Source organism: Aristolochia californica, unplaced genomic scaffold, assembly GCF_029961685.1.
Source record: "Aristolochia californica isolate CCGP_79_NKW_82.1479 unplaced genomic scaffold, dmAriCali1.0.hap1 SCAF_5, whole genome shotgun sequence".
NCBI lineage: Eukaryota > Viridiplantae > Streptophyta > Magnoliopsida > Piperales > Aristolochiaceae > Aristolochia > Aristolochia californica.
The window spans coordinates 5,753,655-5,897,833 of NW_027182214.1; the positions used below are offsets into that span (position 1 = coordinate 5,753,655).

The 144,179-nt window shown below is 35.0% G+C and overlaps 9 protein-coding genes and 3 pseudogenes across 15 annotated transcripts; 4 read left to right on the forward strand and 8 right to left on the reverse strand.

Annotated features, from left to right (window-relative positions):
• Positions 1–13,819: 13,819 nt before the first annotated feature.
• Positions 13,820–14,458, reverse strand: LOC137965155 (agamous-like MADS-box protein AGL15). Its single transcript, XM_068811539.1, has one exon. It carries the CDS (start codon positions 14,456–14,458, stop codon positions 13,820–13,822), a length of 639 nt encoding a protein of 212 aa, XP_068667640.1.
• Positions 14,459–14,853: 395 nt separating this feature from the next.
• LOC137965156 (protein IQ-DOMAIN 33-like) lies at positions 14,854–17,323 on the forward strand (annotated as a pseudogene).
• An 18,293-nt stretch (positions 17,324–35,616) lies between these two features.
• On the reverse strand, positions 35,617–36,297 carry LOC137965158 (MADS-box transcription factor 2-like). Its single transcript, XM_068811540.1, has one exon. The coding sequence runs from the start codon at positions 36,295–36,297 to the stop codon at positions 35,617–35,619; it is 681 nt and encodes a 226-aa protein (XP_068667641.1).
• Positions 36,298–36,995: 698 nt separating this feature from the next.
• Positions 36,996–39,095, forward strand: LOC137965159 (protein IQ-DOMAIN 33-like; annotated as a pseudogene).
• A 6,690-nt stretch (positions 39,096–45,785) lies between these two features.
• LOC137965160 (MADS-box protein SVP-like) lies at positions 45,786–46,355 on the reverse strand. Its single transcript, XM_068811541.1, has 2 exons — positions 46,212–46,355; positions 45,786–46,151 (listed from the first exon to the last, which is right to left on the reverse strand). Exons 1-2 carry the CDS (start codon positions 46,353–46,355, stop codon positions 45,786–45,788), a joined length of 510 nt encoding a protein of 169 aa, XP_068667642.1.
• Positions 46,356–60,748: 14,393 nt separating this feature from the next.
• LOC137965161 (MADS-box transcription factor 47-like) lies at positions 60,749–63,274 on the reverse strand. The gene is made up of 2 exons (XM_068811542.1): positions 63,108–63,274; positions 60,749–61,382 (listed from the first exon to the last, which is right to left on the reverse strand). The coding sequence occupies exons 1-2, from the start codon at positions 63,272–63,274 to the stop codon at positions 60,749–60,751; spliced, it is 801 nt and encodes a 266-aa protein (XP_068667643.1).
• A 9,253-nt stretch (positions 63,275–72,527) lies between these two features.
• LOC137966230 (uncharacterized) lies at positions 72,528–76,110 on the forward strand. Of its 5 annotated transcripts, none has more exons than XM_068812796.1 (5): positions 72,528–73,062; positions 73,702–73,952; positions 74,297–74,487; positions 75,152–75,265; positions 75,378–76,110. In XM_068812796.1, the coding sequence occupies exon 1, from the start codon at positions 72,672–72,674 to the stop codon at positions 73,008–73,010; it is 339 nt and encodes a 112-aa protein (XP_068668897.1). In that variant the 5' UTR covers positions 72,528–72,671; the 3' UTR covers positions 73,011–73,062; positions 73,702–73,952; positions 74,297–74,487; positions 75,152–75,265; positions 75,378–76,110. The 5 variants fall into 5 exon arrangements, with proteins under 5 accessions (XP_068668897.1, XP_068668896.1, XP_068668899.1 ...); XM_068812795.1 differs by having other exon boundaries at positions 73,705–73,952; XM_068812798.1 differs by having other exon boundaries at positions 73,705–73,952; positions 75,156–75,265.
• Positions 76,111–78,501: 2,391 nt separating this feature from the next.
• Positions 78,502–79,528, reverse strand: LOC137965162 (uncharacterized mitochondrial protein AtMg00810-like). The gene is made up of 3 exons (XM_068811543.1): positions 79,054–79,528; positions 78,680–78,927; positions 78,502–78,591 (listed from the first exon to the last, which is right to left on the reverse strand). Exons 1-3 carry the CDS (start codon positions 79,526–79,528, stop codon positions 78,502–78,504), a joined length of 813 nt encoding a protein of 270 aa, XP_068667644.1.
• Positions 79,529–105,569: 26,041 nt separating this feature from the next.
• LOC137965164 (protein IQ-DOMAIN 33-like) lies at positions 105,570–107,879 on the reverse strand (annotated as a pseudogene).
• LOC137966296 (uncharacterized) lies at positions 107,221–108,786 on the reverse strand. The gene is made up of 3 exons (XM_068812876.1): positions 108,385–108,786; positions 107,647–107,894; positions 107,221–107,302 (listed from the first exon to the last, which is right to left on the reverse strand). Exon 1 carries the CDS (start codon positions 108,773–108,775, stop codon positions 108,437–108,439), a length of 339 nt encoding a protein of 112 aa, XP_068668977.1. The 5' UTR covers positions 108,776–108,786; the 3' UTR covers positions 107,221–107,302; positions 107,647–107,894; positions 108,385–108,436.
• Positions 108,787–120,707: 11,921 nt separating this feature from the next.
• On the forward strand, positions 120,708–121,246 carry LOC137965165 (MADS-box protein SVP-like). The gene is made up of 2 exons (XM_068811544.1): positions 120,708–120,894; positions 120,939–121,246. Exons 1-2 carry the CDS (start codon positions 120,708–120,710, stop codon positions 121,244–121,246), a joined length of 495 nt encoding a protein of 164 aa, XP_068667645.1.
• Positions 121,247–138,535: 17,289 nt separating this feature from the next.
• On the reverse strand, positions 138,536–141,992 carry LOC137966526 (uncharacterized). 3 transcript variants are annotated; one of them, XM_068813180.1, is made up of 5 exons: positions 141,456–141,992; positions 140,544–140,813; positions 140,009–140,194; positions 139,231–139,345; positions 138,536–139,116 (listed from the first exon to the last, which is right to left on the reverse strand). In XM_068813180.1, the coding sequence occupies exon 1, from the start codon at positions 141,844–141,846 to the stop codon at positions 141,508–141,510; it is 339 nt and encodes a 112-aa protein (XP_068669281.1). In that variant the 5' UTR covers positions 141,847–141,992; the 3' UTR covers positions 138,536–139,116; positions 139,231–139,345; positions 140,009–140,194; positions 140,544–140,813; positions 141,456–141,507. The 3 variants fall into 3 exon arrangements, with proteins under 3 accessions (XP_068669281.1, XP_068669279.1, XP_068669280.1); XM_068813178.1 differs by having other exon boundaries at positions 140,009–140,199; XM_068813179.1 differs by having other exon boundaries at positions 140,009–140,199; positions 140,544–140,816.
• Positions 141,993–144,179: the final 2,187 nt, after the last annotated feature.

The following is a 144,179-nucleotide window of genomic DNA, read 5'->3' on the forward strand; positions in this document are numbered from 1 at the left end:
GCATGTGCCTTTTGATTCAAAGTGCTTTGGTGGATTTTACTCTTTCATACGCAAGAAAGAACTCTCGGTACTCTTAATTTATATATTTAATTAAATTAAAAAATCTCTATTTAATGTATTTATTTATTAGTTTAAAAACTTTAATATTTATCTTAGTTTATCTTGTAAAAATTAAATCTATCAGAGTATTTTTTATGTAAAATAACCTCTTTTGTATTTATATAAATTATGGATTTTAACGATATATTTGATTTCAAATTTGTGAGAGAGAATTTAGCTATTAAAAAATAAAAAATACGGATATTATAAAATTAAGTAAATTTTATCATTTATATTGATAAACTATGTCAAATAACTAATTATTTTTAAAATTTATTAATAAATTAAAAACATGTTTAAATTATTTATTAATTTGAAACATTTTAAAATTATTTTATTTTAAACAAATCAATCTATATAAAATAAAGTAAGATTTATTTTTTATTTCCATGTGTCTTTTGATTCAAAGTACTTTTGTGAATTTTACGCTTTCGTACGCTAGAAAGAACTCTCGGTACTCTTAATTTATATATTTAATTAAATTAAAAACTCTTAATTTAATTAATTTATTTATTAGTTTAAAAAAGTTTTAATTTATCTTAGTTTATCTTATAAAAATTAAAACTATGAGAGTAATTTTATGTAAAATAACCTCTTTTTTATTTATATAAATTAAGGATTTTAACAATTTATTATATTTCAAATTTGTGTGAGAGAAATGCTCTATTCAAAAATTAAAAATACGGAAATTATAAAATTTAGTAACTTTTATCATTTATATTGATAAATTATGTTAAATAACTAATTATTTATAAAAATTATTAATAAATTAAAAACATGTAAAAATTATTTATTAATTTAGAACATGTTAAAATTATTTTATTTTAAACAAATGAAACTATCTAAAATAAACTAAGATTTTATTTTTTTGTGCATGTGCCTTTTTATTCAAAGTGCTTTTGTGAATTTTACGCTTTCTTTCGCTAGAAAGAACTCTCGATACTCCTAATTTATATATTGAATTAAAATAAAAAATCTTAATTTAATGTATTTATTTATTAGTTTAAAAAATTTTAAATTTATCTTAGTTTATGTTATAAAAATTAAATCTATCATAATAATTTTATATAAAATAACATCTTTTTATTTATATAAATTAAGGATTTTAACAATTTATTTGATTTCAAATTTGTGAGAGAGAATTTAGCAATTAAAAAAATTAAAAATGCGGTTATTATAAAATGAAGAAATTTTTATCATTTATAATGATAAATTATGTTAAATAAATAATTATTTATAAAACTATTAATAAATTAAAAACATGTTTAAATTATTTATTAATTTAAAACATGTTAAAATTATTTTATTTTAAAAAGATCAAACTATCTAAAATAAACTAAGAATTTATTTTTATCTGCATGTGCCTTTTGATTCAAAGTGCTTTTAGGAATTTTACGCTTTAGTACGCTAGAAAGAAGTTCCAATGATTACAAAATGTGTACAAGTGTCAAACAAAAAACATATAAGTATAATCATGTACACGGGAGGAAAAAAAAAAGGGTAGATCCTATGGTCAACTAGGATGAAGGCGGAAGTCGACTGAGGATGATGTCAAACTGCTGCTCCATCATTTGCAGCCGTGTCGTCTTGTCATTGCGGGAAACAATTGTTACTTGAGTAAGCCGAACATCATCGATGACTTCTGCAAGAGTAGAGAGATGATCAGTAGACGATGATGCACCCTCTTCCATTCTTTTCCCCTTTTCAAATTCTTATTGTTCCTCGAGAGGCTCGAGACTCATCAAGTCTCTGGAAGTGGCTTATTGTGGGGTTTTCTCCTTGGGTATATTTTCTTAATGAATCCACTGTCCACACCACTTGACAAATCCAAAAATTTCCAACTTTGATTTCTCTTATGGACATCTTCCTTGTCATGTCCATAGAAACCTCATTCGAGAGGTCTATGCCACTTTGGAGAAGGGTGATGATAATCTCTTGTGCGAATAGTAGATTGCCCGCCTTTGAGTTAACAACTACATCGGCCATCCTATTGGCCATGAAATATCCATAATCCAGAGTGACCCTCTAGAAGATAGTCATCAACCATAAAATATCAGTTGTGGTGAGCCGAGAGAAGGTTCCCTTCTTGGGATTCAAAACATGAGTCACTATTTCCATGTCTTCTCTGTGACATGGTGAGGTCTCGTATCCTCACCTCGTAGGAATTCCTTAATGTATGTCCAAAGACAGTAAAAATTACATCTTGAAAATTTTGAGGGAGTTCCTCAAGGAGATCCATTGACCAATTTTCATTTATGCACCTCATCATGCTCGTGATGGTGGAGTTAAGGAGATTATTCAGAGTGGGTGTCTGAATAGATATGGGTGTTTTCTTCACCCACCCAAAACCCAAACCCAGGGTTTTTGGTCTTTATGACACTCTGTATAACACCAATGCCATGTCTTTGTTATTTGGTAGAAGCTGCAGCTACCCTGAAGGCTTTCTCATCTGTTCTAGGAGAAAAAAGAAAAAAAAAATCCTTTTTGTACAAAAATTTCTTCAACTTTACATTGTCTTTTTTTTTTTTCTAGTCTAATGCAACCACTAATTAACCATTTGACACAGTTGATGTCCGGAAGATGTAAACTCTTATCTCCTGGATTTTCTGAAATTTATGGTATATTTTCTGAAACGTCTGAAATGAGAAAAAACATCAATTGTTGTTTACAAGTGTGAAGGATTAAGTTCTCGGTTCTCCTCAATACGGGTCCTGCAATCTGAATCCGGTGACTGTCTCGGATTCAGAACCGGGATCATTTGGTTGTCCAGATCTTTCCCAATACCTATACAAGTTTTAATTTGTGCAAGATAGGTCGATTGTTTTTGGTGTCCATTTCGATGCAATTTCTTGTGTTGGACTTTAGATTTTTGGATAGGTTTTAGGGTTAATAATCGTCTTCTACCTTTGATTTAACAAAAATATAAACTAATTTACATCTCTTCTAGTCTCCAGACGGGCAAGAGATTTACAGAAACCTTCATCCACTCCCAATACACAAGCCACCATGAAGTAAATGTAGTAAAGAGGAAGTAAACGGTGAAAGAGGGAGAAAATTTCCCGAAAATGAGCAGGAATTATTATTGAATCCCAAAGAGAGTTTTGAGAGTCAATCAATTAGAATAAGGTATAATCATCCCTCTAAAGAATAAAAAACCAAATGTGTCAAACACAGAAGTACAGTGCCAGAACCCAGAAATGGTGAGGAATCAAACAGTATAAAAATTAAAAAAAAACCAACATCAACCCAGGAATGAATCCAGGTAGTAGTCGGAGACATCCAGTGGCAGAAAATCAATAAATAAATCTTCCGATGGTAGCGAAATCTCGGATGAGGTAATTCCTACTTCTTCGATATCCATAAGAAATATCTCAAGCTCGTGATGCAGTTGGGTAGCCTCCACTCCGTCAATTACAGCAGCAGGTGCAGCCTCCAACGTCAACTGCTGCCCAGAGGCCGGCTTTGTCGCATTCAATTCGTCCGCTAGCTCCAGTATCGTGGCTTCTTCCTCCTCCAAATTGGCGATCAAAAGCTCGAGCTCATCAAGGGTGCATTGCTCCAAGTCGATGTTGTCCAAGGAGACAAAGGGATCTTCGTCTTCCACCGCCTATGGGATGTTCGTCTCGCCTTCGAGATAGCGCTACAACAAACCTACGTCTCCGAAGACAAAGCGCTTGCCGGTGGGAGAGAAGGGAACGGCGAGGATGGAAGCGCCGATTAGAAGGGAGAGTTGCTCAGCTTTCTTGAATAGTCCCTTCTTCCGCTTGGAGAAGGTGACTTGCGAAGCTTGTCGATTCTCAATCTTCTTCATCTCCAGCTTTCTCTTTCCCATCCCCATTCTTTCACTTTTTTTCTTTCTCTGCACTCGCTGAAAATTCCTCCCTGTTAAAGAAACAACTGATTTCTTTACAAAGACACAAAAAAATTTTACTGTTTATTTCATTTATTTTGTCTGATAAAAAATCAAGGAAGCCGGGTTGTCTTTCATTAGGAAATGAGTTGTCTTATTGTAGCTTGTGTGAGCCTTGATAAAATCCGGATAATAACTGACAGGATCTTGCTCAAGAGAAATATGATCATCACTATTACCAGTAATGATAATATTGTTGACATACACCAATAGAAACGGAACATACTTGCCAGTATTGAGAGTAAACAGGGAAGTATGAGAGTGAAAATTCTTGAAACCTGAACCCACAAGAAATTGATGCAGTTTATGATACCAAACCCATGGAGCCTATTTGAGACCATATACAACTTTATGAAGTTTGTAGACATAGGTTGGATGTTTTGTACCCTTTGGATGAAGAGATTTCTGTCATAAATTGTGTATAAATACTACTCTTAAATCAATGTAAAATGTGGTTCAATTCATCCTCTCATACTTTGTTGTGAAAATTTCTCTCCTTCATGTCGAATACAAGTTGCATAACAAAATCATTAAGGAAAAAAGAGAACATAAAGAGAGGCGAAAGAAAGTCTTCTTGCTTCAAAATATTCTACTCCGTACATTTCTCTTGCTTTGCTGCCATGGTTCCCTGTTTCTTTTTCTGTTCAGCCTTTTGAACTTTAAAGGAAATCCCAAAAAATCACTTGATAATTGTCTTTATTCATTCAATAATTGAATCTTTGTCAAATCTAAGAGCTCCCTTCAGTCTTACAAACAAAAGAAAGATGAAAAGAAGTGGGACGAAGGAACTCACAACGAGCATTCTACTGTACAATAATCCATGCTACAGTGAGCCAAGTCCCAAGACTCCTTTGTCATGGAAATTGTAGCTGAAAACAGGCCGCAAATGGAAAAATTACCAGCAAAGTAAAGTCTTGGCAGCAGTTAGGCAAGAGTCGAATTGCTCGAGCTTGCTTGACTGCGCACCTCGATCGAAAAAATCCTAGTAGCTAGCAAAATATTTGGCATATGCTACCAGAATTAAAGGAGATTGAGGATTACTGATGTCATGAGATGTCTTTATCTTCATTTGCTCCTCCATAAAGCGTTCTACTATAAAAATCCTCATTCACCTTTGGACATGCATCGAGATTCTTTGAGGAAGATAGTGCCAAAATATGGATTTCCGTCTAACGATATCGATTTTCTCTATGAGCTTCTCTTCCTCTTATCTTTCGACTCCCGTTTGTTTAAGAGGCTGAGGGGGCAGGGAGCATTTGCCATCTCAGCTAGTTTCTGAAAAAAACTTGACCCCTGTTCCATTAACGTATATATTAGATTAGATAATATGGATATATAGCTAGAAATAGATAGATCTATAGTCTTTCAAAATAAAAAAGTTTTAACGAAATAACAATATGACCCTTGGTTTACTTTAGAATGACATTTGTTTTTCTAGACTAATGCAACCACTAATTAACCATTTGTCAAGTTTGATGTCCGGATGATGGAAACTCTATCTCCTATCTTTTTGCAATTTATGGTATATTTTCTAACACGTCTGAAATGAGAAAAAACTTCAATTATTTACAACTGCGATGGTGAGGTGCCTATCGTGCCAAATCTATGAAATTCAAGGATGGCTACATGATTTCTTCTGGTCAACCAGTTAATGAATACATAGACACTGTAGTCATACATGTATTGCCTAGACACGTCAGCACCACTACTAAGAAATGTATAGAGATTAAATAATTTTCACTTGTTCGACCTAAAGTGAATAAAGTGAATAAAATGAGCAATTATGTAGAAGAGGACTGCCCACAAGTTATTAGTCAGCAAGATTAATCTTTCCCAGTACCTATACAAGTTTTAATTTGTGAAAGATAGGTCGATTAATTCTGATGTCCATTTTGATTCAATTTCTAGTGGTTTACTTTAGGTTTTTGGATGGGAAATGAGTTGTTTTGCAGTAGCTTGTTTGAGCCTGGATAAAATTCGGATAATAACTGAAAGGATCTTGCTTAAGAGAAATACGATCATCACTATTACCAGTAATGATAACATTGTTGACATACACCAATAGAAACGGAACATGCTTGCCATTATTGAGAGTAAATAGGGAAGTATGAGAGTGAAAATTCTTGAAACCTGAACCCACAAGAAATTGATGTAGTTTATGATACCAAGCCCATGGAGCCTGTTTGAGACCATATACAACTTTATGAAGTTTGTAGACATTGGTTGGATGTTTTGTACCCTTTGGATGAAGAGGTTTCTGTTATAAATTGTGTATAAATACTACTCTTAAATCAATGTAAAATGTGGTTCAATTCATCCTCTCATACTTTGTTGTGAAAATTTCTCTCCTTTATGTCGAATACAAGTTGCGTAACAAAATCATTAAGGAAAAAAGAGAACATAAAATAGGCGAAAGAAAGTCTTCTAACTTCAAAATATCCTACTCCATACATTTCTCTTGCTTTGTTGCCTTGGTTCCATGTTTCTTTTTCTGTTCAGCCTTTTGAACTTTAAAGGAAATCCCAAAAAATCACCTGATAATTATCTTTATTCATTCAATAATTGAATCTTTGTCAAATCTAAGAGCTCCCTTCAGTCTTACAAACAAAAGAAAGATGAAAAGAAGAGGGACGAAGAAACTCACAATGAGCATTCTACTGTACAATCATCCATGCTACAGTGAGCCAAGTCCCAAGACTCCTTTGTCATGGAAATTGTAGCTGAAATCAGGCCGCAAATGGAAAAAGTACCAGCAAAGTAAAGTCTTGGCCGCAGTTAGGCAAGAATGGAATTGCTCGAGCTTGCTTGATTGCACGCCTCGATCGAAAAAATCCTAGCAGCTAGCAAAATATTTGGCATATGCTACCAGAATTAAAGGGGATTGAGGATTACTGATGTCATGAGATGTGTTTATCTTCATTTGCTCCTCCATAGAGCGTTCTACTGTAAAAATCCTCATTCACCTTTGGACATGCATCGAGATTCTTGGAGGAAGATAGTGCCAAAATATGGATTTCCATCTAACGATATCGATTTTCTCTACGAGCTTCTCTTCCTCTTATCTTTCGACTCTCGTTTGTTTAAGAGGCTGAGGGGGCAGGGAGCATTTGCCATCTCGACTAGTTTATGAGAAAAACTTGACCCCTGTTCCATTAACGTATATATTAGATTAGATAATATGGATATATAGCTAGAAATAGATAGATATATAGTCTTTCCAAATAAAAAAGTTTTAATGAAATAACAATATGTTTAGAATGACATTTGTTTTTCTGGACTAATGCAACCACTAATTAACCATTTGTCAAGTTTGATGTCCGGATGATGGAAACTCTATCTCCTATCTTTTCAGCAATTTATGGTATATTTTTTAACACGTCTGAAATGAGAAAAACGTCAATTTTTTACAACTGCGATGGTGAGGTGCCCATCGTGCCAAATCCATGAAATTCAAGGATGGCTACATGATTTCTTCTGGTCAACCAGTTAATGAATACTTAGACACTGCAGTGATACATGTATTGCCTAGACACGTCAGCACTACTTCTAAGAAATGCGTAGAGATTAATTAATCTTTATTTGTTAGACCTAAAGTGAATAAAATAAATAAAATGTGCAATTATGTAGAAGAGGACTGCCCACAATTTATTAGTCAGCAAGATTAATCTTTCCCAGTACCTATACAAGTTTTAATTTGTGCAAGATATGTCGATTAATTCTGGTGTCCATTTTGATTCAATTTCTAGTGTTGTACTTTAGGTTTTTGGACAGGTTTTAGGGTTAATAATCGTCTTCTACCTTTGATATAAGAAAAATATAAACTAATTTACATCTCTTCTTAGTCTCCTGACGGGCAAGAAATTTATAGAAACCTACATCCACTCCCAATACACAAGCAGCCATGAAGTAAATGCAGTAAAGAAGAAGCAAAGGGTGAAAATGAGCAAGAATTATTATTCAATCCCAAAAAGAGAGTTTTGGGAGTCAATTAATTAGAATCATCTCTCTACATAATAAAAAACCAAACGTGTGAAACACCAGAAATACAGTGCCAGAATCCAGAAATGGTGAGCAACCAAACAGTATAAAAATTAAAAAAACCCAACATCAACGCAGGAATGAATAGTTGATCCCACAAAGAGGGTGGATCCATCATATATAGTTGATCCCACAAAGGTGTCATAAAGGAGTAGAATTCTTGAATTGTACAATCACCTTGCTTAGCGGACCACAATTCTTTCTCAATCTGATACATTTTGGCATAGTTTGTTTGTTCATACAGAGTTTCCAAATAGTCTCATATTTCTTTTGCAGTCACATACTTCAAAAGTTGCAAATTGATAGACGGATCCACGGAGTTGTTGATCCAAGTGATGATTTTTGCATTTTCAGTCAACCACTTCTTATGTTCTTTGATGAAGTCAGTGGATGTAGGTTCTGAGCAGTGATTTGTCCATCAATGTAATCCTACAAGTCTTTTCCAACTAAAAATTTTTATTCTAAACAAATCAAACTATCTAAAATAAACTAAAATTTTATTTTTATCTGCATGTGCCTTTTGATTCAAAGTGCTTTTGTGAATTTTACGTTTTCGTACACTAGAAAGAACTCTCGGTACACTTAATTTATATATTTAATTAAATTAAAAAATCTTAATCTAACGTATTTATTTATTAGTTTAAAAAAGTTAATATTTATCTTAGTTTATCTAATTAAAATTAAATATATCAGAGTAGTTTTATGTAAAATAACCTCTTTTGTATTTATATAAATTAAGGATTTTAACAATATATTTGATTTCAAATTTGTGAGAGAGAATTTAGCTATTAAATAATTAAAAATATAGATATTATAAAATTAAGTAATTTTTATCATTTATATTGATAAATTATGTTAAATAACTAATTATTTATAAAAATTATTAATAAATTAAAAACATGTTAAAATTATTTATTAATTTAAAACATGTTAAAATTATTTTATTATAAACAAATCAAACTATCTAAAATAAACTAAGTTTTTCTTTTTATCTGCATGTGCCTTTTGATTCAAAGTGCTTTGGTGGATTTTACTCTTTCGTACGCTAGAAAGAACTCTTGGTACTCTTAATTTATATATTTAATTAAATTAAAAAATATTAATTTAACGTATTTATTTATTAGTTTAAAAAAGTTTATATTTATCTTAGTTTATCTTATAAAAATTAAATCTATCAGAGTAGTTTTATGTAAAATAACCTCTTTTGTATTTATATAAATTATGGATTTTAATGATATATTTGATTTCAAATTTGTGCGAGAGAATTTAGCTATTAAAAAATTAAACATACAGATATTATATGATTAAGTAAATTTTATCATTTATATTGATAAATTATGTCAAATAACTAATTATTTTAAAATTTTATTAATAAATTAAAAACATGTTAAAATTATTTATTAATTTGAAAATTTTTAAAATTATTCTATTTTAAACTAATCAATCTATCTAAAATAAATTTTTTTTTTTGGTTCAAAGTGCTTTTGTGAATTTTAGGCTTTCGAACGCTAGAAAGAACTCTCGGTAGTCTTAATTGATTTATTTATTAGTTTAAAAAAGTTAAAATTTATCTTAGTTTATCTTATAAAAATTAAATCTATCATAGTAATTTTAAGTAAAATAACCTCATTTTTATTTATATAAATTAAGAATTTTAACAATTTATTATATTTCAAATTTGTGTGAGAGAAATTATCTATTAAAAAATAAAAAATACAGATATTATAAAATTTAGTAACTTTTATCATTTATATTGATAAATTATGTTAAATAACTAATTATTTATAAAAAAATTTAATAAATTAAAAACTTGTAAAAATTATTTATTAATTTAAAACATGTTAAAATTATTTCATTTTAAACAAATGAAACTATCTAAAATAAACTAAGATTTTATTTTTTTGTGCATGTGCGTTTTTATTCAAAGTGCTTTTGTGAATTTTACGCTTTCGTACGCTAGAAAGATTTCTCGGTACTCTTAATTTATATATTTAATTAAATTAAAAAATATAAATTTTATTTATTTATTTATTAGTTTAAAAAATTTTAAATTTATCTTAGTTTGTCTTATAAAAATTAAATCTATCAGTGTAATTTTATGTAAAATAACATCTTTTTTATTTATATAAATTAAGGATTTTAACAATTTATTTGATTTCAAATTTGTGAGAGATAATTTAGCTATTAAAAAATTAAAAATGCGGTTATTATAAAATTATGTAATTTTTATCATTTATATTGATAAATTATGTTAAATAAATAATTATTTATAAAAAATATTAATAAATTAAAAACATGTTAAATTTATTTTATTTTAAACAAATCAAACTATCTAAAATAAACTAAGATTTTATTTTTAACTGCATGTGCCTTTTGATTCAAAGTGCTTTTATGAATTTTACGCTTTAGTACGCTAGAAAGAAGTTCCAATGATTACGAAATGTGTACAAGTATCAAACAAAAAACAGATAAGTATAATCATGTACATGGAAGGAAAAAAAAGGGTAGATCCTATGGTCAACTAGGATGAAGGTGGAAGTCGACTGAGGATGATGTCAAATTGCTGCTCCATCATTTGCAGTCGTGTCATCTTGTCTTGGCGGGAAATAATTGTTACTTGAGTAAGCCGAACATCATCGATGACTTCTACAAGAGTAGAGAGTTGATCAGTAGACAGTGATGCACCCTCTTCCATTATTTTCCCCTTTGGAAATTCTTATTGTTCCTCGAGAGGCTCGAGACTCATTTCGTCTCTAGAAGTGGCTTACTGTGGGGTTTTCTCCTTGGGTATATTTTCTTAATGAATCCACTATCCACACCACTTGACAAATCCAAAAAATTTCAACTTTGATTTCTCTTATGGACATCTTCCTTGTCATGTCCATAGAAACCTCATTCGAGAGGTCTATGCCACTCTAGAGAAGGGTGATGGTAATCTCTTGTGCGAATAGTAGATTGCTCGCCTTTGAGTTAACAACTACATCGGCCATCCTATTGGCCATGAAATATCCATAATCCAAAGGGACCCTCTAGAAGATAGTCATCAACCAGAAAATATCAGTTGTGGTGAGCCGAGAGAAGGTTCCCTTCTTGGGATTCAAAACATGAGCCACTATTTCCATGTCCTCTCTTGTGACATGGTGAGGTCTCGTATCCTCACCTCGTAGGAATTCCTTAATGTATGTCCAAAGACAGTAAAAATTACATCTTGAAAATTTTGAGGGAGTTCCTCAAGGAGATCCATTAACCAATTTTCGTTTATGTACCTCATCATGCTCGTGATGGTGGAGTTAAGGAGATTATTCAGAGTGGGTGTCTGAATAGATATGGGTGTTTTCTTCACCCACCCAAAACCCAAACCCAGGGTTTTTGGTCTTTATGATGCTCACTCTGTATAACACCAATGCCATGTCTTTGGTATTTGGTAGAAGCTGCAGCTATCCTGAAGGCATTCTCATCTGTTCTAGGAGAAAAAAGAAAAAGAAAATCCTTTTTGTACAGAAATTTCTTCAACTTTACATTGTCGTTTTTTTTTTCTAGACTAATGCAACCACTAATTAACCATTTGCCATAATTGATGTCCGGAAGATGTAAACTCTTATCTCCTGTATTTTCTGTAATTTATGGTATATTTTCTGACACGTTTGAAATGAGAAAAAACATGAATTGTTGTTTACAAGTGTGAAGGATTAAGTTCTCGGTTCTCCTCAATAGGGGTCCTGCAATTTGAATCCGGTGACTGTCTCGGATTCAGAATTGGGATCATTCGGTTGTCCAGATCTTTCCCAGTACCTATACATGTTTTAATTTGGGCAAGATAGGTCGATTATTTCTGGTGTCCATTTCGATGCAATTTCTAGTGTTGGACTTTAGATTTTTGGATAGGTTTTAGGGTTAATAATCGTCTTCTACCTTCGATTTAACAAAAATATAAACTAATCAATGTAAAATGTGGTTCAATTCATCCTCTCATACTTTGTTGTAAAAATTTCTCTCATTTATGTCGAACACAAGTTGCATAACAAAATCATTAAGGAAAAAAGAGAACATAAAGAGAGGCGAAAGAAAGTCTTCTTACTTCAAAATATCCTACTCCATACATTTCTCTTGCTTTGCTGGCTTGGTTCCATGTTTCTTTTTCTGTTCAGCCGTTTGAACTTTAAAGGAAATCCCAAAAACTCACTTGATAATTGTCTTTATTCATTCAATAATTGAATCTTTGTCAAATCTAAGAGCTCCCTTCAGTCTTACAAACAAAAGAAAGATGAAAAGAAGAGGGACGAAGGAACTCACAATGAGCATTCTACTATACAATAATCCATGCTACAGTGAGCCAAGTCCCAAGACCCCTTTGTCAAGGAAATTGTAGCTGAAATCAGGCTGCAAGTGGAAAAATTACCAGCAAAGTAAAGTCTTGGCAGCAATTAGGCAAGAGTCGAATTGCTCGAGCTTGCTTGACTGCGCGCCTCGATCAAAAAAATCCTAGTAGCTAGCAAAATATTTGGCATATGATACCAGAATTAAAGGGGATTGAGGATTACTGATGTCATGAGATGTCTTTATCTTAATTTGCTCCTCCATAGAGCGTTCTACTGTAAAAATCCTCATTCACCTTTGGACATGCAATGAGATTCTTGGAGGAAGCTAGTGCCAAAATATGGATTTCCGTCTAACGATATCGATTTTCTCTATGAGCTTCTCTTCCTCTTATCTTTCGACTCCCGTTTGTTTAAGTGGCTGAGGGGGCAGGGAGCATTTGCCATCTCAGCCAGTTTATGAGAAAAACTTGACCCCTGTTCCATTAACGTATATATTAGATTAGATAATATGGATATATAGCTAGAAATAGATTGAAATATAGTCTTTCAAAATAAAAAGGTTTTAATGAAATAACAATATGACCCTTGGTTTACTTTAGAATGACATTTGTTTTTCTAGACTAATGCAACCACTAATTAACCATTTGTCAAGTTTGATGTCAGGATGATGGAAACTCTATCTCCTATCTTTTCAGCAATTTATGGTATATTTTCTAACACGTTTGAAATGAGAAAAACGTCAATTATTTACAACTGCGATGGTGAGGTGCCCATCGTGCCAAATCCATGAAATTCAAGGATGGCTACATGATTTCTTCTGGTCAACTAGTTAATGAATACATAGACACTGTAGTGATACATGTGTTGCCTAGACACGTCAACACCACTACTAAGAAATGCATAAAGATTAATTAATCTTCATTTGTTCGACCTAAAGTGAATAAAATGAATAAAATGAGCAATTATGTAGAAGAGGACTGTCCACAAGTTATTAGTCAGCAAGATTAATCTTTCCCAGTACCTATACTAGTTTTAATTTGTGAAAGATAGGTCGATTAATTCTGTTGTCCATTTTGATTCAATTTCTAGTGTTGTACTTTAGGTTTTTGGACAGGTTTTAGGGTTAATAATCGTCTTCTACCTTTGATTTAAGAAAAATATAAACTAATTTACATCTCTTCTTAGTCTCCAGACGGGCAAGAGATTTACAGAAACCTACACCCACTCCCAATACACAAGCAGCCATGAATGCAGTGAAGAAGAAGTAAATGGTGAAAATGAGCAAGAATTATTATTCAATCCCAAAGAGAGTTTTGAGTGTAAATTAATTAGAACAAGGTATAATCATCTCTCTACGGAATAAAAAACCAAATGTGTGAAACACCAAAAATACAGTGCCAGAACCCAGAAATGGTGAGCAACCAAACAGTATAAAAATTAAAAAAACCCAACATCAACGCAGGAATGAATCCAGGTAGTAGTCGGAGACATCCAGTGGCGGCAAATCATTAATGAAATCTTCGTCGGAGACATCCAGTGGCGGCAAATCATTAAAGAAATCTTCCGATGGTAGCGAAATCTCGGACGAGGTATTTCCTTCTTCTTCGGTGTCCATAAGAAATATCTCAAGATCCTGATGCAGTTGGGTAGCCTCCACTCCGTCAATTACAGCAGCAGGTGCAGCCTCCAACGTCAACTGCTGCCCAGAGGCCGGCATGGTCGCATTCAATTCGTCCGCGAGCTCCAGTATCGTGGCTTCTTCCTCTTGCATATTGGCGATCAAAAGCTCGAGCTCATCAAGGGTGCATTGCTCCAAGTCGATGTTGTCCAAGGAGACAAAGGGATCTTCGTCTTCCACCGCCTTTGGGATGTTCGTCTCGCCTTCGAGATAGCGCTGCAACAAACCCTCGTCTCCGAAGACAAAGGGCCTGCCGGCGGGAGAGAAGGCAACGACGAAGACGGAAGCGCCGGTTAGAAGGGAGAGTTGCTCAGCTTTCTTGAACAGTCCCTTCTTCCGCTTGGAGAAGGTGACTTGCAAAGCTTGTCGATTCTCAATCTTCTTCATCTCCAGCTTTCTCTTTCCCATCCCCATTCTTTAACTTTTTTTCTTTCTCTGCTCTCGCTGAAAATTTCTCTCTGTTAAAGAAATAACATAGCAGATCAACTGATTTCTTTACCGTTTATTTCATATATTTTGTGTGATAAAAAATCTAGGAAGGCAGTAGGAAATGAGTTGTCTTGCAGTAGCTTGAAACCGTTGATAAAATCCGGATAATAACTGACGGGATCTTGCACAAGAGATTTGGTTTTAATAATCTCAGGGTTGTAATCGTAATCTCGGGGCATAAACTGAATCCAGGTAATTATCATCTTTGCTGTCCTAACAGACACAACGGTTTTGAAATACAACGGTTTCAGCAAGTTAAACCGTATGGCTGTAAGAAGAGTCGCATTTTTGTGTAGTTTTGCCCGGTAAATCTTACGAAAATGAGTCAAGAATTTAATCTTCCGGCTGTTTCTAACTGTGAGGTCTATACCGAACTTTTGGAGCATTTGTCCTGTTTCTGTAGTTTTTGTCTTCATATGACTGAAGATTTTCTGACATTGTAGACTTTGTTACTTGGCACATTTTTATGTTAAATAGAGTGATATTTATTTGATTTTAGCAGATTAAGAGCATTGCGATGGACAAGAAGAGTTGGGAGTGGACGAAGTAAATTCAGTTCTTGCAGAGGAGGATTCTGCTTCTGTAAGGAGTTCCGAGGCAACTCACAACAGAGCCAATAAAGGATGAAGAAATTCATCAAGAAATACAGTCTGAATCTTATGAAGAACAAATTACAGAAAGAGAAGACGTCAACCAAGCATGATGCTCACAGAAAGATGATGCAGCTATAGTTATCCAGTCGGCATTCTGGTTTGCTTATGCTTCCTAAACATTGTATCTACTAATAGCTACAAAAGCCATCTAGGTATTAGCATCATAAATGATGTAATCCAATAGAAATTATGCAGCATGATTCTTAAATTGGGCAATTGGTTGACAGTCATGCTGAAAGAAATAGCCTCTTGGAAAAGAAATTCTGATGGTCTAACATCAAGAGGCATGCCCTTAAGAAGTGGCTGACTCAAGACTTTCAGAGTTTCACCTATCCACAATGAGGCTAACTGATCTTGTTGGATTTTCAAGTCAAGGGTTTCTTTTTAGTGACTTTACTTGGGTGATTCTGAAAAGCCATTTTGCTGCTGTCTTTCTATCAGGCCAGGCGTCAGTTCCAAGAAACCAGAGGGTTCTGTAAAAGGGAGAGTAGTGAAGAAAGCAAACCATTCACCGAGTCTGGAGGCACATCAGTTGAAGTCGAAACTGGTGCTTCAACTGAAAAATACAAGAAACTGCCCCTTTTCATCCTCGAGTACATCAGAAGTCCAAAACCCAAATCTCCAAGCAGAAGGTATTACACATGCCAACTCTTCTCACTTGAAACTGACGTGTACATGTAAATTGAAACTACACTGCCTGCTTGAGACCTTAAAGGGAAAGTTCTGCATGTATATTTCATAGTATGACATCAAAATTTTGTCGAACCACATATAAAACTATCATTTAATTATGAAAAGTTCAGTCTCTATTCCTCTTAAATAATACTTGGGTAAATTGAAGTGAACTCATAACATAAGCAATCATACTAGGAAATGAGAAATCTGATTTCTGTAGTAGGCATATAAACAAGTTGTCAACACATATATTGGGATCTAACAGATAGGAACTGCCGATAGGTAAGCTGATGGTACTTTTGAAATTGCCACTCTAGAAGTAGCCATAACTTGGAATTGTCTCCATCGAATAGTTCTGTCTAATAGAATTTTTTTATTTATATCCAATACGTAATAAATTAACAGGTAGGAGAAGATGACCAATTGAGTAAGAGTTAGTTCAATCTAATAGATTTAAGGCCCAGAATAGCAGATGGTAAAATACTTGAAAGCTGATAGAATTATATAACTTGTTTGGAATTGGTATTTCAACTCAGACTAGCGTGATTGTCAAAAACAAATGAACGAAAAGAAAATTGAATTTTTAGAAAAATTGTTCACCTTGAATGATGCCATGCAAAGGAAGAATGGAACGACAGCACAGTGAGTAGCAATATAGCAAAGTTAAGAATCCAACACAGGCAGGAGGCAACAACAAGGCGTGAGAGAGCATTGGCTTATGCATTTTCACAACAGGTAAGTCTAGGTTTCTCAAGGACACTGATCTGTTTATTTTCGACTTATCGACTCTAATTCCTGTATGTTCGGAGTAAAGACTCAAGTATCCAAATGTTCTACTTGTTGACAGCTAAGAACCTGTACATCCAAAAAGAAACAAGCCCAATCAGACTCCAGGCAACCCAACTTGGGGATGGAGCTGGTTAGAGAGGTGGATGGCAACCTGCCAGCCAGAATCCTCTGTTGAAGATCTAAGAAGCAACTCACTACAGTCATCAAGCTTCATTCAATACCAAGAAGAAAGATGATGTGGGAGGAGAAGAAAAGGAGAGCTGCGGATCCAATGAAATAACAGTTGGACTGGATGGTGTGATAGTAAATGGAGAAACCAGTAATGATGGACATGGACCACTGTACAAACAGGCTCAAAGCAGCAAGAACTGTGTCAAGACGAAAGACAGTGCCAAGTTGCCAACACACAACAGCGCCAACCAAGGTACAGTAGCTGCACTCCTTGGTTCTCACATATTATACTTTGACAAACTTATATTTGCATCGAATGGTTGCTGGAGTGTCTCTACTGAAGTCAATATCACTTAATACAGTATACTCACTGACTCTCCATGAAAGATTATGACAAAACATGTTGTTGGTGAGTCCCTTCATCTGCTTTCCTGGAAATCAGTTATTAATCAGTGTATAAGATATGTCTGGACTTATGTTGATGCATCTCAGGACAGAAGCAAACTAGATCTCTTTAGTTCTCCATTTACTGATAGATGTTAAAATTATTGAGCTTAAGAAGTTAATTCAAGGAAGGAAGAATTGCTAACCAGTGCTTCTTACCCTTTAATACGAAATGATGGGGGATTGAATCTTGAGAAAGGTCTGTTTAAATAAGTAGAAACCATCTGCATTTACCATTTCTTGGAGACTTTTGGGTTCTTTCACGAACTATTCACAGTGAAATCCTAAGATTAATTGTGTGGACGAGCGCCTAAGATGGTCATATACTCTTAAAATTAAAAATAATGAAATTGAAAAATTAAGTATATTTTAGCATTTATATTGATAAATTATGTTAAATAACTAATTATTTATAAAAAATATTAATAAATTAAAAACATGTTAAAATTATTTATTAATTTAAAACATATTAAAATTATTTTATTTTAAACAAATTAAACTATCTAAAATAAACTAAGATTTTATTTTTATCTGCATCTGCCTTTTCATTCAAAGTGCTTTTGTGAATGTTACTCTTTCATACGCCAGATAGAACTCTCGGTACTCTTAATTTATATATTTTATTAAATTAAAAAATCTTAATTTAATGTATTTATTTATTAGTTTTTAAAAATTAAAATTTATCTCAATTTATCTTATAAGATTTAAATCTATCAGAGTAATTTTATGTAAAATAACCTCTTTTTTATTTTTAAAAATTAAGGATTTTAAAAATTTATTATATTTAAAATTTGTGAGAGAGAATTTAACTAATAAAAAATTAAAAATACGGATATTAAAAATTTTGTAATTTTTATCATTTATATTGATAAATTAAGTTAAATAACTAATTATTTATAAAAATTATTAATAAATTAAAAACTAGTAAAAATTATTTATTAATTTAAAACATGTTAAAAAAAATTTATTTTAAACAAATGAAACTATCTAAAATAAACTAAGATTTTATTTTTATCTGCATGTGCCTTTTGATTCAAAGTGCTTTTGTGAATTTTACGCTTTTGTACGCTAGAGAGAACTCTCGGTACTCTTAATTTATATATTTAATTAAATTAAAAAAATCATAATTTAATAAATTTATTTATTAGTTTAAAAAATTTTAAATTTAACTAAGTTTATCTTATAAAAATTAAATTTATCAGAGTAATTTTATGTAAAATAACGACTTTTTTATTTATATAAATTAAGGATTTTAACAATTTATTTGATTTCAAATTTGTGAGAGAGAATTTAGCTATGAAAAAATTAAAAATACGGATATTATAAAATTAATTAATTTTTATTATTTATATTGATAAATTATGTTAAGTAACTAATTATTTATAAAAATTATTAATAAATTAAAAACATGTTAATATTATTTTTTAATTTGAAACAGGTTAAAATTATTTTATTTTAAACAAATCAAACTATCTAAAATAAACGAAGATTTTATTTTTATCTGCATGTGCCTTTTGATTCAAAGTGCTTTTATGAATTTTACGCTTTCGTACTCTAGAAAGAACTCTCGGTACTCTTAATTTATATATTTAATTAAATTAAAAAATCTAAATTTAATGTATTTATTTATTAGTTTAAAAAAGTTAAAATTTATCTTAGTTTATCTTATAAAAATTAAATCTATCATAGTAACTTTATGTAAAATAACCTCTTTTTTATTTATATAAATTTAGGATTTTAACAATTTATTTGATTTCAAATTTGTGAGAGAGAATTTGGCTATTAAAAAACTAAAAATGCGGATATTGTAAAATTAATTAATTTTTATCATTTATATTGATAAATTATGTTAAGTAACTAAATATTTATAAAAATTATTATTAAATTAAAAACATGTTAAAATTATTTATTATTTTGAAACATGTTTAAATAATTTTATTTTAAACAAATCATGTAAATCTCTCTGATTTCAGAGAGTCTTTCCTTATGAAACTCAGAATCTCGAAAAATATAAAGTAGCTGATGGATTCATCAGAAACCCTATTCGAAAAGGAAGAGGAAAAGGGGAATTTACAAGTATACCCTTGGACAAACGAAAAAGACAAGTATGCCCCTTTACATACACATATTTACATTAACACCCCCCGTCAAACTTATGAAGGGGCAAATACCATAAGTTTGCTTATGAGATGATGAAAACAAGGAGTTGTATGCGATTTGGTGAAGACATCAGCAAGTTGAGATGTGGAGGAAACATGGGGCAAGGTGAGAGAGCCATGTAAACAGTGATGCCGCACAAAATGACAATCAATTTCAATATGTTTCATACGCTCATGAAAAACAGGATTCTTGACAATCTGAATGGCACTTTGATTATCACAAAACATAGGGGTAGCAGACAGTTGAGGAAAGCCAAGTTCTTCAAGTAAGCGGCGAAATCAAATTAACTCAGCAGCAGTGGTTGCCATAGCCCGATATTCTACCTCGGCAGAAGAGCGAGAGACAATGGATATTTTCGTACTCTTCCAAGCCACCAAAGAATTACCAAGGAAGATACAATACCCAGTAGTCGATTTTGATCTGTCGGATCACCAGCCCAGCCAGCATCAGAATAACCAGTGAGAACCAAATCAGAGGTGGAAGACAAAAGTAAGTCATGATGCACAGTGCCACGTAAGTAACGTAAGATATGGAGAACAACTGTCCAATGAGTGGTACGAGGGGCAGAAGCAAACTGACTAACCACATGAACAACATAGGTAATATTAGGACAGGTGACCGTCAAGTAAACCAGGGACCCAACTACCTCTCTGTATCGGGTAACATCAGACAACAATTCACCATCTGTAGGGCTAAGGCGATGATTGACTTCAATGGGAGAGTCCATAATCCGATCATCTGTCAATCCTGCTCGACTGATCACTTCAGAGATGTATTTTGATTGAGACAAAATATAACCTTCTAGAGAATAGGCAACTTCAATACCCAAAAAATACCGTAAATATCCAAGATCCTTCATTTCAAAGAGAGAATGAAGTTGTTGTTTAAGGTCTACAATGTCATCTTCATCATCACCAGTCACAATCATATCATCAACATATAGAAGGACCACAATATGCCCCACAACACTTTTACGAATGAACATGGCAGAATCATAGTTTGAAGCAACAAAGCCAAGACGAATCATGGAGGAACTGAACTTCGCAAACCAAGCGCGAGGAGCCTATTTGAGACCATATAAAGCCCGTCGAAGACGGCAAACATAACCAACGGGATGAGGAAGGACTGGTGGTAGCCGCATATATACCTCCTCGGTCAAATCACAATTTAAAATAGCATTTTTAATATCCAGTTGATGAAGATGCCATTTTTGAACTGCTGCAATAGAAATCAAGGTACGAATGGTCTTCATTTGAGCAACAGGAGCAAAAGTCTCATCATAATCAAAGCCTTTAGTTTGTGAGAATCCTTTAGCAACTAACTGAGCTTTGTATCGCTCAAGTGTTCCATCAGATTGAGTTTTGATTTTGAAAATCCATTTACAACCAATAGCATGCTTACCTGGAGGAAGTTGAACCAACTCCCAGGTACCTATTTGGTGTAGGGCAGTGAGCTCATCATTAAATGGCTTGTCGCCAATTTGCATCGGATGCAACTTCCTTGTATGACTTAGGCTCAACTAAAGAGTGAATCTTAGACAAAAAGGTCAAATCGAGGGAAGAGAACAAATATGAAGATGGACAATACCTCTGAGGGGGACGTCGGACACGAGTGGAAACGTGAGGGGTGGCAAGATGTGGATCACCAGAGTCCAGAGAGTCGAGAGGGAGAGACGCCATGGGAGAAGGTAAGTCAGTGCCTGCATGTGACTGTTGTGAAGGTAGACTAGAGGAAACCTCCGGACGGAGGGGTGAATCAGTGGACGGACGGTGAGTCATTAACTCGTCATCATTGGGCTCATCAGATAAAAAGGGATCAATGTGTAACAATTCTGTATCATTCAAACCAGGAGTAGACAAGGGAATCCGAAAGTAACAGACCTGTTCCAAGAACTTAACATTGCGAAAAACAAAAAGTCTACTAAACTCAGGATGGTAACATCGGTATCCTTTTTGACCAAAACCATAACCAAGAAACACACATAATGCAGATTTGGCAAACAATTTAGTGCGATAGGAAGGGGGTAATTAGACAAAGCATGCACAACGAAAGACACGCAAGTGTTCATAGGTAGGACGAACACCATACAACCCTTCAAAAGGGGAGATACTGCCAGAAACAAATGAAGGAATACGATTAATCAAATATGTGGCAGTATGAAGGGCTTCCCCCAAAAATTCAGAAGGGATAGAGGCATGGAGCAGTCAAGAGCAAGCGGTTTCAACAAGATGATGATGTTTACGTTCTGTAACACCATTCTGCTGAGGTGTATAAGGACAAGACAACTGATGAATAGTGCCCTCAGACTTCGGAAAATCATTCAATAAATATGACATATTCACCACCCGAATCAAAGCGAAAAATTTAATGTGAGTGGAAAAATGGGTTCGCACCATAGCACAAAATTGAACATAAATAGAATAAAAATCTGATTTTTGATGCATAAGAAATATCCAAGAGAAACGAGTGAAATCATCGACAAGCAATGCATAAAAGCGAACCCCACCTTTAGTGGGTACAGGTGCAGGGCCCAAACATCAAAGTGAACAAGATCAAAAGGAGAAGAAGTAACTGAGTGACTTAATGTAAAAGGTAAATGGCATTGTTTGCCAAGATTACAACCAACACAATCACTAAGAGGGGAATATTTAATAGTAGAATCCAACATATTGTGTATGATCATAAACTATAAACGAGAAGCAGAAACATGTCCTAAACGAGTATGCCATAAGTAAAAAGGATTATTTATAGAAAGTAAATCTTGCAACATGGATTGAACTAGCAAACTAGACACCTACAGAGATATTGGCAATTTTAAGTCATCAAGCAAGTAAAGACCACCTTCTCTATGGCCTATCCCAATCTGCCTCCCAAACTTGCGATCCTGTATAAGACAATGATCAGAAGCAAAGGTAACGGTAAGACCTAAATCAGTAAGTTTGCCAATTGAAAGAAGGTTAACAACTAGATGGGGAACATAGAAAACATCAGACAAAGACCAAGTAGGGTGAGTGACAATTCCAACCGAGGCTAGTAGCATGGGAGAGCCATTAGCAGCTTGGATGTTAACTGGGTGAGAAGGCTTAACACAATCATGTCAAAGAGACAAATGGGGTGTCATATGGTGTGTGGCTCCAGAATCTAAGATTCATTTGTGAGTGTCACTGGAGCCAGCCAAACAAGACATACCTGCATGGGATGCAAATTGAGTACTGGGAGCAAATGACTTGCCAAGAATGCGAGTGAGCTCGGCATCTAATGATGAGAGATCAGGCGTAGAATGCTGGGGGGAGCTGGTGCAGAAGGTGCATCTGAATAATCCAAAGAACCAATGGTAGCAGATGGACGAAAACCTCTATGTGGTGGTGGACAACTAAATGTATGATGTGGTGCAGATTTGAAATGGCCTTGATGTTGATGACTAGAGGCATGATGTTGTGTAGGTTTGAAATTGCCTTGATTTTTATTGTTGCTTTGCAATGAGGGGCATTGGTGTTTCCAATGACCTTTACCATGACAATAGGAATATTCATCTTGTGGAACTGGCACTTTAGGCTTCCCTAATGACTGATGAGTATGAGAGTGTGTTCCAGAACCAAGTATGCCCCCTGATGGCTGACGAGTATGAGAGTGTGTTCTAGAAACAAGTACCTGTGACATATCAGGTGATGATGTTTTACTGGAAGAAAGCCCACCCAAAGACCTCAACCATGTTTCTTCAGCCAACAATTCAGATACAGTTGCAGACAAGGTGGGTAGCAGAGCTCTATGGATCATAGATCCTCTTATCAGCTCAAAATCACTGCAAAGAGCCATAAGAAAATCAGTAAGCTTGCGATCATCACATGCTCTGCTATATTTAGGGAGCTTTCGAAAGGAGGGTGGATCCATCATATATAGTTGATCCCACAGAGGTGTCATAAAGGAAGAGAATTCTTGAATTATACGATCACCTTGCTTAGCGGACCGTAGTTCTTTCTCAATCTGATACATTTTGGCAAAGTTTGTCTGTTCATACAGAGTTTCCAAATAGTCTCATATTTCTTTTGCAGTCACATACTTCAAAAGTTGCAAATTGATAGACGGATCCACGGAGTTGTTGATCCAAGTGATAATTTTTGCATTTTCAGTCAACCACTTCTTATGTTCTTCGATGAAGTCAGTGGATGTAGGTTCGGAGCAGTGATTTGTCCATCAATGTAATCCCATAAGTCTTTTCCAACTAAAAAATTTTATTCTAAACAATTCAAACTATCTAAAATAAACTAAAATTTTATTTTTATCTGCATGTGCCTTTTGATTCAAAGTGCTTTTGTGAATTTTACGCTTTCGTACACTAGAAAGAACTCTTGGTACTCTTAATTTATATATTTAATTAAATTAAAAAATCTTAATCTAACATATTTATTTATTAGTTTAAAAAATTTAATATTTATCTTAGTTTATCTTATTAAAATTAAATCTATCAGAGTAGTTTTATGTAAAATAACCTCTTTTGTATTTATATAAATTAAGGATTTTAACAATATATTTGATTTTAAATTTGTGAGAGAGAATTAAGCTATTAAAAAATTAAAAATACGGATATTATAAAATTAAGTAATTTTTATCATTTACATTGATAAATTATGTTAAATAACTAATTATTACTAAAAATTATTAATAAATTAAAAACATGTAATAAATATTTAATATTTAAAACATGTTAAAATTATTTTATTTTAAACAAATCAAACTGTCTAAAATAAACCAAGTTTTTTCTTTTTATCTGCATGTGCCTTTTGATTCAAAGTGCTCTGGTGGATTTTACTATTTCGTACGCAAGAAAGAACTCTCGGTACTCTTAATTTATATATTTAATTAAATTAAAAAATCTTGATTTAACGTATTTTTTATTAGTTTAAAAATGTTAATATTTATCTGTGTTTTTCTTATAAAAATTAAATCTATCAGAATAGTTTTATGTAAAATAACCACTTTTGTATTTAAATAAATTAAGGATTTTAACGTTATATTTGATTTCAAATTTGTGGGAGAGAATTTAGCTATTAAAAAATTAAAAATACGGATATTATAAAATTAAGTAATTTTTATCATTTATATTGTTAAATTACGTTAAATAACTCACTCACCATCTGTGGGGGACGTCAGACACAAGTGGAAACATGAGGGGTGGCAAGATGCGGATCACCAGAGTCCAGAGAGTCGAGAGGGAGAGGCGCCATGGGAGATGGTAAGTCAGTACCTGCATGTGACTGTTGTGAAGGCAGACTAGAGGAAACCTCCGGATGGAGGGGTGAATCAGTGGATGGATGGTGAGTGATTAACTGGTCATCATGGGACTCATCAGATACAAAAGGATCAATGTGTAACAATTCTGTATCATGCAAACCAGGAGTAGACAAGGGAATCCGAAAGTAACATAACTGTTCCAAGAACTTAACATTGCGAGAATCAAAAAGTTTACTACACTCAGGATGGTAACATCGGTATCCTTTTTTACCAAAACCATAACCAAGAAACACACATAATGCAGATTTGGCAGACAATTTAGTGCGACAGGAAGGGGGTAATAAGACAAAGCATGCATAGCCAAAGACACGCAAGTGCTCATAGGTAGGACGAACACCATACAACCGTTCAAAAGGGGAGATACTACCAAAAATAAATGAAGGAATACGATTAATCAAATAAGTGGCAGTATGAAGGGTTTCCCCTCAAAATTCAGAAGGGACAGAGGCATGGAGCAGTAAAGAGCGAGCGGTTTCAACAAGATTATGATGTTTACGTTCTGCAACACCATTCTGCTGAGGTGTATAAGGACAAGACAACTGATGAATAGTGCCCTCAGACTTCTGAAAATCATTCAATAAAGATGACATATATTCACCACCCGAATCAGAGCAAAATTTTTTAATGTGAGTGGAAAAATGGGTTCGCACCATAGCACAAAATTGAACATAAATAAAATAAAAATCTGATTTTCGACGCATAAGAAATATCCAAGAAAAACGAGTGAAATCATCGACAAGCAATGCATAAAAGCGAGCGCCACCTTTAGTGGATACAAGTGCAGGGCCCAAAACATCAGAGTGAACAAGATCAAAAGGAGAAGAAGTAACCGAGTGACTTAATGTAAAAGGTAAAGGGCATTGTTTGCCAAGATTACAACCAACACAATCACTAAGAGGGGAATATTTAATAGTAGAATCCAACATATTGTGTGTGATCATAAACTGTAAACGAGAAGCACAAACATGTCCTAAACGAGTATGCCATAAGTAAAAATGATTATTTATAGAAAGTAAATCTTGCAACATGGATTGAACTGACAAACTAGACACCTGTAGAGATACTAGCAATTTTAAGTCATCAAGCAAGTAAAGACCACCTTTTCTATGGCCTATCCCAATCTGCCTCCCGGACTTGCGATCCTGTATAAGACAATGATCAGAAGCAAAGGTAATGATAAGACCCAAATCAGTAAGTTTGCCAATTGAAAGAAGGTTAACAGCTAGACGGGGAACATAGAAAACATCAGACAAAGACCAAGTAGGGTGAGTGACTGTTCCAATCGAGGCTAGTGGCATGGGAGAGCCATTAGCAGCTTGGATGTTAACTGGGTGAGAAGGCTTAACCCAATCATGTAAAAGAGACAAATGGGGTGTCATAAGGTGTGTTGCTCCAGAATCTAAGATTCATTTGTGAGTGTCACTGGAGCCAGCCAAACAAGACATACATGCATGGGATGCAAATTGAGTACTGGGAGCAGACGACTTGCCAAGAATGCGAGTGAGCTCGTCAGCTAATGATGAGTGATCAGGCGTAAAATACTGGGGGGAGCTGGTGCAGAAGGTGCATCTGAATAATCCAAAGATCCAATGGCAGCAGATGGACGAAAACCTCTATGTGGTGGTGGACAACTAAATGTATGATGTGGTGCAGATTTGAAATGGCCTTGATGTTAACGACTAGAGGCATGATGTTGTGTAGGTTTGAAATTGCCTTGATTTTTATTGTTGCTTTGCAATGAGGGGCACTAGTGTTTCCAATGATCTTTACCATGACAACGGGAACATTCATCTTGTGGAAATGGCACTTTAGGCTTCCCTGATGACTGATGAGTATGAGAGTGTGTTCCAGAACCAAGTATGCCCCCTGATGGCTGAGGAGTATGAGAGTGTGTTCCAGAAACAAGTACCTGTGACATATCAGGAGATGATGTTTTACTGGAAGAAAGCCCACGTGCTCTGCTATATTCAGGGAGCTTCCGAAAGGAGGGTGGATCCATCATATATAGTTGATCCCATAGAGGTGTCATAAAGGAGTAGAATTCTTGAATTGTACGATCACCTTGCTTAGCAGACAACAATTCTTCCTTAATCTGATATATTTTGGCAAAGTTTGTCTGTTCATACTGAGTTTCCAAATAGTCCCATATTTCTTTTGCAGTCTCATACTTCAAAAGTTGCAAACTGATAGACGGATCCACGGAGTTGTTGATCCAAGTGATGATTTTTACATTTTCAGTCAACCACTTCTTATGTTCTTTGATGAAGTCAGTGGATGTAGGTTCGGAGCAGTGATTTGTCCATCAATGTAATCCCAAGAGTCTTTTCCAACTAAAAATTTTTATTCTAAACAAATCAAACTATCTAAAATAAACTAAAATTTTATTTTTATCAGCATGTGCCTTTTGATTCAAAGTGCTTTTGTGAATTTTACGTTTTCGTACACTAGAAAGAACTCTCGGTACTCTTAATTTATATATTTAATTAAATTAAAAAATCTAAATCTAACGTATTTATTTATTAGTTTAAAAAATTTAATATTTATCTTAGTTTATCTTATTAAAATTAAATCTATCAGAGTAGTTTTATGTAAAATAACCTCTTTTGTATTTATATAAATTAAGGATTTTAACAATATATTTGATTTCAAATTTACGAGAGAGAATTTAGCTATTAAAAAATTAAAAATACGGATATTATAAAATTAAGTAATTTTTATCATTTATATTGATAAATTATGTTAAATAACTAATTATTTATAAAATTATTAATAAATTAAAAACATGTTAAAATTATTTTATTTTAAACAAATCAACTATCTAAAATAAACTAAGTTTTTCTTTTTATCTGCATGTGCCTTTTGATTCAAAGTGTTTTGGTGGATTTTACTCTTTCATACGCAAGAAAGAACTCTTGGTACTTTAAATTTATATATTTAATTAAATTAAAAAATCTTTATTTAATGTATTTATTTATTAGTTTAAAAACGTTAATATTTATCTTAGTTTATCTTGTAAAAATTAAATCTATCAAAGTATTTTTTATGTAAAATAACCTCTTTTGTATTTATAAAATTTTGGATTCTAACAATATATTTGATTTCAAATTTGTGAGAGAGAATTTAGCTATTAAAAAATAAAAAATACGGATATTATAAAATTCAGTAGATTTTATCATTTATATTGATAAACTATGTCAAATAACTAATTATTTTTAAAATTTATTAATAAATTTAAAACATGTTAAAATTATTTTTTAATTTGAAACATTTTAAAATTATTTTATTTTAAACAAATCAATCTATATAAAATAAAGTAATATTTTTTTATTTGCATGTGTCTTTTGATTCAAAGTACTTTTGTGAATTTTACGTTTTCGTACGCTAGAAAGAACTCTCGGTACTCTTAATTTATATATTTAATTAAATTAAAAACTCTTAATTTAATTAATTTATTTATTATTTTAAAAAATTTTAAATTTATCTTAGTTTATCTTATAAAAATTAAAACTATCAGAGTAATTTTATGTAAAATAACCTCTTTTTTATTTATATAAATTAAGGATTTTAACAATTTATTATATTTCAAATTTGTGTGAGAGAAATTATCTATTAAAAAATTAAAAATACGGATATTATAAAATTTAGTAACATTTATCATTTATATTGATAAATTATGTTAAATAACTAATTATTTATAAAAATTATTAATAAATTTAAAACTTGTAAAACATGTTAAAATTATTTTATTTTAAACAAATGAAACTATCTAAAATAAACTAAGATTTTATTTTTTTGTGCATGTGCCTTTTTATTCAAAGTGCTTTAGTGAATTTTACGCTTTCTTTCGCTAGAAAGAACTCTCGATACTCCTAATTTATATATTGAATTAAAATATAAAATCTTAATTTAATGTATTTATTCATTAGTTTAAAAAATTTTAAATTTATCTTAGTTTATGTTATAAAAATTAAATCTATCATAGTAATTTTATGTAAAATAACATCTTTTTATTTATATAAATTAAGGATTTTAACAATTTATTTGATTTCAAATTTGTGAGAGAGTATTTAGCTATAAAAAAATTAAAAATGTTGTTATTATAAAATTAAGTAATTTTTATCATTTATAATGATAAATTATTTTAAATAAATATTTATTTATAAAAACTATTAGTAAATTAAAAACATGTTTAAATTATTTATTAATTTAAAACATGTAAAAATTATTTTATTTAAAAAAAATCAACCTATCTAAAATAAACTAAGAATTTATTTTTATCTGCATGTGCCTTTTGATTCAAAGTGCTTTTATGAATTTTACGCTTTAGTACGCTAGAAAGAAGTTCTAATGATTACAAAATGTGTACAAGTATCAAACAAAAAACATATAAGTATAATCATGTACACGGGAGAAAAAAAAAAGGGTAGATCCTATGGTCAACTAGGATGAAGGCGGAAGTCGACTGAGGATGATGTCAAACTGCTGCTCCATCATTTGCAGCCGTGTCGTTTTGTCATGGCGGGAAACAATTGTTACTTGAGTAAGCCGAACATCATCGATGACTTCTGCAAGAGTAGAGAGATGATTAGTAGACGATGATGCACCCTCTTCCATTCTTTTCCCCTTTGCAAATTCTTATTGTTCCTCGAGAGGCTCGAGACTCATCTCGTCTCTGGAAGTGGCTTATTGTGGGGTTTTCTCCTTGGGTATATTTTCTTAATGAATCCACTGTCCACACCACTTTGACAAATCCAAAAATTTCCAACTTTGATTTCTCTTATGGACATCTTCCTTGTCATGTCCATAGAAACCTCATTCGAGAGGTCTATGCCACTTTGGAGAAGGGTGATGGTAATCTCTTGTGCGAATAGTAGATTGCCCGCCTTTGAGTTATCCATAATCCAGAGTGACCCTCTAGAAGATAGTCATCAACCAGAAAATATCAGTTGTGGTGAGCCGAGAGAAGGTTCCCTTGTTGGGATTCAAAACATGAGTCACTATTTCCATGTCCTCTCTGTGACATGGTGAGGTCTCGTATCCTCACCTCGTAGGAATTCCTTAATGTATGTCCAAAGACAGTAAAAATTACATCTTGAAAATTTTGAGGGAGTTCCTCAAGGAGATCCATTGACCAATTTTCATTTATGCACCTCATCATGCTCGTGATGGTGGAGTTAAGGAGATTATTCAGAGTGGGTGTCTGAATAGATATGGGTGTTTTCTTCACCCACCCAAAACCCAAACCCAGGGTTTTTGGTCTTTATGACACTCTGTATAACACCAATGCCATGTCTTTGTTATTTGGTAGAAGCTGCAGCTACCCTGAAGGCATTCTCATCTATTCTAGGAGAAAAAAGAAAAAAAAATCCTTTTTGTACAAAAATTTCTTCAACTTTACATTGTCTTTTTTTTTTCTAGTCTAATGCAACCACTAATTAACCATTTGCCACAGTTGATGTCCGGAAGATGTAAACTCTTATCTCCTGGATTTTCTGAAATTTATGGTATATTTTCTGAAACGTCTGAAATGAGAAAAAACATCAATTGTTGTTTACAAGTGCGAAGGATTAAGTTCTCGGTTCTCCTCAATAGGGGTCCTGCAATTTGAATCCGGTGACTGTCTCAGATTCAGAACCGGGATCATTTGGTTGTCCAGATCTTTCCCAGTACCTATACAAGTTTTAATTTGTGCAAGATAGGTCGATTATTTTTGGTGTCCATTTCGATGCAATTTCTAGTGTTGGACTTTAGATTTTTGGATAGGTTTTAGGGTTAATAATCATCTTCTACCTCTGATTTAACAAAAATATAAACTAATTTACATCTCTTCTAGTCTCCAGACGGGCAAGAGATTTACAGAAACCTTCATCCACTCCCAATACACAAGCCACCATGAAGTAAATGTAGTAAAGAGGAAGTAAACAGTGAAAGAGGGAGAAAATTTCCCGAAAATGAGCAAGAATTATTATTCAATCCCAAAGAGAGTTTTGAGAGTCAATCAATTAGAATAAGGTATAATCATCCCTCTACAGAATAAAAAACCAAATGTGTCAAACACAGAAGTACAGTGCCAGAACCCAGAAATGGTGAGGAATCAAACAATATAAAAATTAAAAAAACCAACATCAACGCAGGAATGAATCCAGGTAGTAGTCGGAGACATCCAGTGGCGGCAAATCAATAAAGAAATCTTCCGATGGTAGCGAAATCTCGGATGAGGTAATTCCTACTTCTTCGGTATCCATAAGAAATATCTCAAGATCGTGATGCAGTTGGGTAGCCTCCACTCCGTCAATTACAGCAGCAAGTGCAGCCTCCAACGTCAACTGCTGCCCAGAGGCCGGCTTGGTCGCATTCAATTCGTCCGCTAGCTCCAGTATCGTGGCTTCTTCCTCCTCTAGATTGGCGATCAAAAGCTCGAGCTCATCAAGGGTGCATTGCTCCAAGTCGATGTTGTCCAAGGAGACAAAGGGATCTTCGTCTTCCACCGCCTATGGGATGTTCGTCTCGCCTTCGAGATAGCGCTACAACAAACCCACGTCTCCGAAGACAAAGCGCTTGCCGGTGGAAGAGAAGGAAACGACGGGGATGGAAGCGCCGATTAGAAGGGAGAGTTGCTCAGCTTTCTTGAACATTCCCTTCTTCCACTTGGAGAAGGTGACTTGCGAAGCTTGTCGATTCTCAATCTTCTTCATCTCCAGCTTTCTCTTTCCCATCCCCATTCTTTCACTTTTTTTCTTTCTCTGCACTCGCTGAAAATTTCTCTCTGTTAAAGAAACAACTGATTTCTTTACAAAGACGCAAAAAAAATTTAATGTTTATTTCATTTATTTTGTCTGATAAAAAATCTAGGAAGTCAGGTTGTCTTTCATTAGGAAATGAGTTGTCTTGCTGTAGCTTGTGTGAGACTTGATAAAATCCGGATAATAACTGACAGGATCTTGCTCAAGAGAAATATGATCATCACTATTACCAGTAATGATAATATTGTTGACATACACCAATAGAAACGGAACACACTTGCCAGTATTGAGAGTAAATAGGGAAGTATGAGAGTGAAAATTCTTGAAACCTGAACCCACAAGAAATTGATGCAGTTTATGATACCAAACCCATGGAGCCTATTTGAGACCATATACAACTTTACGAAGTTTGTAGACATAGGTCGGATGTTTTGTACCCTTTGGATGAAGAGATTTCTGTTATAAATTGTGTATAAATACTACTCTTAAATCAATGTAAAATGTGGTTCAATTCATCCTCTCATACTTTGTTGTGAAAATTTCTCTCCTTTATGTCGAATACAAGTTGCATAACAAAATCATTAAGAAAAAAAGAGAACATAAAGAGAGGCGAAAGAAAGTCTTCTTACTTCAAAATATCCTACACCGTACATTTCTCTTGCTTTGCTGCCTTGGTTCCCTGTTTCTTTTTCTGTTCAGCCTTTTGAACTTTAAAGGAAATCCCAAAAAATCACTTGATAATTGTCTTTATTTATTCAATAATTGAATCTTTGTCAAATCTAAGAGCTCCCTTCAGTCTTACAAACAAAAGAAAGATGAAAAGAAGAGGGACGAAGGAACTCACAACGAGCATTCTACTGTATAATAATCCATGCTACAGTGAGCCAAGTCCCAACACTCCTTTGTCATGGAAATTGTAGCTGCAATCAGGCCGCAAGTGGAAAAATTACCAGCAAAGTAAAGTCTTGGCAGCAGTTAGGCAAGAGTCGAATTGCTCGAGCTTGCTTGACTGCGCGCCTCGATTGAAAAAATCCTAGTAGCTAGCAAAATATTTGGCATATGCTACCAGAATTAAAGGGGATTGAGGATTACTGATGTCATGAGATGTCTTTATCTTCATTTGCTCCTCCATAGAGCGTTCTACTATAAAAATCCTCATTCACCTTTGGACATGCATCGAGATTCTTGGAGGAAGATAGTGCCAAAATATGGATTTCCGTCTAACGATATCGATTTTCTCTACGAGCTTCTCTTCCTCTTATCTTTCGACTCCCGTTTGTTTAAGAGGCTGAGGGGGCAGGGAGCATTTGCCATCTCAGCTAGTTTATGAGAAAAACTTGACCCCTGTTCCATTAACGTATATATTAGATTAGATAATATGGATATATAGCTAGAAATAGATAGATATATAGTCTTTCAAAATAAAAAGGTTTTAACGAAATAACAATGTGACCCTTGGTTTACTTTAGAATGACATTTGTTTTTCTAGACTAATGCAACCACTAATTAACCATTTGTCAAGTTTGATGTCCGGATGATGGAAACTCTATCTCCTATCTTTTTAGCAATTTATGGTATATTTTCTAACACGTCTGAAATGAGAAAAAACTTCAATTATTTACAACTGCGATGGTGAGGTGCTTATCGCGCTAAATCTATGAAATTCAAGGATGGCTACATGATTTCTTCTGGTCAACCAGTTAATGAATACATAGACACTGTAGTGATACATGTATTGCCTAGACACGTCAGCACCACTACTAAGAAATGTATAGAGATTAAATAATCTTCATTTGTTCGACCTAAAGTGAATAAAATGAATAAAATGAGCAATTATGTAGAAGAGGACTGCCCACAAATTATTTGTCAGCAAGATTAATCATTCCCTGTGCCTATACAAGTTTTAATTTGTGAAAGATAGGTCAATTAATTCTGATGTCCATTTTGATTCAATTTCTAGTGGTTTACTTTAGGTTTTTGGATGGGAAATGAGTTGTTTTGCAGTAGCTTGTTTGAGCCTGGATAAAATCCGGATAATAACTGAAAGGATCTTGCTCAAGAGAAATACGATCATCACTATTACCAGTAATGATAATATTGTTGACATACACCAATAGAAACGGAACATGCTTGCCAGTATTGAGAGTAAATAGGGAAGTATGAGAGTGAAAATTGTTGAAACCTGAACCCACAAGAAATTGATGCAGTTTATGATACCAAGCCCATGGAGCCTGTTTGAGACCATATACAACTTTATGAAGTTTGTAGACATAGGTTGGATGTTTTGTACCCTTTGGATGAAGAGGTGTCTGTTATAAATTGTGTATAAATACTACTCTTAAATCAATGTAAAATGTGGTTCAATTCATCCTCTCATACTTTGTTGTGAAAATTTCTCTCCTTTATGTCGAAAACAAGTTGCGTAACAAAATCATTAAGGAAAAAAGAGAACATAAAGATAGGCGAAAGAAAGTCTTCTAACTTCAAAATATCCTACTCCATACATTTCTCTTGCTTTGCTGCCTTGGTTCCCTGTTTCTTTTTCTGTTCAGCCTTTGAACTTTAAAGGAAATCCCAAAAAATCACTTGATAATTATCTTTATTCATTCAATAATTGAATCTTTGTCAAATCTAAGAGCTCCCTTCAGTCTTACAAACAAAAGAAAGATGAAAAGAAGAGGGACGAAGAAACTCACAATGAGCATTCTACAGTACAATAATCTATGCTACAGTGAGCCAAGTCCCAAGACTCCTTTGTCATGGAAATTGTAGCTGAAATCAGGCCGCAAATGGAAAAATTACCAGCAAAGTAAAGTCTTGGCAGCAGTTAGGCAAGAATCGAATTGCTCGAGCTTGCTTGATTGCACGCCTCTATCGAAAAAATCCTAGCAGCTACCAAAATATTTGGCACATGCTACCAGAATTAAAGGGGATTGAGGATTACTGATGTCATGAGATGTCTTTATCTTCATTTGCTCCTCCATAGAGCGTTCTACTGTAAAAATCATCATTCACCTTTGGACATGCATCGAGATTCTTGGAGGAAGATAGTGCCAAAATATGGATTTCCATCTAACGATATTGATTTTCTCTACGAGTTTCTCTTCCTCTTATCTTTCGACTCTCGTTTGTTTAAGAGGCTGAGGGGGCAGGGAGCATTTGCCATCTCGGCTAGTTTATGAGGAAAACTTGACCCCTGTTCCATTAACGTATATATTAGATTAGATAATATGGATATATAGCTAGAAATAGATAGATATATAGTCTTTCAAAATAAAATTTTTTTAATGAAATAACAATATGTTTAGAATGACATTTGTTTTTCTAGACTAATGCAACCACTAATTAACCATTTGTCAAGTTTTAAGTCCGGATGATGGAAACTCTATCTCCTATCTTTTCAGCAATTTATGGTATATTTTCTAACACGTCTGAAATGAGAAAAACGTCAATTTTTTACAACTGCAATGGTGAGGTGCCCATCGTGCCAAATCCATGAAATTCAAGGATGGCTACATGATTTCTTCTGGTCAACCAGTTAATGAATACATAGACACTGCAGTGATACATGTATTGCCTAGACACGTCAGCACTACTACTAAGAAATGCGTAGAGATTAATTAATCTTTATTTGTTAGACCTAAAGTGAATAAAATAAATAAAATGTGCAATTATGTAGAAGAGGACTGCCCACAAGTTATTAGTCAGCAAGATTAATCTTTCCCAGTACCTATACAAGTTTTAATTTGTGCAAGATATGTCGATTAATTCTGGTGTCCATTTTGATTCAATTTCTAGTGTTGTACTTTAGGTTTTTGGACAGGTTTTAGGGTTAATAATCGTCTTCTACCTTTGATATAAGAAAAATATAAACTAATTTACATCTCTTCTTAGTCTCCTGACGGGCAACAAATTTATAGAAACCTACATCCACTCCCATTACACAAGCAGCCATGAAGTAAATGCAGTAAAGAAGAAGCAAAGGGTGAAAATGAGCAAGAATTATTATTCAATCCCAAAGAGAGTTTTGGGAGTCAATTAATTAGAATCATCTTCTACATAATAAAAAACCAAACGTGTGAAACAGCAGAAATACAGTGCCTGAACCCAGAAATGGTGAGTAACCAAACAGTATAAAAATTAAAAAAACCCAACATCAACGCAGGAATGAATCCAGGTAGTAGTCGGAGACATCCAGTGGCGGCAAATCATTAAAGAAATCTTCGTCGGAGACATCCAGTGGCGGCAAATCATTAAAGAAATCTTCGTCGGAGACATCCAGTGGCGGCAAATCATTAAAGAAATCTTCCGATGGTAGCGAAATCTCGGACGAGGTATTTCCTTCTTCTTCAGTGTCCATAAGAAATATCTCAAGATCCTGGTGCAGTTGGGTAGCCTCCACTCCGTCAATTACAGCAGCAGGTGCAGCCTCCAATGTCAACTGCTGCCCAGAGGCCGGCATGGTCGCATTCAATTCGTCCGCGAGCTCCAGTATCGTGGCTTCTTCCTCCTGCATATTGGCGATCAAAAGCTCGAGCTCATCAAGGGTGCATTGCTCCAAGTCGATGTTGTCCAAGGAGACAAAGGGATCTTCGTCTTCCACCGCCTTTGGGATGTTCGTCTCGCCTTCGAGATAGCGCTGCAACAAACCCTCGTCTCCGAAGACAAAGGGCCTGCCGGCGGGAGAGAAGGCAACGACGAAGACGGAAGCGCCGGTTAGAAGGGAGAGTTGCTCAGCTTTCTTGAACAGTCCCTTCTTCCGCTTGGAGAAGGTGACTTGCAAAGCTTGTCGATTCTCAATCTTCTTCATCTCCAGCTTTCTCTTTCCCATCCCCATTCTTTAACTTTTTTTCTTTCTCTGCTCTCGCTGAAAATTTCCCTCTGTTAAAGAAATAACATAGCAGATCAACTGATTTCTTTACCGTTTATTTCATATATTTTGTGTGATAAAAAATCTAGGAAGGCAGTAGGAAATGAGTTGTCTTGCAGTAGCTTGAAACCGTTGATAAAATCCGGATAATAACTGACGGGATCTTGCACAAGAGATTTGGTTTTAATAATCTCAGGGTTGTAATCGTAATCTCGGGGCATAAACTGAATCCAGGTAATTATCGTCTTTGCTGTCCTAACAGACACAACGGTTTTGAAATACAACGGTTTCAGCAAGTTAAACCGTATGGCTGTAAGAAGAGTCGCATTTTTGTGTAGTTTTGCCCGGTAAATCTTACGAAAATGAGTCAAGAATTTAATCTTCCGGCTGTTTCTAACTGTGAGGTCTATACCGAACTTTTGGAGCATTTGTCCTGTTTCTGTAGTTTTTGTCTTCATATGACTGAAGATTTTCTGACATTGTAGACTTTGTTACTTGGCACATTTTTATGTTAAATAGAGTGACATTTATTTGATTTTAGCAGATTAAGAGCATTGCGATGGACAAGAAGAGTTGGGAGTGGACGAAGTAAATTCAGTTCTTGCAGGGGAGGATTCTGCTTCTGTAAGGAGTTCCGAGGCAACTCACAACAGAGCCAATAAAGGATGAAGAAATTCATCAAGAAATACAGTCTGAATCTTATGAAGAACAAATTACAGAAAGAGAAGACGTCAACCAAGCATGATGCTCACAGAAAGATGATGCAGCTATAGTTATCCAGTCGGCATTCTGGTTTGCTTATGCTTCCTAAACATTGTATCTACTAATAGCTACAAAAGCCATCTAGGTATTAGCATCATAAATGATGTAATCCAATAGAAATTATGCAGCATGATTCTTAAATTGGGCAATTGGTTGACAGTCATGCTGAAAGAAATAGCCTCTTGGAAAAGAAATTCTGATGGTCTAACATCAAGAGGCATGCCCTTAAGAAGTGGCTGACTCAAGACTTTCAGAGTTTCACCTATCCACAATGAGGCTAACTGATCTTGTTGGATTTTCAAGTCAAGGGTTTCTTTTTAGTGACTTTACTTGGGTGATTCTGAAAAGCCATTTTGCTGCTGTCTTTCTATCAGGCCAGGCGTCAGTTCCAAGAAACCAGAGGGTTCTGTAAAAGGGAGAGTAGTGAAGAAAGCAAACCATTCACCGAGTCTGGAGGCACATCAGTTGAAGTCGAAACTGGTGCTTCAACTGAAAAATACATGAAACTGCCCCTTTTCATCCTCGAGTACATCAGAAGTCCAAAACCCAAATCTCCAAGCAGAAGGTATTACACATGCCAACTCTTCTCACTTGAAACTGACATGTACATGTAAATTGAAACTACACTGCCTGCTTGAGACCTTAAAGGGAAAGTTCTGCATGTATATTTCATAGTATGACATCAAAATTTTGTCGAACCACATGTAAAACTATTATTTAATTATGAAAAGTTCTGTCTCTATTCCTCTTAAATAATACTTGGGTAAATTGAAGTGAACTCATAACATAAGCAATCATACTAGGAAATGAGAAATCTGATTTCTGTAGTAGGCATATAAACAAGTTGTCAACACATATATTGGGATCTAACAGATAGGAACTGCCGATAGGTAAGCTGATGGTACTTTTGAAATTGCCACTCTAGAAGTAGCCATAACTTGGAATTGTCTCCATCGAATAGTTCTGTCTAATAGAATTTTTTTATTTATATTCAAGGAGAAGATGACCAATTGAGTAAGAGTTAGTTCAATCTAATAGATTTAAGGCCCAGAATAGCAGATGGTAAAATACTTGCAAGCTGATAGAATTATATAACTTGTTTGGAATTGGTATTTCAACTCAGACCAGCGTGATTGTCAAAAACAAATGAACGAAAAGAAAATTGAATTTTTAGAAAAATTGTTCACCTTGAATGATGCCATGCGAAGGAAGAATGGAACGACAGCACAGTGAGTAGCAATATAGCAAAGTTAAGAATCCAAGACAGGCCTGGAGGTAACAACAAGGCGTGAGAGAGCATTGGCTTATGCATTTTCACAACAGGTAAGTCTAGGTTTCTCAAGGACACTGATCTGTTTATTTTCGACTTATCGACTCTAATTTCTGTGTATGTTCAGAGTAAAGACTCAAGTATCCAAATGTTCTACTTCTTGACAGCTAAGAACATGTACATCCAAAAAGAAACAAGCCCAATCAGACTCCAGGCAACCCAACTTGGGGATGGAGCTGGTTAGAGAGGTGGACGGCAACCTGCCAGCCAGAATCCTCTGTTGAAGATCTAAGAAGCAACTCACTACAGTCATCAAGCTTCATTCAATACCAAGAAGAAAGATGATGTGGGAGGAGAAGAAAAGTAGAGCTGCGGATCCAATGAAATAACAGTTGGACTGGATGGTGTGATAGTAAATGGAGAAACCAGTAATGATGGACATGGACCACTGTGCAAACAGGCTCAAAGCAGCAAGAACTGTGTCAAGACGAAAGACAGTGCCAAGTTGCCAACACACAACAGCGCCAACCAAGGTACAGTAGCTGCACTCCTTGGTTCTCACATATTATACTTTGACAAACTTATATTTGCATCGAATGGTTGCTGGAGTCTCTACTGAAGTCAATGTCACTTAATACAGTATACTCACTGACTCTCCATGAAAGATTATGACAAAACATGTTGTTGGTGAGTCCCTTCATCTGCTTTCCTGGAAATCAGTTATTAATCAGTGTATAAGATATGCATCTCAGGACAGAAGCAAACTAGACGGGGCCATTTCATTAGATCTCTTTCGTACTCCATTTACTGATAGATGTTAAAAATATTGAGCTTAAGAAGTTAATACAAGGAAGAATTGCTAACCAGTGCTTCTTACCCTTTAATAGGAAATGATGGGGGATTGAATCTTGAGAAAGGTCTGTTTAAATAAGTTGAAACCATCAGCATTTACCATTTCTTGGAGACTTTGGGTTCTTTCACGATCTATTCACAGTGAAATCCTAAGATTAATTGTGTGGACGAGCGCCTAAGATGGTCATATACTCTTAATGATATTAGCTCCATGATGTAAAATTTAGTTACATCAGTTTTAATACCTTGCAAGCGTACGAATCGTTCATGTAATTTAGCGGGAAGCGAGGGTGATATCCACAGGGAGGACTGAATTTTGTGTATTCTTCAGTCAACTAGCCTAACCAAATATGATGAATTAATATTAACTAAACACTAATTATATCCTAAATTATTAAGTAATCATCTGGTTAACTACCTGCACAACAGGAAACGTCAACTTTGGATTTTACGGTAATTCGTGCCTCTCTCGAGCGCCACGTAACCACAGATCCGATTTCTCAATCCTTGCGTTAGAGTGAAAGACAGAAATCGGATTAAAATACCAAAATCCAACCTCAATTATAATCTTACCCTAATTAGCTAATTTAATCAAATATCCGAAAAACAAATATTCAATAAACATTAATTATCAAATCAGATTCAATAAACATTCAAAACTTAAGTTCAAACTATATAAAAAATGAAATTCAAATATTATGAACTACTCCCCTTCTTCTTCCTCTCGCTCGGTCAGCAACTCGTTCTCACGGGTGCTGTAATTTCCCGAGATTAATGGCTTCGGGTAGCAAGAGTGAGTGGCCGGAGGTAGAGACGATGCCGGCGACGAAGGTTAGAAGCCGACGGACGAAGGTAACGTCTGGCGAAGAACGAAACAGAGCTTACGTTCTCTAACCGGCTCTCTCGAGTCTCGGTCGGAGTCGGAATAGCTCCGGGAATGGTCGAAAATATGTAATAGACACCGGAGGATAGTCGGAAAGCGGAAGTGGCACCGGAGAAGCCCTCTCGGGTCACTTCTCGGCTTGGCGAGCGGCAACTGTCGAACTCACCTCGACGGAGACTCTCTTGAGCTCTCCTCGGGTTTTTTCTCGGTTGCTGGACGGTGGTGGACGACGGTGGACGACGGTGGCAAACTCCTCTCGGGTCTCCCCTGTTTCCAGTGCTTTGTTCTGGTCGACGCACCCTCTGTTTTCTCTTTACGCTCCTTCTGTTTTCTCTTTACGCTCCTACTCTCGTCGACACCCCTCTTCCCTTTAATACCCTCTTATTTATTTTAAAACGATTTGACCTAAAAATCACCTCCATTTCACTAAGGGCATTTTGGTAAATATCTCCTTCTCCACCAAAATTCTCCTGAAATTCCATAATTGAATCTATAAAAAGCATTTTAGGAAAAAATAAACCTTAAAAACAATGAAATATAATTCAGGAGAGAAAAATATGCAATATCGACAGTGATTAATGCCAAATTCAATAAATGCTCATTTCATTTGAAAACTGATAAATAACCACCTATAACACAATTATAAAGGTTATTCTATTATAATTAACCTAGTTCTCATGTCAGAATATGACATCTATCACTGTACCTAGTAAATTAAGTAATTTTAACAATTTTTTTATTTATATAAATTAAGGATTTTAACAATACATTTGATTTCAAATTTGTGAGAGAGAATTTAGCTATTAAAAAATTAAAAATAAGGATATTATAAAATTAAGATTCTTTTTTTTCATTTATATTGATTAATTATGTTAAATAACTAATTATTTATAAAAATTATTAATAAATTTAAAACTTGTTAAAATTATTTATTAATTTAAACAAATCAAACTATCTAAAATAAACTAAGATTTTATTTTTATATGCATGTGCCTTTTGATTCAAAGTGCTTTTGTGAATTTTACGCTTTCGTACACTAGAAAGAACTCGCACTATTCTTAATTTATATATTTAATTAAATTAAAAAATCTCAATCAAACGTATTTATTTATTAATTTAAAAAAGTTAATATTTATCTTAGTTTATCTTATTAAAATTAAATCTATCAGTGTAATTTTATGTAAAATAACCTTTTTTTATTTATATAAATTAAAGATTTTAAATATATATTTGATTTCAAATTTGTGAGAGAGAATTTAGCTATTAAAAAATTAAAAATACGGAAATTAAAAAATTAAGTATATTTTATCATTTATATTGATAAATTATGTCAAATAACTAATTATTAATAAAAATTATTAATAAATTAAAAACTTGTTAAAATTATTTACTAATTTAAAACATATTAAAATTATTTTATTTTAAACAAATCAAACTATCTAAAATATTTGAAGATTTTATTTTTATCTGCATGTGCCTTTTGATTCAAATTGCTTTTGTGAATGTTACTCTTTCATACGCCATATAGAACTCTCGGTACTCTTAATTTATATATTTTATTAAATTAAAAAATTTTAATTTAATGTATTTATTTATTAGTTTTTAAAAATTAAAATTTATCTCAATTTATCTTATAAGAATTAAATCTATCAGAGTAATTTTATGTAAAATAACCTCTTTTTTATTTATAAAAATTAAGGATTTTAACAATTTATTATATTTAAAATTTGTGAGAGAGAATTTAGCTAATAAAAAATTAAAAATACGGATATTATAAATTTTTTTAATTTTTATCATTTATATTGATAAATTAATTTAAATAAATAATTATTTATAAAAATTATTAATAAATTAAAAACTAGTAAAATTTATTTATTAATTTAAAACATGTTAAAAAAATTTTATTTTAAACAAATGAAACTATCTAAAATAAATTAAGATTTTATTTTTATCTGCATGTGCCTTTTGATTCAAAGTGCTTTTGTGAATTTTACGCTTTCGTACGCTAGAGAGAACTCTCGGTTCTCTTAATTTATATATTTAATTAAATTAAAAAATCATAATTTAATAACTTTATTTATTAGTTTAAAAAATTTACAATTTAACTTTGTTTATCTTATAAAAATTAAATCTATCAGAGTAATTTTATGTAAAATAACGACTTTTTTATTTATATAAATTAAGGATTTTAACAATTTATTTGATTTCAAATTTGTGAGAGAGAATTTAGCTATGAAAAAATTAAAAATACGGATATTATAAAATTAAGTAATTTTTATCATTTATATTGATAAATTATGTTAAGTAACTAATTATTTAAAAAAATTATTAAATAAATTAAAAAAATTTTAATATTATTTTTTAATTTGAAACATGTTAAAATTATTTTATTTTAAGCAAATCAAACTATCTAAAATAAAAGAAGATTTTATTTTTATCTGCATGTGCCTTTTGATTCAAAGTGCTTTTATGAATTTTACGCTTTCGTACGCTAGAAAGAACTCTCGGTACTCTTAATTTATATATTTAATTAAATTAAAAAATATAAATTTAATGTATTTATTTATTAGTTTAAAAAATTTAAAATTTATCTTAGTTTATCTTATAAAAATTAAATCTATCATAGTAATTTTATGTAAAATAACCTCTTTTTTATTTATATAAAATTAGGATTTTAACAATATATTTGATTTCAAATTTGCGAGAGAGAATTTAGCTATTAAAAAATTAAAAATGCGGATATTATAAAATTAAGTAATATTTATTAATTTGAAACATTTTAAAATTATTTTATTTTAAACAAATCAATCTATCTAAAATAAAGTAAGATTTTTTTTATTTGCATGTGTCTTTTGATTCAAAGTGCTTTTGTGAATTTTACGCTTTCGTACGCTAGAAAGAAATCTCGGTACTCTTAATTTATATATTTAATTAAATTAAAAACTCTTAATTTTATTAATTTATATATTAGTTTAAAAAAGTTTAAATTTATCTTAGTTTATCTTATAAAAATTAAATCTATCAGAGTAATTTTATGTAAAATAACCTCTTTTTTATTTATATAAATTAAGGATTTTAACAATTTATTATATTTCAAATTTGTGTGAGATAAATTATCTATTAAAAAATTAAAAATACGGATTATATAAAATTTAGTAACTTTTATCATTTATATTGATAAATTATGTTAAATAACTAATTATTTATAAAAATTATTAATAAATTAAAACTTGTAAAAATTATTTATTAATTTAAAACATGTTATAATTATTTTATTTTAAACAAATGAAACTATCTAAAATAAACTAAGATTTTATTTTTTTGTGCATGTGCCTTTTTATTCAAAGTGCTTTTGTGAATTTTACGCTTTTGTTCGCTAGAAAGAACTCTCGGTACTCTTAATTTATATATTGAATTAAAATAAAAATCTTAATTTAATGTATTTATTTATTAGTTTAAAAAATTTAAAATTTATCTTAGTTTATGTTATAAAAATTAAATCTATCATAGTAATGTTATGTAAAATAACCTCTTTTTATTTATATAAATTAAAGATTTTAACAATTTATTTGATTTCAAATTTGTGAGAGAGAATTTAGCTATTAAAAAAATTAAAAATTCGGTTATTATAAAATTAAGTAATTTTTATCATTTATAATGATAAACTATGTTAAATAAATAATTATTTATAAAAATTATTAATAAGTTAAAAACATGTTTAAATTATTTATTAATTTAAAACATGTTAAAATTATTTTATTTTAAAAAAATCAAACTATGTAAAATAAACTAAGAATTTATTTTTATCTGCATGTGCCTTTTCATTCAAAGTGCTTTTATGAATTTTACTCTTTAGTAAGCTAGAAAGAAGTTCCAATGATTACAAAATGTGTACAAGTATCAAACAAAAAACATATAAGTATAATCATGTACACGGGAGGAAAAAAAAAGGGTAGATCCTATGGTCAACTAGGATGAAGGCGGAAGTCGACTGAGGATGATGTCAAACTGCTGCTCCATCATTTGCAGCCGTGTCATCATGTCATGGTGGGAAACAATTGTTACTTGAGTAAGCCGAACATCATCGATGACTTCTACAAGAGTAGAGAGATGATCAGTAGACGATGATGCACCCTCTTCCATTCTTTTCCCCTTTGCAAATTCTTATTGTTCCTAGAGAGGCTTGAGACTCATCTTGTCTCTGGAAGTGGCTTATTGTGGGGTTTTCTCCTTGGGTATATTTTCTTAATGAATCCACTGTCCACACCACTTGACAAATCCAAAAATTTCCAACTTTGATTTCTCTTATGGACATCTTCCTTGTCATGTCCATAGAAACCTCATTCGAGAGGTCTATGCCACTTTGGAGAAGGGTGATGGTAATCTCTTGTGCGAATAGTAGATTGCCCGCCTTTGAGTTAACAACTACATCGGCCATCCTATTGGCCATGAAATATCCATAATCCAGAGTGACCCTCTAGAAGATAGTCATCAACCAGAAAATATCAGTTGTGGTGAGCCGAGAGAAGGTTCCCTTCTTGGGATTCAAAACATGAGTCACTATTTCCATGTCCTCTTTGTGACATGGTGAGGTCTCGTATCCTTCCCTCGTAGGAATTCCTTAATGTATGTCCAAAGACAGTAAAAATTACATCTTAAAAATTTTGAGGGAGTTCCTCAAGGAGATCCATTGACCAATTTTCATTTATGTACCTCATCATGCTCGTGATGGTGGAGTTAAGGAGATTATTCAGAATGGGTGTCTGAATAGATATGGGTGTTTTCTTCACCCACCCAAAATCCAAACCCAGGGTTTTTGGTCTTTATGACACTCTGTATAACACCAATGCCATGTCTTTGTTATTTGGTAGAAGCTACAGCTATCCTGAAGGCATTCTCATCTGTTCTAGGAGAAAAAAGAAAAAAAAATCCTTTTTGTACTAAAATTTCTTCAACTTTACATTGTCTTTTTTTTTTCTAGTCTAATGCAACCACTAATTAACCATTTGCCACAGTTGATGTCCAGAAGATGTAAACTCTTATATCCTGGTTTTCTGTAATTTATGGTATATTTTCTGACACGTCTGAAATGAGAAAAAACATCAATTGTAGTTTACAAGTGCGAAGGATTAAGTTCTCGGTTCTCCTCAATAGGGGTCCTGCAATCTGAATCTAGTGACTGTCTCGGATTCAGAAACGGGATCATTTGGTTGTCCAGATCTTTCCCAGTACCTATACAAGTTTTAATTTGTGCAAGATAGGTCGATTATTTCTGGTGTCCATTTCGATGCAATTTCTAGTGTTGGACTTTAGATTTTTGGATAGGTTTTAGGGTTAATAATCGTCTTCTACCTATGATTTAACAAAAATATAAACTAATTTACATCTCTTCTAGTCTCGAGACGGGCAAGAGATTTACAGAAACCTTCATCCACTCCCAATACACAAGCCACCATGAAGTAAATGTAGTAAAGAGGAAGTAAACGGTGAAAGAGGGAGAAAATTTCCCGAAAATGAGCAAGAATTATTATTCAATCCCAAAGAGAGTTTTGAGAGTCAATCAATTAGAATAAGGTATAATCATCCCTCCACAAAATAAAAAACCAAATGTGTCAAACACAAAAGTACAGTGCCAGAATCCAGAAATGGTGAGGAATCAAATAGTATAAAAATTAAAAAAAAACAACATCAACGCAGGAATGAATCCAGGTAGTAGTCGGAGACATCCAGTGGCGGCAAATCAATAAAGAAATCTTCCGATGGTAGCAAAATCTCGGATGAGGTAATTCCTACTTCTTCGGTATCCATAAGAAATATCTCAAGATCGTGATGCAGTTGGGTAGCCTCCACTCCGTCAATTACAGCAGCAGGTGCAGCCTCCAACGTCAACTGCTGCCCAGAGGCCGGCTTGGTCGCATTCAATTCATCCGCTAGCTCCAGTATCGTGGCTTCTTCCTCCTCCAGATTGGAGATCAAAAGCTCGAGCTCTTCAATGGTGCATTTCTCCAAGTCGATGTTGTCCAAGGAGACAAAGGGATCTTCGTCTTCCACCACCTATGGGATGTTTGTCACGCCTTCGAGATAGCGCTACAACAAACCCTCGTCTCCGAAGACAAAGCGCTTTCTGGCGGGAGAGAAGGGAACGACGAGGATGGAAGCGCCGATTAGAAGAGAGAGTTGCTCAGCTTTCTTGAACAGTCCCTTCTTCCGCTTGGAGAAGGTGACTTGTGAAGCTTGTCGATTCTCAATCTTCTTCATCTCCAGCTTTCTCTTTCACATCCCAATTCTTTCACTTTTTTTCTTTCTCTGCACTCGCTGAAAATTTCTCTCTGTTAAAGAAACAACTGATTTCTTTACAAAGACACAAAAAAAATTTACTGTTTATTTCATTTATTTTGTCTGATAAAAAATCTAGGAAGTCGGGTTGTCTTTCATTAGGAAATGAGTTGTCTTGCAGTAGCTTGTGTGAGCCTTGATAAAATCCTGATAATAACTGACAGGATCTTGCTCAAGAGAAATATGATCATCACTATTACCAGTAATGATAATATTGTTGACATACACCAATAGAAACGGAACATACTTGCCAGTATTGAGAGTAAATAGGGAAGTATGAGAGTGATAATTCTTGAAACCTGAACCCGCAAGAAATTGATGCAGTTTATGAAACCAAACCCATGGAGCCTGTTTGAGACCATATACAACTTTATGAAGTTTGTAGACATAGGTTGGATGTTTTGTACCCTTTGGATGAAGAGATTTCTGTTATAAATTGTGTATAAATACTACTCTTAAATCAATGTAAAATGTGGTTCAATTCATCCTCTCATACTTTGTTGTGAAAATTTCTCTCCTTTACGTCCAATACAAGTTGCATAACAAAATCATTAAGGAAAAAGAGAACATAAAGAGAGGCGAAAGAAAGTCTTCTTACTTCAAAATATCCTACTCCATACATTTCTCTTGCTTTGCTGCCTTGGTTCCCTGTTTCTTTTTCTGTTCAGCCTTTTGAACTTTAAAGGAAATCCCAAAAAATTACTTGATAATTGTCTTTATTCATTCAATAATTGAATCTTTGTCAAATCTAAGAGCTCCCTTCAGTCTTACAAACAAAAGAAAGATGAAAAGAAGCGGGACGAAGGAACTCACAATGAGCATTCTACTGTACAATAATCCATGCTACAGTGAGCCAAGTCCCAAGACTCCTTTGTCATGGAAATTGTAGCTGCAATCAGGCCGCAAATGGAAAAATTACCAGCAAAGTAAAGTCTTGGAAGTAGTTAGGCAAGAATCAAATTGCTCGAGCTTGCTTGACTGCGCGCCTCAATCGAAAAAATCCTAGTAGCTAGCAAACTATTTGGCATATGCTACCAAAATTAAAGGGGATTGAGGATTATTGATGTCATGAGATGTCTTTATCTTCATTTGCTCCTCCATAGAGCGTTCTACTATAAAAATCCTCATTCACCTTTGGACATGCATCGAGATTCTTTGAGGAAGATAGTGCCAAAATATGGATTTCCGTCTAACGATATCGATTTTCTCTACGAGCTTCTCTTCCTCTTATCTTTCGACTCCCGTTTGTTTAAAGAGGCTGAGGGGGCAGAGAGCATTTGCCATCTCAGCTAGTTTCTGAGAAAAACTTGACCCCTATTCCATTAACATATATATTAGATTAGATAATATGGATATATAGCTAGAAATAGATAGATATATAGTCTTTCAAAATAAAAAGGTTTTAACGAAATAACAATATGACCCTTGGTTTACTTTAGAATGACATTTGTTTTTCTAGACTAATGCAACCACTAATTAACCATTTGTCAAGTTTGATGTCCGGATGAGGGAAATTCTATCTCCTATCTTTTTATCAATTTTTGGTATATTTTCTAACACGTTTGAAATGAAAAAAATGTCAATTATTTACAACTGCGATGGTGAGGTGCCTATCTTGCCAAATCTATGAAATTCAAGGATGGCTACATGATTTCTTCTGGTCAACCAGTTAATGAATACATAGACACTGTAGTGATACATGTATTGCCTAGACACGTCAGCACCACTACTAAGAAATGTATAGAGATTAAATAATCTTCACTTGTTCGACCTAAAGTGAATAAAATGAATAAAATGAGCAATTATGTAGAAGAGGACTGCCCACAAGTTATTAGTCAGCAAGATTAATCTTTCCCAGTACCTATACAAGTTTTAATTTTTTAAAGATAGGTCGATTATTTCTGATCTCCATTTTGATTCAATTTCTAGTGGTTTACTTTAGGTTTTTGGACGGGAAATGAGTTGTTTTGCAGTAGCTTGTTTGAGCCTTGATAAAATCCGGATAATAACTGAAAGGATCTTGCTCAAGAGACATACGATCATCACTATTACCAGTAATGATAATATTGTTGACATACACCAATAGAAACGGAACATGCTTGCCAGTATTGAGAGTAAATAGGGAAGTATGAGAGAGAAAATTCTTGAAACCTGAACCCACAAGAAATTGATGCAGTTTATGATACCAAGCCCATGGAGCCTATTTGAGACCATATACAACTTTATGAAGTTTTTAGACATAGGTTGGATGTTTTGTACCTTTTGGATGAAGAGGTTTTTGTTATAAATTGTGTATAAATACTACTCTTAAATCAATGTAAAATGTGGTTCAATTCATCCTCTCATACTTTGTTGTGAAAATTTCTCTCCTTTATGTCGAACACAAGTTGCATAACAAAATCATTAAGGAAAAAAGAGAACATAAAGAGAGGCGAAAGAAAGTCTTCTAACTTCAAAATATCCTACTCCGTACATTTCTCTTGCTTTGCTACCTTGGTTCCCTGTTTCATTTTCTATTCAGCTTTTTGAAATTTAAAGGAAATCCCAAAAAATCACTTGATAATTGTCTTTATTCATTCAATAATTGAATCTTTGTCAAATCTAAGAGCTCCCTTCAATCTTACAAACAAAAGAAAGATGAAAAGAAGCGGGACGAAGGAACTCACAATGAGCATTCTACTGTACAATAATCCATGCTACAGTGAGCCAAGTCCCAAGACTCCTTTGTCATGGAAATTGTAGTTGAAATCAGGCCGCAAATGGAAAAATTACCAGCAAAGTAAAGTCTTGGCAGCAGTTAGGCAAGAGTCGAATTGCTCGAGTTTGCTTGACTGCGCGCCTCGATTGAAAAAATCCTAGTAGCTAGCAAAATATTTGGCATATGATACCAGAATTAAAGGGGATTGAGGATTACTGATGTCATGAGATGTCTTTATCTTAATTTGCTCCTCCATAGAGCGTTCTACATTAAAACTCCTCATTCACCTTTGGACATGCATTGAGATTCTTGGAGGAAGCTAGTGCCAAAATATGGATTTCCATCTAACGATATCGATTTTCTCTACGAGTTTCTCTTCCTCTTATCTTTTGACTCCCGTTTGTTTAAGTGGCTGAGGGGGCAGGGAGCATTTGCCATCTCAGCCAGTTTATGAGAAAAACTTGACCCCTGTTCCATTAACGTATATATTAGATTAGATAATATGGATATATAGCTAGAAATAGATTGAAATATAGTCTTTCAAAATAAAAAGGTTTTAATGAAATAACAATATGACCCTTGGTTTACTTTAGAATGACATTTGTTTTTCTAGACTAATGCAACCACTAATTAACCATTTGTCAAGTTTGATGTTAGGATGATGGAAACTCTATCTCCTATCTTTTCAAAAATTTATGGTATATTTTCTAACACGTCTGAAATGAGAAAATGGTCAATTATTTACAACTGCGATGGTGAGGTGCCCATCGTGCCAAATCCATGAAATTCAAGGATGGCTACATGATTTCTTCTGGTCAACCAGTTAATGAAAACATAGACACTGCAGTGATACATGTGTTGCCTAGACACGTCAACACCACTACTAAGAAATGCATAAAGATTAATTAATCTTCATTTGTTCGACCTAAAGTGAATAAAATGAATAAAATGAGCAATTATGTAGAAGAGGACTGCCCACAAGTTATTAGTCAGCAAGATTAATCTTTCCCAGTACCTATACAAGTTTTATTTTGTGAAAGATCGGTTGATTAATTCTGGTGTCCATTTTGATTCAATTTCTAGTGTTGTACTTTCGGTTTTTGGACAGGTTTTAGGGTTAATAATCGTCTTCTACCTTTGATTTAAGAAAAATATAAACTAATTTACATCTCTTCTTAGTCTCCAGACGGACAAGAGATTTACAGAAACCTACACCCACTCCCAATACACAAGACATACCTGCATGGAGCCACCCAAACAAGACATACCTGCATGGAGCCAGCCAAACAAGACATCAGCAAGTTGAGATGTGGAGGAAACATGGGGCAAGGTGAGAGAGCCATGTAAATAGTGATGCCGCACAAAATGACAATCAATCTCAATATGCTTCGTAAGCTCATGAAAAACAGGATTCTTGACAATCTGAATGGCACTTTGATTATCACAAAACATAGGGGTAGCAGACAGTAGAGGAAAGCCAAGTTCTTCAAGTAAGCGGCGAAATCAAATTAACTCAGCAGCAGTGGTTGCCATAGCCCGATATTCTGCCTCGGCAGAAGTGCGAGAGACAATGGATTGTTTCGTACTCTTCCAAGCCACCAAAGAATTACCAAGGAAGATACAATACCCAGTTGTCAATTTTTTATCTGTCGGATCACCAGCCCAGCCAGCATCAGAATAACCAGTGAGAACCAAATCAGAGGTGGAAGACAAAAATAAGCCATGATGCACAGTGCCACGTAAGTAACGTAAGATACGGAGAACGGCTGTCCAATGAGTGGTACAAGGGGCAGAAGCGAACTGACTAACCACATGAACAACATAGGTAATATTAGGACAGGTGACCGTCAAGTAAACCAGAGGCCCAACTACCTCTCTGTATCGGGTAACATCAGACAACAATTCACCATCTGTAGGGCTAAGGCGATGATTGAGTTCAATGGGAGAGCCATAATCCGATCATCTGTCAATCCTGCTCGACTGATCACTTCAGAGATGTATTTTGATTGAGACAAAATATAACCTTCTGGAGAATAGGCAACTTCAATACCCAAAAAATACCGTAAATATCCAAGATCCTTCCTTTCAAAGAGAGTATGAAGTTGTTGTTTAAGGTCTGCAATGTCATCTTCATCATCACCAGTCACAATCATATCATCAACATATAGAAGGGCCACAATATGCCCCACAACACTTTTACAAATGAACATGGCAGAATCATAGTTTGAAGCAACAAAGCCTAGACGAATCATAGAGGAACTGAACTTCACAAACCAAGCGCGAGGAGCCTGTTTGAGACCATATAAAGCCCATCGAAGACGGCAAACATAACCAACAGTATGAGGAAGGTCTGGTGGTGGCCGCAGATATACCTCCTTGGTCAAATCACCATTTAAAAAACATTTTTAACATCCAGTTGATGAAGATGCCATTTTTGAACTGCTGCAATAGAAATCAAGGTACGAATGGTCTTCATTTGAGTAACAGGAGCAAAAGTCTCAACATAATCAAAGCCTTTAGTTTGTGAGAATCCTTTAGCAACCCACCGAGCTTTGTATCGCTCAAGTGTACCATCAGATTGAGTTTTGATTTTGAAAATCCATTTACAACCAATAGCATGCTTACCTGGAGGAAGTTGAACCAACTCCCAGGTACCTATTTGGTGCAGGGCAGTGAGCTCATTATTAAATGGCTTGTTGCCAATTTGCATCGGAGGCAGCTTCCTTGTATGACTTAGGCTCAACTAAAGAGTGAATCTTAGACAAAAAGGTCAAATCGGGGGAAGAGAACAAATATGAAGATGGACAATACCTCTGAGTGGGACGTCGGACATGAGTGGAAACGTGAGGGGTGGCAAGATGTGGATCACCAGAGTCCAGAGAGTCGAGAGGGAGAGACGCCATGGGAGAAGGTAAGTCAGTACCTGCATGTGACTGTTGTGAAGGTAGACTAGAGGAAACCTCCGGACGGAGGGGTGAATCATTGGACGGATGGTGAGTCATTAACTCGTCATCATGGGGCTCATCAGATAAAAAGGGATCAATGTGTAACATTTCTGTATCATGCAAACCAGGAGTAGACAAGGGAATCCGAAAGTAACAGACCTGTTCCAAGAACTTAACATTGTGAGAAACAAAAAGTCTACTAGACTCAGGATGGTAACATCGGTATCCTTTCTAACCAAAACCATAACCAAGAAACACACATAATGCAGATTTGGCAAACAATTTAGTGCGATAGGAAGGGGGTAATAAGACAAAGCATGCACAACGAAAGACACGCAAGTGTTCATAGGTAGGACGAACACCATACAACCATTCAAAAGGGGAGATACTGTTAGAAACAAATGAAGGAATACGATTAATCAAATATGTGGCAGTATGAAGGGCTTCCCCCCAAAATTCAGAAGGGACAGAGGCATGGAGCAATCAAGAGCGAGCGGTTTCAACAAGATGATGATGTTTATGTTCTGCAACACCATTCTGCTGAGGTGTATAAGGACAAGACAACTGATGAATAGTGCCCTCAGACTTTGGAAAATCATTCAATAAAGATGACATATTCACCACCCGAATCAAAGCGAAAAATTTAATGTGAGTGGAAAAATGGGTTCGCACCATAGCACAATATTGAACATAAACAGAATAAAAATCTGATTTTCGATGCATAAGAAATATCCAAGAGAAACGAGTGAAATCATCGACAAGCATTGCATAAAAGCGAGCCCCACCTTTAGTGGGTACAGGTGCAGGGCCCAAACATCAGAGTGAACAAGATCAAAAGGAGAAGAAGTAACCGAGTGACTTAATGTAAAAGGTAAATGGCATTGTTTGCCAAGATTACAACCAACACAATCACTAAGAGGGGAATATTTAATAGTAGAATCCAACATATTGTGTATGATCATAAACTGTAAACGAGAAGCAGAAACATGTCCTAAACGAGTATGCCATAAGTAAAAAGGATTATTTATAGAAAGTAAATCTTGCAACATGGATTGAACTGACAAACTAGACACCTGCAGAGATATTGGCAATTTTAAGTCATCAAGCAAGTAAAGACCACCTGCTCTATGGCCTATCCCAATCTGCCTCCCGAACTTGCGATCCTGTATAAGACAATGATCAGAAGCAAAGGTAATGGTAAGACTTAAATCAGTAAGTTTGCCAAATGAAAGAAGGCTAACAGCTAGATGTGGAACATAGAAAACATCAGACAAAGACCAAGTAGGGTGAGTGACAATTCCAACCGAGGCTAGTGGCATGGGAGAGCCATTAGCAGCTTGGATGTTAACTGGGTGAGAAGGCTTAACACAATCATGTAAAAGAGACAAATGGGGTGTCATATGGTGTGTGGCTCCAGAATCTATGATTCATTTGTGAGTGTCACTGGAGCCAACCAAACAAGACATACCTGCATGGGATGCAAATTGAGTACTGGGAGCAGACGACTTGCCAAGAATGCGAGTGAGCTCGGCAGCTAATGATGAGAGATTAGGCGTAGAATGCTGGGGGGAGCTAGTGTAGAAGGTGCATCTGAATAATCCAAAGATCCAATGGTAGCAGATGGACGAAAACCTCTATGTGGTGATGGACGACTAAATGTATGATGTGGTGCAGATTTGAACTGACCTTGATGTTGATGACTAGAGGCATGATGTTGTGTAGGTTTGAAATTGCCGTGATTTTTATTGTTGCTTTGCAATGAGGGGCACTGGTGTTTCCAATGACCTTTACCATGACAGTAGGAACATTCATCTTGTGGAACTGGCACTTTAGGCTTGCCTGATGACTGATGAGTATGAGAGTGTGTTCCAGAACCAAGTATGCCCCCTGATGGCTGAGGAGTATGAGTGTGTGTTCCAGAAACAAGTACCTATGACATATCAGGTGATGATGTTTTACTGGAAGAAAGCCCACCCAAAGACTTTAACCATGTTTCTTCAGCCAGCAATTCAGATACAGTTGCAGACAAGGTGGGTAGCAGAGCTCTATGGATCATAGATCCTCTTATCAGTTCAAAATCACTACGAAGAGCCATAAGAAAATCGGTAAGCTTGCGATCATCACATGCTCTGCTATATTCAGGGAGCTTCCGAAAACGAGGGTGGATCCATCATATATAGTTGATCCCACAAAGGTCTCATAAAGGAGTAGAATTCTTGAATTGTACGATCACCTTGCTTAGCGGACCACAGTTCTTTCTCAATCTGATACATTTTGGCAAAGTTTGTCTGTTCATACAGAGTTTCCAAATAGTCTCATATTTCTTTTGCAGTCACATACTTAAAAATAAAAATACGGATATTATATGATTAAGTAAATTTTATCATTTGTATTGATAAATTATGTCAAATAACTAATTATTTTTAAAATTTATTAATAAATTAAAAACATGTTAAAATTATTTATTAATTTGAAAAATTTTAAAATTATTTCATTTTAAACTAATCAATCTATCTAAAAAAACTAAGTTTTTTTTTATTTGCATGTGTCTTTTGATTCAAAGTGCTTTTGTGAATTTTACGCTTTCGAACGCTAGAAAGAACTCTCGGTAGTCTTAATTTATTTATTTATTAGTATAAAAAAGTTAAAATTTATCTTAGTTTATCTTATAAAAATTAAATCTATCATAGTAATTTTAAGTAAAATAACCTCTTTTTTATTTATATAAATTAAGAATTTTAACAATTTATTATATTTCAAATTTGTGTGAGAGGAATTATCTATTAAAAAATAAAAAATACGGATATTATAAAATTTAGTAACTTTTATCATTTATATTGATAAATTATGTTAAATAACTAATTATTTATAAAAAATTTAATAAATTAAAAAATTGTAAAAATTATTTATTAATTTAAAACATGTTAAAATTATTTTATTTTAAACAAATGAAACTATCTAAAATAAACTAAGATTTGATTTTTTTGTGCATGTGCCTTTTTATTCAAAGTGCTTTTGTGAATTTTTCGCTTTCGTACGCTAGAAAGATTTCTCGGTACTCTTAATTTATATATTTAATTAAATTAAAAAATATAGATTTTATTTATTTATTTATTAGTTTAAAAAAGTTAAAATTTATCTTAGTTTATCTTATAAAAATTAAATCTATCAGAGTAATTTTACGTAAAATAACCTCTTTTTTATTTATATAAATTAAGGATTTTAACAATTTATTTGATTTCAAATTTGTGAGAGATAATTTAGCTATTAAGAAATTAAAAATTCGGTTATTATAAAATTAAGTAATTTTTATCATTTATATTGATAAATTATGTTAAATAACTAATTATTTATAAAAAATATTAATAAATTAAAAACTTGTTAAATTTATTTTATTTTAAACAAATCAAACTATCTAAAATAAACTAAGATTTTATTTTTAACTGCATGTGCCTTTTGATTCAAAGTGCTTTTATGAATTTTACGCTTTAGTACGCTAGAAAGAAGTTCCAATGATTACGAAATGTGTACAAGTATCAAACAAAAAACATATAAGTATAATCATGTACACGGGAGGAAAAAAAAGGGTAGATCCTATGGTCAACTAGGATGAAGGTGGAAGTCGACTGAGGATGATGTCAAACTGTTGATCCATCATTTGCAGTCGTGTCATCTTGTCTTGGCGGGAAATAATTGTTACTTGAGTAAGCCGAACATCATCGATGACTTCTACAAGAGTAGAGAGTTGATCAATAGACGGTGATGCACCCTCTTCCATTCTTTTCCCCTTTGCAAATTCTTATTGTTCCTCGAGAGGCTCGAGACTCATCTCATCTCTAGAAGTGGCTTATTGTGGGGTTTTCTCCTTGGGTATATTTTCTTAATGAATCCACTGTCCACACCACTTGACAAATCCAAAAAATTTCAACTTTGATTTCTCTTATGGACATCTTCCTTGTCATGTCCATAGAAACCTCATTCGAGAGGTCTGTGCCACTCTAGAGAAGGGTGATGGTAATCTCTTGTGCGAATAGTAGATTGCCCGCCTTTGAGTTAACAACTACATCGGCCATCCTATTGGCCATGAAATATCCATAATCCAAAGGGACCCTCTAGAAGATAGTCATCAACCAGAAAATATCAGTTGTGGTGAGCCGAGAGAAGGTTCCCTTCTTGGGATTCAAAACATGAGTCACTATTTCCATGTCCTCTCTGTGACATGGTGAGGTCTCGTATCCTCACCTCGTAGGAATTCCTTAATGTATGTCCAAAGACAGTAAAAATTACATCTTGAAAATTTTGAGGGAGTTCCTCAAGGAGATCCATTGACCAATTTTCATTTATGTACCTCATCATGCTCGTGATGGTGGAGTTAAGGAGATTATTCAGAGTGGGTGTCTGAATAGATATGGGTGTTTTCTTCACCCACCCAAAACCCAAACCCAGGTTTTTTGGTCTTTATGATGCTCACTCTGTATAACACCAACTCCATGTCTTTGGTATTTGGTAGAAGCTGCAGCTATCCTGAAGGCATTCTCATCTGTTCTAGGAGAAAAAAGAAAAAGAAAATCCTTTTTGTACAAAAATTTCTTCAACTTTACATTGTCTTTTTTTTTTCTAGACTAATGCAACCACTAATTAACCATTTGCCACAATTGATGTCCGAAAGATGTAAACTCTTATCTCCTGTATTTTCTGTAATTTATGGTATATTTTCTGACACGTCTGAAATGAGAAAAAACATGAATTGTTGTTTACAAGTGTGAAGGATGAAGTTCTCGGTTCTCCTCAATAGGGTCCTGCAATCTGAATCCAGTGACTGTCTCGGATTCAGAACTGGGATCATTTGGTTGTCTAGATCTTTCCCAGTACCTATACAAGTTTTAATTTGTGCAAGATAGGTCGATTATTTCTGGTGTCCATTTCGTTGCAATTTCTAGTGTTGGACTTTAGATTTTTGGATAGGTTTTAGGGTTAATAATCGTCTTCTACCTTTGATTTAACAAAATTATAAACTAATCAATGTAAAATGTGGTTCAATTCATCCTCTCATACTTTGTTGTAAAAATTTCTCTCCTTTATGTCGAACACAAGTTGCATAACAAAATCATTAAGGAAAAAAGAGAACATAAAGAGAGGCGAAAGAAAGTCTTCTTACTTCAAAATATCCTACTCCGTACATTTCTCTTGTTTTGCTGGCTTGGTTCCATATTTCTTTTTCTGTTCAGCCGTTTGAACTTTAAAGGAAATCCCAAAAACTCACTTGATAATTGTCTTTATTCATTCAATAATTGAATCTTTGTCAAATCTAAGAGCTCCCTTCAGTCTTACAAACAAAAGAAAGATGAAAAGAAGAGGGACGAAGGAACTCACAATGAGCATTCTACTATACAATAATCCATGCTACAGTGAGCCAAGTCCCAAGACTCCTTTGTCAAGGAAATTGTAGCAGAAATCAGGCTGCAAATGGAAAAATTACCAGCAAAGTAAAGTCTTGGCAGCAGTTAGGCAAGAGTCGAATTGCTCGAGCTTGCTTGACTGCGCGCCTCGATCGAAAAAATCCTAGTAGCTAGCAAAATATTTGGCATATGATACCAGAATTAAAGGGGATTGAGGATTACTGATGTCATGAGATGTCTTTATCTTAATTTGCTCCTCCATGGAGCGTTCTACTGTAAAAATCCTCATTCACCTTTGGACATGCATTGAGATTCTTAGAGGAAGCTAGTGCCAAAATATGGATTTCCGTCTAACGATATCGATTTTCTCTACGAGCTTCTCTTCCTCTTATCTTTCGACTCCCGTTTGTTTAAGTGGCTGAGGGGGCAGGGAGCATTTGCCATCTCAGCCAGTTTATGAGAAAAACTTGACCCCTGTTCCATTAACGTATATATTAGATTAGATAATATGGATATATAGCTAGAAATAGATTGAAATATAGTCTTTCAAAATAAAAAGGTTTTAATGAAATAACAATATGACCCTTGGTTTACTTTAGAATGACATTTGTTTTTCTAGACTAATGCAACCACTAATTAACCATTTGTCAGGTTTGATGTCAGGATGATGGAAACTCTATCTCCTATCTTTTCAGCAATTTATGGTATATTTTCTAACACGTCTGAAATGAGAAAAACGTCAATTATTTACAACTGCGATGGTGAGGTGCCCATCGTGCCAAATCCATGAAATTCAAGGATGGCTACATGATTTCTTCTGGTCAACCAGTTAATGAATACACAGACACTATAGTGATACATGTATTGCCAAGACACGTCAGCACCACTACTAAGAAATGTATAGAGATTAAATAATCTTCACTTGTTCGACCTAAAGTGAATAAAATGAATAAAATGAGCAATAATGTAGAAGAGGACTGCCCACAAGTTATTAGTCAGCAAGATTAATCTTTCCCAGTACCTATACAAGTTTTAATTTGTGAAAGATAGGTCGATTAATTCTGATGTCCATTTTGATTCAATTTCTAGTGGTTTACTTTAGGTTTTTGGATGGGAAATGAGTTGTTTTGCAGTTGCTTGTTTGAGCCTGGATAAAATCCGGATAATAACTGAAAGGATCTTGCTCAAGAGAAATACGATCATCACTATTACCAGTAATGATAATTTTGTTGACATACACCAATAGAAACGGAACATGCTTGCCAGTATTGAGAGTAAATAGGGAAGTATGAGAGTGAAAATTCTTGAAACCTGAACCCACAAGAAATTGATGCAGTTTATGATACCAAGCCCATGGAGCCTGTTTGAGACCATATACAACTTTATGAAATTTGTAGACATAGGTTGGATGTTTTGTACCCTTTGGATGAAGAGGTTTCTGTTATAAATTGTATATAAATACTACTCTTAAATCAATGTAAAATGTGGTTCAATTCATCCTCTCATACTTTGTTGTGAAATTTTCTCTCCTTTATGTCGAAAACAAGTTGTGTAACAAAATCATTAAGGAAAAAAGAGAACATAAAGATAGGCGAAAGAAAGTCTTCTAACTTCAAAATATCCTACTCCATACATTTCTCTTGCTTTGCTGCCTTGGTTCCCTGTTTCTTTTTCTGTTCAGCCTTTTGAACTTTAAAGGAAATCCCAAAAAATCACTTGATAATTATCTTTATTCATTCAATAATTGAATCTTTGTCAAATCTCAGATCTCCCTTCAGTCTTACAAACAAAAGAAAGATGAAAAGAAGAGGGACGAAGAAACTCACAATGAGCTTTCTACAGTACAATAATCTATGCTACAGTGAGCCAAGTCGCAAGACTCCTTTGTCATGCAAATTGTAGCTGAAATAAGGCCGCAAATGGAAAATTTTCCAGCAAAGTAAAGTCTTGGCAGCAGTTAGGCAAGAATGGAATTGCTCGAGCTTGCTTGATTGCACGCCTCGATCGAAAAAATCCTAGCAGCTAGCAAAATATTTGGCATATGCTACCAGAATTAAAGGGGATTGAGGATTACTGATGTCATGAGATGTCTTTATCTTCATTTGCTCCTCCATAGAGCGTTCTACTGTAAAAATCCTCATTCACCTTTGGACATGCATCGAGATTCTTGGAGGAAGATAGTGCCAAAATATGGATTTCCATCTAACGATATCGATTTTCTCTACGAGTTTCTCTTCCTCTTATCTTTCGACTCTCGTTTGTTTAAGAGGCTGAGGGGGCAGGGAGCATTTGCCATCTCAGCTAGTTTATGAGAAAAACTTGACCCCTGTTCCATTAACGTATATATTAGATTAGATAATATGGATATATAGCTAGAAATAGATAGATATATAGTCTTTCAAAATAAAAAAGTTTTAATGAAATAACAATATGTTTAGAATGACATTTGTTTTTCTAGACTAATGCAACCACTAATTAACCTTTTGTCAAGTTTGATGTCCGAATGATGGAAACTCTATCTCCTATCTTTTCAGCAATTTATGGTATATTTTCTAACACGTCTGAAATGAGAAAAACGTCAATTTTTTACAACTGCGATGGTGAGGATCAAATCCATGAAATTCAAGGATGGCTACATGATTTCTTCTGGTCAACCAGTTAATGAATACATAGACACTGCAGTGATACATGTATTGCCTAGACACGTCAGCACTACTACTAAGAAATGCGTAGAGATTAATTAATCTTTATTTGTTAGACCTAAAGTGAATAAAATAAATAAAATGTGCAATTATGTAGAAGAGGACTGCCCACAAGTTATTAGTCAGCAAGATTAATCTTTCCCTGTACCTATACAAGTTTTAATTTGTGCAAGATATGTCGATTAATTCTGGTGTCCATTTTGATTCAATTTCTAGTGTTGTACTTTAGGTTTTTAGACAGGTTTTAGGGTTAATAATCATCTTCTACCTTTGATATAAGAAAAATATAAACTAATTTACATCTCTTCTTTGTCTCCTGACGGGCAACAAGTTTATAGAAACCTACATCCACTCCCAATACACAAGCAGCCATGAAGTAAATGCAGTAAAGAAGAAGCAAAGGGTGAAAATGAGCAAGAATTATTATTCAATCCCAAAGAGAGTTTTGGGAGTCAATTAATTAGAATCATCTCTCTACATAATAAAAAACGTGTGAAACACCAGAAATACAGTGCCAGAACCCAGAAATGGTGAGCAACCAAACAGTATAAAAATTAAAAAAAACCCAACATCAACGCAGGAATGAATCCTGGTAGTAGTCGGAGACATCCAGTGGTGGCAAATCATTAAAGAAATCTTCCGATGGTAGCGAAATCTCGGACGAGGTATTTCCTTCTTCTTCGGTGTCCATAAGAAATATCTCAAGATCCTGATGCAGTTGGGTAGCCTCCACTCCGTCAATTACAGCAGCAGGTGCAGCCTCCAACGTCAACTGCTGCCCAGAGGCCGGCATGGTCGCATTCAATTCGTCCGCGAGCTCCAGTATCGTGGCTTCTTCCTCCTGCATATTGGCGATCAAAAGCTCGAGCTCATCAAGGGTGCATTGCTCCAAGTCGATGTTGTCCAAGGAGACAAAGGGATCTTCGTCTTCCACCGCCTTTGGGATGTTCGTCTCGCCTTCGAGATAGCGCTGCAACAAACCCTCGTCTCCGAAGACAAAGGGCCTGCCGGCGGGAGAGAAGGCAACGACGAAGACGGAAGCGCCGGTTAGAAGGGAGAGTTGCTCAGCTTTCTTGAACAGTCCCTTCTTCCGCTTGGAGAAGGTGACTTGCAAAGCTTGTCGATTCTCAATCTTCTTCATCTCCAGCTTTCTCTTTCTCATGGCTTCTCTTTCGTTTCTCTTTCTCTGCTCTAGCTCTAAATTTCTTTTATGAAATAACATAGTAGATCAACTGATTTCTTTATAAAAACACAAAAAATTTACAGTTTATTTCATTTCTTTTGTATTATAAAAATCTACGAAGTCGAGGCTTGAAATGAGTTGTCTGTCAGTTTAGAAACCCTTATTTGACTATAATTTAGCCATTATTTCCTTTTCCTTGTTGATAAAATGGGGATAATAAATCTTACACAAGAGAGGTGGTTTTAATTATGTTTGGGTTGTAATGGTAATACTTTTGATTAATGGATGCATAAACTCAATGCATGTCACAACAATGCAATTATCATCATTCCTTCCCTAAAAAACGTACAAGTAGAAAATCTTTAATTTGATCTTTGTGCACGAGCCAATGCCCTTTCCTCTCTCCCGCTTTTGTACTCTAGAAAGAACTCTCCGTATTCTTTAATGCCATCATTTTTAATTATTTATTAATTTAAAACAATTTAAAATATATTTTATTTTAGTTAAATAAAACAATCTTATAAAATTAAATCTATAAAATTATTTAAAAATAAATAAAATACCCTCTTTTTTATTTACATAAACTTATGGTTTTTAATTTTATATTTAATCAATATTTTAAGAGTGGGAATTTAGATATTAAAAGTAAAATTTGATTAAGCATTTGGGTATTATAAAGGTAAAATTAGTTAAATATTTAATTTACATATAAAATTAAATATATAAATTTATTTTATTAATTATTTATTAATTTTAACAAGTTAAAATAGTTCTTAACTTATTAATAGAAAAATAAAATAAAAAATAATTTATAAAAGTAAAATCTATTAGAGTATTTTGTTAATAAATTTCACTATACTTTTCACTATATTTTCATTTGTGCACACTAACACAAAAAAAAAGTAATTCAGTTTCACCTTTACTTTCACTAGGTAATTCACTTTCAAAACGCAACACCAACACCCCCAACCCCCCCCCCCCCCCCCCTCTCTTAGAGTCCTAGTCATTGGAGTTGCATGTCTATGAAGAAAGCTCCTTTTGCTTGCTTTACTAGCCTCTATTCCACTTATATTTTTTGGAATTCTCTTTGGATTGGATAATTGGAAAAATGGGATCTTTCTAATTGTTGTTAGCTAGTTTTCTTATCTAACTTTTCTTTGTATATTCAAGATATGATTTTGATGCTTCTAAACATAACTTCTAGCACTTAAGCCTTTTATATCTCAACATTTTATATCCTAAAAAAGCCATAAAAGTTTTTTTCCTAGGATATACATTTCCTTGAAACCTTTAGTATGAAATCTTATTAGGCCCAATTAGCGCCTCTGGTTGAAATTTTATATAGTAGGAAAAGCTAGAAATGCTTTTCCCTAGCTTTTCCTAGGATATAAATGTCCAAAAAAAAACCTTAAGATAAAAACCTATTTAGTGCCTTATTAGGAAATAAAATGGATTTTTTTAAAAAAAATCAAGGAAAATTAAATAGTTACGTTAGTGCCTTTTCTAGGAAAATAAATGAAAGTTAATAAATAATCTCACACATTACCATATTTATCCAATAAATTTTATGTAAAATAAAAATGTCAAATACAAAATTTAAAAACTTTTTTATTTAAAAAAAATTGGTCATGTTGAATCAACTATTGTACTCTACATAATTGTCCCATGTATGAGCTGCTATATTGTTAGGAAAAATGACTAGCTAATTCAATTTGTTCATTTTTCCTTCTCTCCCTGATATTGAGACTGTAGATTGCTAATTAGCTTCTGCAAATCATCTTCATCTTCTTCTTGATTTTGTTCAAATACTATATCATCCCCAATAAGTTCTACTGTATCCTCTTCCTCAATCCCTTCATCATTGCAATTTGATAACCCATCAATTGCTTCAATGTAATTCTGAAATTTGCACATTGAAAGTTTATATAATTGTTCTTTTAAATGAATAAAACACATAAATAATAGTTCGAGTAAAGCTTACCTTGAAATAGGGTTAATACTTATCATCAACTGCTATTTTTGGATGAACATTTCCAGTTGAAGGAGGACATACATAATCATTCTTCACATATACCATCATACTTAGTAATCTCCTTCTTAAAAAGATCCTCATGTGACCCAGTAGTTGTCATCAGTTTTGGTAATATATCACCTGATGATTGAGAAATAAGCACCATGATGCAGTTAAGCAGACTAGAAACCCAGCTCATTGTCCAATAGCTCCACAAGCAAACAAAAAGCAATAAAATCCCAAAACTATTCAAAGGAAAAGATATGGTGCTTCACCCAAGAACAAGCAGAAATTGCAGCTAACAAACTCCAAAGCAATTTTTTTTAATGAATATTGATTATACAATTAAACTACAACCCTATATCCCCATTGATACTTTTGAACCCAAGGCCTCACATAAGAAACCCTCCATGTAACCATTGATACAAATAAGTGATTTTGGAAAACTAGCAAACTTGTACATTCTTGAGAACTCTTCAACAAGATAATTAAAAAGCATCACACAGTATAACTCATCAAAGAGAAAGACCCATTATTAAACTTCTAGTGAAATTTTCAAATGAACAACTTCCACGAACAAAATCAAGATATTATAGACCCATTATCAAAGAGAAAGACCCATTATTAAACTTCTAGTGAAATTTTCAAATGAACAACTTCTACGAACAAAATCAAGCTATTATAGGGCTAAGGTTATCATGGAAATAAAACTGAAAAGTCATTGGCTTAGTGGTTCCCATGGAACCATTCACAATCATAACAATGTCACATGTTAAACACATGAATTGGGCCTATCCAAGTTTCTGTAAGGAAGGTAAAAACATAGGAGCCAGGATAGAACCATTGAACCAACTACACATAAAAAAAAAGCTAATAATATCTATGTTTGTCATCAATGCCAGAAAAAAAATGTCTTCATATTTAAAGCTCGAGATCTTTACTTCTAAAAATTTCCTTGGGATCATGGTTTGAATTAAAAAGACTCCTCTCAAAGAGTTAGTATCTCCTACTAATAGTGAAATTAAAGTTAAACATATTTTTTGCAAAACCCTATTTTTTAAATAGAGTTTGGATTGTTGAATTTATGGAAGACTAAAATAATTCACTCACTTTATTGATTAACTAAGTAAGATGAACATCTATTTATAGTAGAATAAATAAGTAGACTCAAATAACAATAAAATTACCCATGTCCTAGTTACACCCTAAGTCTAACTCCTAAGGATAAATCCTAGAATAATTAAACAATTGTAACATAAATAAAAGATTAAAATAACTACAACTTCTCTAAATAGAAACACTTCTGTGAGACTTCCTCCCATGAGATGACAATTAGACTCCACCATATTAATAAATGCTCTACGAGACTTCTTTCTACGAGAGTCATGTAAGACTCTTCCATACTTGCTCTTCAGCAATCCCCCCTCAAGTTGGAGTTTATAACTTCAACTTGCAAGGAAAAAAATTTGGTCTTTGTTCTTCTTTGACTGAAAAAAAATTCTTCACAGATGCAAAATCTTTATTTTTTGTTCTACCCTTACTTGATAATCCTTGTCACATAAAGTAAAATACCTCTTTCTTTTTACTTTTTCTTTAAATTCTTTCCCACAAGTTGGGGATAAAAGGACATAAAACCCAACTTGGATAAAACAAATATAGGAGAAGAAAATCACTCCTAGATGTATGACAAAACCCCATACACCAGTCAAAGCGGTCATAATCTAAAAATGAAAATTCCTCAAACTCAAAAGTGAAAAAGGCCTAATTTTAGGCATAAAAATACTAAGTTTTTAAGGGTACCTCAGAAAACCACCTCTTGGTTGAAGTATAAAAGGATTTGACTCACGCTAGATGTTGGGTAGACTCCTATACTCTGTAGGTAGTGGGTCTAGCTATTACTTCAAAAGTGATGAAAAATGATAAATTGAAGAAATATTAGAGGAAAAACAATGAAAAAGTGGCCTTTTTTGAAATTTAGGGAAGACTGTAGCAGTACAATTATAAAACTTGACAAATAAGTTGGACCATGTATGACCTCAAGGGAATTCCTAGAGGGTGAACCTTAATTTTTTTAGACTATGTAGAAGATCAAGAACTCATTGACAAGGAGAAGGGAGGAAAAGGAAACATGGCACATGTCTTAATGATTGGTCTGTAGTATTAGTTGTTGAGAAAAAAATATGACTTAATTTCTGAACTTGGAGCAATATAGTTGGAAGAGTTTTTTCCGTTGTTGCAACAAATAAAGGAATTGTAATGGCTATGAAGTCCTACTTGAAGTGGGACTACTTGTTGAACAATTACAAAAATTATTTTATGCAAAAGTCATACTCGCATCCTCTTACTTGGTTCTGAATTATGGTCTCTCGTAGCTTCCGAACCATGTCAACAAAGACATGAATCACAGTAGCAATAAATGGTAATTGAGTGAAGCAGTTCCATGAACTGCTACTTAACAACTCAAAGCTTGTTTCTCTTGAACCTTTTGAGGATGCAACTTTGTTTCTTGTAGAAAATAGTATTGCGTATAAAATTCACGTCAATCAGTAAGATAACAATAAATCAAGTTTAATTACTGAAGCAACAATAGATCAAGTTTAATTACTGAGACAACAATAGCTCAACTGCTCATATGGAGGCTGTTGCCTTCCTCACAAATGGGTAAATTGGATTTCTAGATTTTCTGCACTTAGTGTTCAAAACATTGGCCTTTGGTAGAGGAAAGTGATACTCATGGCATTGAGTCTTATCAGAGTTGGACTCTTATTGCATGAAGCTTTGTTCATTTCGTGACAAATTGGTAGATTTGATGATGCTGCATGTGAGCGTAGAGGAAACTTTTGAATGCCTTGTTTTGATTGCCAATGAAAAACCAATAGTCCCACAACAAGATGAACTGAGGTTGTTGTTGATTTCATAAGACCATTCATTGTGTTGTTGTGTTATGTGACTGGATACTTGCTTGTTGTTGAATTGCAATTTTTTGCAAGACCAAGGGCAGAGCACAACTGAAATAGTCCTCCTTCGATAGGACTCAAGAGGGAATCAGAGTTGTCATGGGAGACTATGAATCAACTTAGTAGAAGAGATTTTTAAATCGTTTTAGGGTCATGGTTTAGCGGGAGAAATCTAACATCATCTTGAAGAATCAAATTCTACATGGTTCTAATGGAAGAAGACTAGGTCAAGATAATGTGGACCCTAATGCAATAATACTCGGAATATGTTTCTCAATCACATGCAAAAATTCGAATGAAAAATTGCTGAATTCTTCCCCTTGAAGCAACCAACATATATTTTGATGATGAAAGATGAAGTTTTTGCATGAGGTCAAAAATAGAATGGTAAAGATTAAATACAACCATAGGTAACAAGTTGAAAATAGAATGACAAAAAATGGTTCTCATATTGTATGGTAGAACTGAGCAAGTGTTGGAGTTTTGTCTGGTATTTGGAGTCTTGATGTTGTACAAAGGGATAAATCTCGGATTGTGCAGTAAAAGAACAAAAATATGTGTTTTTAAAGGAAAAGAAGGAGGTGCAAAGAAATGTAGATGAAGACAATGACATCCTAAGAACTACTTGACAATGAATAAAAACTCTTTGATGGGTAAATCTAAACTGAACTAAGAACTAAATTGGAAGAGAGAAATACATTGTTTATGTAGATTGATGTAACACCAATTTAGTGAACTTGCTCTGATACCATGTTGAATTTTTGGAGAAGAAAATAATTCACTGACTTGATTTATTAATTGAGTACAATGATCTTCTATTTATAATAGTGGAAATAAGTAGAATTAGATTAATGTCTCAATTATACCTAAAGTCTAAATCATAAAGATAAGTGCTAGAAAAAATAATAACTAAAACATAAATAGAAGACTAAAATAATGAAATTCCTCTAAATAAAAATACTTATGTGAGGTTTCCTTCCATGAGACTCATGTTAGACTATGCCATATTAATTATTGCTTTGTGAGACTTTTGTCTGTGAGAGTCATGTAAGACTCCTCCATACTTGTTCTTCAATATCATCATAGCGCATATTGAACATATTACACCTCCACCTCCACCTCCACCTCCATCTCAGGAGTAGTATCAAGGCCCTAGTTCATATTGTATAGCTCTTTTTGACATATGATTGACTATACTTGTATCTCTTTTTGATTCCTTGTACATTTTGATGTTTTTTATATGTATAAAACAACAGTTGTAAATCAAACTGATACCCTATTTTTGAATGAACATTTCAAGTTGAAGGAGGACATACGTAATCATTCTGCTCGAATAACATCATATTTAGCAATCTCCTTCTTTAAAAGATCCTCATGTAACCCGGTAGTTGTCATCAGTTTTAGTAGTATATAATCCAATGATTGAAAAGTAAGCATCAAGAACAAAGAAATGTATATACTTCTTGTGGTTTAGCAAGCTAGAAATCTAGCTCACTATCCAATAGCTCCAATGAGCAAACAAAAAGCAATAAAATCCAAGAACTATTCAAAGGAAATGATTTGATGCTTCACCCAAGATCAATCAGAAATTGCACTTCACAACTCCAAAGCAGTTTTTTTTAATAAATATTGATTATACACATAAACTACAATCCTATATTCCTAGTGATACTTTTAAACCCAAGACCTCACATAAGGTCCTCGAGTAGAGGGTGAGAGAGAGGAGAGGAAGAAGAAGAGAAGAAGAAAAAGAGAGGAAGAAGGAAGAGAGGTGAAGACATAGAGGGACGGCCAAGGAGAGGAGAAAGGGAGAGACTTTGAGAGAAAAGTGTAAGGACGAATTTGAGAGAGAAGAGGGGAGACTTGATGATCTACCTCTTACCTTGAGCCTCTATTTATAGTTTATGAAGGAAGGTTTCAATGACTGCAATGCTCTTAGGGCTACTAGCTTTCAAAAGGAAAAGACATATGTAGATATATATCATTTTTTTTAATTACATTGTTGCATCATTTTTATGAGAAGATCATTTAATTACTCTTTGTGCCACCTCCTTGATGTGGGTAATGTTATTACATTAATGCCACTTGAGGTGTCTTCCAACAAGGAGATATTTTTACATGATCAACCCCTAACCATGTTGTATCAGTCTTGAGTTTCATTTTAAGGACTAGTGCTACTCCATTTGTAGAGTATTTCTTTCCCACTATGTTAAGTTGGGAGCCACCTCCATGAGTAGCCACTCTATAGTTGAACCTCAAGAATCAAGAATGAGGGTCATTGGTCATTGAAGGGGCTACAATTGACGTGAGTAGTAGCTAAATGTTTTAAGGGGGCTAGTAAGGCATAAATGATAAAAGTAATTCTCATTAATGCTTTAAGGGGCACTAGTAAGGCATATATGACAAAAACAATTCTCAAATAATGTTTGAGGGGGACAGGTAAGGCAAAGATGACAAAAGTAATTTTAATGATGTCAAGGGTTTAGTGGGATTATGGTGGGAACTTCTAGAAGGGATGGTTGACCAAGTTACCTGCTATGAAATCTCAGAAGACCTTGCGGCTAATTCGGTGAATTTGAGAACCGTAGACCGCCGCATGTAGGAGGAGCCAATGACAAGGAGATAGCTGAATTCAATTTTAATGAGGATTCAAGTTCAAAATATATGAGGTCAATGAATTGTGCAAATGGAAACAACTTGTAGTTTGGGGTAGTTGAACTTGACAAAGGCACTATGGAGGATATCTAAGCATGCCACCTGGACCACCAATTCGACAAGCCACAATTAATTCCAAGAAATACCCTAAACAAAAACTTTCTACATATATGGTTGTATGCCAATCAGCTTGGGCTACTTAATATGGGATTTGAACCATTTGGAGGGATATAATAAAGTTGAACTCCAAGAAATTTTTTTCATTATCTACTCAATCATTCTTTCCGCTAATCCAAGAACATCAACTTTTCTCTTTCTCAAATGGATTCTAGGTCTGCAATATAATGAGAAACTAGGATGAAACAAAATCAAGTTTTTCATCAACTTCCTTCAACTTGACTTGTAGCTAGGAGAATCTTTTGTGACTTTCCTCCTAGTTTAATTTTTTATTTTGGAATGGAGAAAGCTTGGTTTAAGTGAAGAAATTTATTCCTAATTTTTTATCGCATTCAAATTTCCATTCATTAAGAAATATGATATCTAAGAAGGTATATTTAGAAATTAGCCTTAATTAAATCAAGAATTATAATTGTTGATTTTTAAGACTCCATGGATTTAGCTCGTGGGGAAAAAGAGGGAGACATGTTATTAATTTAAAACATGTTAAAATTACTTTATTTTAAACAAATCAAACTATCTAAAATAAACAAAGATTTTATTTTTATCTGCATGTACCTTTTGATTCAAAGTGCTTTTGTGAATTTTACGCTTTCATACACTAGAAAGAACTCTCGGTACTCTTAATTTATACATTTAATTAAATTAAAAAATCTTAATTTAATGTATTTATTTATTATTTTAAAAAAGTTAAAATTTATCTTAGTTTATCTTATAAAAATTAAATCTATCAGAGTAGTTTTATGTAAAATAACCTCTTTTGTATTTATATAAATTAAGGATTTTAACAATATATTTGATTTCCAATTTGTGGGAGAGAATTTAGCTAATAAAAAATTAAAAAATACGGATATTATAAAATTAAATAATTTTTATCATTTATATTGATAAATTATCTTAAATAACTAATTATTTAAAAATTTTATTAATAAATTAAAAACATGTTAATATTATTTATTAATTTAAAACATGTTAAAATTATTTTATTTTAAACAAATCAAACTATCTAAAATAAACTAAGATTTTATTTTTATCTGTATGTGCCTTTTGATTCAAAGTACTTTTGTGAATTTTACGCTTTCGTACACTAGAAAGATCTTTTGGTACTCTTAATTTATATATTTAATTAAATAAAAAATCTTAATTTAATGTATTTATGTATTAGTTTAAAAAAGTTAAAATTTATCTTAGTTTTCTTATAAAGATTAAATCTATCAGAATAATTTTATGTAAAATATCCTCTTTTTTATTTATATAAATTAAGGATTTTAAAATTTTATTTGATTTCAAATTTGTGAGAGAGAATTTAGCTATTAAAAAATTAAAAATGCGGATATTATAAAATTAAGCAATTTTTATCATTTATATTGATAAATTATGATAAATAACTAATTATTTATAAAATTATTTAAAAATTAAAAAATGTTAAAATTATTTATTAATTTAAAACATGTTAAAATTCTTTTATTTTAAACAAATAAAACTATCTAAAATAAACTAAGATTTTATTTTTATCTGAATGTGCCTTTTGATTCAAAGTGCTTTTATGAATTTTACGCATTCGTACGCTAGAAAGAAGTTCCAATGTTACAAAATGTGTACAAGTATCAAACGAAAAACATATAAGTATAATCATGTACACGGGAGGAAAAAAAAAAGGGTGGAACCTATGGTCAACTAGGATGAAGGCGGAAGTCGACTGAGGATGATATCAAACTACTGCTCCATCATTTGCAGCCGTGTCATCTTGTCATGGCGGGAAATATTGTTACTTGAGTAAGACGAACATCATCGATGACTTCTACAAGAGGAGAGAGTTGATTAGTAGACGGTGATGCACCCTCTTCCATTCTTTTCCCCTTTGCAAATTCTTATCGTTCCTCGAGAGGCTCAAGACTCATCTCGTCTCTGGAAGTAGCTTATTGCGGTGTTTTCTCCTTGGGTATATTTTCTTAATGAAACCACTGTCCACACCACTTGACAAATCCAAAAATTTCCAACTTTGAGTTCTCTTATGGACATCTTCCTTGTCATGTCCATAGAAACCTCATCCGAGAGGACTATGCCACTCTGGAGAAGGGTGATGGTAATCTCTTGTGCGAATAGTAGATTGCCGGCCTTTGAGTTAACAACTATATCGGCCATCCTATTGGCCATGAAATATCCATAATCCAGAGGGACCCTCTAGAAGATAGTCATCAACCAGAAAATATCACTTGTGGTGAGCCAAGAGAAGGTTCCCTTCTTGGGATTCAAAACATGAGTCACTATTTCCATGTCCTCTCAGTGACATGGTGAGGTCTCGTATCCTCACCTTGTAGGAATTCCTTAAAGTATGTCCAAAGACAGTAAAAATTACATCTTGAAAATTTTGAGGGAGTTCCTTAAGGAGATCCATTGATCAATTTTCATTTATGTACCTCATCAAGCTCGTGATGGTGGAGTCAAAGAGATTATTCAGAGTGCATGTCTGAATAGATATGGGTGTTTTCTTCACCCACCCAAAACCCAAACCCAGGGTTTTTGGTCTTTATGATGCTCACTCTGTATAACACCAATGCAATGTCTTTGGTATTTGGTAGAAGCTACAGCTATCCTCAAGGCATTCCCATTTGTTCTAGGAGAAAAAAGAAAAAGAAAATCCTTTTTGTACAGAAATATCTTCAACTTTACATTGTCTTTTTTTCTTCTAGACTAATGCAACCACTAATTAACCATTTGCCACCGCTGATGTCAGCAAGATGTAAACTCTTATCTCCTGTATTTTCTGTAATTTATGGTATATTTTCTGACACATCTGAAATGAGAAAAAACATGAATTGTTGTTTACAACTGAGAAGGCTTAAGTACTCGGTTATCTTCAATAGGGGTCCCGCAATCTAATTCCGACAACTGTCTCGGATTTAGAATTGGGATCAATTTGGTTGTCCCGATCTTTCCTAGTACCTACAAGTTTTAATTTGTGCAAGATAGGTTGATTATTTTTTGTGTCCATTTTGATGCAATTTCTAGTGTTGGACTTTAGATTTTTGGATAGGTTTTAGGGTTAATAATCGTCTTCTACCTTTGATTTAAGAAAAATCTAAACTAATTTAAATCTCTTCTAGTCTTCATCCACTCCCAATACACGAGGCGCCATGATGTAAATGCAGTCAAAGGAAGTAAACAGTGAAAGAGGGAGAAAATTTCCCGAAAATGAGGAAAAATTATTATTCAATCCCAAAGAGAGTCTTGAGAGTCAATCAATTAGAATAAGTATAATCATCTCTCTGCCAGAATCCAGAAATTGTGAGCAACCAAACAGTATAAAAATTAAAAAAACCCAACATCAACGCAGGAATGAATCCAGGTAGTAGTCGGAGACATCCAGTGGCGGCAAATCATTAAAGAAATCTTCGTCGGAGACATCCAGTGGCGGCAAATCATTAAAGAAATCTTCCGATGGTAGCGAAATCTCGGACGAGGTATTTCCTTCTTCTTCGGTGTCCATAAGAAATATCTCAAGATCCTGATGCAGTTGGGTAGCCTCCACTCCGTCAATTACAGCAGCAGGTGCAGCCTCCAACGTCAACTGCTGCCCAGAGGCCGGCATGGTCGCATTCAATTCGTCCGCGAGCTCCAGTATCGTGGCTTCTTCCTCCTGCATATTGGCGATCAAAAGCTCGAGCTCATCAAGGGTGCATTGCTCCAAGTCGATGTTGTCCAAGGAGACAAAGGGATCTTCGTCTTCCACCGCCTTTGGGATGTTCGTCTCGCCTTCGAGATAGCGCTGCAACAAACCCTCGTCTCCGAAGACAAAGGGCCTGCCGGCGGGAGAGAAGGCAACGACGAAGACGGAAGCGCCGGTTAGAAGGGAGAGTTGCTCAGCTTTCTTGAACAGTCCCTTCTTCCGCTTGGAGAAGGTGACTTGCAAAGCTTGTCGATTCTCAATCTTCTTCATCTCCAGCTTTCTCTTTCCCATCCCCATTCTTTAACTTTTTTTCTTTCTCTGCTCTCGCTGAAAATTTCTCTCTGTTAAAGAAATAACATAGCAGATCAACTGATTTCTTTACCGTTTATTTCATATATTTTGTGTGATAAAAAATCTAGGAAGGCAGTAGGAAATGAGTTGTCTTGCAGTAGCTTGAAACCGTTGATAAAATCCGGATAATAACTGACGGGATCTTGCACAAGAGATTTGGTTTTAATAATCTCAGGGTTGTAATCGTAATCTCGGGGCATAAACTGAATCCAGGTAATTATCGTCTTTGCTGTCCTAACAGACACAACGGTTTTGAAATACAACGGTTTCAGCAAGTTAAACCGTATGGCTGTAAGAAGAGTCGCATTTTTGTGTAGTTTTGCCCGGTAAATCTTACGAAAATGAGTCAAGAATTTAATCTTCCGGCTGTTTCTAACTGTGAGGTCTATACCGAACTTTTGGAGCATTTGTCCTGTTTCTGTAGTTTTTGACTTCATATGACCGAAGATTTTCTGACATTGTAGACTTTGTTACTTGGCACATTTTTATGTTAAATAGAGTGATATTTATTTGATTTTAGCAGATTAAGAGCATTGCGATGGACAAGAAGAGTTGGGAGTGGACGAAGTAAATTCAGTTCTTGCAGGGGAGGATTCTGCTTCTGTAAGGAGTTCCGAGGCAACTCACAACAGAGCCAATAAAGGATGAAGAAATTCATCAAGAAATACAGTCTGAATCTTATGAAGAACAAATTACAGAAAGAGAAGACGTCAACCAAGCATGATGCTCACAGAAAGATGATGCAGCTATAGTTATCCAGTCGGCATTCTGGTTTGCTTATGCTTCCTAAACATTGTATCTACTAATAGCTACAAAAGCCATCTAGGTATTAGCATCATAAATGATGTAATCCAATAGAAATTATGCAGCATGATTCTTAAATTGGGCAATTGGTTGACAGTCATGCTGAAAGAAATAGCCTCTTGGAAAAGAAATTCTGATGGTCTAACATCAAGAGGCATGCCCTTAAGAAGTGGCTGACTCAAGACTTTCAGAGTTTCACCTATCCACAATGAGGCTAACTGATCTTGTTGGATTTTCAAGTCAAGGGTTTCTTTTTAGTGACTTTACTTGGGTGATTCTGAAAAGCCATTTTGCTGCTGTCTTTCTATGAGGCCAGGCGTCAGTTCCAAGAAACCAGAAGGTTCTGTAAAAGGGAGAGTAGTGAAGAAAGCAAACCATTCACCGAGTCTGGAGGCACATCAGTTGAAGTCGAAACTGGTGCTTCAACTGAAAAATACATGAAACTGCCCCTTTTCATCCTCGAGTACATCAGAAGTCCAAAACCCAAATCTCCAAGCAGAAGGTATTACACATGCCAACTCTTCTCACTTGAAACTGACATGTACATGTAAATTGAAACTACACTGCCTGCTTGAGACCTTAAAGGGAAAGTTCTGCATGTATATTTCATAGTATGACATCAAAATTTTGTCGAACCACATGTAAAACTATCATTTAATTATGAAAAGTTCAGTCTCTATTCCTCTTAAATAATACTTGGGTAAATTGAAGTGAACTCATAACATAAGCAATCATACTAGGAAATGAGAAATCTGATTTCTGTAGTAGGCATATAAACAAGTTGTCAACACATATATTGGGATCTAACAGATAGGAACTGCCGACAGGTAAGCTGATGGTACTTTTGAAATTGCCACTCTAGAAGTAGCCATAACTTGGAATTGTCTCCATCGAATAGTTCTGTCTAATAGAATTTTTTTATTTATATCCAATACGTAATAAATTAACAGGTAGGAGAAGATGACCAGTTGAGTAAGAGTTAGTTCAATCTAATAGATTTAAGGCCCAGAATAGCAGATGGTAAAATACTTGAAAGCTGATAGAATTATATAACTTGTTTGGAATTGGTATTTCAACTCAGACTAGCGTGATTGTCAAAAACAAATGAACGAAAAGAAAATTGAATTTTTAGAAAAATTGTTCACCTTGAATGATGCCATGCAAAGGAAGAATGGAACGACAGCACAGTGAGTAGCAATATAGCAAAGTTAAGAATCCAACACAGGCAGGAGGCAACAACAAGGCGTGAGAGAGCATTGGCTTATGCATTTTCACAACAGGTAAGTCTAGGTTTCTCAAGGACACTGATCTGTTTATTTTCGACTTATCGACTCTAATTCCTGTATGTTCGGAGTAAAGACTCAAGTATCCAAATGTTCTACTTGTTGACAGCTAAGAACCTGTACATCCAAAAAGAAACAAGCCCAATCAGACTCCAGGCAACCCAACTTGGGGATGGAGCTGGTTAGAGAGGTGGATGGCAACCTGCCAGCCAGAATCCTCTGTTGCAGATCTAAGAAGCAACTCACTACAGTCATCAAGCTTCATTCAATACCAAGAAGAAAGATGATGTGGGAGGAGAAGAAAAGGAGAGCTGCGGATCCAATGAAATAACAGTTGGACTGGATGGTGTGATAGTAAATGGAGAAACCAGTAATGATGGACATGGACCACTGTACAAACAGGCTCAAAGCAGCAAGAACTGTGTCAAGACGAAAGACAGTGCCAAGTTGCCAACACACAACAGCGCCAACCAAGGTACAGTAGCTGCACTCCTTGGTTCTCACATATTATACTTTGACAAACTTATATTTGCATCGAATGGTTGCTGGAGTGTCTCTACTGAAGTCAATATCACTTAATACAGTATACTCACTGACTCTCCATGAAAGATTATGACAAAACATGTTGTTGGTGAGTCCCTTCATCTGCTTTCCTGGAAATCAGTTATTAATCAGTGTATAAGATATGTCTGGACTTATGTTGATGCATCTCAGGACAGAAGCAAACTAGATCTCTTTAGTACTCCATTTACTGATAGATGTTAAAAATATTGAGCTTAAGAAGTTAATTCAAGGAAGGAAGAATTGCTAACCAGTGCTTCTTACCCTTTAATACGAAATGATGGGGGATTGAATCTTGAGAAAGGTCTGTTTAAATAAGTAGAAACCATCTGCATTTACCATTTCTTGGAGACTTTTGGGTTCTTTCACGAACTATTCACAGTGAAATCCTAAGATTAATTGTGTGGACGAGCGCCTAAGATGGTCATATACTCTTAATGACATTAGCTGCACCTAGTAAATTAAGTAATTTTAACAATATTTTTTTATTTATATAAATTAAGGATTTTAACAATATATTTGATTTCAAATTTGTGAGAGAGAATTTAGCTATTAAAAAATTAAAAATACGGATATTATAAAATTAAGATTTTTTTCATTTATATTGATTAATTATGTTAAATGACTAATTATTTATAAAAATTATTAATAAATTTAAAACTTGTTAAAATTATTTATTAATTTAAACAAATCAAACTATCTAAAATAAACTAAGATTTTATTTTTATATGCATGTGCCTTTTGATTCAAAGTGCTTTTGTGAATTTTATGCTTCTGTGCACTAGAAAGAACTCGCACTACTCTTAATTTATATATTTAATTAAATTAAAAAATCATAATCTAACGTATTTATTTATTAATTTAAAAAAATTAATATTTATCTTAGTTTATCTTATTAAAATTAAATCTATCAGTGTAATTATATGTAAAATTACTTTTTTTTATTTATATAAATTAAGGATTTTAAATATATATTTGATTTCAAATTTGTGAGAGAGAATTTAGCTATTAAAAATTTAAAAATACGGAAATTAAAAAATTAAGTATATTTTATCATTTATATTGATAAATTAAGTTAAATAACTAATTATTTAAAAAAATTATAAATAAATTAAAAACATGTTAAAATTATTTATTAATTTAAAACATATTAAAATTATTTTATTTTATACAAATCAAACTATCTAAAATAAACTAAGATTTTATTTTTATCTGCATCTGCCTTTTGATTCAAAGTGCTTTTGTGAATGTTACTCTTTCGTACGCCAGATAGAACTCTCGGTACTCTTAATTTATATATTTTATTAAATTAAAAAATTTTAATTTAATGTATTTATTTATTAGTTTTTAAAAATTAAAATTTATCTCAATTTATCTGATAAGATTTAAATCTATCAGAGTAATTTTATGTAAAATAACCTCTTTTTTATTTATAAAAATTAAGGATTTTAACAATTTATTATATTTAAAATTTGTGAGAGAGAATTTAGCTAATAAAAAATTAAAAATACGGATATTATAAAATTTTGTAATTTTTATCATTTATATTGATAAATTAAGTTAAATAACTAATTATTTATAAAAATTATTAATAAATTAAAAACTAGTAAAAATTATTTATTAATTTAAAACATGTTAAAAAAATTATTTTAAACAAATGAAATTATCTAAAATAAACTAAGATTTTATTTTTATCTGCATGTGCCTTTTGATTCAAAGTGCTTTTGTGAATTTTACGCTTTCGTACGCTAGAGAGAACTCTCGGTACTCTTAATTTATATATTTAATTAAATTAAAAAATCATAATTTAATAAATTTATTTATTAGTTTAAAAAATTTAAAATTTAACTTAGTTTATCTTATAAAAATTAAATTTATCAGAGTAATTTTATGTAAAATAACGACTTTTTTATTTATATAAATTAAGGATTTTAACAATTTATTTGATTTCAAATTTGTGAGAGAGAATTTAGCTATGAAAAAATTAGAAATATGGATATTATAAAATTAAGTAATTTTTATCATTTATATTTATAAATTATGTTAAGTAACTAATTATTTATAAAAATTATTAATAAATTAAAAACATGTTGATATTATTTTTTAATTTGAAACATGTTAAAATTATTTTATTTTAAATAAATCAAACTATCTAAAATAAATGAAGGTTATATTTTTATCTGCATGTGCCTTTTGATTCAAAGTGCTTTTATGAATTTTACGCTTTCGTACGCTAGAAAGAACTCTTGGTACTCTTAATTTATATATTTAATTAAATTAAAAAATCTAAATTTAATGTATTTATTTATTAGTTTAAAAAAGTTAAAATTTATCTTATTTTATCTTATAAAAATTAAATCTATCATAGTAACTTTATGTAAAATAACCTCTTTTTTATTTATATAAATTTAGGATTTTAACAATTTATTTGATTTCAAATTTGTGAGAGAGAATTTGGCTATTAAAAAACTAAAAATGCGGATATTGTAAAATTAATTAATTTTTATCATTTATATTGATAAATTATGTTAAGTAACTAAATATTTATAAAAATTATTATTAAATTAAAAACATGTTAAAATTATTTATTATTTTGAAACATGTTTAAATAATTTTATTTTAAAAAAATCATGTAAATCTCTCTGATTTCAGAGAGTTTTTCCTTATGAAGCTCAGAATCTCGAAAAATATAAAGTAGCTGATGGGTTCATCAGAAACCCTATTCGAAAAGGAAGAGGAAAAGGGGAATTTACAAGTATACCCTTGGACAAACAAAAAAGACAAGTATGCCCCTTTACATACACATATTTACATTAACACCCCCCCTCAAACTTATGAAGGGGCAAGTACCATAAGTTTGCTTATGAGATGATGAAAACGAGGAGCTGTATGCGATTTGGTGAAGACATCAGCAAGTTGAGATGTGGAGGAAACATGGGGCAAGGTGAGAGAGCCATGTAAATAGTGATGCCACACAAAATGACAATCAATCTCAATATGCTTCGTATGCTCATGAAAAACAGGATTCTTGACAATCTGAATGGCACTTTGATTATCACAAAACATAGGGGTAGCAGACAATTGAGGAAAGCCAAGTTCTTCAAGTAAGCGGCGAAATCAAATTAACTTAGCAGCAGTGGTTGCCATAGCCCGATATTCTACCTCGGCAGAAGAGTGAGAGACAATGGATTGTTTCGTACTCTTCTAAGCCACCAAAGAATTACCAAGGAAGATACAATACCCAGTAGTCGATTTTCGATCTGTCGGATCACCAGCCCAGCCAGCATCAGAATAACCAGTGAGAACCAAATCAGAGGTGGAAGACAAAAGTAAGCCATGATGCATAGTGCCACGTAAGTAACGTAAGATACGGAGAACAACTGTCCAATGAGTGATATGAGGGGCAGAAGCAAACTGACTAACCACATGAACAACATAGGTAATATTAGGACAGGTGACCGTCAAGTAAACCAGGGACCCAACTACCTCTCTGTATCGGGTAACATCAGACAACAATTCACCATCTGTAGGGCTAAGGCGATGATTGAGTTCAATGGGAGAGTCCATAATCCGATCATCTGTCAATCCTGCTCGACTGATCACTTCAGAGATGTATTTTGATTGAGACAAAATATAACCTTCTGGAGAATAGGCAACTTCAATACCCAAAAAATACCGTAAATATCCAAGATCCTTCATTTAAAAGTGAGAATGAAGTTGTTGTTTAAGGTCTGCAATGTCATCTTCATCATCACCAGTTACAATCATATCATCAACATATAGAAGGACCACAATATGCCCCACAACACTTTTACGAATGAACATGGCAGAATCATAGTGTGAAGCAACAAAGCCAAGACGAATCATGGAGGAACTGAACTTCGCAAACCAAGCACGAGGAGCCTGTTTGAGACCATATAAAGCCCGTCGAAGACAGCAAACATAACCAACAGGATGATGAAGGCCTGGTGGTGGCCGCATATATACCTCCTCGGTCAAATCACCATTTAAAAAAGCATTTTTAATATCTAGTTGATGAAGATGCCATTTTTGAACTGCTGCAATAGAAATCAAGGTACGAATGGTCTTCATTTGAGCAACAGCAGCAAAAGTCTCATCATAATCAAAGCTTTTAGTTTGTGAGAATCCTTTAGCAACTAACCGAGCTTTGTATCGCTCAAGTGTTCCATCAGATTGAGTTTTGATTTTGAAAATCCATTTACAACCAATAGCAAGCTAACCTGGAGGAAGTTGAACCAACTCCCAGGTACCTATTTGGTGCAGGGCAGTGAGCTCATCATTAAATGGCTTGTCGCCAATTTGCATCGAATGCAGCTTCCTTGCATGACTTAGGCTCAACTAAAGAGTGAATCTTAGACAAAAAGGTCAAATCGGGGGAAGAGAACAAATATGAAGATGGACAATACCTCTGAGGGGGACATCGGACATGAGTGGAAATGCGAGGGATGGATCACCAGAGTCCAGAGAGTCGAGAGGGAGAGACGCCATGGGAGAAGGTAAGTCAGTGCCTGCATGTGACTGTTGTGAAGGTAGACTAGAGGAAACCTCCGGATGGAGGGGTGAATCAGTGGACGGATGGTGAGTCATTAACTCGTCATCATGGGGCTCATCAGATAAAAATGGATCAATGTGTAACAATTCTGTATCATGCAAACCAGGAGTAGACAAGGGAATTCGAAAGTAACAGACCTGTTCCAAGAACTTAACATTGCGAGAAACAAAAAGTCTACCAGACTCAGGATGGTAACATCGGTATCCTTTTTGACCAAAACCATAACCAAGAAACACACATAATGCAAATTTGGCAAACAATTTAGTGCGATAGGAAGGGGGTAATAAGATAAAGCATGCACAACGAAAGACACGCAAGTGTTCATAGGTAGGACGAACACCACACAACCGTTCAAAAGGGGAGATACTGCCAGAAACAAATGAAGGAATACGATTAATCAAATATGTGGCTGTATGAAGGGCTTCCCCCAAAAATTCAGAAGGGATAGAGGCATGGAGCAGTCAAGAGCGAGCGGTTTCAACAATATGATGATGTTTACGTTCTGTAACACCATTCTGTTGAGGTGTATAAGGACAAGACAAGTGATGAATAGTGCCCTCAGACTTTGGAAATTCATTCAATAAATATGACATATTCACCACCCGAATCAAAGCGAAAAATTTCATGTGAGTGGAAAAATGGGTTCGCACCATAGCACAAAATTGAACATAAATAGAATAAAAATCTGATTTTTGATGCATAAGAAATATCCAAGAGAAACGAGTGAAATCATCGACGAGCAATGCATAAAAGCGAGCCCCACCTTTAGTGGGTACAGGTGCAGGGCCCAAACATCAGAGTGAACAAGATCAGAAGGAGAAGAAGTAACCGAGTGACTTAATGTAAAAGGTAAATGGCATTGTTTGCCAAGATTACAACCAACACAATCACTAAGAGGGGAATATTTAATAGTAGAATCCAACATATTGTGTATGATCATAAACTGTAAACGAGAAGCAGAAACATGTCCTAAACGAGTATGCCATAAGTAAAAAGGATTATTTATAGAAAGTAAATCTTGCAACATGGATTGAACTGACAAACTAGACACCTGCAGAGATATTGACAATTTTAAGTCATCAAGCAAGTAAAGACCACCTTCTCTATGGCCTATCCCAATCTGCCTCCTGAACTTGCGATCCTGTATAAGACAATGATCAGAAGCAAAGGTAATGGTAAGACCTAAATCAGTAAGTTTGCCAATTGAAAGAAGGTTAACAGCTAGATGGGGAACATAGAAAACATCAGACAAAGACCAAGTAGGGTGAGTGACAATTCCAACCGAGGCTAGTGGCATGGGAGAGCCATTAGCAGCTTGGATGTTAACTGGGTGAGAAGGTTTAACACAATCATGTAAAAGAGACAAATGGGGTGTCATATGGTGTGTGGCTCCAGAATCTAAGATTCATTTGTGAGTGTCACTGGAGCCAGCCAAACAAGACATACCTGCATGGGATGCAAATTGAGTACTGGGAGCAAACGACTTGCCAAGAATGCGAGTGAGCTCGACAGCTAATGATGAGAGATCAGGCGTAGAATGCTGGGGGGAGCTGGTGCAGAAGGTGCATCTGAATAATCCAAAGAACCAATGGCAGCAGATGGACGAAAACCTCTATGTGGTGGTGGACAACTAAATGTATGATGTGGTGCAGATTTGAAATGGCCTTGATGTTGATGACTAGAGGCATGATGTTGTGGAGGTTTGAAATTGCCTTGATTTTTATTGTTGCTTTGCAATGAGGGGCACTGGTGTTTCCAATGACCTTTACCATGACAGTAGGAATATTCATCTTGTGGAACTGGCACTTTAGGCTTCCCTAATGACTGATGAGTATGAGAGTGTGTTCTAGAACCAAGTATGCCCCCTGATGGCCGAGGAGTATGAGAGTGTGTTCCAGAAACAAGTACTTGTGACATATTAGGTGATGATGTTTTACTGGAAGAAAGCCCACCCAAAGACCTCAACCATGTTTCTTCAACCAACAATTCAGATACAGTTGCAGACAAGGTGGGTAGCAGAGCTCTATGGATCATAGATCCTCTTATCAGTTCAAAATCACTGCGAAGAGCCATAAGAAAATCGGTAAGCTTGTGATCATCACATGCTCTGCTATATTTAGGGAGCTTCCGAAAGGAGGGTGGATCCATCATATATAGTTGATCCCACAGAGGTGTCATAAAGGAAGAGAATTCTTGAATTATACGATCACCTTGCTTAGCGGACCGTAGTTCTTTCTCAATCTGATACATTTTGGCAAAGTTTGTCTGTTCATACAGAGTTTCCAAATAGTCCCATATTTCTTTTGTAGTCTCATACTTCAAAAGTTGCAAACTGATAGACGGATCCACGGAGTTGTTGATGCAAGTGATGATTTTTGCATTTTCAGTCAACCACTTCTTATGTTCTTCGATGAAGTCAGTGGATGAAGGTTCTGCGCAATGATTTGTCCATCAATGTAATCCCACAAGTCTTTTCCAACTAAAAAATTTTATTCTAAACAATTCAAACTATCTAAAATAAACTAAAATTTTATTTTTATCTGCATGTGCCTTTTGATTCAAAGTGTTTTTGTGAATTTTACGCTTTCATACACTAGAAAGAACTCTCGGTACTCTTAATTTATATATTTAATTAAATTAAAAAATCTTAATCTAACATATTTATTTATTAGTTTAAAAAATTTAATATTTATCTTAGTTTATCTTATTAAAATTAAATCTATCAGAGTAGTTTTATGTAAAATAACCACTTTTGTATTTATATAAATTAAGGATTTTAACAATTAAGGATTTTATATAAATTTAAGGATTTTGATTTTCAATTTGTGAGAGAGAATTAAGCTATTAAAAAAATTAAAAATACGGATATTATAAGATTAAGTAATTTTTGTCATTTATATTGATAAATTATGTTAAATAACTAATTATTACAAAAAATTATTAATAAATTAAAAACATGTAAAAAATATTTAATATTTAAAACATGTTAAAATTATTTTATTTTAAACAAATCAAACTATCTAAAATAAACCAAGTTTTTTCTTTTTATCTGCATGTGCCTTTTGATTCAAAGTGCTTTGGTTGATTTTACTATTTCGTATGCAAGAAAGAACTCTCAGTACTCTTAATTTATATATTTAATTAAATTAAAAAATCTTGATTTAACGTATTTTTTATTAGTTTAAAATTTTTAATATTTATCTGAGTTTTTCTTATAAAAATTAAATCTATCAAAATATTTTTATGTAAAATAACCTCTTTTGTATTTAAATAAATTATGGATTTTAACGATATATTTGATTTCAAATTTGTGGGAGAGAATTTAGCTATTAAAAATTTAAAAATACGGATATTATAAAATTAAGTAATTTTTATCATTTATATTGATAAATTATGTTAAATAACTCACTCACCATCTGTGGGGGACGTCAGACACAAGTGGAAACCTGAGGGGTGGCAAGATGCGGATCACCAGAGTCCAGAGAGTCGAGAGGGAGAGGCGCCATGGGAGAAGGTAAGTCAGTACCTGCATGTGACTGTTGTGAAAGCAGACTAGAGGAAACCTCCGGATGGAGAGGTGAATCAGTGGATGGATGGTGAGTGATTAACTGGTCATCATGGGACTCATCAGATACAAAGGGATCAATGTGCAACAATTCTGTATCATGCAAACCAGGAGTAGACATGGGAATCCGAAAGTAACATAACTGTTCCAAGAACTTAACATTGCAAGAATCAAAAAGTCTACTAAACTCAGGATGGTAACATCGGTATCCTTTTTTACCAAAACCATAACCAAGAAACACACATAATGCAGATTTGGCAGACAATTTAGTGCGACAGGAAGGGGGTAATAAGACAAAGCATGCACAGCCAAAGACACGCAAGTGCACATAGGTAGGACGAGCACCATACAATCGTTCAAAAGGGGAGATACTACCAAAAATAAATGAAGGAATACGATTAATCAAATAAGTGGCAGTATGAAGGGCTTCCCCCCAAAATTCAGAAGGGACAGAGGCATGGAGCAGTAAAGAGCGAGCGGTTTCAACAAGATTATGATGTTTACGTTCTGCAACACCATTCTGCTGAGGTGTATAAGGACAAGACAACTGATGAATAGTGCCCTCAGACTTCAGAAAATCATTCAATAAAGATGACATATATTCACCACCCGAATCAGAGCGAAATTTTTTAATGTGAGTGGAAAAATGGGTTCGCACCATAGCACAAAATTGAACATAAGTAGAATAAAAATCTGATTTTCGATGCATAAGATATATCCAAGAGAAACGAGTGAAATCATCGACAAGCAATGCATAAAAGCGAGCCCCACCTTTAGTGGATACAGGTGCAGGGCCTAAAACATCAGAGTGAACAAGATCAAAAGGAGAAGAAGTAACCGAGTGACTTAATGTAAAAGGTAAATGGCATTGTTTGCAAAGATTACAACCAACACAATCACTAAGAGGGGAATATTTAATAGTAGAATCCAACATATTGTGTGTGATCATAAACTGTAAACGAGAAGCAGAAACATGTCCTAAACGAGTATGCCATAAGTAAAAATGATTATTTATAGAAATTAAATCTTGCAACATGGGTTGAACTGACAAACTAGACACCTGTAGAGATACTAACAATTTTAAGTCATCAAGCAAGTAAAGACCACCTTTTCTATGGCCTATCCCAATCTGCCTCCCGGACTTGCGATCCTGTATAAGACAATGATCAGAAGCAAAGGTAATCCAAATCATTAAGTTTGCCAATTGAAAAAAGATTAACAGCTAGACGGGGAACATAGAAAACATCAGACAAAGACCAAGTAGGGTGACTGACTGTTCCAACCGAGGCTAGTGGCATGGGAGAGCCATTAGCAGCTTGGATGTTAACTGGGTGAGAAGGCTTAACACAATCATGTAAAAGAGACAAATGAGGTGTCATAAGGTGTGTCGCTCCAGAATCTAAGATTCATTTGTGAGTGTCACTGGAGCCAGCCAAACAAGACATACCTGCATGGGATGCAAATTGAGTACTGGGAGCAGACGACTTGCCAAGAATGCGAGTGAGCTCGATAGCTAATGATGAGAGATCAGGCGTAGAATGCTGGGGGGAGCTGGTGCAGAAGGTGCATCTGAATAATCCAAAGATCCAATGGCAGCAGATGGACGAAAACCTCTATGTGGTGGTGGACAACTAAATGTATGATGTGGTGCAGATTTGAAATGGCCTTGATGTTAACGACTAGAGGCATGATGTTGTGTAGGTTTGAAATTGCCTTGATTTTTATTGTTGCTTTGCAATGAGGGGCACTGGTGTTTCCAATGACCTTTACCATGACAGTGGGAACATTCATCTTGTGGAAGTGGCACTTTAGGCTTCCCTAATGACTGATGAGTATGAGAGTGTGTTCCAGAACCAAGTATGCCCCCTGATGGCAGAGGAGTATGAGAGTGTGTTCCAGAAACAAGTACTTGTGACATATTAGGTGATGATGTTTTACTGGAAGAAAGCCCACCCAAAGACCTCAACCATGTTTCTTCAGCCAACAATTAAGATACAGTTGCAGACAAGTTGGGTAGCGGAGCTCTATGGATCATAGATCCTCTTATCAGTTCAAAATCACTGCGAAGAGCCATAAGAAAATCGGTAAGCTTGCGATCATCACTTGCTCTGCTATATTCAGGGAGCTTCCGAAAGGAGGGTGGATCCATCATATATAGTTGATCCCATAGAGGTGTCATAAAGGAGTAGAATTCTTGAATTGTACGATCACCTTGCTTAGCGGACAACAATTCTTTCTCAATCTGATATATTTTGGCAAAGTTTGCCTGTTCATACAGAGTTTCCAAATAGTCCCATATTTCTTTTGCAGTCTCATACTTCAAAAGTTGCAAATTGATAGACGGATCCACGGAGTTGTTGATCCAAGTGATGATTTTTGCATTTTCAGTCAACCACTTCTTATGTTCTTCGATGAAGTCAGTGGATGTAGGTTCTGCGCAATAATTTGTCCATCAATGTAATCACACAAGTCTTTTCCAACTAAAAAATTTTATTCTAAACAATTCAAACTATCTAAAATAAACTAAAATTTTATTTTTATCTGCATGTGCCTTTTGATTCAAAGTGCTTTTGTGAATTTTACGCTTTCGTACACTAGAAAGAACTCTCGGTACTCTTAATTTATATATTTAATTAAATTAAAAAATCTTAATCTAACGTATTTATTTATTAGTTTAAAAAATTTAATATTTATCTTAGTTTATCTTATTAAAATTAAATCTATCAGAGTAGTTTTATGTAAAATAACCTCTTTTGTATTTATATAAATTAAGGATTTTAAAAATATATTTGATTTCAAATTTGCGAGAGAGAATTTAGCTATTAAAAAATTAAAAATACGGATATTATAAAATTAAGTAATTTTTATCATTTATATTGATAAATTATGTTAAATAACTAATTATTTATAAAAATTATTAATAAATTAAAAACATGTTAAAATTATTTTATTTTAAACAAATCAAACTATCTAAATTAAACTAAGTTTTTCTTTTTATCTGCATGTGCCTTTTTATTCAAAGTGCTTTGGTGGATTTTACTCTTTCATACGTAAGAAAGAACTCTCGGTACTCTTAATTTATATATTTAATTAAATTAAAAAATCCTTGTTTAATGTATTTATTTATTAGTTTAAAATCGTTAATATTTATCTTAGTTTATCTTGTAAAAATTAAATCTATCAGAGTATTTTTGATGTAAAATAACCTCTTTTGTATTTATATAAATTATGGATTTTAACGATATATTTGATTTCAAATTTGTGAGAGAGAATTTAGCTATTAAAAAATTAAAAATACGGATATTATAAAATTAAGTAAATTTTATCATTTATATTGATAAACTATGTCAAATAACTAATTATTTTTAAAATTTATTAATAAATTAAAAACATGTTAAAATTATTTATTAATTTGAAACATTTTGAAATTATTTTATTTTAAACAAATCAATCTATATAAAATAAAGTAAGATTTTTTTTTATTTGCATGTGTCCTTTGATTCAAAGTACTTTTGTGAATTTTACGCTTTCGTATGCTAGAAAGAACTCTTGGTACTCTTAATTTATATATTTAATTAAATTAAAAAATCTTAATTTAATTTCTTGAACAGTCCCTTCTTCATCTTGGAGAAGGTGACTTGCGAAGCTTGTCGATTCTCAATCTTCTTCATCTCCAGCTTTCTCTTTCCCATCCCCATTCTTTCACTTTTTTTCTTTCTCTGCACTTACTGAAAATTTCTCTCTGTTAAAGAAACAACTGATTTCTTTACAAAGACGCAAAAAATTTTTACTGTTTATTTCATTTATTTTGACTGATAAAAAATCTAGGAAGCCGAGTTGTCTTTCATTAGGAAATGAGTTGTCTTGCTGTAGTTTGTGTGAGCCTTGATAAAATCCGGATAATAACTGACAGGATCTTGCTCAAGAGAAATATTATCATCACTATTACCAGTAATGATAATATTGTTGACATACACCAATAGAAACGGAACATACTTGCCAGTATTGAGAGTAAATAGGGAAGTATGAGAGTGAAAATTCTTGAAACCTGAACCCACAAGAAATTGATGCAGTTTATGATACCAAACCCATGGAGCCTATTTGAGACCATATACAACTTTATGAAGTTTGTAGACATAGGTTGGATGTTTTGTACCCTTTGGATGAAGAGATTTCTGTTATAAATTGTGTATAAATACTACTCTTAAATCAATGTAAAATGTGGTTCAATTCATCCTCTCATACTTTGTTGTGAAAATTTCTCTCCTTTATGTCGAATACAAGTTGCATAACAAAATCATTAAGGAAAAAAGAGAACATAAAGAGAGGCGAAAGAAAGTCTTCTTACTTCAAAATATCCTACTCCGTACATTTCTCTTGCTTTGCTGCCTTGGTTCCTTGTTTCTTTTTCTGTTCAACCTTTTGAACTTTAAAGGCAATCCCAAAAAATCACTTGATAATTGTCTTTATTCATTCAATAATTGAATCTTTGTCAAATCTAAGAGCTCCCTTCAGTCTTACAAACAAAAGAAAGATGAAAAGAAGAGGGAAGGAACTCACAACGAGCATTCTACTGTACAATAATCCATGCTACAGTGAGCCAAGTCCCAAGACTCCTTTGTCATGGAAATTGTAGCTGAAATCAGGCCGCAAATGGAAAAATTACCAGCAAAGTAAAGTCTTGGCAGCAGTTAGGCAAGAGTCGAATTGCTCTAGCTTGCTTGACTGCACGCCTCGATCGAAAAAATCCTAGTAGCTAACAAAATATTTGGCATATGCTACCAGAATTAAAGGGGATTGAGGATTACTGATGTCATGAGATGTCTTTATCTTCATTTGCTCCTCCATAGAGCGTTCTACTATAAAAATCCTCATTCACCTTTGGACATGCATCGAGATTCTTTGAGGAAGATAGTGCCAAAATATGGATTTCCGTCTAACGATATCGATTTTCTCTACGAGCTTCTCTTCCTCTTATCTTTCGACTCCCGTTTGTTTAAGAGGCTGAGGGGGCAGGGAGCATTTGCCATCTCAGCTAGTTTCTGAGAAAAACTTGACCCCTGTTCCATTAACGTATATATTAGATTAGATAATATGGATATATAGCTAGAAATAGATAGATATATGTCTTTCAAAATAAAAAGGTTTTAACAAAATAACAATATGACCCTTGGTTTACTTTAGAATGACATTTGTTTTTCTAGACTAATGCAACCACTAATTAACCATTTGTCAAGTTTGATGTCCGGATGATGGAAACTCTATCTCCTATCTTTTTAGCAATTTATGGTATATTTTCTAACACGTCTGAAATGAGAAAAAACTTCAATTATTTACAACTGCGATGGTGAGGTGCCTATCGTGCCAAATCTATGAAATTCAAGGATGGCTACATGATTTCTTCTGGTCAACCAGTTAATGAATACATAGACACTGTAGTGATACATGTATTGCCTAGACACGTCAGCACCACTACTAAGAAATGTATAGAGATTAAATAATCTTCACTTGTTCGACCTAAAGTGAATAAAATGAATAAAATGAGCAATTATGTAGAAGAGGACTGCCCACAAGTTATTAGTCAACAAGATTAATCTTTCCCAGTGCCTATACAAGTTTTAATTTGTGAAAGATAGGTCGATTAATTCTGATGTCCATTTTGATTCAATTTCTAGTGGTTTACTTTAGGTTTTTGGATGGGAAATGAGTTGTTTTGCAGTAGCTTGTTTGAGCCTGGATAAAATCCGGATAATAACTGAAAGGATCTTGCTCAAGAGAAATACGATCATCACTATTACCAGTAATGATAATATTGTTGACATACACCAATAGAAACAGAACATGCTTGCCAATATTGAGAGTAAATAGGGAAGTATGAGAGTGAAAATTCTTGAAACCTGAACCCACAAGAAATTGATGCAGTTTATGATACCAAGCCCATGGAGCCTGTTTGAGACCATATACAACTTTATGAAGTTTGTAGACATAGGTTGGATGTTTTGTACCCTTTGGATGAAGAGGTTTCTGTTATAAATTGTGTATAAATACTACTCTTAAATCAATGTAAAATGTGGTTCAATTCATCCCCTCATACTTTGTTGTGAAAATTTCTCTCCTTTATGTCGAAAACAAGTTGCGTCACAAAATCATTAAGGAAAAAAGAGAACATAAAGATAGGCGAAAGAAAGTCTTCTAACTTCAAAATATCCTACTCCATACATTTCTCTTGCTTTGCTGCCTTGGTTCCCTGTTTCTTTTTCTGTTCAGCCTTTTGAACTTTAAAGGAAATCCCAAAAAATCACTTGATAATTATCTTTATTCATTCAATAATTGAATCTTTGTCAAATCTAAGAGCTCCCTTCAGTCTTACAAACAAAAGAAAGATGAAAAGAAGAGGGACGAAGAAACTCACAATGAGCATTCTACTGTACAATAATCCATGCTACAGTGAGCCAAGTCCCAAGACTCCTTTGTCATGGAAATTGTAGCTGAAATCAGGCCGCAAATGGAAAAATTACCAGCAAAGTAAAGTCTTGGCAGCAGTTAGTGATGTAGAATTTAGTTACATCGGCTTTAATACCTCGCAAGCGTACGAATCGTTCATGTAATTTAGCGGTAAGCGAGGGTCATATCCACAGGGAGGATTGAATTTTGTGTATTCTTCAGTCAACTAGCCTAACCAAATATGATGAATTAATCTGAACTAAACACTAATTATATCCTAAATTATCAAACAATAATCTAATTAACTACTTGCACAACAAGAAACATCAACTCTGGATTTTACCGTGATTTGTGCCTCTCTCGAGCGCCACATAATCACGAATCCGATTTCTCATTCCTTGCGTCTAGTCCCTCTCGGGCGCCTAGAGTTAATGACAAAGATCGGATTACAATAGAAAGCAGAGAATCAATTTCCTATTGTGATTATGCTAAAATTATCAACTTTGGCTTTTACCGTGATTTATGCCTCTCTCGAGCGCCACGTAACCACGAATCCGGATTCTCAATCCTTGCATCTAGCCCCTCTCGGGCGCCTAAAGTTAAAGATAGAAATCGGATTAAAATACCAAAATCCAACCTCAATTATAATCTTACCCTAATTAGCTAATTTAATCAATATCAAGAAAACAAATCTTAAATAAACCTTAATTATCAAATCAGATTCAATTAACATTCAAAACCTAAGTTCAAACTATATGAAAAATTAAATTCAATAATGATGAATTACTCCCCTTCTTCCTCCTCTCGCTCGGGCAGCAACTCGTTCTCACGGGTGCTGCAATTTCCAGAAATCAATGGCTTCAGGTTGGCAAGAGTGAGTGGCCGGAGGTGGAGACGACGCCGACGACGAAGGTTGGAAGCCGACAGATGGAGGGAACGTCCGGCGAAGAACGAAACAGAGCTGACGTTCTCTAACCGGTTCTCTCGAGTCTCGGTTGGAGTCGGAATAGCTCCGGGAATGGTCGGAAATACGTAACCGACGCCGGAGGATGGTCGGAAAGCCGAAGTTGCACCGGAGAAGCCCTCTCGGATCTCTTCTCGGCCTGGCGAGCGACTATTGTCGAACTCACCTCGACGAAGACTCTCTCGAGCTCTCCTCGGGTTTGTTCTCGGTTGCTGGACGGCGGTGGACGACGGTGGCGCGGTGAAAGCTATTGGCCCGGCGAACGGCGGTGGGGAACTCCTCTCGGGTCCTCCCTATTTCGGTCGACGGTGCTCCTCTGTTTTTCGATACTCTGTTTCTGTTTTCCTTTCACGCTCCCCTCTCAGGTCCCCTTTCGATCTCCTCTTTCGACGCCCCCCTTTTGCTTTAAATACCATCTTGTTTATTTTAAAACGATTTGACCTAAAAATCATCTCCATTTCACTAAGGGCATTTTGGTAAATATCTCCTTCTCCACCATAATTCTCCTAAAATTCCATAATTAAATCTATAAAAAGCATTTCAGGAAGAAATAAACCTTAAAAACAATGAAATATAATTCAGGAGAGAAAAATATGCAATATCGATAGTGATTAATGCCAAATTCAATAAATGCTCATTTCATTTGAAAACCGATAAATAACCACCTATAACACAATTATAAAGGTTATTCTATTATAATTAACTTAGTTCTCATGTCAGAATATAGCATCTATCACACCCCCAAACCTAAATCTTGCTAGTCCCTAGCGAAATAACAATCGAACCAAAATTAAGCCTAGGAAAACAAAATGCCACTTTCGTAGGGAGCACGATTGCATTTAGCGCATGCAACAAGCCGTTAAACCCCTACTCTGCAGTAGTGGACTAGTTATGTCTCGTGAGGGTTTGCATGGAATTTACCCACAAAATTCATCTAAATCAATAATATAAAAAGAAAAAATGAAGAACATTTACTCCTCATTAGCATATGACTAACACTTAGTATCGTAAAATATCTGAAAATCATATGAGATCTTGCGAAATTTGAAAACCTGTGTAAAATATAGTCTATTATCAATCCAAATACACTCATTGTTACTCCACTTGAACCAATGTGACCCATAAACTATTACTTCAACAGAACAAAGAGGCAACAAGTAACAATAAAATCCTGGTCACATCACAATTAAGAGAAAATAGTAGAGTAAGCCTGTTGTCTAACAATCTCACAGAAGAAATATACCAATTTCAGTCTTGATGTGCAACTTCTTTCAAATAATTCATCATCAAAGTTAAGGAAACTCATTGCTTCCAGATTTAAAACCATTTTACGCTATTACCAGCGTAAATTTTTTGTTTCACTGAATACTTTTGGTATTACCACCATTTTGTATTCGTCTTCACTGCACATGCACTCATTTTTAACTAACCGACTGTTTCGATGCTATTCCGACTCCAACCGAGACTCGAGAGAGCCGGTTAGAGAACGTCAGCTCTGTTTCGTTCTTCGCCGGACGTTCCCTCCATCCGTCGGCTTCCAACCTTCGTCGCCGGCGTCGTCTCCACCTCCGGCCACTCTTGCCAACCTGAAGCCATTGATTTCTGGAAATTGCAGCACCCGTGAGAACGAGTTGCTGCCCGAGCGAGAGGAGGAAGAAGGGGAGTAATTCATCATTATTGAATTTAATTTTTCATATAGTTTGAACTTAGGTTTTGAATGTTAATTGAATCTGATTTGATAATTAAGGTTTATTTAAGATTTGTTTTCTTGATATTTGATTAAATTAGCTAATTAGGGTAAGATTATAATTGAGGTTGGATTTTGGTATTTTAATCCGATTTCTGTCTTTAACTTTAGGCGCCCGAGAGGGGCTAGATGCAAGGATTGAGAATCCGGATCCGTGGTTACGTGGCGCTCGAGAGAGGCACGAATCACGGTAAAAGCCAAAGTTGATAATTTTAGCATCATCACAATAGGAAATTGATTCTCTGCTTTCTATTGTAATCCGATCTTTGTCATTAACTCTAGGCGCCCGAGAGGGGCTAGACGCAAGGAATGAGAAATCGGATTCGTGATTATGTGGCGCTCGAGAGAGGCACAAATCACGGTAAAATCCAGAGTTGATGTTTCTTGTTGTGCAAGTAGTTAATTAGATTATTGTTTGATAATTTAGGATATAATTAGTGTTTAGTTCAGATTAATTCATCATATTTGGTTAGGCTAGTTGACTGAAGAATACACAAAATTCAATCCTCCCTGTGGATATGACCCTCGCTTACCGCTAAATTACATGAACGATTCGTACGCTTGCGAGGTATTAAAGCCGATGTAACTAAATTCTACATCACTAACTGCTGCCAAGACTTTACTTTGCTGGTAATTTTTCCATTTGCGGCCTGATTTCAGCTACAATTTCCATGACAAAGGAGTCTTGGGACTTGGCTCACTGTAGCATGGATTATTGTACAGTAGAATGCTCATTGTGAGTTTCTTCGTCCCTCTTCTTTTCATCTTTCTTTTGTTTGTAAGACTGAAGGGAGCTCTTAGATTTGACAAAGATTCAATTATTGAATGAATAAAGATAATTATCAAGTGATTTTTTGGGATTTCCTTTAAAGTTCAAAAGGCTGAACAGAAAAAGAAACAGGGAACCAAGGCAGCAAAGCAAGAGAAATGTATGGAGTAGGATATTTTGAAGTTAGAAGACTTTCTTTCGCCTATCTTTATGTTCTCTTTTTTCCTTAATGATTTTGTGACGCAACTTGTTTTCGACATAAAGGAGAGAAATTTTCACAACAAAGTATGAGGGGATGAATTGAACCACATTTTACATTGATTTAAGAGTAGTATTTATACACAATTTATAACAGAAACCTCTTCATCCAAAGGGTACAAAACATTCAACCTATGTCTACAAACTTCATAAAGTTGTTTATGGTCTCAAACAGGCTCCATGGGCTTGGTATCATAAACTGCATCAATTTTTTGTGGGTTCAGGTTTCAAGAATTTTCACTCTCATACTTCCCTATTTACTCTCAATATTGGCAAGCATGTTCTGTTTCTATTGGTGTATGTCAACAATATTATCATTACAGGTAATAGTGATGATCGTATTTCTCTTGAGCAAGATCCTTTCAGTTATTATCCGGATTTTATCCAGGCTCAAACAAGCTATTGCAAAACAACTCATTTCCCATCCAAAAACCTAAAGTAAACCAGTAGAAATTGAATCAAAATGGACATCAGAATTAATCGACCTATCTTTCACAAATTAAAACTTGTATAGGTACTGGGAAAGATTAATCTTGCTGACTAATAAGTTGTGGGCAGTCCTCTTCTACATAATTGCTCATTTTATTCATTTTATTCACTTTAGGTCGAACAAGTGAAGATTATTTAATCTCTATACATTTCTTAGTAGTGGTGCTGATGTGTCTAGGCAATACATGTATCACTACAGTGTCTATGTATTCATTAACTGGTTGACCAGAAGAAATCATGTAGCCATCCTTGAATTTCATAGATTTGGCATGATAGGCACCTCACCATCGCAGTTGTAAATAATTGAAGTTTTTTCTCATTTCAGACATGTTAGAAAATATACCATAAATTTCTAAAAAGATAGGAGATAGAGTTTCCATCATCCGGACATCAAACTTGACAAATGGTTAATTAGTGGTTGCATTAGTCTAGAAAAACAAATGTCATTCTAAACCAAGGGTCATATTGTTATTTCGTTAAAACCTTTTTATTTTGAAAGACTATATATCTATCTATTTCTAGCTATATATCCATATTGTCTAATCTAATATATACGTTAATGGAGCAGGGGTCAAGTTTTTCTCAGAAACTAGCTGAGATGGCAAATGCTCCCTGCCCCCTCAGCCTCTTAAACAAACGGGAGTCGAAAGATAAGAGGAAGAGAAGCTCGTAGAGAAAATCGATATTGTTAGACGGAAATCCATATTTTGGCACTATCTTCCTCAAAGAATCTCGATGCATGTCCAAAGGTGAATGAGGATTTTTATAGTAGAACGCTCTATGGAGGAGCAAATGAAGATAAAGACATCTCATGACATCAGTAATCCTCAATCCCCTTTAATTCTGGTAGCATATGCCAAATATTTTGCTAGCTACTAGGATTTTTTCGATCGAGGCGCGCAGTCAAGCAAGCTTGAGCAATTTGACTCTTGCCTAACTGCTGCCAAGACTTTACTTTGCTGGTAATTTTTCCAATTGCGGCCTGATTTCAGCTACAATTTCCATGACAAAGAAGTCTTGGGACTTGGCTCACTGTAGCATGGATTATTGTACAATAGAATGCTCGTTGTGAGTTCCTTCGTCCCTCTTCTTTTCATCTTTCTTTTGTTTGTAAGACTGAAGGGAACTCTTAGATTTGACAAAGATTCAATTATTGAATGAATAAAGACAATTATCAAGTGATTTTTTGGGATTTCCTTTAAAGTTCAAAAGGCTGAACAGAAAAAGAAACAGGGAACCAAGGCAGCAAAGCAAGAGAAATGTACGGAGTAGGATATTTTGAAGTAAGAAGACTTTCTTTCGCCTCTCTTTATGTTCTCTTTTTTCCTTAATGATTTTGTTATGCAACTTGTTTTCGACATAAAGGAGAAAATTTTTCTCAACAAAGTATGAGAGGATGAATTGAACCACATTTTACATTGATTTAAGAGTAGTATTTATACACAATTTATAATAGAAATCTCTTCATCCAATGGGTACAAAACATCCAACCTATGTCTACAAACTTCATAAAGTTGTATATGGTCTCAAACAAGCTCCACGGGCTTGGTATCATTGCCTGCATCAATTTCTTGTGGGTTCAACTTTCAAGAATTTTCACTCTCATACTTCCCTATTTACAATCAATACTGGCAAGCATGTTCCCTTTCTATTGGTGTATGTCAACAATATTATCATTACTGGTAATAGTGATGATCATATTTCTCTTGAGCAAGATCCTGTCAGTTATTATCCGGATTTTAACAAGGCTCAAACAAGCTACTGCAAGACAACTCGTTTCCTACTGAAAGACGACCCGACTTCCTAGATTTTTTATCAGACAAAATAAATGAAATAAAAATTAAATTTTTTTTGCGTCTTTATAAAGAAATCAGTTGTTTCTTTAACAGAGAGAAATTTTCAGCGAGAGCAGAGAAAGAAAAAAAGTGAAAGAATGGTCATTTTACAAAGCTATAAGGTTTAGCTTTTGTTTGATTTTCTTGATCTTGCATCTAAGGTTGTAGATGAGATCAGTATATCTTTCCCGATAATAGTAATACCATACCATTGCTGGGATTGTATTATCTTCTGGTTGAAGAATATTTCATTGAAGTAAAGCGAGGTCAAGGCTTTCTCTTTTTAATTTTAAATGATCTAAAAGTTTCTTTTTATAGATAATTCGGGTGTCCAAGGTGTAAAAGGTGTTTTATACCTTGACGGACCTGGAGAACCTAGACGTTCTTTTGAACCTAGATGTTCTTTTAATGTTAAGACTTCTATTAAAAGTTCTTGCATTTTATCTTTGTTTAGATTATCTAAACTTTGTTTTAGTTCTGTTAATTATTTGAAGAAAATAGGACTATTTCCATGGTCAATCTTTTCTAGAATATTTTCTAGGATGTTTTGACACTTTATTATTTATCTTTGTTTATGTTCATCATAGAGGAAATTTATTTTCTATTGGAGATTCTAAACAGTTTTTTCTAACCGATTAAGGGTCTTACCATAAGACTCTAAGGTTTGATTGGAATATGTGACAATGTCACTATTTCCTATTGATGGGCCTAAGGCTTTATATGGGTTATGTGCCATCATCGATGTGAAGAGGAACATAAGCATACAACCTTGGGTTTCCTATTCCTTCGAAACAGGAACTGTTTGAGGTTCTACTTGTTGAGGTAGAGGGCCTATCCTGTTCGATGGAAAAACTGGATCTAGTGTTTGTGATCACTAGTTTTCCTTCTATCTCCTTTATGGTTTTTCGGGAGAGGAGAACGTGGCTGGGTGCCAAAAGTTGGACTACCCATTCTGTTGGCCATGTTAACTCTCTGGGGTCGAGTTCTTCAATGGTCAAGTTATCAGAATAACCAATATTTTTGGCTAATTCTGTGAGTTTCTTTGAATCTTTAACTGGAACCTTTCCAGTTTTGATTCCTCAGGCTACTATGCATACAAGTATGCGCATAATTCTTCTTCCTGGTTGAATTCCATTTTTCGACCAGTAATCTGTATAGATTTTTAGGGACAAGTTATCTTGGATGTGCCTGTCTTTTAAATCTATTTGTAGATTGGGCCATGTTGTAAAGGATATTGGGCCTAATCCAAAGTTAGCTCTAACTCCTCCGAGTAGGGCTTTTTCAAAATTATTCTTCACAGAGTTATCTACTATAGCTGCTATGAAGGGTAAATTCTGATTGATTCGTATTAAAGGGTCTAATCCTATAAGAACTAGTCTATAATGGACATATTTAAATCTTTTTAGCTTAGCTAAGTCAGATTCACTTAATAATCTGTAGCAGAAGGTACTTGAGTCGGTATCCTGTATTTCTACAGATAGTTCCTTTTGGAAGACGAAGAATTTCTTTTGGAACTCAATCCAATCTTTGTTGTAGACTTCAGATATCCTAGGGATACTTATTGTCCACTTTTGTCCATCCTGCATAAGATTAGGATGTTCATCGTATTTTCCCTGTCTTTCATGATGTATATGAACACTATTTTGGAGAGAAGTACATTCTATTCCTATTTCTTCAGACATTTAGGAATTTTAGATGAGTTGAGGTCTGTTCTAATTTTTGGAACAAGATTTCAATCAGTCGTTCCAATTGATACAAAGTGATGAAAGGCGAGATGTGTTGTATAACTAATTCCCTTAATTCATGATTTTGAGTTAAGGAACAGATGTCTCGTATAAGACGATCTCTATCTGTTCCTTGATGAGATTTTACAAAAGCTAGAGAAAGGTGGAGATGAAGAAGATTGAGAATCGACAAGCTTTGCAAGTCACCTTCTCCAAGCGGAAGAAGGGACCGTTCAAGAAAGCTGAGCAACTCTCCCTTCTAACCGGCGCTTCCATCCTCATCGTTGCCTTCTCTCCCGCCGGCACGCCCTTTGTCTTCGGAGACGAGGGTTTGTTGCAACGCTATCTCGAAGGCGAGACGAACATCCCAAATGCGGTGGAAGACGAAGAGCATTTCTCCTAGGACAACATCGACTTGGAGCAATGCACCGTTGATGAGCTCGAGCTTTTGATCGCCAATATGGAGGAGGAACAAGCCACAATACTGGAGCTCGCAGACGAATTGAATGCGACCAAGCCGGCCTTAGGGCAACAGTTGACGTTGGAGGCTGCACCTGCTGCTGTAATTGACGGAGTGGAGGCTACCCAACTGCATCACGATCTTGAGATATTTCTTATGGATACCGAAGAAGAAGGAAATACCTCATCCGAGATTTCACTACCATCGGAAGATTTCTTTAATGATTTGCCGCCACTGAATGTCTTCGACTACTACCTGGATTCATTCCTGCGTTGATGTTGGTTTTTTTAAATTTTTATACTGTTTGAATGCTCACCATTTATGGGTTCTGGCACTGTATTTATGTGTTTGACACATTTGGTTTTTTATTTTGTAGAGAGATGATTATACTTATTCTAATTAATTGACTCTCAAAACTCTCTTTGGGATTGAATAATAATTCTTGCTCATTTTCGGGAAATTTTCTCCCTCTTTCACCGTTTACTTCCTCTTTAATGCATTTACTTCATGGCAGCTTGTGTATTGGGAGTGGATGAAGGTTTCTGTAAATCTCTTGCCCGTCTGGAGACTAGAAGAGATGTAAATTAGTTTATATTTTTCTTAAATCAAAGGTAGAAGACGATTATTAACCCTAAAACCTATCCAAAAATCTAAAGTCCAACACTAGAAATTGCATCAAAATGGACACCAGAAATAATCGACCTATCTTGCACAAATTAAAACTTGTATAGGTACTGGGAAAGATCTGGACAACCAAATTCATCCCAGTTCTGAATCCGAGACAATCACCGGATTCAGATTGCGGGACCCCTATTGAGGAGAACCGAAAACTTAATCCTTCGTAATTGTAAACAACAATTCATGTTTTTTCTCATTTCAGACGTGTCAGAAAATATACCATAAATTACAGAAAATACAGGAGATAAGAGCTTCATCTTCCTGACATCAGCTATGGCAAATGGTTAATTAGTGGTTGCATTAGTCTAGAAAAAAAAAGACAATGTAAAGTTGAAGATATTTCTGTACAAAAAGGATTTTCTTTTTCTTTTTTCTCCTAGAACAGATGAGAATGCCTTGAGGATAGCTGCAGCTTCTACCAAATACCAAAGACATGGCATTGGTGTTATACAGAGTGAGCATCATAAAGACCAAAAACCCTGGGTTTGGGTTTTGGGTGGGTGAAGAAAACACCCATATCTATTCAAACACCCACTCTGAATAATCTCCTTGACTCCACCATCACGAGCATGATGAGGTACATAAATGAAAATTGGTCAATGGATCTCCTTGAGGAACTCCCTCAAAATTTTCAAGATGTAATTTTTACTGTCTTTGGACATACATTAAGGAATTCCTACGAGGTGAGGATACGAGACCTCACCATGTCACAGAGAGGACATGGAAATAGTGACTCATGTTTTGAATCCCAAGAAGGGAACCTTCTCTCGGCTCACCACTACTGATATTTTCTGGTTGATGACTATCTTCTAGAGGGTCCCTCTGGATTATGGATATTTCATGGCCGATAGGATGGCCGATATAGTTGTTAACTCAAAGGCGGGCATTCTACTATTTGCACAAGAGATTACCATCACCCTTCTCCAGAGTGGCATAGACCTCTCGGATGAGGTTTCTATGGACATGACAAGGAAGATGTCCATAAAGAGAAATCAAAGTTGGAAATTTTTGGATTTGTCAAGTGGTGTGGACAGTGGATTCATTAAGAAAATATATCCAAGGAGAAAACCCACAATAAGCCACTTCAAGAGACGAGATGAGTCTCGAGCCTCTCGAGGAACAATAAGAATTTGCAAAGGGGAAAAGAATGGAAGAGGGTGCATCACCGTCTACTGATCAACTCTCTACTCTTGTAGAAGTCATCGATGATGTTCGACTTACTCAAGTAACAATTATTTCCCGCCATGACAAGACAACACGACTGCAAATGATGGAGCAGCAGTTTGACATCATCCTCAGTCGACTTCCGCCTTCATCCTAGTTGACCATAGGATCCACCCTTTTTTTTCCTCCCGTGTACATGAGGATACTTATATGTTTTTCGTTTGATACTTGTACACATTTTGTAATCATTGGAACTTCTTTCTAGCGTACGAAAGTGTAAAATTCATAAAAGCACTTTGAATCAAAAGGCACATGCAGATAAAAATAAAATCTTAGTTTATTTTAGATAGTTTGATTTGTTAATGTAAATATGTATATGTAAAGGGGCATACTTGTCTTTATCGTTTGTCCAAAGGTATACATGTAAATTCCCCTCTTCCTTTTTGAATAGGGTTTCTGATGAACCCGTCAGCTACTTTGTATTTTCGGGATTCTGAGTTTCATAAGGAAAAACTCTCTAAAATCAGAGAGATTTACATGGTATCAAAGCGGAAAATTGAGCGATTTTGCTTCGATTTTGCAGTCTAAGTTGATTTAGTTGTTCTCGCACTAGAAATGTTTTTTGTTTTGCTCGATTTGCGCTCGTTCTGCTCGTCTGCAGTTTTCGCGCCGCTCATCTGCTCCTTGTCCGGTGATCTCTGGTGCTTGAAGACGCCTCGCCGCCCCGTAAAAGCTCTGTTGTTGGTTGAATCGATGTTTTGGTGTCATCCGAGGTCGGTTCCCCTCTATTTCTGCGTTATTTGTGGTTTGTATTACTTTGTTTTGTCGACTTATGGTGCTAGCTTGTGTGGTCTCTATCTATGGAGAGCATTACGGGCTCACGGGATTCTAAGAATCCTTCTGTTGGTTTACTGTTGAAGTTTATTGATTTCAGAGTTTTGGAGTGGGTTTGGACAGTAGCTCTATGTGGTTGTTTGAAGTTCTCGTGTTTCTATTTTTTTGAGAAAGTGTGGTATAGATTGGTGTTTGTGAGGGAGGTTGATTATAGTGGCTGGGTTAAGAGTTGGTTTTGGTCTTGTCACTGCCTGCTCGTGAATCCTGACTGGTGCAACCATCTTCTATTGCTTGTGGCACTTTTGCTATTGGACTTATAGTTTTACGGATTCAATTAGTCATGATTTGAAGGTTATCTTTGTCCGGTTAAATGGGAGTAATTACTCTCTTTGGAAGTTTGTCATGCGAAATTTTTTAGTTGGAAAAGACTTGTGGGATTACATTGATGGACAAATCACTGCTCTAGAACCTACATCCACTGACTTCATCACTTGGATCAACAACTCCGTGGATCCGTCTATCAGTTTGCAACTTTTGAAGTATAAGACTACAAAAGAAATATGGGACTATTTGGAAACTCTGTATTAACAGACAAACTTTGCCAAAAGGTATCAGATTGAGACAGAACTGCGGTCCGCTAAGCAAGGTGATCGTACAATTCAAGAATTCTACTCCTTTATGACACCTTTGTGGGATCAACTATATATGATGGATCCACCCTCCTTTCGGAAGCTCCCTGAATACACCAATGCATATGATGATCGCAAGCTTACCAATTTTCTTATGGCTCTTCGCAGTGATTTTGAACTGATAACAGGATTTATGATCCATAGAGCTCCGCTACCCACCTTGTCTACAGCTGTATCTGAATTGTTGGCTGAAGAAACATGGTTGAGGTCTTTGGGTGGGCTTTCTTCCAGTAAGACATCATCACCTGATATGTCACAGGTACTTGGTTCTGGAACACACTCTCATACTCATCAGTCATCAGGGAAGCCTAAAGTGCCAGTTCCACAATATGAATGTTCCTACTGTCATGGTAAAGGTCATTGGAAACACCAGTGCCCCTCATTGCAAAGCAACAATAAAAATCAAGGCAATTTCAAACCTACACAACATCATGCCTCTAGTCGTCAACATCAAGGCCATTTCAAATCAGCACCACATCGTATCTTTAGTCGTCCACCACCACATAGATGTTTTCGTCCATCTGCTGCCATTGGATCTTTGGATTATTCAGATGCATCTTTTGCACCAGCTCCCCCCAGCATTCTACGCCTGATCTCTCATCATTAGCTGCCGAACTCACTCGCATTCTTGGCAAGTCGTCTGCTCCCAGTACTCAATTTGCATCCCATGCAGGTATGTCTTGTTCTGCTGGCTCCAGTGACACTCACAAATGAATCTTAGATTCTGGAGCCACACACCATATGACACCCCATTTGTCTCTTTTACATGATTGTGTTAAGCCTTCACACCCAGTTAACATCCAAGCTGCAAATGGCTCTCCCATGCCAATAGCCTTGGTTGGAACTGTCACTCACCCTACTTGGTCTTTGTCTGATGTTTTCTATGTTCCCCATCTAGCTGTTAACCTTCTTTCAATTGGCAAACTTACTGATTTAGGTCTTATCATTACCTTTGCTTCTGATCATTGTCTTATACAGGATCGCAAGTCCGGGAGGCAGATTGGGATAGGCCATGGAGAAGGTGGTCTTTACTTGCTTGATGATTTAAAATTGCCAGCATCTCTACATGTTTCTAATTTGTCAGTTCAATCCATGTTGCAAGATTTACTTTCTATAAATAATCCTTTTTACTTATGGCATACTCGTTTAGGACATGTTTCTGCTTCTCGTTTACAGTTTATGATCACACACAATATGTTGGATTCTACTATTAAATCTTCCCCTCTTAGTGATTGTGTTGGTTGTAATCTTGGCAAACAATGCCATTTACCTTTTACATTAAGTCACTCGATTACTTATTCTCCTTTTTATCTTGTTCACTCTGATGTTTGGGGCCCTGCACCTGTATCCACTAAAGGTGGGGCTCGCTTTTATGCATTACTTGTCGATGATTTCACTCGTTTCTCTTGGATATTTCTTATGCATCGAAAATCAAATTTTTATTCTATTTATGTTCAATTTTGTGCTATGGTACGAACCCATTTTTCCATTGACATTAAATTTTTTCGCTTTGATTCGGGTGGTGAATATATGTCATCTTTATTGAATGATTTTCTGAAGTCTGAGGGCACTATTCATCAGTTGTCTTGTCCTTATACACCTCAGGAGAATGGTGTTGCAGAACGTAAACATCGTCATCTTGTTGAAACCGCTCGCTCTTTACTGCTCCATGCCTCTGTCCCTTCTGAATTTGGGGGGGAAGCCCTTCATACTGCCACTTATTTGATTAATCGTATTCCTTCATTTATTTCTAGCAGTATCTCCCCTTTTGAACGGTTGTATGGTGTTCGTCTTACCTATGAGCACTTGCGTGTCTTTGGCTGTGCATGCTTTGTCTTATTACCCCCTTCCTGTCGCACTAAATTGTCTGCCAAATCTGCATTGTGTGTTTCTTGGTTATGGTTTTGGTCAAAAAGGATACCGATGTTACCATCCTAAGTCTGGTAGACTTTTTGTTTCTCGCAATGTTAAGTTCTTGGAACAGTTCTGTTACTTTCGGATTCCCTTGTCTACTCCTGGTTTGCATGATACAGAATTGTTACACATTGATCCCTTTGTATCTGATGAGCCCCATGATGACCAGTTAATCACTCACCATCCGTCCACTGATTCACCCCTCCATCCAGAGGTTTCCTCTAGTCTGCCTTCACAGCAGTCACATGCAGGTACTGACTTACCTTCTCCCATGGCGCCTCTCCCTCTCGACTCTCTGGACTCTGGTGATCCGCATCTTGCCACCCCTCGCGTTTCCACTCGTGTCTGACGTCCCCCTCAGATGGTGAGTGAGTTATTATCAATATAAATGATAAAAATTACTTAATTTTATAATATCCGTATTTTTAATTTTTTAATAGATAAATTCTCTCTCACAAATTTGAAATCAAATATATCGTTAAAATCCTTAATTTATATAAATACAAAAGAGGTTATTTTACATAAAACTATTCTGATAGATTTAATTTTTATAAGATTAACTCAGATAAATATTAACATTTTTAAACTAATAAATAATACGTTAAATCAAGATTTTTTAATTTAACTAAATATATAAATTAAGAGTACCGAGAGTTCTTTCTACCGTACGAAAGCATAAAATTCACAAAAGCACTTTGAATCAAAAGGCACATGCAGATAAAAATAAAGCCTTAATTTATTTTAGATAGTTTGATTTGTTTAAAATAAATAATTTTAACATGTTTCAAATTAAAAAATAATTTTAACTTTTTTTAATTTATTAATAATTTTTATAAATAATTAGTTGCTTAAAATTATTTATCAATATAAATGATAAAAATTACTTAATTTTATAATATCCATATTTTTAATTTTTTCATAGCTAAATTCTCTCTCACAAATTTGAAATCAAATAAATTGTTAAAATCCTTAATTTATATAAATAAAAAAGTCGTTATTTTACATAAAATTACTCTGAAAGATTTAATTTTTATAAGATAAACTAAGTTAAATTTAAAATTTTTTACACTAATAAATAAATTTATTAAATTAAAATTTTTTAATTTAATTAAATATATAAATTAAGAGTACCAAGAGTTCTCTCTAGCATAAGAAAGCGTAAAATTCACAAAAGCACTTTGAATCAAAAGGCACATGCAGATAAAAATAAAATCTTAGTTTATTTTAGATAGTTTGATTTGTTTAAAATAAAATGATTTTAACAAGTTTTAAATTTATTAATAATTTTTATAAATAATTAGTTATTTAAAGTGATTAATCAATATAAATGAAAAAAAAATCAAAATTTCATAATATCCATATTTTTAATTTTTTAATAGCTAAATTCTCTCTCACAAATTTGAAATCAAATATATTGTTAAAATCCTTAATTTATATAAATAAAAAAATATTGTTAAAATTACTTAATTTACTAGGTGCAGCTAATATCATTAAGAGTATATGACCATCTTAGGCGCTCGTCCACACAATTAATCTTAGGATTTCACTGTGAATAGTTCGTGAAAGAACCCAAAAGTCTCCAAGAAATGGTAAATGCAGATGGTTTCTACTTATTTAAACAGACCTTTCTCAAGATTCAATCCCCCATCATTTCGTATTAAAGGGTAAGAAGCACTGGTTAGCAATTCTTCCTTCCTTGAATTAACTTCTTAAGCTCAATATTTTTAACATCTATCAGTAAATGGAGAACTAAAGAGATCTAGTTTGCTTCTGTCCTGAGATGCATCAACATAAGTCCAGACATATCTTATACACTGATTAATAACTGATTTCCAGGAAAGCAGATGAAGGGACTCACCAACAACATGTTTTGTCATAATCTTTCATGGAGAGTCAGTGAGTATACTGTATTAAGTGATATTGACTTCAGTAGAGACACTCCAGCAACCATTCGATGCAAATATAAGTTTGTCAAAGTATAATATGTGAGAACCAAGGAGTGCAGCTACTGTACCTTGGTTGGCGCTGTTGTGTGTTGGCAACTTGGCACTGTCTTTCGTCTTGACACAGTTCTTGCTGCTTTGAGCCTGTTTGTACAGTGGTCCATGTCCATCATTACTGGTTTCTCCATTTACTATCACACCATCCAGTCCAACTGTTATTTCATTGGATCCGCAGCTCTCCTTTTCTTCTCCTCCCACATCATCTTTCTTCTTGGTATTGAACGAAGCTTGATGACTGTAGTGAGTTGCTTCTTAGATCTTCAACAGAGGATTCTGGCTGGCAGGTTGCCATCCACCTCTCTAACCAGCTCCATCCCCAAGTTGGGTTGCCTGGAGTCTGATTGGGCTTGTTTCTTTTTGGATGTACAGGTTCTTAGCAGTCAACAAGTAGAACATTTGGATACTTGAGTCTTTACTCTGAACATACAGAAATTAGAGTCGATAAGTCGAAAATAAACAGATCAGTGTCCTTGAGAAACCTAGACTTACCTGTTGTGAAAATGCATAAGCCAATGCTCTCTCACGCCTTGTTGTTGCCTCCTGCCTGTGTTGGATTCTTAACTTTGCTATATTGCTACTCACTGTGCTGTCGTTCCATTCTTCCTTTGCATGGCATCATTCAAGGTGAACAATTTTTCTAAAAATTCAATTTTCTTTTCGTTCATTTGTTTTTGACAATCACGCTAGTCTGAGTTGAAATACTCAACTGGTCATCTTCTCCTACCTGTTAATTTATTACGTATTGGATATAAATAAAAAAATTCTATTAGACAGAACTATTCGATGGAGACAATTCCAAGTTATGGCTACTTCTAGAGTGGCAATTTCAAAAGTACCATCAGCTTACCTGTCGGCAGTTCCTATCTGTTAGATCCCAATATATGTGTTGACAACTTGTTTATATGCCTACTACAGAAATCAGATTTCTCATTTCCTAGTATGATTGCTTATGTTATGAGTTCACTTCAATTTACCCAAGTATTATTTAAGAGGAATAGAGACTGAACTTTTCATAATTAAATGATAGTTTTACATGTGGTTCGACAAAATTTTGATGTCATACTATGAAATATACATGCAGAACTTTCCCTTTAAGGTCTCAAGCAGGCAGTGTAGTTTCAATTTACATGTACATGTCAGTTTCAAGTGAGAAGAGTTGGCATGTGTAATACCTTCTGCTTGGAGATTTGGGTTTTGGACTTCTGATGTACTCGAGGATGAAAAGGGGCAGTTTCATGTATTTTTCAGTTGAAGCACCAGTTTCGACTTCAACTGATGTGCCTCCAGACTCGGTGAATGGTTTGCTTTCTTCACTACTCTCCCTTTTACAGAACCCTCTGGTTTCTTGGAACTGACGCCTGGCCTGATAGAAAGACAGCAGCAAAATGGCTTTTCAGAATCACCCAAGTAAAGTCACTAAAAAGAAACCCTTGACTTGAAAATCCAACAAGATCAGTTAGCCTCATTGTGGATAGGTGAAACTCTGAAAGTCTTGAGTCAGCCACTTCTTAAGGGCATGCCTCTTGATGTTAGACCATCAGAATTTCTTTTCCAAGAGGCTATTTCTTTCAGCATGACTGTCAACCAATTGCCCAATTTAAGAATCATGCTGCATAATTTCTATTGGATTACATCATTTATGATGCTAATACCTAGATGGCTTTTGTAGCTATTAGTAGATACAATGTTTAGGAAGCATAAGCAAACCAGAATGCCGACTGGATAACTATAGCTGCATCATCTTTCTGTGAGCATCTTGCTTGGTTGACGTCTTCTCTTTCTGTAATTTGTTCTTCATAAGATTCAGACTGTATTTCTTGATGAATTTCTTCATCCTTTATTGGCTCTGTTGTGAGTTGCCTCGGAACTCCTTACAGAAGCAGAATCCTCCCCTGCAAGAACTGAATTTACTTCGTCCACTCCCAACTCTTCTTGTCCATCGCAATGCTCTTAATCTGCTAAAATCAAATAAATATCACTCTATTTAACATAAAAATGTGCCAAGTAACAAAGTCTACAATGTCAGAAAATCTTCAGTCATATGAAGACAAAAACTACAGAAACAGGACAAATGCTCCAAAAGTTCGGTATAGACCTCACAGTTAGAAACAGCCGGAAGATTAAATTCTTGACTCATTTTCGTAAGATTTACCGGGCAAAACTACTCATTTTCTCTTGTGCAAGATCCCGTCAGTTATTATCCGGATTTTATCAACGGTTTCAAGCTACTGCAAGACAACTCATTTCCTACTGCCTTCCTAGATTTTTTATCACACAAAATATATGAAATAAACGGTAAAGAAATCAGTTGATCTGCTATGTTATTTCTTTAACAGAGAGAAATTTTCAGCGAGAGCAGAGAAAGAAAAAAAGTTAAAGAATGGGGATGGGAAAGAGAAAGCTGGAGATGAAGAAGATTGAGAATCGACAAGCTTTGCAAGTCACCTTCTCCAAGCGGAAGAAGGGACTGTTCAAGAAAGCTGAGCAACTCTCCCTTCTAACCGGCGCTTCCGTCTTCGTCGTTGCCTTCTCTCCCGCCGGCAGGCCCTTTGTCTTCGGAGACGAGGGTTTGTTGCAGCGCTATCTCGAAGGCGAGACGAACATCCCAAAGGCGGTGGAAGACGAAGATCCCTTTGTCTCCTTGGACAACATCGACTTGGAGCAATGCACCCTTGATGAGCTCGAGCTTTTGATCGCCAATATGCAGGAGGAAGAAGCCACGATACTGGAGCTCGCGGACGAATTGAATGCGACCATGCCGGCCTCTGGGCAGCAGTTGACGTTGGAGGCTGCACCTGCTGCTGTAATTGACGGAGTGGAGGCTACCCAACTGCATCAGGATCTTGAGATATTTCTTATGCACACCGAAGAAGAAGGAAATACCTCGTCCGAGATTTCGCTACCATCGGAAGATTTCTTTAATGATTTGCCGCCACTGGATGTCTCCGACTACTACCTGGATTCATTCCTGCGTTGATGTTGGGTTTTTTTAATTTTTATACTGTTTGGTTGCTCACCATTTCTGGGTTCTGGCACTGTATTTCTGGTGTTTCACACGTTTGGTTTTTTATTATGTAGAGAGATGATTCTAATTAATTGACTCCCAAAACTCTCTTTTTGGGATTGAATAATAATTCTTGCTCATTTTCACCCTTTGCTTCTTCTTTACTGCATTTACTTCATGGCTGCTTGTGTATTGGGAGTGGATGTAGGTTTCTATAAATTTGTTGCCCGTCAGGAGACTAAGAAGAGATGTAAATTAGTTTATATTTTTCTTATATCAAAGGTAGAAGACGATTATTAACCCTAAAACCTGTCCAAAAACCTAAAGTACAACACTAGAAATTGAATCAAAATGGACACCAGAATTAATCGACATATCTTGCACAAATTAAAACTTGTATAGGTACTGGGAAAGATTAATCTTGCTGACTAATAAATTGTGGGCAGTCCTCTTCTACATAATTGCACATTTTATTTATTTTATTCACTTTAGGTCTAACAAATAAAGATTAATTAATCTCTACGCATTTCTTAGTAGTAGTGCTGACATGTCTAGGCAATACATGTATCACTGCAGTGTCTATGTATTCATTAATTGGTTGACCAGAAGAAATCATGTAGCCATCCTTGAATTTCATGGATTTGGCACGATGGGCACCTCACCATCGCAGTTGTAAAAAATTGACGTTTTTCTCATTTCAGACGTGTTAGAAAATATACCATAAATTGCTGAAAAGATAGGAGATAGAGTTTCCATCATCCGGACATCAAACTTGACAAATGGTTAATTAGTGGTTGTATTAGTCCAGAAAAACAAATGTCATTCTAAACATATTGTTATTTCATTAAAACTTTTTTATTTTGAAAGACTATATATCTATCTATTTCTAGCTATATATCCATATTATCTAATCTAATATATACGTTAATGGAACAGGGGTCAAGTTTTTCTCATAAACTAGCCGAGATGGCAAATGCTCCCTGCCCCCTCAGCCTCTTAAACAAACGAGAGTCGAAAGATAAGAGGAAGAGAAGCTCGTAGAGAAAATCGATATCGTTAGATGGAAATCCATATTTTGGCACTATCTTCCTCCAAGAATCTCGATGCATGTCCAAAGGTGAATGAGGATTTTTACAGTAGAACGCTCTATGGAGGAGCAAATGAAGATAAAGACATCTCATGACATCAGTAATCCTCAATCCCCTTTAATTCTGGTAGCATATGCCAAATATTTTGCTAGCTGCTAGGATTTTTTCGATCGAGGCGTGCAATCAAGCAAGCTCGAGCAATTCCATTCTTGCCTAACTGCGGCCAAGACTTTACTTTGCTGGTACTTTTTCCATTTGCGGCCTGATTTCAGCTACAATTTCCATGACAAAGGAGTCTTGGGACTTGGCTCACTGTAGCATGGATTATTGTACAGTAGAATGCTCATTGTGAGTTTCTTCGTCCCTCTTCTTTTCATCTTTCTTTTGTTTGTAAGACTGAAGGGAGCTCTTAGATTTGACAAAGATTCAATTATTGAATGAATAAAGATAATTATCAGGTGATTTTTTGGGATTTCCTTTAAAGTTCAAAAGGCTGAACAGTAAAAGAAACATGGAACCAAGGCAGCAAAGCAAGAGAAATGTATGGAGTAGGATATTTTGAAGTAAGAAGACTTTCTTTCGCCTCTCTTTATGTTCTCTTTTTTCCTTAATGATTTTGTTATGCAACTTGTGTTCGACATAAATGAGAGAAATTTTTACAACAAAGTATGAGAGGATGAATTGAACCACATTTTACATTGATTAGTTTATATTTTTGTTAAATCGAAGGTAGAAGACGATTATTAACCCTAAAACCTATCCAAAAATCTAAAGTCCAACACTAGAAATTGCATCGAAATGGACACCAGAAATAATCGACCTATCTTGCCCAAATTAAAACATGTATAGGTACTGGGAAAGATCTGGACAACCGAATGATCCCAATTCTGAATCCGAGACAGTCACCGGATTCAAATTGCAGGACCCCTATTGAGGAGAACCGAGAACTTAATCCTTCACACTTGTAAACAACAATTCATGTTTTTTCTCATTTCAGACGTGTCAGAAAATATACCATAAATTACAGAAAATACAGGAGATAAGAGTTTACATCTTCCGGACATCAATTATGGCAAATGGTTAATTAGTGGTTGCATTAGTCTAGAAAAAAAAAACGACAATGTAAAGTTGAAGAAATTTCTGTACAAAAAGGATTTTCTTTTTCTTTTTTCTCCTAGAACAGATGAGAATGCCTTCAGGATAGCTGCAGCTTCTACCAAATACCAAAGACATGGCATTGGTGTTATACAGAGTGAGCATCATAAAGACCAAAAACCCTGGGTTTGGGTTTTGGGTGGGTGAAGAAAACACCCATATCTATTCAGACACCCACTCTGAATAATCTCCTTAACTCCACCATCACGAGCATGATGAGGTACATAAACGAAAATTGGTTAATGGATCTCCTTGAGGAACTCCCTCAAAATTTTCAAGATGTAATTTTTACTGTCTTTGGACATACATTAAGGAATTCCAACGAGGTGAGGATACGAGACCTCACCATGTCACAGAGAGGACATGGAAATAGTGGCTCATGTTTTGAATCCCAAGAAGGGAACCTTCTCTCGGCTCACCACAATTGATATTTTCTGGTTGATGACTATCTTCTAGAGGGTCCCTTTGGATTATGGATATTTCATGGCCAATAGGATGGCCGATGTAGTTGTTAACTCAAAGGCGAGCAATCTACTATTCGCACAAGAGATTACCATCACCCTTCTCTAGAGTGGCATAGACCTCTCGAATGAGGTTTCTATGGACATGACAAGGAAGATGTCCATAAGAGAAATCAAAGTTGAAATTTTTTGGATTTGTCAAGTGGTGTGGATAGTGGATTCATTAAGAAAATATACCCAAGGAGAAAACCCCACAATAAGCCACTTCTAGAGACGAGATGAGTCTCGAGCCTCTCGAGGAACAATAAGAATTTGCAAAGGGGAAAATAATGGAAGAGGGTGCATCACTGTCTACTGATCAACTCTCTACTCTTGTAGAAGTCATTGATGATGTTCGGCTTACTCAAGTAACAATTATTTCCCGCCAAGACAAGATGACACGACTGCAAATGATGGAGCAGCAATTTGACATCATCCTCAGTCGACTTCCACCTTCATCCTAGTTGACCATAGGATCTACCCTTTTTTTTTCCTTCCATGTACATGATTATACTTATATGTTTTTTGTTTGATACTTGTACACATTTCGTAATCATTGGAACTTCTTTCTAGCGTACTAAAGCGTAAAATTCATAAAAGCACTTTGAATCAAAAGGCACATGCAGTTAAAAATAAAATCTTAGTTTATTTTAGATAGTTTGATTTGTTTAAAATAAAATAAATTTAACATGTTTTTAATTTATTAATATTTTTTATAAATAATTAGTTATTTAACATAATTTATCAATATAAATGATAAAAATTACTTAATTTTATAATAACCGCATTTTTAATTTTTTAATAGCTAAATTATCTCTCACAAATTTGAAATCAAATAAATTGTTAAAATCCTTAATTTATATAAATAAAAAAGAGGTTATTTTACATAAAATTACTCTGATAGATTTAATTTTTATAAGATAAACTAAGATAAATTTAAAATTTTTTAAACTAATAAATAAATAAATAAAATTTATATTTTTTAATTTAATTAAATATATAAATTAAGAGTAGCGAGAAATCTTTCTAGCGTACGAAAGCGTAAAATTCACAAAAGCACTTTGAATAAAAAGGCACATGCACAAAAAAATAAAATCTTAGTTTATTTTAGATAGTTTCATTTGTTTAAAATAAAATAATTTTAACATGTTTTAAATTAATAAATAATTTTTACAAGTTTTTAATTTATTAAATTTTTTTTATAAATAATTAGTTATTTAACATAATTTATCAATATAAATGATAAAAGTTACTAAATTTTATAATATCTGTATTTTTTATTTTTTAATAGATAATTTCTCTCACACAAATTTGAAATATAATAAATTGTTAAAATTCTTAATTTATATAATAAAAATGAGGTTATTTTACTTAAAATTACTATGATAGATTTAATTTTTATAAGATAAACTAAGATAAATTTTAAATTTTTTAAACTAATAAATAAATCAATTAAGACTACCGAGAGTTCTTTCTAGCGTTCGAAAGCGTAAAATTCATAAAAGCACTTTGAATCAAAAGACACATGCAAATAAAAAAAATCTTAGTTTATTTTAGATAGATTGATTAGTTTAAAATAGAATAATTTTAAAAATTTTCAAATTAATAAATAATTTTAACATGTTTTTAATTTATTAATAAAATTTTAAAATAATTAGTTATTTGACATAATTTATCAATATAAATGATAAAATTTACTAAATCATATAATATCTGTATGTTTAATTTTTTAATAGCTAAATTCTCTCGCACAAATTTGAAATCAAATATATCATTAAAATCCATAATTTATATAAATACAAAAGAGGTTATTTTACATAAAACTACTCTGATAGATTTAATTTTTATAAGATAAACTAAGATAAATATAAAATTTTTTAAACTAGTAAATAAATACGTTAAATTAATATTTTTTAATTTAATTAAATATATAAATTAAGAGTACCAAGAGTTCTTTCTAGCGTACGAAAGAGTAAAATCCACCAAAGCACTTTGAATCAAAAGGCACATGCAGATAAAAAGAAAAACTTAGTTTATTTTAGATAGTTTGATTTGTTTATAATAAAATAATTTTAACATGTTTTAAATTAATAAATAATTTTAACATGTTTTTTAATTTATTAATAATTTTTATAAATAATTAGTTATTTAACATAATTTATCAATATAAATAATAAAAATTACTTAATTTTATAATATCTATATTTTTAATTATTTAATAGCTAAATTCTCTCTCACAAATTTGAAATCAAATATATTGTTAAAATCCTTAATTTATATAAATACAAAAGAGGTTATTTTACATAAAACTACTCTGATATATTTAATTTTAATTAGATAAACTAAGATAAATATTAACTTTTTTAAACTAATAAATAAATACGTTAGATTAAGATTTTTTAATTTAATTAAATATATAAATTAAGTGTACCGAGAGTTCTTTCTAGTGTACGAAAACGTAAAATTCACAAAAGCACTTTGAATCAAAAGGCACATGCAGATAAAAATAAAATTTTAGTTTATTTTAGATAGTTTGATTTGTTTAGAATAAAAATTTTTAGTTGGAAAAGACTTGTAGGATTACATTGATGGACAAATCACTGCTCAGAACCTACATCCACTGACTTCATCAAAGAACATAAGAAGTGGTTGACTGAAAATGCAAAAATCATCACTTGGATCAACAACTCCGTGGATCCGTCTATCAATTTGCAACTTTTGAAGTATGTGACTGCAAAAGAAATATGAGACTATTTGGAAACTCTGTATGAACAAACAAACTATGCCAAAATGTATCAGATTGAGAAAGAATTGTGGTCCGCTAAGCAAGGTGATTGTACAATTCAAGAATTCTACTCCTTTATGACACCTTTGTGGGATCAACTATATATGATGGATCCACCCTCTTTTTCGGAAACTCCCTGAATATAGCAGAGCATGTGATGATCGCAAGCTTACCGATTTTCTTATGGCTCTTCGCATTGATTTTGAACTGATAAGAGGATCTATGATCCATAGAGCTCCGCTACCCACCTTGTCTGCAACTGTATCTGAATTGTTGGCTGAAGAAACATGGTTGAGGTCTTTGGGTGGGCTTTCTTCCAGTAAAACAACACCACCTGATATGTCACAGGTACTTGTTTCTGGAACACACTCTCATACTCCTCAGCCATCAGGGCCCATACTTGGTTCTGGAACATACTCTCATACTCATCAGTCATCAGGGAAGCCTAAAGTGCCAGTTCCACAAGATGAATGTTCCTACTGTCATGTTAAAGGTCATTGGAAACACCAGAGCCCCTCATTGCAAAGCAACAATAAAAATCAAGGCAATTTCAAACCTACACAACATCATGCCTCTAGTCGTCAACATCAAGGCCATTTCAAATCTGCACCACATCATACATTTAGTCATCCACCACCACATAGAGGTTTTCGTCCATCTGCTGCCATTGGATCTTTGGATTATTTAGATGCACCTTCTGCACCAGCTCCCCCCACCATTCTAAGCCTGATCTCTCATCATTAGCTGTCGAGCTCACTCACATTCTTGGCATGTCATCTGCTCCCAGTACTCAATTTGCATCCCATGCAGGTATGTCTTTTGTGGCTGGCTCCAGTGACGCTCACAAATGAATCTTAGATTCTGGAGCCACACACCATATGACACCCCATTTGTCTCTTTTACATGATTGTGTTAAGCCTTCTCACCCAGTTAACATCCCAGCTGCTAATGGCTCTCCCATGCCACTAGCCTCGGTTGGAACTATCACTCACCCTACTTGATCTTTGTCTGATGTTTTCTATGTTCCCCATCTAGCTGTTAACCTTTTTTCAAATGGCAAACTTACTGATTTAGGTCTTACCATTACCTTTGCTTCTGATCATTGTCTTATATAGGATTGCAAGTTTGGGAGGCAGATTGGGATAGGCCATAGAGAAGGTGGTCTTTACTAGCTTGATGACTTAAAATTGCCAATATCTCTGCAGGTGTCTAGTTTGTCAGTTCAATCCATGTTGCAAGATTTACTTTCTATAAATAATCCTTTTTACTTATGGCATACTCGTTTAGGACATGTTTCTGCTTCTCGTTTACAATTTATGATCACACACAATATGTTGGATTCTACTATTAAATATTCCCCTCTTAGTGATTGTGTTGGTTGTAATCTTGGCAAACAATGCCATTTACCTTTTACATTAAGTCACTCGGTTACTTCTTCTCCTTTTGATCTTGTTCATTCTGATGTTTGGGGCCCTGCACCTGTATCCACTAAAGGTGGGGCTTGCTTTTATGCATTGCTTGTTGACGATTTCACTCATTGCTCTTGGATATTTCTTATGCATCGAAAATCAGATTTTTATTCTATTTATGTTCAATTTTGTGCTATGGTGCAAACCCATTTTTCCACTCACATTAAATTTTTTGCTCTGATTCGGGTGGTGAATATGTCATCTTTATTGAATGGTTTTCTGAAGTTTTAGGGCACTATTCATTAATTGTCTTGTCCTTATACACCTCAGCAGAATGGTGTTGCAGAACGTAAACATCATCATCTTGTTGAAACCACTCGCTCTTCACTGCTCCTTGCCTCTGTCCCTTCTGAATTATGGGGAGAAGCCCTTCATACTGCCACTTAGTTGATTAATTGTATTCCTTCATTTGTTTTTGGCAGTATCTCCCCTTTTGAACAGTTGTATGGTGTTCGTCCTACCTATGACCACTTGTGTGTCTTTCGATGTGCATGCTTTGTCTTATTACCCCCTTCCTGTCGCACTAAATTGTCTGCCAAATCTGCATTATGTGTGTTTCTTGGTTATGGTTTTGGTCAAAAAGGATACCGATGTTACCATCCTGAGTCTGGTAGACTTTTTTATCCTCGCAATGTTAAGTTCTTGGAACAGTTCTGTTACTTTCGGATTTCCTTGTCTACTCCTGGTTTGCATGATACAGAATTGTTACACATTGATCCCTTTTTATCTGATGAGCCCCATGATGACGAGTTAATCACTCACCATCCGTCCACTGATTCACCCCTCCATCCGGAGGTTTCCTCTAGTTTACCTTCACAACAGTCACATGTAGGTACTGACTTACCTTCTCCCATGGCGTCTCTCCCTCTCGACTCTCTGGACTTTGGTGATCCACATCTTGCCACCCCTCGAGTTTCCACTCGTGTCCGACGTCCCCCCTCAGAGGTATTGTCCATCTTCATATTTGTTTTCTTCCCCCTATTTGACCTTTTTGTCTAAGATTCACTCTTTTGTTGAGCCTAAGTCATACAAGGAAGCTGCATCCGATGCAAATTGGCGACAAGCCATTTAATGATGAGCTCACTGCCCTACACCAAATTGGTACCTGGGAGTTGGTTCAACTTCCTCCAGGTAAGCATGCTATTGGTTGTAAATGGATTTTCAAAATCAAAACTCAATCTGATGGTACACTTGAGCGATACAAAGCTCGGTTAGTTGCTAAAGGATTCTCGCAAACTAAAGGCCTTGATTATGATGAGACTTTTGCTCCTATTGCTCAAATGAAGACCATTCGTACCTTGATTTCTATTGCAGTAGTTCAAAAATGGCATCTTCATCAACTGGATATTAAAAATACTTTTTTAAATGGTGATTTGACCGAGGAGGTATATATCCAGCCACCACCAGGCCTTACTCACCCTGCTGGTTATGTTTGCCGTCTTCGACAGGCTTTATATGGTCTCAAACAGGCTCCTCGCGCTAGGTTTGCGAAGTTCAGTTCCTCCATGATTCGTCTTGGCTTTGTTGCTTCAAACTATGATTCTGCCATGGTCATTCGTAAAACTGTTGTGGGGCATATTGTGGTCCTTCTAGATGTTGATGATATGATTGTGACTGGTGATGATGAAGGTGGCATTGCAGACCTTAAACAACAACTCCATTCTCTCTTTGAAATGAAGGAACTTGGATATTTACGGTATTTTTTGGGTATTAAAGTTGCCTATTCTCCTTAAGGTTATATTTTGTCTCAATCAAAATACATCTATGAAGTGATCAGTCGAGCAAGATTGACAGATTAACGGATTATGGACTCTCCCATTGAACTAGGATTATGGACTCTCCCATTGAACTAGGATTATGGACTAGGATTTTTTCAATCGATGCGCACAGTCAAGCTAGCTCGAGCAATTCGACTCTTGCCTAACTGCTGCCAAGACTTTACTTTGCTGGTAATTTTTCCATTTGCGGCTTGATTTCAGCTACAATTTCCATGACAAAGGAGTCTTGGGACATGGCTCACTGTAGCATGGATTATTGTATAGTAGAATGCTCAAGGTGAGTTCCTTCGTCCCTCTTCTTTTTATCTTTCTTTTGTTTGTAAGACTGAAGGGAGCTCTTAGATTTGACAAAGATTCAATTATTGAATGAATAAAGATAATTATCAAGTGATTTTTGGGATTTCCTTTAAAGTTCAAAAGGCTAAACAAAAAAAGAAACAGGGAACCAAGGCAGCAAAGCAAGAGAAATGTACGGAGTAGGATATTTTGAAGTAAGAAGACTTTCTTCCGCCTCTCTTTATGTTATCTTTTTCCTTAATGATTTTGTTATGCAACTTGTGATCGACATAAAGGAGAGAAATTTTCACAACAAAGTATGAGAGAATGAATTGAACCAAATTTTACATTGATTTAAGAGTAGTATTTATACACAATTTATAACAAAAATCTCTTCATCCAAAAGGTACAAAAGATCCAACCTATGTCTACAAACTTCATAAAGTTGTATATGGTCTCAAACAGGCTCCATGGGCTTGGTATCATAAACTGCATCAATTTCTTGTGGGTTCAGGTTTCAAGAATTTTCACTTTCATACTGCCCTATTTACTCTCAATACTGGCAACCATGTTCCATTTCTATTGGTGTATGTCAACAATATTATCATTACTGGTAATAGTGATGATCATATTTCTCTTGAGCAAGATCCTATCAGTTATTATCTGGATTTTATCAAGGCTCAAACAAGCTACTGCAAAACAACACATTTCCTGTCGAAAAACCTAAAGTGCAATACTAGAAATTGAATCAAAATGGACACCAGAATTAATCGACCTATCTTGCACAAATTAAAACTTGTATAGGCACTCGGAAAGATTAATCTTGCTGACTAATAACTTGTGGGCACTCCTCTTCTACATAATTGCTCATTTTATTCATTTTATTCACTTTAGGTCGAACAAGCGAAGATTAATTAATCTTTATGCATTTCTTCGTTGTGGTGCTGACGTGTCTAGGCAATACATGTATCACTGCAGTGTCTGTGTATTCATTAACTGGTTGACCAGAAGAATTCATGTAAACATCCTTGAATTTCATGGATTTGGCACGATGGGCACCTCACCATCGCAGTTGTAAATAATTGACGTTTTTCTCATTTCAGACGTTTTAGAAAATATACCATAAATTGATGAAAAGATAGGAGATAGAGTTTCAATCATCCGGACATCAAACTTGACAAATGGTTAATTAGTGGTTGCATTAGTCTAGAAAAACAAATGTCATTCTAAAGTAAACCAAGGGTCATATTGTTATTTCATTAAAACCTTTTTATTTTGAAAGACTATATATCTATCTATTTCTAGCTATATATCCATATTATCTAATCTAATATATACGTTAATGGAACAGGGGTCAAGTTTTTCTCATAAACTGGCTGAGATGGCAAATGCTCCCTGCCCCCTCAGCCTCTTAAACAAACGGGAGTCGAAAGATAAGAGGAAGAGAAGCTCGTAGAGAAAATCGATATCGTTAGACGAAAATCCATATTTTGGCACTAACTTCCTCCAAGAATCTCGATGAATGTCCAAAGGTGAATGAGTATTTTTAATGTAGAACGCTCTATGGAGGAGAAAATTAAGATAAAGACATCTCATGACATCAGTAATCCTCAATCCCCTTTAATTCTGGTAGCATATGCCAAATATTTTGCTAGCTGCAAGAATTTTTTCGATCGAGGCGCGCAGTCAAGCAAGCTCGAGCAATTCGACTCTTGCCTAACTGCTGCCAAGACTTTACTTTGCTGGTAATTTTTCCATTTGCGGCATGATTTCAGCTACAATTTCCATGACAAAGGAGTCTTGGGAATTGGCTCACTGTAGCATGGATTATTGTACAGTCGAATGCTCATTGTGAGTTCCTTCGTCCCTCTTCTTTTCATCTTTCTTTTGTTTGTAAGACTGAAGGGAGCTCTTAGATTTGACAAAGATTCAATTATTGAATGAATAAAGACAATTATCAAGTGAGTTTTTGGATTTCCTTTAAAGTTCAAATGGCTGAACTGAAAAAGAAATAGGGTACCAAGGCAGCAAAGCAAGAGAAATGTACGGAGTAGGATATTTTGAAGTAAGAAGACTTTCTTTCGCCTCTCTTTATGTTCTCTTTTTCCTTAATGATTTTTATATGCAACTTGAGTTGACATAAAGGAGAGAATTTTTCACAACAAAGTATGAGTGGATGAATTGAACCACATTTTACATTGATTTATGAGTAGTATCTATGCACAATTTATAACAGAAATCTATTCATCCAAAGGGTACAAAACATCCCACCTATGTCTACAAACTTCATAAAGTTGTATATGGTCTCAAACAGGCTCCATGGGCTTGGTATCATAAACTGCATCAATTTCTTGTGGGTTCAGGTTTCAAGAATTTTCACTCTCATACTTCCCTATTCACTCTCAATACTGGCAAGTATGTTCCGTTTCTATTGGTGTATGTCATTAATATTATCATTACTGGTAATAGTGATGATCATATTTCTCTTGAATAAGATCCTGTCAGTTATTATCCGGATTTTATCAAGGCTCAAACAAGCTACTGCAAGATAGCTCATTTCCTAATGAAAGACAACCCGACTTCCTAGATTTTTTATCAGACAAAATAAATGAAATAAACAGTAAAATTTTTTTGCGTCTTTGTAAAGAAATCAGTTGTTTCTTTAACAGAGAGAAATTTTCAGCGAGTACAGAGAAAGAAAAAAAGTGAAAGAATGGGGATGAGACAGAGAAAGCTAGAGATGAAGAAGATTGAGAATCGACAAGCTTCGCAAGTCACCTTCTCCAAGCGGAAGAAGGGACTGTTCAAGAAAGCTGAGCAATTCTCCCTTCTAACTGGCGCTTCCATCCTCGTCGTTCCCTTCTCTCCCGCCGGCAAGCCCTTTGTCTTCGGAGACGAGGGTTTGTTGTAGCGCTATCTCGAAGGCGAGACGAACATCCCATAGGCGGTGTAGACGAAGATCCCTTTGTCTCCTTGGACAACATCGACTTGGAGCAATGCATCGTTGATGAGCTCGAGCTTTTGATCGCCAATCTGGAGGAGGAAGAAGCCACGATACTGGAGCTCGCGGACGAATTGAATGCGACCAAGCCGGCCTCTGGGCAGCAGTTGACGTTGGAGGCTGCAACTGCTGCTGTATTTGACGGAGTGGAGGCTACCCAACTGCATCACGATCTTGAGATATTTCTAATGGATACCGAAGAAGAAGGAAATACCTTGTCCGACTACTACCTTGATTCATTCCTACGTTGATGTTGATGTTTTTTAATTGTTATACTGTTTGATTGCTCACCATTTCTGGGTTCTGGTAATGTATTTTTGTGTTTGACACATTTGGTTTTCTATTCTATAGAGAGATGATTATACTTTATTCTAATTAATTGACTCTCAAAACTCTCTTTGGGATTGAATAATAATTCTTGCTCATTTTCGGGAAATTTTCTCCCTCTTTCACCGTTTACTTCCTCTTTACTGCATTTACTTCATGGCGGCTTGTGTATTGGGAGTGGATGAAGGTTTCTATAAATCTCTTGCCCGTCTGGAGACTAGAAGAGATGTAAAATAGTTTATATTTTTCTTAAATCAAAGGTAGAAGATGATTATTAACCCTAAAACCTATCCAAAAATCTAAAGTCCAACACTAGAAATTGCATCAAAATGGACACCAGAAATAATCGACCTATCTTGCACAAATTAAAACTTGTATAGGTACTGGGAAAGATCTGGACAACCAAATTGATCCCAGTTCTGAATCCGAGACAGTCACCGGATTCAGATTGCAGGACCCTTATTGAGGAGAACCGAGAACTTAATCCTTCGCAGTTGTGAACAACAATTCATGTTTTTTCTCATTTCAGACGTGTCAGAAAATATACCATAAATTATAGAAAATATAGGAGTTAAGAGTTTACATCTTCTTGACATCAGTTGTGGCAAATGGTTAATTAGTGGTTGCATTAGTCTAGAAAAAAAAAGACAATGTAAAGTTGAAGATATTTCTGTAGAATAAGGATTTTCTTTTTCTTTTTTCTCCTAGAACAGATGAGGAATGCCTAGAGGATAGCTGCAGCTTCTACCAAATACCAAAGACATGGCTTTGGTGTTATACATAATGAGCATCATAAAGGCCAAAAACCCTAGGTTTGGGTTTTGGGTGGGTGAAGAAAACACCCATATCTATTCAGACACCCACTCTGAATAATCTCCTTTACTCCACCATCACGAGCATGATGTTCGGCTTACTCAAGTAACAATTATTTCCCGCCATGACAAGACGACACGGCTACAAATGATGGAGCAACAGTTTGACATCATCCTCAGTCGACTTTCGCCTTCATCCTAGTTGACCATAGGATCCACCCTTTTTTTTCCTCCCGTGTACATGATTATACTTATATGTTTTTCGTTTGATATTTGTACACATTTTGTAATCATTGGAACTTCTTTCTAGCGTACGAAAGTTTAAAATTCATAAAAGCACTTTGAATCAAAAGGCACATGCAGATAAAAATAAAATATTAGTTTATTTTAGATAGTTTGATTTGTTAATGTAAATATGTATATGTAGAGGGGCATACTTGTCTTTATCGTTTGTCTAAGGGTATACTTGTAAATTCCCCTTTTCCTCTTCCTTTTCGAATAGGGTTTCTGATGAACCCATCGGCTACTTTGTATTTTTGGGATTCTCAGTTTCATAAGGAAAAACTCTCTGAAATTAGAGAGATTTCATGGTACCAAAGCGGGAAATCGAGCAATTTTGCAGTCTAAGGTGAATTGGTTGTTCTCGCACTTGAAATATTTTTTGTTTTGCTCAGTTTGCGCTCATTCTGCTCGTCTGCCATTTTCGCGCCGCTCGTCTGCCATTTTCGCGCCGCTCGTCAGCTCCTCGTCCGGTAATCTCTGGTGCTTGAAGACACCTCACCGCCCCGTAAAAGCTCTGTCGTTGGTTGAATCGTCGTTTCGGCGCCATCCGAGGTCGGTTCCCCTCTATTTCTGGGTTATTTGTGGTTTGTATTACTCTGTTTCGTCGACTTCTGGTGCTAGCTTGTGCGGTCTCTATCCGTGGAGAGCATTACTGGCTCACGAAATTCTTAGATTCCTGCAGTAGGTTTACCGTTGAAGTTTATTGATTTCGGGGTTTTGGAGTGGGTTTCGACAGTAGCTCTGTGTGGTTGTTTGAAGTCCTCGTGTTTCTGTTTTTTTGAGAAAGTGTGGTATAGATTTGTGTTTGTGAGAGAAGTTGATTATAGTGGCTGGGTTAAAAGTTGGTTTTGGTCTTGTCATTGCCTGCTCGTGAATCCTGACTGGTGCAACCATCTTATGTTGCTTGTGGCACTTTTGCTATTGGACTTACAGTTTTATGGATTCAATTAGTCTTGATTTGAAGGTTATCTCTGTCCAATTAAATGGGAGTAATTACTCTCTTTGGAAGTTTGTGATGCGAAATTTTTTAGTTGAAAAAGACTTGTGGGATTACATTGATGGACAAATCACTGCTCCAGAACCTACATCCACTAACTTCATCAAAGAACACAAGAAGTAGTTGAGTGAAAATGCAAAAATCATCACTTGGATCAACAACTCCGTGGATCCATCTATCAGTTTGCAGCTTTTGAAGTATGAGACTGCAAAAAAAATATGGGACTATTTGGAAACTCTGTATGAATAGACAAACTTTGCCAAAATGTATCAGATTGAGACAGAACTGCGGTCCGCTAAGCAAGGTGATCGTATAATTCAAGAATTCTACTCCTTTATGACACCTCTGTGGGATCAACTATATATGATGGATCCACCCTCCTTTCGGAAGCTCCCTGAATATAGCAGAGCATGTGATGATCGCAAGCTTACCGATTTTCTTATGGCTCTTTGCAGTGATTTTGAACTGATAAGAGGATCTATGATCCATAGAGCTCCGCTACCCACCTTGTCTGCAAATGTATCTGAATTGTTGGTTGAATAAACATGGTTGAGGTCTTTGGGTGGGCTTTCTTCCAGTAAAACATCATCACCTGATATGTCACAGGTACTTGTTTCTGGAACACACTCTCATACTCCTCAGCCATTAGGGGGCATACTTGGTTCTGGAACACACTCTCATACTCATCAGTCATCAGGGAAGCCTAAAGTGCCAGTTCCACAAGATGAATGTTCCTACTATCATGTTAAAGGTCATTGGAAACACCAATGCCCCTTATTGCAAAACAACAATAAAAATCAAGGCAATTTCAAACCTACACAACATCATGCCTCTAGTCGTCAACATCAAGGCCATTTCAAATCTGCACCACATCATACCTTTAGTCGTCCACCACCACATTGAGGTTTTCATTCATCTGCTGCCATTGGATCTTTGGATTATTCAGATGCATCTTCTACACTAGCTCCCCCCAACATTCTACGCCTGATCTCTCATCTTTAGCTGCCGAGCTCACTCGCATTCTTGGCAAGTCGTCTGCTCCCAGTACTCAATTTGCATCCCATGCAGGTATGTCTTGTTTGGCTGGCTCCAGTGACACTCGCAAATGAATCTTAGATTCTGGAGCCACACACCATATGACACCCCATTTGTCTCTTTTACATGATTGTGTTAAGCCTTCTCACCTAGTTAACATCCAAGCTGCTAACGGCTCTCACATGCCACTAACCTCTTGTTTGGCATACTCGTTTAGGACATGTTTCTGCTTCTCATTTACAGTTTATGATCACACACAATATGTTGGATTCTACTATTAAATATTCCCCTCTTAGTGATTGTGTTGGTTGTAATCTTGGCAAACAATGTCATTTACCTTTTACATTAAGTCACTCGGTTACTTCTTCTCCTTTTGATCTTGTTCACTCTGATGTTTGGGGCCCTGCACTTGTACCCACTAAAGGTGGGGCTCGCTTTTATGCATTGCTTGTCGATGATTTCACTCGTTTCTCTTGGATATTTCTTATGCATCAAAAATCAGATTTTTATTCTATTTATGTTCAATTTTGTGCTATGGTGTGAACCCATTTTTCCACTCACATCAAATTTTTCGCTTTGATTCGAGTGGTGAATATGTCATCTTTATTGAATGATTTTCTGAAGTTTGAGGGCACTATTCATCAGTTGTCTTGTCCTTACACACCTCAGCAGAATGGTGTTGCAAAACGTAAACGTCATCATCTTGTTGAAACCGCTCGCTCTTGACTGCTCCATACCTCTGTCCCTTCTGAATTTTGGGGGGAAGCCCTTCATACTGCCACATATTTGATTAATCGTATTCCTTCATTTGTTTCTGGCAGTATCTCCCCTTTTGAACGGTTGTATGGTGTTCGTCCTACCTATGAACACTTGCGTGTCTTTCGTTGTGCATGCTTTGTCTTATTACCCCCTTCCTGTCGCACTAAATTATCTGCCAAATCTGCATTATGTGTGTTTCTTGGTTATGGTTTTGGTCAAAAAGGATACCGATGTTACCATCCTGAGTCTGGTAGACTTTTTGTTTCTCGCAATGTTAAGTTCTTGGAACAGTTCTGTTACTTTCGGATTCCCTCTGTTGGCGCGCGCAACCCCATTTCGCCCCGCCAGGACTCTGTTGGCGCATGCCTGGCGTCGGACTCCTGGAAACCCCATTTCGTCCCGCCAGGACTCTCTGTTGGCGCACGCAACCCCATTTCGCCCTGCCAAGACTCTGTTGGCGCGCGCCTGGCGCCTGGAGTCCTGCTGGTGCCGGACTCCTGGAAACCCCATTTCGCCCCGCTAGGACTCTCTGTTGGCGCGCGCAACCCCATTTAGCCCCACCAGGGCTGTCTGTTGGCGTGTTGCCTTGTGTCTGGGCTGGCTGTTGGGGTTGTTGCGCGCCTTGTTGCTTGGTCATCCGTTTGGCAAGCTCAAGTGTGTCTTCCTTTGCTGCAGCTGATGGCGGGCCAACCATCTGTGTGCGCCCTTCTGGGCCGTGCCATTGCACTTGGCCTTGGCCGTTGCTGCTATTGCTGTGCACTGGACTTGCACAGTCTTTTGCCTTGGTGTCTGGCCACACCATAGCTTCATCCTCCATCTCAACTAGGTTAATTATAATAGAATAACCTTTATAATTGTGTTATAGGTGGTTATTTATCGGTTTTCAAATGAAATGAGCATTTATTGAATTTGGCATTAATCACTGTCGATATTGCATATTTTTCTCTCCAGAATTATATTTCATTGTTTTTAAGGTTTATTTCTTCCAAAAATGCTTTTTATAGATTCAACTATGGAATTTCAGGAGAATTTTGGTGGAGAAGGAGATATTTACCAAAATGCCCTTAGTGAAATGGAGGTGATTTCAGGTCAAATCGTTTTAAAATAAATAAGAGGGTATTAAAGGGAAGAGGGGCGTCGATGAGAGTAGGAGCGTAAAGAGAAAACAGAAGGAGCATAAAGAGAAAACAGAGGGTGCGTCGACCAGAACAGAGCACCGGAAACAGGGGAGACCCGAGAGGAGTTTCCCACCGTCGTTCGCCGGGCCACTGTCTTTTGCCGCGCCACCGTCGTCCACCGCCGTCCACTGCCGTCCAACAACCGAGAACAAACCCGAGGAGAGCTCGAGAGAGTCTCCGTCGAGGTGAGTTCGACAGTCGTCGCTCGCCAGGCCGAGAAGTGATCCGAGAGGGCTTCTCCGGTGCCACTTCCGCTTTTCGACTATCCTCCAGCGTCTATTACATATTTCCGACCATTCCCGGAGCTATTCCGACTCCGACCGAGACTCGAGAGAGCCGGTTAGAGAACGTAACCTCTATTTCATTCTTCGCCGGACGTTACCTCCGTCCGTCGGCTTCTAACCTTCGTCGCCGGCGTCGTCTCTACCTCCGGCCACTCACTCTTGCTACCCAAAGCCATTAATCTCGGGAAATTGTAGCACCCGTGAGAACTAGTTGCTGCCCGAGCGAGAGGAAGAAGAAGGGGAGTAATTCGTAATTTTTGAATTTTATTTTTTATATAGTTTGAACTTAGGTTTTGAACGTTTATTTAATCTGATTTGATAATTAATGTTTATTGAATATTTGTTTTCCAGATATTTGATTAAATTAGCTAATTAGGGTAGGATTATAATTGAGGTTGGATTTTGGTATTTTAATCCGATTTCTGTCTTTCACTCTATGCGCCCGAGAGGGGCTAGACGCAAGGATTGAGAAATCAGATCTGTGGTTACGTGGCGCTCGAGAGAGGCACGAATCACCTTAAAATCCAGAGTTGACGTTTCTTGTTTTGTAGGTAGTTAACTAGATGATTGCTTAACAATTTAGGATATAATTAGTGTTTAGTTAATATTAATTCATCATATTTGGTTAGGCTAGTTGACTGAAGAATACACAAAATTCAGTCTTCCCTGTGCATATCACCCTCGCTTCCCGCTAAATTACATGAACGATTCGTACGCTTGCGAGGTATTAAAGCCGATGAAACTAAATTTTACATCATGGAGCTAATATCATTAAGAGTATATTTACTCTCAAAACTCTCTTTGGGATTGAATAATAATTCTTGCTCATTTTCACCCTTTACTTCTTCTTTACTGCATTCATGGCTGCTTGTGTATTGGGAGTGGGTGTAGGTTTCTGTAAATCTCTTGTCCGTCTGGAGACTAAGAAGAGATGTAAATTAGTTTATATTTTTCTTAAATCAAAGGTAGAAGACGATTATTAACCCTAAAACCTGTCCAAAAACCAAAAGTACAACACTAGAAATTGAATCAAAATGGACACCAGAATTAATCGACCTATCTTTCACAAATTAAAACTTGTATAGGTACTGGGAAAGATTAATCTTGCTGACTAATAACTTGTGGGCAGTCCTCTTCTACATAATTGCTCATTTTATTCATTTTATTCACTTTAGGTCGAACAAATGAAGATTATTTAATCTCTATACATTTCTTAGTAGTGGTGCTCACGTGTCTAGGCAATACATGTATCACTACAGTGTCTATGTATTCATTAACTGGTTGACTAGAAGAAATCATGTAGCCATCCTTGAATTTCATAGATTTGGCACGATAGGCACCTCACCATCGCAGTTGTAAATAATTGACGTTTTTTTCATTTCAGACATGTTAGAAAATATACCATAAATTGCTAAAAAGATAGGAGATAGAGTTTCCCTCATCCGGACATCAAACTTGACAAATGGTTAATTAGTGGTTGCATTAGTCTAGAAAAACAAATGTCATTCTAAAGTAAACCAAAGGTCATATTGTTATTTCGTTAAAACCTTTTTATTTTGAAAGACTATATATCTATCTATTTCTAGCTATATATCCATATTATCTAATCTAATATATACGTTAACGGAACAGGGGTCAAGTTTTTCTCATAAACTAGCTGAGATGGCAAATGCTCCCTGCCCCCTCAGCCTCTTAAACAAACGGGAGTTGAAAGATAAGAGGAAGAGAAGCTCGTAGAGAAAATCGATATCGTTAGACGGAAATCCATATTTTGGCACTATCTTCCTCAAAGAATCTCGATGCATGTCCAAAGGTGAATGAGGATTTTTATAGTAGAACGCTCTATGGAGGAGCAAATGAAGATAAAGACACCTCATGACATCAGTAATCCTCAATCCCCTTTAATTCTGGTAGCATATGCCAAATAGTTTGCTAGCTACTAGAATTTTTTCGATCAAGGCGCGCAGTCAAGCAAGCTCGAGCAATTCGACTCTTGCCTAACTACTTCCAAGACTTTACTTTGCTGGTAATTTTTCCATTTGCGGCCTGATTGCAGCTACGATTTCCATGACAAAGGAGTCTTGGGACTTGCCTAATTTTTTATACTGTTTGATTCTACTATTAAATATTCCCCTCTTAGTGATTGTGTTGGTTGTAATCTTGGCAAACAAAGTCATTTACCTTTTACATTAAGTCACACGGTTACTTCTTCTCCTTTTGATCTTGTTCACTCTGATGTTTTGGGCCCTGCACCTGTATCCACTAAAGGTGGGGCTCACTTTTGTGCATTGCTTGTCGATGATTTCATTCGTTTCTCTTGGATATTTCTTATGCATCGAAAATCAGATTTTTATTCTATTTATGTTCAATTTTGTGCTATGGTGCGAACCCATTTTTCCACTCACATTAAAAAATTTCGCTTTGATTCGGGTGGTGAATATATGTCATCTTTATTGAATGATTTTCTGAAGTCTGAGGGAACTATTCATCAGTTGTCTTGTCCTTATACACCTCAGCAGAATCGTGTTGCAGAACGTAAACATCATAATCTTGTTGAAACCGCTCGCTCTTTACTGCTCCATGCCTCTGTCCCTTTTGAATTTTGGGGGGGAAGCCCTTCATACTGCCACAAATTTGATTAATCGTATTCCTTCATTTGTTTTTGGCAGTATCTCCCCTTTTGAACGGTTGTATGGTGTTCGTCCTACCTATGAGCACTTGCGTGTCTTTGGTTGTGCATGCTTTGTCTTATTACCCCCTTCCTGTCACACTAAATTGTCTGCCAAATCTGCATTATGTGTGTTTCTTGGTTATGGTTTTGGTAAAAAAGGATACCGATGTTACCATCCTGAGTCTAGTAGACTTTTTGATTCTCGCAAAGTTAAGTTCTTGGAACAGTTCTGTTACTTTCGGATTCCCTTGTCTACTCCTGGTTTGCATGATATAGAATTGTTACACCTTGATCCCTTTGTATCTGATGAGTCCCATGATCACCAGTTAATCACTCACCATCCATCTACTGATTCACCCTTCCATCCGGAGGTTTCCTCTAGTCTGCCTTCACAACAGTCACATGCAGGTACTAATTTACCTTCTCCCATGGCGCCTCTCCCTCTCGACTCTCTAGACTCTGGTGATCCGCATCTTGCCTCCCCTCATGTTTCCACTCGTGTCTGACGTCCCCCACAGATGGTGAGTGAGTTATTTAACATAATTTATCAATATAAATGATAAAAATTACTTAATTTTATAATATCCGTATTTTTAATTTTTTAATAGCTAAATTCTCTCCCACAAATTTGAAATCAAATATATCATTAAAATCCTTAATTTATATAAATACAAAAGACGTTATTTTACATAAAACTATTCTGATAGATTTAATTTTTATAAGAAAAACTCAGATAAATATTAACATTTTTAAACTAATAAAAAATATGTTAAATCAAGATTTTTTAATTTACTTAAAAATATAAATTAAGAGTACCGAGAATTCTTTCTTGCGTACGAGATAGTAAAATCCACCAAAGCACTTTGAATCAAAAGGCACATGCTGATAAAAAGAAAAAACTTAGTTTATTTTAGATAGTTTGATTTGTGTAAAATAAAATAATTTTAACATGTTTTAAATATTAAATATTTTTTACATGTTTTTAATTTGTTAAAAAATTTTATTAATAATTAGTTATTTAACATAATTTATCAATATAAATGATAAAAATTACTTAATTTTATAATATCCGTATTTTTAATTTTTTAATAGCTTAATTCTCTCTCACAAATTTGAAATCAAATATATTGTTATAATCCTTAATTTATATAAATACAAAACAGGTTATTTTACATAAAACTACTCTGATAGATTTAATTTTAATAAGATAAACTAAGATAAATATTAACTTTTTTAAACTAATAAATAAATATGTTAGATTAAGATTTTTTTATTTCATTAAATATATAAATTAAGAGTACCGAGAGTTCTTTCTAGTGTACGAAAGCGTAAAATTCACAAAAGTACTTTGAATCAAAAGGCACATGCAGATAAAAATAAAATTTTAGTTTATTTTAGATAGTTTGAATTGTTTAGAATAAAATTTTTTAGTTGGAAAAGACTTGTAGGATTACATTGATGGACAAATCACTGCTCAAAACCTACATCCACTGACTTCATCAAAGAACATAAGAAGTGGTTGACTGAAAATGCAAAAATCATCACTTGGATCAACAACTCCGTGGATCCGTCTATCAATTTGCAACTTTTGAAGTATGTGACTGCAAAAGAAATATGAGACTATTTGGAAACTCTGTATGAACAGACAAACTTTGCCAAAATGTATCAGATTGAGAAAGAACTACGGTCCGCTAAGCAAGGTGATAGTACAATTCAAGAATTCTCTTCCTTTATGACACCTCTGTGGGATCAACTATATATGTTGGATCCCCCCTCCTTTCGGAAGCTCCCGAAATATAGCAGAGCGTGTGAAGATCCCTTCGCAGTGATTTTGAACTGATAAGAGGATCTATGATCCATAGAGCTCTGCTACCCACCTTGTCTGCAACTGTATCTGAATTGCTGGCTGAAGAAACATGGTTGAGGTCTTTGGGTGGGCTTTCTTCCAGTAAAACATCATCACCTGATATGTCACAGGTACTTGTTTTTGGAACACACACTCATACTCCTCAGCCATCAGGGGGCATACTTGGTTCTGGAACACACTCTCATACTCATCAGTCATCAGGGAAGCCTAAAGTGCCAGTTCCACAAGATGAATGTTCCTACTGTCATGGTAAAGTTCATTGGAAACACCAGTGCCCCTCATTGCAAAGCAACAATAAAAATCAAGGCAATCTCAAACCTACACAACATCATGCCTCTAGTCATCAACATCAAGGTCATTTCAAATCTGCACCACATCATACATTTAGTCGTCCATCACCACATAGAGGTTTTCGTCCATCTGCTACCATTGGATCTTTGGATTATTCAGATGCACCTTCTGCACTAGCTGCCCCCAACATTCTACGCCTAATCTCTCATCATTAGCTGCCGAGCTCACTCGCATTCTTGGCAAGTCGTCTGCTCCCAGTACTCAATTTGTATCCCATGCAGGTATGTCTTGTTTGGCTGGCTCCAGTGACACTCACAAATGAATCTTAGATTCTGGAGCCACACACCATATGACACCCCATTTGTCTCTTTTACATGATTGTGTTAAGCCTTCTCACCCAGTTAACATCCAATCTGTTAATGGCTCTCCCATGCCACTAGCCTCGGTTGGAATTGTCACTCACCCTACTTGGTCTTTGTCTGATGTTTTCTATGTTCCACATCTAGTTGTTAACCTTCTTTCAATTGGCAAACTTACTGATTTAAGTCTTACCATTACCTTTGCTTCTGATCATTGTCTTATACAGGATCGCAAGTTCGGGAGGCAGATTGGGATAGGCCATAGAGAAGGTGGTCTTTACTTGCTTGATGACTTAAAATTGCCAATATCTCTGCAGGTGTCTAGTTTGTCAGTTCAATCCATGTTGGAAGATTTACTTTCTATAAATAATTCTTTTTACTTATGGCATACTCGTTTAGGACATGTTTCTGCTTCTCGTTTACAGTTTATGATCATACACAATATGTTGGATTCTACTTTTAAATATTCCCCTCTTAGTGATTGTGTTGGTTGTAATCTTGGCAAACAATGCCATTTACCTTTTACATTAAGTCACTCGGTTACTTCTTCTCCTTTTGATCTTGTTCACTCTGATGTTTGGGCCCTGCACCTGTACCCACTAAAGGTGGGGCTCGCTTTTATGCATTGCTTGTCGATGATTTCACTCGTTTCTCTTGGATATTTCTTATGCATCGAAAATCAGATTTTTATTCTATTTATGTTCAATTTTGTGCTATGGTGCAAACCCATTTTTCCACTCACATTAAATTTTTCGCTTTGATTCGGGTGGTGAATATGTCATCTTTATTGAATGATTTTCCAAAGTCTGAGGGCACTATTCATCAGTTGTCTTGTCCTTATACACCTCAGCAGAATGGTGTTGCAGAACATAAACATCATCATCTTGTTGAAACCGCTCGCTCTTGACTGCTCCATGCCTCTATCCCTTTTGAATTTTGGGGGGAAGCCCTTCATACTGCCACATATTTGATTAATCGTATTCCTTCATTTGTTTCTAGCAGTATCTCCCCTTTTGAACGGTTGTATGGTGTTCGTCCAACCTATGAACACTTGCGTGTCTTTCGTTGTGCATGCTTTGTCTTATTACCCCCTTCCTATCGCACTAAATTGTTTGCCAAAACTGCATTATGTGTGTTTCTTGGTTATGGTTTTGGTTAAAAAGGATACCGATGTTACCATCCTGAGTCTGGTAGACTTTTTGTTTCTCGCAATGTTAAGTTCTTGGAACAGGTCTGTTACTTTCGGATTCCCTTGTCTACTCCTGGTTTGCATGATACAGAATTGTTACACATTGATCCCTTTTTATCTGATGAGCCCCATGATGACGAGTTAATGACTCACCATCTGTCCACTGATTCACCCCTCCGTCCGGAGGTTTCCTCTAGTCTACCTTCACAACAGTCACATGCAGGTACTGACTTACCTTCTCCCATGGCGTCTCTCCCTCTCGACTCTCTGGACTCTGGTGATCCACATCTTGCCACCCCTCGCGTTTCCACTCGTGTCCGACGTCCCCCTCAGAGGTATTGTCCATCTTCATATTTGTTCTCTTCCCCCGATTTGACCTTTTTGTCTAAGATTCACTCTTTAGTTGAGCCTAAGTCATACAAGGAAGCTGCATCCGATGCAAATTGGCGACAAGCCATTTAATGATGAGATCCCTGCCTCGCACCAAATAGGTACCTGGGAGTTGGTTCAACTTCCTCCAGGTAAGCATGCTATTGGTTGTAAATGGATTTTCAAAATCAAAACTCAATCTGATGGTGCGCTTGAGCGATACAAAGCTCGGTGAGTTGCTAAAGGCTTCTCACAAACTAAAGGCTTTGATTATGATGAGACTTTTGCTCCTGTTGCTCAAATGAAGACCATTCGTACCTTGATTTCTATTGCAGCAGTTCAAAAATGGCATCTTCATCAACTGGATATTAAAAATGCTTTTTTAAATGGTGATTTGACCAAGGAGGTATATATGCGGCCACCACCAGGCCTTCCTCATCCTGGTTGTTATGTTTGCCATCTTCGACGGGCTTTATATGGTCTCAAACAGGCTCCTCGCGCTTGGTTTGCGAAGTTCAGTTCCTCCATGATTCGTCTAGGCTTTGTTGCTTCAAACTATGATTCTGCCATGTTCATTTGTAAAAGTGTTGTGGGGCATATTGTGGTCCTTCTATATGTTGATGATATGATTGTGACTGGTGATGATGAAGATGACATTGCAGACCTTAAACAACAACTTCATACTCTCTTTGAAATGAAGGATCTTGGATATTTACGGTATTTTTTGGGTATTGAAGTTGCCTATTCTCCAAAAGGTTATATTTTGTCTCAATCAAAATACATCTCTGAAGTGATCAGTCGAGCAAGATTGACAGATGATCGGATTATGGACTCTCCCATTGAACTCAATCATCGCCTTAGCCCTACAGATGGTGAATTGTTATCTGATGTTACCCGATACAGAGAGGTAGTTGGGTCTTTGGTTTACTTGACGGTCACCTGTCCTAATATTACCTATGTTGTTCATGTGGTTAGTCAGTTTGCTTCTGCCCCTCGTACCACTCATTGGACAGCCGTTCTCCGTATCTTACGTTACTTACGTGGGAGTGTGCATCATGGCTTACTTTTGTCTTCCACCTCTGATTTGGTTCTCACTGGTTATTCTGATGCTGGCTGGGCTGGTGATCCGATAGATCAAAAATTGACAACTGGGTATTGTATCTTCCTTGGTAATTCTTTGGTGGCTTGGAAGAGTACGAAACAATCCATTGTCTCTCGCTCTTCTGCCGAGGCAGAATATCGGGCTATGGCAACCACTGCTGCTGAGTTAATTTGATTTCGCCGCTTACTTGAAGAACTTGGCTTTCCTCAACTATCTGCTACCCCTATGTTTTGTGATAATCAAAGTGCCATTCAGATTGTCAAGAATCCTGTTTTTCATGAGCTTACGAAGCATATTAAGATTGATTGTCATTTTGTGCGGCATCACTATTTACATGGCTCTCTCACCTTGCCCCATGTTTCCTCCACATCTCAACTTGCTGATGTCTTCACCAAATCGCATACAGCTCCTCGTTTTCATCATCTCATAAGCAAACTTATGGTACTTGCCCCTTCATAAGTTTGAGGGGGGGTGTTAATGTTAATATGTGTATGTAAAGGGGCATACTTGTCTTTTTCGTTTGTCCAAGGGTATACTTATAAATTCCCCTTTTCCTCTTCCTTTTCGAATAGGGTTTCTGACGAACCCATCAGCTACTTTATATTTTTCGAGATTCTGAGTTTCATAAGGAAAAACTCTCTGAAATCAGAGAGATTTACATGATTTGTTTAAAATAAAATAATTTAAACATGTTCCAAAAGAATAAATAATTTTAACATGTTTTTAATTTATAAATAATTTTTATAAATATTTAGTTACTTAACATAATTTATGATTATAAATGATAAAAAATACTTACTTTTATAATATCCGTATTTTTAATTTTTTCATAGCTAAATTCTCTCTCACAAATTTGAAATCAAATAAATTGTTAAAATCCTTAATTTATTTAAATAAAAAAGTCGTTATTTTACATAAAATTACTCTGATAGATTTAATTTTTATAAGATAAACAAAGTTAAATTGTAAATTTTTTAAACTAATAAATAAATTTATTAAATTATGATTTTTTAATTTAATTAAATATATAAATTAAGATTACCGAGAGTTCTCTCTTTAGCGTACGAAAGCGTAAAATTCACAAAAGCACTTTGAATCAAAAGGCACATGCAGATAAAAATAAAATCTTACTTTATTTTAGATAGTTTCATTTTTTTAAAATAAAATTTTTTTAACATGTTTTAAATTAATAAATAATTTTTACTAGTTTTTAATTTATTAATAATTTTTATAAATAATTATTTATTTAACTTAATTTATCAATATAAATGATAAAAATTACAAAATTTTATAATATCCGTATTTTTAATTTTTTATTAGCTAAATTCTCTCTCACAAATTTTAAATATAATAAATTGTTAAAATCCTTTATTTTTATAAATAAAAAATAGGTTATTTTATATAAAATTACTCTGATAGATTTAAATCTTATAAGATAAATTGAGATAAATTTTAATTTTTAAAAACTAATAAATAAATACATTAAATTAAGATTTTTTAATTTAATAAAATATATAAATTAAGAGTACCGAGAGTTCTTTATGGTGTATGAAAGAGTAACATTCACAAAAGCACTTTGAATCAAAAGGCAGATGCAGATAAAAATAAAATCTTCGTTTATTTTAGATAGTTTGATTTGTTTAAAAATAATAATTTTAATATGTTTTAAATTAATAAATAATTTTAACAAGTTTTTAATTTATTAATAATTTTTATAAATAATTAGTTATTTAACATAATTTATCAATATAAATGATAAAATATACTTAATTTTTTAATTTTCGTATTTTTAATTTTTTAATAGCTAAATTCTCTCTCACAAATTTGAAATCAAATATATATTTAAAATCTTTAATTTATATAAATAATAAAAGGTTATTTTACATAAAATTACACTGATAGATTTAAGTTTAATAAGATAAACTAAGATAAATATTAACTTTTTTAAATTAATAAATAAATACGTTAGATTAAGATTTTTTAATTTAATTAAATATATAAATTAAGAGTAGTGTGAGTTCTTTCTAGTGTACGAAAGCGTAAAATTCACAAAAGCACTTTGAATCAAAAGGCACATGCATATAAAAATAAAATCTTAGTTTATTTTAGATAGTTTGATTTGTTTAAATTAATAAATAATTTTAACAAGTTTTAAATTTATTAATAATTTTTATAAATAATTAGTTATTTAACATAATTAATCAATATAAATGAAAAAAAATCTTAATTTTATAATATCCGTATTTTTAATTTTTTAATAGCTAAATTTTCTCTCACAAATTTGAAATCAAATGTATTGTTAAAATCCTTAATTTATATAAATAATTTTTTTTAAAAATTACTTAATTTACTAGGTGCAGTGATAGATGCCATATTCTGACATGAGAACTAGGTTAATTATAATAGAATAACCTTTATAATTGTGTTATAGGTGGTTATTTATCGGTTTTCAAATGAAATGAGCATTTATTGAATATGGCATTAATCACTGTCGATATTACATATTTTTCTCTCCTGAATTATATTTCATTGTTTTTAAGGTTTATTTTTTCCTGAAATGCTTTTTATAGATTCAATTATGGAATTTCAGGAGAATTTTGGTGGAGAAAGAGATATTTACCAAAATGCCCTTAGTGAAATGGAGGTGATTTTTAGGTCAAATCGTTTTAAAATAAATAAGAGGGTATTAAAGGGAAGAGGGGCGTCGACGAGAGTAGGAGCGTAAAGAGAAAACAGAGGGTGCGTCGACCAGAACAGAGCACTGGAAACAGGGGAGACCCGAGAGGAGTTTGCCACCGTCGTCCACCGCCGTCCACCACCGTCCAGCAACCGAGAACAAACCCGAGGAGAGCTCAAGAGAGTCTCCGTCGAGGCGAGTTCGACAGTCGCCGCTTGCCAGGCCGAGAAGTGATCCGAGAAGTGATCCGAGTTCGACAGTCGCCGTTCGACAGTTCCCGGAGCTATTCCGACTCCGACCGAGACTCGAGAGAGCCGGTTAGAGAACGTAAGCTCTGTTTCGTTCTTCGCTAGACGTTACCTTCGTCCGTCGGCTTCTAACCTTCGTCGCCGACACCGTCTCTACCTTCGGCCACTCACTCTTGCTACCCGAAGCCATTAATCTCGGGAAATTGCAGCACCCGTGAGAACGAGTTGCTGCCCGAGCGAGAGGAAGAAGAAGGGGAGTAATTCATAATTTTTGAATTTCATTTTTTATATAGTTTGAACTTAAGTTTTGAATGTTTATTGAATCTGATTTGATAATTAATGTTTATTGAATATTTGTTTTCCAGATATTTGATTAAATTAGCTAATTAGGGTAGGATTATAATTGAGGTTAGATTTTGGTATTTTAATCCGATTTCTGTCTTTCACTCTATACGCCCGAGAGGGGCTAAACGCAAGGATTAAGAAATCGGATCCGTGGTTACGTGGCGCTCGAGAGAGGCACGAATCACCATAAAATCCAGAGTTGACATTTCCTGTTGTGCAGGTAGTTAACCAGATGATTGGTTAATAATTTAGGATATAATTAGTGTTCAGTTAATATTAATTCATCATATTTGGTTAGGCTAGTTGACTGAAGAATACACAAAATTCAGTCCTCCCTGTGGATATCACCCTCGCTTCCCGCTAAATTACATGAACGATTCATACGCTTGCAAGGTATTAAAACTGATGTAACTAAATTTTACATCATGGAACTAATATCATTAAGAGTATATGACCATCTTAGGCGCTCATCCACACAATTAATCTTAGGATTTCACTGTGAATAGATCGTGAAAGAACCCAAAGTCTCCAAGAAATGGTAAATGCAGATGGTTTCTACTTATTTAAACAGACCTTTCTCAAGATTCAATCCCCCATCATTTCCTATTAAAGGGTAAGAAGCACTGGTTAGCAATTCTTCCTTCAGTGTATTAACTTCTTAAGCTCAATATTTTTAACATCTATCAGTAAATGGAGTACTAAAGTGATCTAATGAAATGGCCCCGTCTAGTTTGCTTCTGTCCTGAGATGCATATCTTATACACTGATTAATAACTGATTTCCAGGAAAGCAGATGAAGGGACTCACCAACAACATGTTTTGTCATAATCTTTCATGGAGAGTCAGTGAGTATACTGTATTAAGTGATATTGACTTCAGTAGAGACACTCCAGCAACCATTCGATGCAAATATAAGTTTGTCAAAGTATAATATGTGAGAACCAAGGAGTGCAGCTACTGTACCTTGGTTGGCGCTGTTGTGTGTTGGCAACTTGGCACTGTCTTTCGTCTTGACACAGTTCTTTCTGCTTTGAGCCTGTTTGTACAGTGGTCCATGTCCATCATTACTGGTTTCTCCATTTACTATCACACCATCCAGTCCAACTGTTATTTCATTGGATCCGCAGCTCTCCTTTTCTTCTCCTCCCACATCATCTTTCTTCTTGGTATTGAATGAAGCTTGATGACTGTAGTGAGTTGCTTCTTAGATCTTCAACAGAGGATTCTGGCTGGGAGGTTGCCATCCACCTCTCTAACCAGCTCCATCCCCAAGTTGGGTTGCCTGGAGTCTGATTGGGCTTGTTTCTTTTTGGATGTACATGTTCTTAGCTGTCAAGAAGTAGAACATTTGGATACTTGAGTCTTTACTCTGAACATACACAGAAATTAGAGTCGATAAGTCGAAAATAAACAGATCAGTGTCCTTGAGAAACCTAGACTTACCTGTTGTGAAAATGCATAAGCCAATGCTCTCTCACGCCTTGTTGTTACCTCCAGGCCTGTCTTGGATTCTTAACTTTGCTATATTGCTACTCACTGTGCTGTCGTTCCATTCTTCCTTCGCATGGCATCATTCAAGGTGAACAATTTTTCTAAAAATTCAATTTTCTTTTCGTTCATTTGTTTTTGACAATCACGCTGGTCTGAGTTGAAATACCAATTCCAAACAAGTTATATAATTCTATCAGCTTTCAAGTATTTTACCATCTGCTATTCTGGGCCTTAAATCTATTAGATTGAACTAACTCTTACTAAATTGGTCATCTTCCCTACCTGTTAATTTATTACGTATTGGATATAAATAAAAAAATTCTATTAGACAGAACTATTCGATGGAGACAATTCCAAGTTATGGCTACTTCTAGAGTGGCAATTTCAAAAGTACCATCAGCTTACCTGTCGGCAGTTCCTATCTGTTAGATCCCAATATATGTGTTGACAACTTGTTTATATGCCTACTACAGAAATCAGATTTCTCATTTCCTAGTATGATTACTTATGTTATGAGTTCACTTCAATTTACCCAAGTATTATTTAAGAGGAATAGAGACTGAACTTTTCATAATTAAATGATAGTTTTACATGTGGTTCGACAAAATTTTGATGTCATACTATGAAATATACATGCAGAACTTTCCCTTTAAGGTCTCAAGCAGGCAGTGTAGTTTCAATTTACATGTACATGTCAGTTTCAAGTGAGAAGAGATGGCATATGTAATACCTTCTGCTTGGAGATTTGGGTTTTGGACTTCTGATGTACTCGAGGATGAAAAGGGGCAGTTTCATGTATTTTTCAGTTGAAGCACCAGTTTCGACTTCAACTGATGTGCCTCCAGACTCGGTGAATGGTTTGCTTTCTTCACTACTCTCCCTTTTACAGAACCTTCTGGTTTCTTGGAACTGACGCCTGGCCTCATAGAAAGACAGCAGCAAAATGGCTTTTCAGAATCACCCAAGTAAAGTCACTAAAAAGAAACCCTTGACTTGAAAATCCAACAAGATCAGTTAGCCTCATTGTGGATAGGTGAAACTCTGAAAGTCTTGAGTCAGCCACTTCTTAAGGGCATGCCTCTTGATGTTAGACCATCAGAATTTCTTTTCCAAGAGGCTATTTCTTTCAGCATGACTGTCAACCAATTGCCCAATTTAAGAATCATGCTGCATAATTTCTATTGGATTACATCATTTATGATGCTAATACCTAGATGGCTTTTGTAGCTATTAGTAGACACAATGTTTAGGAAGCATAAGCAAACCAGAATGCCGACTGGATAACTATAGCTGCATCATCTTTCTGTGAGCATCATGCTTGGTTGACGTCTTCTCTTTCTGTAATTTGTTCTTCATAAGATTCAGACTGTATTTCTTGATGAATTTCTTCATCCTTTATTGGCTCTGTTGTGAGTTGCCTCGGAACTCCTTACAGAAGCAGAATCCTCCTCTGCAAGAACTGAATTTACTTCGTCCACACAGAAATAGGATTTTACCAAACTCCAACTCTTCTTGTCCATCGCAATGCTCTTAATCTGCTAAAATCAAATAAATATCACTCTATTTAACATAAAAATGTGCCAAGTAACAAAGTCTACAATGTCAGAAAATCTTCAGTCATATGAAGACAAAAACTACAGAAACAGGACAAATGCTCCAAAAGTTCGGTATAGACCTCACAGTTAGAAACAGCCGGAAGATTAAATTCTTGACTCATTTTCGTAAGATTTACCGGGCAAAACTACACAAAAATGCGACTCTTCTTACAGCCATACGGTTTAACTTGCTGAAACCGTTGTATTTCAAAACCGTTGTGTCTGTTAGGACAGCAAAGACGATAATTACCTGGATTCAGTTTATGCCCCGAGATTACGATTACAACCCTGAGATTATTAAAACCAAATCTCTTGTGCAAGATCCCGTCAGTTATTATCCGGATTTTATCAACGGTTTCAAGCTACTGCAAGACAACTCATTTCCTACTGCCTTCCTAGATTTTTTATCACACAAAATATATGAAATAAACGGTAAAGAAATCAGTTGATCTGCTATGTTATTTCTTTAACAGAGAGAAATTTTCAGCGAGAGCAGAGAAAGAAAAAAAGTTAAAGAATGGGGATGGGAAAGAGAAAGCTGGAGATGAAGAAGATTGAGAATCGACAAGCTTTGCAAGTCACCTTCTCCAAGCGGAAGAAGGGACTGTTCAAGAAAGCTGAGCAACTCTCCCTTCTAACCGGCGCTTCCGTCTTCCTCGTTGCCTTCTCTCCCGCCGGCAGGCCCTTTGTCTTCGGAGACGAGGGTTTGTTGCAGCGCTATCTCGAAGGCGAGACGAACATCCCAAAGGCGGTGGAAGACGAAGATCCCTTTGTCTCCTTGGACAACATCGACTTGGAGCAATGCACCCTTGATGAGCTCGAGCTTTTGATCGCCAATATGCAGGAGGAAGAAGCCACGATACTGGAGCTCGCGGACGAATTGAATGCGACCATGCCGGCCTCTGGGCAGCAGTTGACGTTGGAGGCTGCACCTGCTGCTGTAATTGACGGAGTGGAGGCTACCCAACTGCATCAGGATCTTGAGATATTTCTTATGCACACCGAAGAAGAAGGAAATACCTCGTCCGAGATTTCGCTACCATCGGAAGATTTCTTTAATGATTTGCCGCCACTGGATGTCTCCGACGAAGATTTCTTTAATGATTTGCCGCCACTGGATGTCTCCGACTACTACCTGGATTCATTCCTGCCTTGATGTTGGGTTTTTTTAATTTTTATACTGTTTGGTTGCTCACCATTTCTGGGTTCTGGCACTGTATTTCTGGTGTTTCACACGTTTGGTTTTTTATTATGTGTAGAGATGATTCTAATTAATTGACTCCCAAAACTCTCTTTGGGATTGAATAATAATTTTTGCTCATTTCCCGTCAGGATACTAAGAAGAGATGTAAATTAGTTTATATTTTTCTTATATCAAAGGTAGAAGATGATTATTAACCCTAAAACCTGTCCAAAAACCTAAAGTACAACACTAGAAATTGAATCAAAATGGACACCAGAATTAATCGACATATCTTGCACAAATTAAAATTTGTATAGGTACGGGGAAAGATTAATCTTGCTGACTAATAACTTGTGGGCAGTCCTCTTCTACATAATTGCACATTTTATTTATTTTATTCACTTTAGGTCTAACAAATAAAGATTAATTAATCTCTATGCATTTCTTAGTAGTAGTGCTCAGGTGTCTAGGAAATACACGTATCACTGCAGTGTCTATGTATTCATTAACTGGTTGACCAGAAGAAATCATGTAGCCATCCTTGAATTTCATGGATTTGGCACGATGGGCACCTCACCATCGCAGTTATAAAAAATTGACGTTTTTCTCATTTCAGACGTGTTAGAAAATATACCATAAATTGCTGAAAAGATAGGAGATAGAGTTTCAATCATCCGGACATCAAACTTGACAAATGGTTAATTAGTGGTTGCATTAGTCTAGAAAAACAAATGTCATTCTAAACATATTCTTATTTCATTAAAACTTTTTTATTTTGAAAGACTATATATCTATCTATTTCTAGCTATATATCCATATTATCTAATCTAATATATACGTTAACGGAACAGGGGTCAAGTTTTTCTCATAAACTAGCCGAGATGGCAAATGCTCCCTGCCCCCTTAGCCTCTTAAACAAACGAGAGTCGAAAGATAAGAGGAAGAGAAGCTCGTTGAGAATATCGATATCGTTAGACGGAAATCTATATTTTGGCACTATCTTCCTCCAAGAATCTCGATGCATGTCCAAAGGTGAATGAGGATTTTTACGGTAGAACGCTCTATGGAGGAGCAAATGAAGATAAAGACATCTCATGACATCAGTAATCCTCAATCCCCTTTAATTCTGGTAGCATATGCCAAATATTTTGCTAGCTACTAGGATTTTTTCGATCGAGGCGCGCAGTCAAGCAAGCTCGAGCAATTCGACTCTTGCCTAACTGCTGCCAAGACTTTACTTTGCTAGTAATTTTTCCATTTGCGGCCTGATTTCAGCTACAATTTCCATGACAAAGGAGTCTTGGGACTTGGCTCACTGTAGCATAGATTATTGTACAGTAGAATGCTCGTTGTGAGTTCCTTCGTCCCTCTTCTTTTCATCTTTCTTTTGTTTGTAAGACTGAAGGGAGTTCTTAGATTTGACAAAGATTCAATTATTGAATGAATAAAGACAATTATCAAGTGATTTTTTGGGATTTCCTTTAAAGTTCAAAAGGCTGAATAGAACAAGAAACAGGGAACCAAGGCAGCAAAGCAAGAGAAATATACGGAGTAGGATATTTTGAAGTAAGAAGACTTTCTTTCGCCTCTCTTTATGTTCTCTTTTTTCCTTAATGATTTTGTTATGCAACTTGTATTTGACATAAAGGAGAGAAATTTTCACAACAAAGTATGAGTGGATGAATTGAACCACATTTTAAATTGATTTAAGAGTAGTATTTATACACAATTTATAACAGAAATCTCTTCATCCAAAGGGTACAAAACATTCAACCTATGTCTACAAACTTCATAAAGTTGTATATGGTCTCAAATAGGCTCCATAGGTTTGGTATCATAAACTGCATCAATTTCTTGTGGGTTCAGGTTTCAAGAATTTTCACTCACATACTTCCCTATTTACTCTCAATACTGGCAAGTATGTTCCGTTTCTATTGGTGTATGTCAACAATATTATCATTACTGGTAATAGTGATGATCATATTTCTCTTGAGCAAGATCCTGTCAGTTATTATCCGGATTTTATCAAGGCTCACACAAGCTACAACAAGACAATTTATTTCCTAATGAAAGACAACCCGGCTTCCTAGATTTTTTATCAGACAAAATAAATGAAATAAACA

Excerpts from the sequence above, each read along its gene's own strand:
- LOC137965155 (XM_068811539.1), bottom strand. The coding sequence starts at position 14,458 with ATGGGGATGGGAAAGAGAAAGCTGGAGATGAAGAAGATTGAGAATCGA.
- LOC137965158 (XM_068811540.1), bottom strand. The coding sequence starts at position 36,297 with ATGGGGATGGGAAAGAGAAAGCTGGAGATGAAGAAGATTGAGAATCGA.
- LOC137965160 (XM_068811541.1), bottom strand. The coding sequence starts at position 46,355 with ATGAAGAAGATTGAGAATCGACAAGCTTCACAAGTCACCTTCTCCAAG. Across the intron at positions 46,152-46,211 it reads CTCCCGCCAGAAAGCGCTTT|GTGGTGGAAGACGAAGATCC; the intron begins GTCTTCGGAGAC and ends AACATCCCATAG.
- LOC137965161 (XM_068811542.1), bottom strand. The coding sequence starts at position 63,274 with ATGTGCAAATTTCAGAATTACATTGAAGCAATTGATGGGTTATCAAAT. Across the intron at positions 61,383-63,107 it reads AAGCTAATTAGCAATCTACA|AAATTTAGAGCTAGAGCAGA; the intron begins GTCTCAATATCA and ends ATTTCATAAAAG.
- LOC137966230 (XM_068812796.1), top strand. The coding sequence starts at position 72,672 with ATGCAGTTGGGTAGCCTCCACTCCGTCAATTACAGCAGCAGGTGCAGC.
- LOC137965162 (XM_068811543.1), bottom strand. The coding sequence starts at position 79,528 with ATGAAGGATCTTGGATATTTACGGTATTTTTTGGGTATTGAAGTTGCC. Across the intron at positions 78,928-79,053 it reads TGGGTATTGTATCTTCCTTG|AACTTGGCTTTCCTCAATTG; the intron begins GTAATTCTTTGG and ends GCTTACTTGAAG. Across the intron at positions 78,592-78,679 it reads ATCTCATAAGCAAACTTATG|GGTATACTTGTAAATTCCCC; the intron begins GTACTTGCCCCT and ends TGTTTGTCCAAG.
- LOC137966296 (XM_068812876.1), bottom strand. The coding sequence starts at position 108,775 with ATGCAGTTGGGTAGCCTCCACTCCGTCAATTACAGCAGCAGGTGCAGC.
- LOC137965165 (XM_068811544.1), top strand. The coding sequence starts at position 120,708 with ATGGGGATGAGACAGAGAAAGCTAGAGATGAAGAAGATTGAGAATCGA. Across the intron at positions 120,895-120,938 it reads CTTTGTCTTCGGAGACGAGG|GCGGTGTAGACGAAGATCCC; the intron begins GTTTGTTGTAGC and ends AACATCCCATAG.
- LOC137966526 (XM_068813180.1), bottom strand. The coding sequence starts at position 141,846 with ATGCAGTTGGGTAGCCTCCACTCCGTCAATTACAGCAGCAGGTGCAGC.